This window comes from Ascaphus truei, chromosome 17 (genome assembly GCF_040206685.1).
Source record: "Ascaphus truei isolate aAscTru1 chromosome 17, aAscTru1.hap1, whole genome shotgun sequence".
NCBI lineage: Eukaryota > Metazoa > Chordata > Amphibia > Anura > Ascaphidae > Ascaphus > Ascaphus truei.
Window position 1 is genome coordinate 22,622,641 of NC_134499.1, and position 144,179 is coordinate 22,766,819.

Below are 144,179 nucleotides of genomic sequence, written 5' to 3' on the forward strand. Positions count from 1 at the left end.
GAGGAGGCCGACGCCGACCCCAGCTGCGGTGGCCGTGGGTAGAGGTGCTGCAGCCTGCAGGCCCCCCACGTGTCTTCCCTCCCTCAAAGCCACCTGGGCCCTAGGCATCCTTGATCCTCATCCCCCCCCCCCTCACCACCCGGCCCTGCCGGCATCTTCTGCCTTGCCCCACCCTCCCCCTCCTCCCACACACACACACCTTCCCGGCACTGTCTGTTCTGTCCTCTGCTGGCTGTCTGCACTAGGCTCCTCTGCTGCCGCCCGGTAGTGGTGCTGCAGCAGGCCCACCCATGCGTCTTCAGTAAGTCTGTTTTTTAATATGTATTGGGGGGGTCTTTTTAAAATGTATTGGGGGTGGGTGGGGGTCTTTTTAAAATGTATTGGGTGGTGGGGGTCTTTTAAAAATGTATTGAGGTGGCGGGGGTCTTTTTAAAATGTATTGGGTCAGTGGGGTCTTTTAAAAATGTATTGAGATGGTGGGGGTCTTTTAAAAATGTATTGGGGCGGCGGGGGTCTTTTTAATATGCACTGGGGCGGCAGGGGTCTTTTTAATATGTATTGGTGTGGACTTTTTAAATATGTATTGGCGGGGGCCGGGTATTTTTATTATGTATTGCGGGGTGGGGTTATATGTATTTAGGGGGTGGGGTTTTTTGGAATGTATTTTGTGGGGGGAATTGAGTGAGAGAGGGGTAATTGACGGAAGGTAGGGGCGAGTGAGAGGAGAGAGGGGGGGAGGGAGTGAGGAAAAGGGGGAGTAAGAGTGAGACGCAGGGGAGAGAAATACATGCGAGGCGGGAGGGCGGGAGAGTGAGATGGAAGGAAGAGAAATACATGGGTAGAGGGTGGGAAATAGAGGGGGCTCGTGAGGTGTGAAATTTTGTGATTGACCCCTGTCGAACCTATTATGTGTCAGACAGATAGGGGTTCCCCGAGATTTTTCAAAATAATTCAAGGGTTCCTCCAAACAAAAAAGGTTGGGAATCGCTGTTCTAACCCCAGACCCTGGCTAAACTACAACACACGCATGCTCCGTTCCTGCACCTGCACCTCTGAACGCTTCTGGAGAAGGCTCAGACTTCCTTCACTACAAATTTGTCCTATCCTGTTTCAACTCTGTCCTCTACCAGGCTAAACAAACCTACGTTTCTAATCAACACTCACAAATCTAACCTATACCAACTCTTCTCTGTCTGACTCTCTACTCAGACCACCATATGTTACCCCTTTCTCTTCCTCCATGTCACCTCATGACTTTGCTGACTATATCAAGACAAAAGTTGGATTCATTATGTCATGGCATCCCCATCTGTGTCCTCCTCACATTTTATACCTCGTCTTAACTCTCCTCCTGTCTTCCTTGACTCTTTTTCCTCTGTAACAGATGAGGAGCTGATCTGCTCTTCCCCTTCTACCACTTGACCCCATTCCCTCAAACTTCTTGCTCCTACTCTGATCCCTACACTCACACACATTTTCATCTCCCTCCTCTACTCTTCTACCTTTAGCTCCAGCTTCAAGCATGCAACAGTTATACGCTTACCCGAACACAGCCAGCTTGTGCTACCTGCCTCTCTAATTATCGGCCTGTACCCTACTGCCTTTTGTCAATAAAATCTTTGTACGCCTTGTATTCCCTATCTTGCTCAATTTTCTCACACCTGTTCTCTAAAAGATTCTCTACAATCTGGTTTCCGCACTGCTCATTCCACCGAAACAGCCCTCGCCAAAATAACTAACACCTTCATGTTGCCAAAGACAACAGTGATTACATTGTTCTCAAACTACACTACCTCTCTGGAGCTTTTGATACTGCGTACCACCCTCTTCGTCACCTTCTCCACTCTTGGAGTAACAGAGCTCCATTCTGGATCTTGTCTTACATCTCCCATCGTACTTTCAGTGTCTCGTTTACTAACACCTACTCTTCTGTCGATCTCTCTGTGGGGGTACCCCAGGGGTCTGTCATGAGAACTTCTTTTCTCTTTACACACTCTCTCTAGGTGACCTAATCACATCTCTAGGGTTCAAATATCACCTCTATGCTGATGACACACAACTTTACCTTTCAACCCCTGACCTTGCACCTGCTGTACAGACCAAAGTTTCTGAATGTCTCTCCGCTTTATCATCCTGGATGGCCCTCCGCCGACTCAAACTTAACATGTCAAAGACGGAGCTCCTCATACTTCCTCCCAAGCCTGGCCCTACTGCCCCCTTCTACACTACTGTTGGCAGCACTATCATAAATCCAGCATCACAAGCATGCTGCCTAGGGGTCACATTTTACTCTTCCCTCCCATTCTCCCCTCACATTTACAATGTAGCTAAAATCTGTCATTTTTTCCTCCATAACATTGCAAAGATACGCCTTTTTCTCTGTCACTCTACTGCTAAAACTCTGACCCAGGCCCCCTCTCTCTCCTGTCTCGACTATTGTAACTTTGCACTGTCCATCATTCCTGCCTCTAACCTGCCTCTCCTTCCATTTATCCTAAACGCTGTGGGTAGAATCATTTTCTGAGTCAGAGCTGTGATTCGCTGAGATCTGAGACGAGGTGGAGAGGAATTAGACGTCCGACGCCTTACCTGGTAAATGCGTGTACGGAGCTGAGGCTGAGTGAGAGGCAACTTCATATCCAGGACCCCGCAGCTGATATCTCCTTCGGGTACGCGGTGGCGTTCGGGATGAGAGCCGTTTCCAACTCCTTGCTGATTTTTACATTTTTATATGTAAGTGTTTATGTTGCACTTTTTTGCTACTATAAAATGTTTCTATAACTATCTATTCCGGTTTACGGTCTTCTGGGGAGGCGAAGTGTTCCGATCTGGTCTGTGGAATTCTACATTCTAACACAAGACTAAGAGATTACACACCAATGCTTGTTTTATTTGAGACCATGTGGGTTCTGGCATTATAAGATTTCTCAGTCTCATGAACCACTTGATTTGTTTGCAATATGTTTTTTCTCTTTAACATTCATTGATTCTGCACTCCCCATTGTCAAGAAGATAGAATCACTTTACTCTCTAATAAATCTGTCTCAGTTTCTCTCCTGCTGAAATCCCTCTCCTGGCATCCTATTAAACTCTGTATTACTTACATAATTATCCTCCTCTCTTTTAAGGCTATACACTCTTCTGCCCCTCCTTACATCTCAGCCCTAATTTCTCGCTATACATCTGCTCGATTCTAGCGTTCTGCTCAAGGATGTCTTTGGTCTACCCCTTTTGTATCTATTGTCGTCTCCTGCCTAAAAGCTTTCTCACTCACCGCCCCACATCTCTATAATGCCCTCAATATCCGACTGGCACCCACTCTCTCCACTTTTAGGACCTTACTTAAAACACACCTTCTTTAACGAAGCATATGGGTAGCTCTGCTTCCTGACACTATACAGCTCATATACACAGACATTGGCTCCTTGCAGACGCACTTACCAGAACACACCCTAATGGCTCTGTAAATTCTCCCTTCTTACTACTTAGATTGTAAGCTCTTTAGGGCAGGGACACCTTTTCCTATTGTTTTATGTCTGAAGAGCTTATTCCCATTATGTGTTATAATATTATGTCACGTGTATTGTCAAGCACCATGTACCTAGATGGTGCTGTATAAATAAAGATATACATACATACATTCATACAATGCTTCAATGTGACTATAACATGTAGGAACAATCTTCCTCACGTTGCCACAAACACACAGTCACAAATTGTCCTAATAAAGCAGTCACTTCAACAGGTAGCAGCTGGAGAGACGATACACTACAACAGGGGTGCACAACTGTGGGGTGCGACATTCTCTGGGGGGGGGGAGTGGGGCGTGGTGCTTACAGAGGCACGCAAGGCCTCTGTAAGTTCCCTTACCTGGTCTCCGGTGGCTTCTGGCAATGCGTTGCCATGGCAACATGGCATCAAATGACGCTGCGGGGGTCACATGATGTTGTGACGTCAGAAGACGCCGGTGAACAGGTGAGGGTGGGCACGAGCATGGGGGGGGGGGGGCAGAGCAGGCAGGGAGGCACAGACTGAAAAGTTTGCGCACCCATTCACTATAACATGATGCAGTGAGATCTTTCCACCAGCAAAAAGGAATTCAAGTACTGTTCTTTTTGAACGTATTGTACATGCAGCGCTCTTTTGTAGGCCAGGACGTTTTCTAATTATTATTATTATTTTATTTATTTTTTTGACAAAGTGAGAAGCGCCCAGCAACATAGAGAAAAGTAACACTGCAAGGCATGGAATAAACAATACATAAATATATCAAAATAAATATATTGTTGCAAAAGGCAAATACATACTGGTGGTGGACCCCACAAATCCTATGCGTTTTTGCACAAACGTGTGCCCTATCAAGGATAATTGGAATGCCCCTCCCCTCCCTGAGGGATCATCAATAAAATGCAAACTTTTTTATCACAAAAAAGATATTTAAAAAAATCAGGATGTTACTTGCAAAAACATGCAATATGTCAAAGAAACAAACATTAGGAAAATAATTCTACTTTTCAATTGAAATATCCCTTTAATTTCTTTACGTAAGAGAACATTATCCCTATCCCCTCCGTTTAGCTCTCTTGGGAACCTGCTGTATTACCGGAGCATTCAATCTTGGTGGATTAGAGGAAAAGGTGACACTGTGTGCTCATTTGCTTGTCATTTCCCAGAATCCCTGGCCGCAGTGGAAGCATTGTATGCTAAGAGATAATGGGGGAAAGCAGGGTTGCCGACCTGTCTGACACATGTGAATGTGAACACAAGCGATATTTTTGTTGTGTGCTGGATTAGATGAAACTCTTTAAAGTGTCTGGCTAAATCTTACATGTTCAGAAATATGTGTTTTTAGTCGTCTATCTGTTGTACCCACTTATTGTGTATTGCAAGCACACCTCAGTACTACATATTACAGTTGGTAGTTAATTTATAGCTCTTATTTGTAAAAAGTACTAATGACCTGATTTCTTATCAACATATGCCTACAACATTTACAATGGCTATATGGATAATGAATTACCCCAAATTGGTTGCGTTCTACATGTTATATCCCATTGAAATACATTTGGTGATAGTATATTGCCCAACATAGAAGTCTTCCTATAAGTAAATTTAGGTCCTCCTGTCACTACCGTTTGAAGATCAAAATCCAAGGTAAATATATGGCAATTGTGACAGTAGGGGTAGCCAGCCTCACATAATAAAGGTGAAGCCCAGCTGGCTGTCCCAAAACTGTGTGTAATGGCAGCCTCTGTGAGGCTGATTTGGCCTGTGTATTATGCGTTTTGTGTAACCTCTTCCAGAAGAGAGCTTTATCACTGTGTGACATCTGGAAGGGGGGAACTGTGTGTCTTGGGGAACTGGGATTGTAACAAAGCACTTTTATTCCTTGTGTTTGCCTTCCCTGCAGCAGCCACAAGCTACACGTGATAGAAGCACAAATTCACCAGGTGTCTTGGCTAAAAGAATAAACAGCAATAAACTGCAATAATGAAAATAAAAAGATAATACAGACGGTAACACGATGCAGCTCAACCTTCACTGGATCTTCCTGGTTGATCCTTGGATTACTTGTGGAACGTAGTCAGGGAGCGCAGTTCACTGAAGGGGAATATGCAAAACAGAACACACACTAATAGTGCAACCCTGTCTGAACAGACTAAAATAGTCCTAATACAAAGGTGCTCTCATGGTAATAGAACAGACAGCTGAAACAATAACCTAATAGTGGTGTGATAAAAGCTAATAAAACATATGAATCATAAATATAGGCAGCACATCACTGTGGCAAGCTGACAATGACAATGCAGCAAGGTGTAAAAAATGTGTAAAAAATGTGTAAAAAATGCAACAGTAACAATAAAAAAAATATTCAGCAGTAACAATAAAAAAAAACTCAAGGAAGATGTTGAGTGAAAGAACAGTGTATTATTGCACATGAACCCGCATCAGCGGTAGACAGTGGAAACTCACAGGAATAACCCTGGGTAAGGGCATGCAGAAAACAAACAGCATGCTGGTCAGAGGGAGTGTAATCCAACTGGTGTCGCCGGCAGTTCAGAGGGTTCGCTGCGCCTTGCGTCCCCTCCGTTCTCCTCGATCGCAGCACTTCCGGGTACACCTCCTTCTTACTGGGAGCTACACGTGACGGCTCCCAGTCTAGGTCACAGCAGCAGCGGCAACAGCCAATAACGCAGTGTTCTTCTCTCAAGCTACACGTGGTCAGAGTCTAACTGGGGCCTACGGGGCTATGCTAGGCCTAGTCCAGTGAAGCACTCCTCCCTGGACACTACCTCTCTCTTCTGCCTACGGATCCCGACTGCCGTGGTGCCTTCTGCACACCAAATGTATCTCTCTGGTTCTCTGTGGTTCCAGCAGCCTTATTGGCTATCCTGACCCATGTGACCAGCAGCCCCTGAGGCTGCTGGGATGTGTAGTCCTGCACGGATCCTTATTCTAAGATGGCCCCCACTGTTGCTGCTGCACTGCCATGGCCTAAAGCTTAATCGCGCATGCGCGATTATCCACAAGATGGCAGCGCCCTTGGATTGGTACCGCCGCGGAGCTCTGTGTTGTCTCTAGGCTGCAGCGGACGTAACGTCGCTGCGTATGACATCACCAATTAGGTGACGTCATACGCAGCAACGTTATGTCCGTGACGACGGACTTCCGTGCTGCAGCCTAGAGACACCACGAGGATGCCGTTAGGAGGATTTTGAGTTTCAAGGTCTATGTTATACCATCTTTGTAGTCTTAGACTCTCTTCCTTTTTCACCAACTAGGGAATCACTCCTCTCGTGAGATTTTGGGTGTCAGTACCCGATCCTCAGTGTGTGTCACGGGCATATTGATCTATGTGATCTTATTTAAAATGTAGTGTCTTTTGGCCTTCATTTTGATATTTTATGTTCCATTGTGTCATATAAAGATTTATGTACTAATTTCGGTCTTTCTCGTTATCTTTCCATGCGCTCCTATTTTTGTGTTTGATCTTCAAAAAAAGGTTAGACATTTTTTTTAAAAAGGAAAGGTATACAGGGATATACCAAATAAGTAAACATGGGAAGGATGTTGATCCAGGGAGTAATCTGATATTGAATATCGGAGTCAGGAAGGAATTTATTTTTCCCCTTATGAGATATCATTGGATAATGTGACACTGGTTTTTTTTTTGTTTACCATCCTCTGGATCAATATACTGTAAAAAATTAAAATATAGACTAAAGTATCTGTCGCCTAAATTTACATAGTTACATAGTTACATAGTAGATGAGGTTGAAAAAAGACTTCCATCCATCAAGTTCAACTTATGCTAAATTTAGACAACAGATACTCTATCCTATATCTATACTTATTGATCCAGAGGAAGGCAAACAAAAAACCCCATTAAGGGGAAAAATTAATTCCTTTCCGACTCCAAGAATTGGCAATCGGATTAATCCCTGGATCAACATCCTTCCCATGTATACTTATTTGGTATATCCCTGTATACCTTTCCCATCTAAAAAGATATCCAACCTTTTTTTGAACAAATCTATTGTATCTGCCATCACAGTCTCCATGGGTAATGAATTCGACATTTTAACTGCCCTTACTGTAAAGAACCCTTTCCTTTGTTGCTGGTGAAATTTCCTTTCCTCCAACCTTAAGGGATGGCCCCGAGTCCTTTGTACTGCCCGTGGGATGAATAGTTCTTTTGAAAGCTCCTTGTATTGTCCCTGAATATATTTGTATATAGTTATCATATCCCCTCTTAGACGCCTCTTTTCTAATGTAAATAAATCTAATTTAGCTAGCCTCTCCTCATAAGTTAGAATGTCCATCCCCTTTATTAATTTGGTGGCTCTTCTCTGCACTCTCTCTAGTTCCATAATGTCTTTTCTTAGGATTGGAGCCCAAAATTGTACTCCATATTCAAGGTGTGGTCTTACTAATGCTTTGTAAAGGGGCATAATTATGTTTACTTGCCTTCCATCCATTGCCCGTTTGATGCAAGATAAGATCTTGTTTGCCTTTGCAGCTACTGCATGACATTGGGCACTATTGCTAAGCCTGCTGTCTACAAGCACTCCTAAATCCTTCTCCATCAAGGATTCCCCCAATATATCTCCATTTAATTTGTAAGTCGCCTTTTTATTCTTGTATCCCAAATGCATAAAATTACATTTATCTGTATTAAACGTCATCTGCCATGTACCTGCCCACTTTCCAGTCTCTCCAAGTCCTTCTGAAGAGAAATTACATCCTGCTCTGATTCTATTACCTTACACAATTTAGTATCATCAGCAAAGATGGAGACTTTGCTCTCGATCCCAACCTCAAGGTCATTAATAAACAAGTTAAAAAGCAGGGGTCCGAGTACCGATCCTTGAGGTACTCCACTCACGACTTTAGCCCAACCTGGAAAAGTTCCATTTATGACAACCCTCTGTTGTCTGTCCTTTAACCAGTTTTCAAACCAGGTGCATATATTATTAGAGTCCAACCTTCTTTATTTTGTACACCAACCTCTTGTGTGAAACCGTATCAAAAGCCTTTGCAAAATCTAAGTAGACCACATCAACGACATTACCCTGGTCTAGATTCCTACCTACCTCCTCAAAGAAACAAATAAGGTTAGTTTGCCAAGATCTATCCTTCAGAAATCCATGCTGACTATTACTAATAATTTTATTTTCCATTAGGTATTCCTGAATATTATCCCGTATTAAACCTTCAAGTAGTTTCCCTACTATTGAAGTCAGGCTTACAGGTCTGTAATTTCCCGGTTGTGATCTAGCTCCTTTTTTAAATATAGGCACCACATCTGCTTTACGCCAATCTTGTGGTACTGAGCCTGTGGAAATGGAGTCCTTGAATATTAAATATAATGGTTTTGCTATCACTGAGCTTAACTCCTTGAGAACTCTTGGATGTATGCCATCGGGGCGAGGTGCCTTATTTACTTTAATTTTTTCAAGTCGCTTATGAACTTCTTCCTCAGTTAACCAATTGTTCATTAATATGGAGGTTGTGGCTTCCTCCTGCGGCACTACTATTGAACTTGATTCTTCCCTGGTAAATTTAGCATTGGTTGAACTTGATGGACTTATGTCTTTACTCTACTATGTATCTGTGAAAGCCCCATGGGGCAGGGCCCTCCGTTCCTACTGTAAAAATGTGTTTATGTTTGTTACTTATTGTTTACTTATGTACTTAGCGCTATGAAATATGTTGGTAAATTATAAGTAAATGACAATAATAATAATTATTATTATAATGAGAGGGGGGAGAAAGAAGTGGGGAAGAGGGGGATGACATGGGGGGCAATGGAGTGATGATCACCACCTTGCTGCCACCACCAACACCAACAACACATGGAGTTCTCAGCAGGTTGTACACTCCCTTGCTTGGGAGCCCACCAGGGGTCGCTGTTCATAGGAGCTGGTTAGGGGGCGCTCTGATCTATCCTTTCCCATCTCTCTGCTCGCCCAATATAAAAACAAGCCCTTCCCAAGACGTCACTGGCGAGCCTTTCCCCTGGGAAACTACAACTCCCGGCATCCTTCTGGCGGCGCTGAGGAACGTCACATGGAGACGCCCTGCCCTTGGAACTACAAGTCCCGTCGTGCTTTGCTACCACCCCCCCCTTCCTCCTATAGCAGCCAAGAGGAGTCCGGCTGACAGCAGGGATTGGCCGGCATGGAACATCCGGGCTTCTCAGGAGAGGAAGTAAATGACGTTTCCTTCACGGGCTGGCGCCGGAGGAGGAGGATGGCTGCGCAGGGAGGTCGGTTTAGTGAGGAGAGAGAGTGGGCAGCGGCGGCCGCCGGGAGAGGGGGCAGCCGAGGGCGGGTGCCATAGACATGGAGTCGGTGATTTAGCCTTTATGTGCTGGAGTTGTTCCCAGCTCATGGTATTAATCCTACCCCCCCCCCCCCCCGCCGGGAGTTGCTCCCAGCCCTGGGTATTAATCCTAGCCTCCCCCCTCCCCCCCGGGAATTGTTCCCAACCCTGTATATTAAAACCTACCCCCCCCCCCCCGGAGTTGTTCCCAGTATGTGTATTAATATTTATATGTAGAGATGTTTGTATGTAGAGCCACATACACACATTATAAGGGCTTGATTACCCCGGAATCTCTTCTAGTCATCCTTTGTTTGGCTTTGTATGCGGATTAGTAATTGTGTGTGTTATTAATTGGAGTGGATAGAGTCGTCATGTTTTCCATAACGAACCATTGAGGTTCTTAACTTTTTAAATACCTTTATTGGGTCACACCTTAGTTGGTTACGTGTGCATATGTTACTACAATCCATTGACACTTGGTGAATAATTCGTTTGGTGTCCACTTTTTAAATCCCAAGAAGTAAATTGTCTTTAATCTTCTGTTTATAGCATGTGTGAAGTTCCCAGTGTGTATGCTTCTGAGAAATACATTTTGCGAGCATATAGTATACCAGTACCATATATTTACATTACCATATCTTTACATGTGAGTTTGTGAACAGTTGTACTTTGCTCCTGTTAATTATAATACTAGTTGCTTTGGCAGCTGAGTCCAAGGGCCACATCATGACACTTTGGCCCGGGCCTCCGTTAAAGAGCCATTTTCTAGATGTTTGACGGTGCCTTTATTAAAAAGGTACTTTTTCTTGTATGCAAAAGACATAATGTTCTAAACTGTTCTGCAGCAAACAGGCAACAAATGGTTCAAGAACATCTTGTATGTTTTGTAAATCTTGCGTTTAAAGTTGTACATAAGTGTTCAACAATATATGTACAAAGTGTCTATTTAGCTGGTGCTATAACCTCCCCCTCCCCTATTTAGCTGGAAAGTATTTTCTCCCAGATTAGGACTCCGATAGTGCTGTTTAAGGTAATGGTTAGGTCAAGGACAGGCAACTCCAGTCCTCAACAGCCACCAACAGATCTGGTTTTCAGGAGTGAGCCACCTGTGCTGAAGCAGGGATGTTCTGAGAACCTGACCTGTTGGTGACCCTTGAAGACTGGAGTTGCCCACCCCTGGGTTAGGCACTCCTATTTGGTTAAGGTGTGCGTTGGTCTGAACAAATCATTTTTATTTATTCTGCCTCTGGGTAAATAAGGCTGAAATACGTGCCTTATTTACCCAGCTAACTGGGTAAATGGCCCGTACCATATATGTATGTCCTGTATACATGTGGACTAATATTAAAGTCGGCATATGTTTTATGAAATTTACCTGGCAAATGCAGTATGTCAATTAGTATTTACTTTTTGCAGAAGTAGCCAAGTTTTTACATACACAGAATGGAATTCCCCCTTCAAACCCAGTCAGCAGTGGGATGGATCCACTCCATGCTTGCAGTATTCTCCAACAGCTTAAAACAATGTATGACGAGGGCAAGCTAACAGATATTGTAGTACAAGTGGATCATGGGAAAACCTTTTCTTGTCATAGAAATGTTCTGGCAGCAATCAGCCCTTATTTCAGGTATGTCCTTCACCATCCTGCAAATATAATATGTATTAAAAAGAACATAATTAAGCAAAGAATAATTTGCTTTATCTCTGCCTTATATTTTTATTTTATCAATGATTTGTGATTTCTCAATTGCTAAACAATGTTATGAATACATGGCACATCTAAATAACCTTTGTGTGTGATCTTTGCCTTTTGAATATAAAATACATAGAGTAATGTTTGCATCTTAACATTGTATGTCTTTATTTATATAGCGCCATTCATGTACATAGCGCTTTACAGCAGTAATAGACGTAATAATTATATAAATAACACAAAGTGGAGAAGTGCTTCAGACATAAAAGTAACATTTTGGAAAAGGAGTCCCTGCTCTGAAGAGCTTACAATCTAATTTGTTAATGAACGTACAGAGACAGTAGGAGGGCATTCTGGTAAGTGCGTCTGCAAGGGGCCAAGGTTAATCTATGAGGTGTTCATTATCTGCCATGGAGCTGCTCATATGCTTCCTAATGCAGGTGTGTTTTGAGGTGGGTCTTAAATGTGGATAGAGAGGGTGCTAGTCGGATATTGAGGGGAAGGGCATTCCAGAGGTGTGGGACAGTCGGTGAGAAGGGTTTAAGGTGGGAGAGGGCTTTAGATACAAAGTGGGTAGAGAAGACATTCTTGAGCAGAATGCAAGAGTCGGAATGGTGTATAGGGAGAAATTAGGGCTGAGATGTAAGGAGAAGCAGAAGAGTGTAAAGCTTTAAAAGTGAAGAGAAGAATTGACTGATACAGGATTTGATGGGAAGCCAGGAGAGGGATTTCAGCAGGGGGGACACTGAGACAGATATTGGAAATAGTGATTCTGGCAGCATTTAGGATAAATTGTTGGGGAGGCAGGAGGTGACGGGAGAGAATGAGAGTCTGTCAGTTTTTGCAGTCGAGCAGCAGAGGAAAGGGCATATCTTGGTAATATTGTGGAGGACCTGAGCTTCTCCCCTAAAAATTTTCGCAGGAACAGATGGGGGATCTGAGTGTGACGGGAAGGGAACATATATTCAAAGCTTTATTGATAACTGAAACACGGAGACACACACACCTGACGTCGTTCGCGCGGCGCCGCTTGAGGAGCTTGGTCGCGTCCTCAGCTTGCATGGTGGTGCCGCAGGGGGAAGAAAGGTAGATGTTCGGGAGCCACGCTCATACCGCATTATAAGCGGATCTGCGTTGTAGTGGTTTGCGCTATAACTGGGTTGAGCTGTAGTTAGACAGGGAGGGTCATGGTTTCTGTTTGAGTAATGGTATAACTGTTGCATGTTTGAAGGTAGAGGGAAAGGTAACAGTAGAGGGAGGAGTTAGTGTGTGAGCATAGGGATTATAGTAGGAGCAAGAGGTTTTAGAAGATGGGAGGTAATGGGGTCAAGAGGGCAGGTGGTAGAGGGAGAAGAGATCAGCAGCAACACATCCTCCTCTGTGACTGCAGATAAAAAGTCGAGGAATGCAGGAGGAGAGTTAGGAAGAGGTGTACGATGGGAGGAGGAAACGGGATGGCCTGATGTATGGATTCCACCTTTTCCTTGAAATAGTCGGCAAAGTCCTGAGGTGAGATGGAGGAAGAACAGGCAGCAGAGGGTGGTCTGAGTAGGGAGTCAGACAGAGAAGAGTCGGCGTGGCTTAGACGTGTGATTGATGAAGAAAAGTAGGTTTGTTTAGTTTGAGAGGGAAGAGTTGAAACAGGATAGCATCAATTTGTAGTGAAGGAAGTCTGCGAGTGACTTCCTGCAGAGGCATTCAGCGGAGCGTGTGTGGGAATTTAGCCAGGGTCTGTGGTTCAGAGGGCGAGAACGGCAGAGAAAGCGGGACGTGTAGATCAAGAGATGAGGATAGGGCAGAGTTGTAGTTCCTGACCTGGTTGTCTGTCTGGAGCAGAGCTAGGAGAGGGAGTAGTGTAAAGGACTCAAAATCTGGTAGGTTAATAGAGCACAGGTTTCTGCAGAGACTAAGGGGAGAAGTGAGAGAGGAGATGATGGTAAGAGTAGAAAAGGGGAAATTGAGAAATCGGAGAGAAGTTCTTGGTGAAAACCAGGTCTAGGTAGTGGGCATCCTTTTGGGTGCTGGTTGCAGTTAACTGTTGAAGGCCAAAAGAAGAGGTTAGAGAGGAAAGCGGGAAGCCCAAGGGAGAGGGGGGTCATCAATGACAGTTGAAGTCCCCAAGTATAAGAACATGGGAGAAAGAGCCAGTATTCAAAGTGAGACAGAAGGGGGATGAGTAGAGGTAAGTGGGCAATAGATGACCACCACGTGGACAGGGAGAGGAGAGAAAAGCTCCTTGACATTTATACCATGTAAGACAACTTGTGCTTTATAGTTTGAGTTTTTTTTTTTGTTTTTGTTTTTTTTTTATCCCCTCTGATCAGATGTGATCAAACATTTAATGCATGTATTGGCACCATCATTCACTGACTTGGAAGATAAAGCTATTAAATTAGACTTGTGAGAAGTTGGTGGCAAAATACTCACCTGTACAAGTCATATTTTCTGTTCTGCATGCAATTTTAATAACTGCTCAGTATTTTTTTTGCAGATCTATGTTCACTAGCGGCCTTACTGAGAGCACCCAGAAAGAGGTTCGAATAGTAGGTATTGAAGCAGAGTCAATGCAGCTTGTACTGAACTATGCATACACCTCTAGAGTTCAGCTGACTGAAGCGAACGTCCAAGCTTTGTTCACTGCAGCAAGCATCTTCCAGATCCCCTCCCTACAGGACCAGTGTGCTCAGTATATGATTAGCCGCTTGGACCCACAAAACTGTATAGGAGTATTTATTTTTGCCGATCACTATGGTCATCGGGAACTTACAGACAGATCTCAAGACTACATTCGTAAAAAGTTTTTGTGTGTAACCAAAGAGCAAGAGTTCCTGCACTTGAGGAAAGATCAACTCATAAGTATATTGGACAGTGATGACTTGAATGTTGATAAAGAGGAGCATGTTTACGGCAGCATTATATGTTGGTTTGAACATGAACGAGACACAAGAGAAGTGCACCTTCCGGAAATATTTGCCAAATGTATTCGCATGCTTCTTATGGAAGAGAACTTTATTGAACATGTTCCTCCCATGTTTGCACAGGTAATGGCCAAAAACTGTGTACAAAAGGGAAAGATTAGTGCCAATGACTGTAGACGACGACTTGGGATGACTGCTTCTGAAATGATAATATGCTTTGAGGCAGCCAACAAACACTCAGGAAAGAAGCAAACTGTGCCTTGCCTAGAAACTGTCACAGGAAGAGTATATAAACTATGCAAACCACCCAATGACTTGAGAGAAGTTGGTATCCTTGTGACACCGGATAATGATATTTACATTGCAGGGGGCTACAAGCCAAGCAACAATGATGTCTGTATAGACCACAAGGCAGAGAGTGATTTCTGCTTGTACGACCATTCGAACAATAGATGGCTACCAAAAGCCCCCTTGCTACGAGCTCGAATAGGCTGCAAACTGGTTCATTGCTGTGGTAAACAGTATGCAATAGGTGGTCGTGTTTATGAAGGTGATGGACGAAATCCACTGAAATCTGTTGAGTGCTATGATGGTAGAGACAACTGTTGGGCAGCTGTAAGTTTAATGCCGGTTGCGATGGAGTTCCATAGTGCTGTCGAATATTCGGATAAAATCTACATTCTACAGGGTAAGGCACTTAAAAATATTAACTTTTTTTTTTTCTTAATGGATTACATTTGCTAGGTTCTATTTTATCTTGTGTATATCTAAATGCAGTGGCTGATTAAGACCACCTGAAGCCCCTAGACACCAAGACATTTTTTTTTTTTTAAGGACCTTTCTTTGAGGCGGCTCTCCTCCTGCAACGTCATGACATCGCTATTTGATTGGTTGCCAAGACCATGCAACGCTGCAGGAGGAGTGCCGTTCTAGAGAAGGCAAGACATCTATCACTCTCCCACCCACCGCCTTTCCCCCTCACCGACACGTCTCCACCACACACACCACTGCCCCCACTGGAAGAGGGAGAGTATGGCAGACAGTGACCACCGGGCTGCTGCATGGGGAGCTGCAGCACTTGCCCACAACATTCTACAGGGGCCCTAGGCACGTGCCTAGTGGGTAATCTGGTACTGTCTAAATGTGATCATGATTCTTCATACGTTTAACAAGACAGGGTAAGTATGATGTGTGTTTGTCATGTTATCCCTGCTAGTGACAGAAAAGAGGTGATGCTGATACAGAAAATAAATGCACTATCAAGTAGAACCACAAATAATGACTTGACTATCCCAGCTCTCCCTAACACATTCCTGTCAAAGATTGAAGACTGAGCCCTACATCAGGATGTCAGGGTATACTAATCCTTCATAGGGACTAAAAATCGCTAATCTTGCTATTAAAACGACATGTGCGTATGAATTTTTAATTTTTTTTAATGGTAATACAAATAAAAAAATGTGATAGTGGATAAAAATGGAAATCTAAATTAAGGGTATTGTGAAATTATCTCAAGTATAACTATGCATCTAACACTGATCAATACAACATTTATAGATACAAATCTCAAATATACAAAGCTGGAATATAAAAACCACATTTCTGTCCAAAGATGGATGCTGTTTCATCATCAGCTCCCCCTCACCATCTCTCTCTCTCTCTTCCCCTTAGCACGCTGACTTTCAGGTCAGACTGCTAGAGGTCGCTCTTCCCCTGCCTTGCAGATTCCTCTACCGGCTTCTGTTTGTCGGGGCATACCATTTCCCCCCGCCTGTCTCTACGGGGGGTGGGGGAAGAAGGGAGCGGGCCCCCGGGATATAGCTACGCCCCTGAATCAAGAACAACCTACTAACGATAGGGCTCTAAAATTACACAAATACTGATGTCAAAGTTGCATGTCTATCCACAATATTTAAATATAAACATGTTCACCATTTAACCCTGCATATCTACAAATATAGGTTTCTATGATGTATGGATCAAAAACAAGACCCAAAAACAAAGATCATGGGTACAAAATAGATGTATATTGAATTTTGACTTGGTATATGCCCATTAAATGAACATCTACATAATCATAATTCAGTATCTTAATGTATGATCCCAATTCAATCATATTACCAGATTCAAACTAAGCAATTATCTAACAGTACAAAGAGAGAGGATTATCATGTTAACTGTCGGTGTGTGCGCAAATATACCAATAAGCTACTCCATGAGTTATGGATCTCTTTTGAAAGGAACACTATTAATTTCTATTAAAACTCCTTTGAGACAGTCTGTATAGTAAAGATCACTGGATTTTATTTATTTTTTTTTTTAAAGTCTTTCCCACAAGGGGTTGAAATCATAAGTTTCCAAACCTACCAAACTCATTCCCTTTGGATCCCCCTGACGCTTTAATGAAAGGTCTTCACACCATGTAATATCTAGTCATTCAAGATATTCCTCCGGTGTGCCAAAAAAACGTACCCCAAGATTTCTTTGGGCACTCAATAAACATAAATATATCACATATTGTATTGTGATAAGCTCATGAATGGTGACTCGAAATTTGTGGTGATTTAAAATGTTTTCTCTTATCTTTAATAAAACCACACATTTTACATTGCGTCTTCCCACATTTAAAACAGTCCTTGGGCTTACTTGTTGTCCTTGATGTGGTAGTGTTGCTTTTCTCCTTGTTTAAAGCCCTCTGGATTCTTGGTGCCAATATTAAATAAAAAATTAACAAATTTTATTGAAGTTTTTCCGGGGAGTGGGAAAAAATAAAGGCGGGGGGGGGGGGAACATCCAGTTAGAATTTTACAGAGCAAATCATCTAACATTCAGTCACACAGTCAGTGTGTGTATATATAGCAGTTTTTACAACATAATTAAGTGGGTATTAATTTCTGATTGACCAGCACCCAGAATCCAAGGCTAATCTGCGCAGGTGTCGTTAAGACTGACCAGTTTTTCCATGGTGCCAATATTCTTAAAGGTTTTTGGCCTTGTATATTTATGTAGCTTTATCTCAGAATTGGATCTGCTTTGAGTAATGGCCAATGTTTATTTAAAACTATAACTTTGCTCGTTTACTTTATCTAGTAATAATTTCTTCTCGGTTATTCCATCATTCTGTATTAGAATACTTTTTTTTTTTTTTTTTTTCCTAATTCTGATCAATAATTCCTGTCCACCTTGCATACCCTCATGTTCTCTCAATATCTTTATCCCTTCTCTCAATTTTTCTTTCAAAGCCATTGGTTGATCAAAATCCTCATCTCTTGTACAGTTCCGTTGTAGCCTTTGGAACTGACCCAAAGGGATGTTTGACTCATCTTTTTAAGGTGATTACGATCTGCAGCTAAATACGTATTTACATCAACAGACTTAAAGAATGTCTTTTATGATTTCTCCGCCGTCATTGATCTCTAACTGCAAATCCAAAAATTGTATCTATCTCAAATCAATATTAAGTTAATTTTAAATACCCATATATTGAATGATTGCAAACTATCCTCTCCATGCCAGATAATCAATATATAATCTATGAAGTGCTTATCACATTTTCAAAAAGGATTGTTCCATAAATTAACATTCCCAATATCCCATTACTACATTTGGATAACTGTGTGATCAGGATTGTTCATGTATCAAGACAAGAGTAGGTATGTGGGGTTGTCCTGGCATCCCTGCAAGGAACAGAAGAGGATGCTGAAAATAAATGAACAATAAAATAGAACCACAAATGACTCTTTACCATCCCAACTCTCTAACACCATACCTATGTCACAGATTCAAGACTGAGCCCTACTACAGAACATCACTTTCAGAATGTCAGAGTATACTAATCCTTGATCGGAAGGAACATGTGACAGGAGAATAAGTGTTTTGGAAGACTAGCTATAAGAGCGAGAACACCAAGAGAAGGGCTGTTTTAAAATGTCAGTACAATCCTTTTCGTTCTGGAGCTCAATGGTCCATCAGCAGGTTGCAGTGCTTGGAACACTTGGTGGGTGACAGAGCAGCTAAATCAAAGTTCTCAAATGCAGTTCAGATGTATTTTCTTTTTGTACTGCTGTTATGCTGAATTGAGACATTTAGAGGTCTATAGGACACATTCAACAAGTGCCAGTACAGATTATCACACCCGTTCCAGTGTTGACGCCCACTGACTTGAAACACTGTTTTTTACTTTGACTTGTATTGGCCTTTAGAAAGTTCCTTATATCTAAAATGTTTGTCATAATTTGAGGCTTAGTGCCTTCTGTTTTTTGGTTTTTTTGGGGGGAGGGGGTGCGGTTCCTTTTTTATGGAACCATTATTTTTGACTGTATTTTATACATATGCATTTTGTGTACCCTTTCCCATACTTAAATAGTTTAGTGTTGATGTGTAACTATTTATTTTATAATCTTTACGTGAAAAAAAATAATTTAATTTTTATTTTTTCCATTCTAGGAGATGTTTTTCTGTGTTATGATCCTCAAAGAGACTACTGGGGTTACCTAACGCCTATGACTGTGCCTAGAGTCCAAGGGATGGCAGCTGTGTACAAAGACTCCATCTACTATATAGCTGGAATCCATGGAAATCATCGCGTGCTTACCGTAGAGGCCTATGATACTGAACAAAATAGGTGGACTCGCAAGAAAGATCTTCCATGTGACCAATCCTCCAATCCATACATTAAGCTCTTGGTCGTCAAGCATAAACTCCACTTGTTTGTTCGAGCAACCCAAGTCAGCGTTGAAGAGCTTGTCTTCCGAACCAGTAGGAAGAACTCGCTCTACCAATACGATGAGGTTGTTGACCAATGGAAAAAAGTCTACGAAACTCCAGATAGGCTGTGGGATCTTGGTCGTCATTTTGAATGTGCAGTTGCTAAACTGTATCCCCAGTGTCTTCAGAAAGTTTTTTAAGATGTATCGGCAAATGGCCTTAACAAGCTGATATGTTGTAAAAAGGAAGAGAAATGACTCAAACTTCACATTTGTCAGTATTTAATGTTTGTTATAAATGGACAACTTTTTTTTTTGGGGGGGGGGGGGTGTGGGTGCTTTTAAAGGTTGCGGTGAAAGGGTGCGGCTTTTTTTTTTTTTTTTTTAAATGATTATATAAAGCTTCTCACCATTGGTGTGTTCATTGAAATCTGAGTTTACAAAGTGCAATTATCAGTTTTTTTGTTTTTTTGTTTTGTTTTTTTTTCCTTCATGATATACATGTAATGTCATTCTATGTTTTTGTAGGTAGGAAATGTTTAAAGTTAAATTATTAATTGCTTTTGGGGGAACCAACATAACTATGCACTAGAGTGAAGAAATTGAGCATTTACTAGTTTAAAGGTGCAGTTCCACTTACTGTTCATTTTATTCTTCTCTAGAAGTTTTCTGTTGAAGAGATGGTAATGTGAAGTCATTTCAGAACCTCGTTCAATTGGTCAAATTGTGAATTTTCTAAGTACTATATATATTTCTTGTCCCTGACTGGTTGCAACTGGAATTACACCTGCATTCTTTAATCAGTTAGGTTTGAGCCCCTAACACGAGCAGTATGCATTGTGTATTCCATCCTATTTATTGCTATGACACACATTTAAGTGATATAGATGTTTTATGTCTGAGTGCCTTCATCTTACAGCAGTGGCACTATATTGGGTAGTACTGCATCTTTAAAGTAGGAATTTTTTTTTTCAATTACGGGTAAAATCTGAGGCAATATCACTAGGTTTCGTCCTTTCTGTTTTCATAGAAAGAATGTCTGTAGTACTATAAAACACTAGACAAGTCCGAATAGGTTACCCTTTTCAGTGCAACGTACTGCAATCCCCTGCATAACTGCTATACGTTTGCAGTGTACATTTGTTTCTGAATCTTTTTCTTTAATGCTTTCTCGGCGTTTTATTTTGTATCCAAGACAGAAACAGATAGCTACAGGACAACAGATTTTTCCAGACAACACAATTTTTATCTGAAGTTATTTAAAAGCACATGATGCTTAAACGGGTTTTATCCTTGCACATGCTTTAATATTGTATTTCAATGGTGCTAAATCTTTTTAAAGCTGACCAAGTTTAGGATTAGCGTAAATTGTTTTACATTTGATATGGAAACACTGAACAGGCTTGTGAAAATGGCTAGAAACAAACAGGAGGAATTTAGGGTTTAGTTTAAGCAGGGTAAGCATTGTCACTCCACAGCTTGTGTGTTTGTGCTATATGCTATACTACTGCAGAAATAACTTAAAGCCAATGGAAGTTTGGTGGCAATACAGTGTTTAGACTTTTTTTCTCCTTTGGTAATAGCTGGCTTTAAAAAGGGAGCAGTCTTGCAAGCTTCCTTTTTTTTGATATAACAAGCTTGCAAAAAGTCACTACCCACAGTTCAATTATTTACTAGCTTTACCTCCTTTGTTTGATTTTTGCCAGACCTTTTGCATGGGAAATTTTGTATGATGAGGTTTATGCATCTACAAGCACCCAGATGATGGCTTCAGAATATAGAACTAAATGAATGAACAGAGGGAATCCACATCTACAAAATTTGTGGAAAGTGTGTAATGCATCCCTTTTATTGTGGAATATACAACGATTTGCCTTTTTAATAACCGCCCATGTCATATTGCAGCCTAACTTATTGCAGATATGTTTAGAAATAAGAAGTGGGAAACACTAATTCTCATCAATTGGTGTTCGGCAGTTTCACTTCATTAAACTTTTGTCCATTTGTGTATTTCACATCTAGTATAAAAACTGTGCTTGTGACATGGATTTTCTGATTCCTTTTAAGAAACAAAATGCCCTGGTATTCCACTCATCCTTTTTTTTTTTTTTTTTTTTTTTGTTTACTTGAAGTGAAACTTCTGTCTAACCATTCACTACAGTCCCAGTATTTGTGGTAGAATTGTCTTGTTGGTGAATATCCTGTGGAATTGGGAGAATATAGTGGAAGGAGGGGGGGAAATGGCAACACCATGTACAATAACAAGCAATAAGCTACGAAAAAAACTCACTTGCTTTGGGAGGCCAATGGGTATGCCAGCCATTGGTGGGTACTGCAGTTGCACTTGTGTTTACTTCTGACATGAGTTAACCCCCTCACTGCCAGTGAGGAGACGGCCTTTGGTGATTGGAATAAATTGTAACCTTATAGGTGATAAGTGTTTGTTTATGCCCAGTTCTTGCACAAAATATACTGTGAAACTGAAAAAACTCCGTGAAACATTACATACCTCATCCAGTTGACAAATTCCTTATTTCCTTATTTTTGTTAATCTGGTTTCTACATATCCTGTAATTTTGGATTTATAGCGTCAGTGGTTGGACATGCATTCAGCCACGTTTCTGTACACGTTCAGCATGATATATTTCCATTTCCAGTGGCATAGTTTTTGTGGTTGCAAGCTTTGGGAAGCACCCTTCCTTTTTACTGTGTTGCTTTAGTACATACGATCTAACTTGCAAAAGGTTTATGTAACGTTTTTGTTTTATATACCTGTAGTTTCTTTGAACAGGATTTCTTGCTTTTTGACAATCTTCTATTTATTTGTGAGTATCTCCATGTGTAAACTACCAATGATATAACTTGAATACCTGATAAGTCTGGGTCTGTATTTAGGTGTGATGTGGTGTGGATTTTTTTTTTTATATATGTGGCAGCATGGGAATTTCTAATCGCTTTAGGTATATATGAGCTTTAGGACTTCACCAGTCTTCTAAACTTCTCATGTGAAGTCCATATGCGGTCTTGAAAGCATATGTACACCTACAGCTGTAAAGCGGTCTTATTTTAGTTCTTTTTAAGATCCATCATGCAGGGACATCTGCTATAACTTTGAACTGCTGAACACTCACAAATTTAGAGGGTTAAAGGAGAAATCTGTCCATCCACTTGATTGAAATCTGGGAGTCCCTGAGAGCTTAACCGTGCTATTTTCAGCTCTGGGCACCCTCTGTTTCCTGAGATGATTACTGGCAAAATTATGTTTCCTGGTTTTTAAGTAATCTATATGGTGGTCCAACTGATGTTGCGGCTTCCTATTGCCCAAGACTGTGCAGCCGTTTTTGTTTCCATGGAAGGCGATTTATATCCGGTATGTATCTTTGGGAACCGGGGTCCCCGGAGCTGAAAATAATAGGGTTTGGCTTTGGAGTGCCCCCCCTGATTCCCAACTGTTGAAATAATTGGGAGGTAATAAGTGTAGGGGTGTCTGCTCCTTTTATGTATCAAAATACCCAGCTGCACAACTAGGGCAAAAAAAAAAACCCATACCATGGTCTCATTGGGAATTATTTGATTACATCTGGTGCTGTTCTTGACATGATTTGACACCATATTTTGCAGTCTGGGAAACCTGAATACATGTTATCTATAATAGATGTGGAGAGTGAATTGAGCAATTACATAAAGTCTAGTCTAACAGAGCCTGAGACTTTTTGTATACTTATCAGAAGGCTAATGTTAAGGTTAGGGCACAACTAGTTGTATTCCAGGGGTGGGCCTGAGCCACTGATTGAGCCATCTGTGCTGAAGCATGGAAAGCCTAACCTGTTGGTGGCCTTTTGAGAACTGGATTTGTCCACCCCTGTTATACGCCTTGCCCAATAATGCCATTTTTTAAGTGCTTCCCCCCCTGTTTGTATAGAAGTGTTGTCAAATGTTTGGCTAATTTTATCAATGGTACAACGACATATTGCACAGGAGTAGTGGAATTTCCTATGCTCTAATTGATGCATTGTATTTGGTAGCTGGCTGGACATCTTTTTTGCCATTGACACATTTTATATTGTATGATAATAAATAAATGTTTGACCTAATCCTTCTCTGGACATTTTTGTTTTATGGTTGGTTTCATTCATATAGTAACCCCACACATTATTTTAAGCTGTTTAACACTGTGTGTACGGTTCAGTTTTCAGGTAGGCCGGCAAGTGCAGTGAGGGTAAATTAGTTTTTTGTTTTTCTTCTTTATGCAGTTTGCCACGGTTCCACACTTCTGCATTCTACTTGATACTACTTTTTTTTCATATTATAAAAATGTTTTTGTTGAAGGGCTGCTTTAGGTTTGGTCTGCTTCATAATCCCATAATGAATGAAATGATGGCTAATTCAACAGCTCTCCCTCCCCCTTTAACTGAACAATATAAATTGTGACAAATGTTGCATCCTCGTGTAAATGTAAATAGTCTTAAGACAACATTTGGGGAGGACACAAAGCGCAAAAACTTCCTCTCCAGGGTGGAAAAGTCACATGGAATCTCAAACCGATGTGGGCAGCATATGTAGGGGAAAAAAAGAAAAAATATATAGTGCAACACAGTTTTAATTAATATAAAATACTCGAGCAAGGAGCTCCAATACACTCACATGCTCCAGATCAAATAAAAGCAGTTTAACCACTCGGGGTTCAGACGCAGCTAGGTAGATTCCAATCAGATACAGCACGTCCTCTACTTCCGCATTCGGGCGGTGTCTGCCGTCACGGATCGGTTCCTTCAGTTGTCCAGCAATAGGGGAAGGATCCTCTGGCCCCGTGGTAGTCGGCAGCAGTGAAGAAGTCCGAACCATCGGATGAAACACGTAGGGTTTCCTGTGCGCTCAGACCTGTGAAGGAGTCAGTTTCCCTGCGGACTCTCTGCCGTGACATCAGCTGTGCTGTCATCGCGTCCTCCCGCCCACACGCTTTGTGTTGCTGCCGACTACCACGGGGCCAGAGGATCCTTCCCCCTATTGCTGGACAACTGAAGGAACCGATCTGTGACGGCAGACACCGCCCGAATGCGGAAGTAGAGGACGTGCTGTATCTGATTGGAATCTACCTAGCTGCGTCTGAACCCCGAGTGGTTAAACTGCTTTTATTTGATCTGGAGCATGTGAGTGTATTGGAGCTCCTTGCTCGAGTATTTTATATTAATTAAAACTGTTGCACTATATATTTTTTTCCCTACATATGCTGCCCACATCGGTTTGAGATTCCATGTGACTTTTCCACCCTGGAGAGGAAGGTTTTGCGCTTTGTGTCCTCCCCAAATGTTACTTTGAGAGATTGAGATCTCTCACACACGCTGCATCTCCTCTTGGTGATATTCATTTGTTGTTTTTTCTTTATTAATGTATTATTAAGGTTTGCGCTTACTTTCCTTGCACCATTAAGACAACGTTTAAAATATTCGACTGGAAACAGCAGTAACTTTCAGTGATCATTTTATAGCATGTTTCTACAAAATCATGGGGCCTCTCCCCATAGGAACATCTGAAGATTGCATACGAGGGTGTGGGTAGGGCAGCGAACAAATATTTAGGCCCAGGACAAATGAAAGGAGTAGAGCCAGAGGGGAAGAGCATGTATGGGCTGGCGGAGTGAGAAGAGGGAGGATGGGCTGGGGGTGCTGACTATGGTGATGGGCATGCAGAGGCAATGCATGGGACTCCCTGCAGGCCATGTAAGGTAGAAAAGCCTACAGCAAGGCAAGCAGAAGAGAGGGCCATACAAACTTTAGGGATGTGGGCAGGAGGTGGTATGGGCCTGGTGGGTTGGGATTTGTTTGAGGAAGTTGTGCTTGACTTGTATAGGTCAGCAGGGCTCTCTTTGGGCCTGGCTCTTTACTTCCTTTCTCTTCCCCCCACCCCACCACCTTTTCTTGCTTGAACAACGAGATCAGACACCAAGTTTTAGGTTGACGTGAACAAATTGAAGCTTAACTTTGATGATAAAGCACATGTATATGCATTTTGAAACCATTAACAACACTGCCCATGGAACCTTATTGTTCCATTTTAATCACTGATGCTTATAGGGAATCCTGTTTAACTTGTTTGGCATGTCATGAGACTTGGCTTTTTTTCTTTTTTTTTTTTTTTTCTTGGGTGCTTTTTGGAGGTTATTTTTAGTGAGGGCTGTTTTGGTGGAATGAACAGTGCAGGAAACCAGATTGTAGAGGATCTAGAAGAGAATAGGTGGGGAGAAATTTGGAGCAAGTGAGAATTCAAGGAGTTTGAGACAAAGCAGACGGGGGACAGGGCAATAGAGATAGGTCGGGTCAAGATTGCTGTTTGAGTAAAGGTATAACTTGCATGCTTGAAGGAGGTGGGGAAGGTAGTTGAGTAAAGGGAATTTTAATTATCCAGACATAGACTGGGACAATGAGATTAGCATTACAACAAAAGGAAACAGGTTTTTTTGGGGGTGCTTAAAGACAATTATGACCTAAATTATTGAGGAACCAACCAGGAGAGGGGCAATACTAGATTTGGTAATATCAAACAATGTAGAAGTAATGGCAAATATTCAAGTCCTGGAACATTTGGGTAACAGTGATGAGACCATGTTATCATTTTAAATAAATTATCAAAACAGATTATTTGGTTTCAACAAAGACCTTAAACTTTAGCAAGGCAGATTTTAATAAACTGAGATCTAATCTACAAGTAATACATTGGGATGATGTTTTTGCAGGAAAAATGTACAAGATAAATGAGCAGTCTTTAAAACATTGTTAGAAAAGCACACTTATCAGTTGCTTATTATACCCTTGGGTAATAAGTATTAAAAAAAAAGTCAAAACCATTGTGGCTAAATAAACAGGTAGGGGAGGAAATGGACAAGAGGAAGGAGTTTTAGATTCTTTAAATCAGAAGGGATGGAGACATTGTATTGGAATTATAAGGAATGTAACAAAATTGCAAAAATTGATAACGAATAAAGAATAGAAAGGAAGATCGATCCTAAAAAGTACTTTAAGTACCTTAATAACAAAAATGAGAAAAAAATATAAGACCCCTTCAGTGTGAGATGGGCAGGCAGATTATTGGAGATAAGGAAAGAGCAGAGGTATTAAACACATTCTTTGCCTTTGTGCTAACCAGGGAAGAATCAATTTCAATGGTAGTGCCGCAGGAGGAAGCCACAACCTCCATATTAATTGGTTAACTGAGGAAGAAGTTCATAAGCGACTTGAAAAAATTAAAGTAAATAAGGCACCTGGCCCCGATGGCATACATCCAAGAGTTCTCAAGGAGTTAAGCTCAGTAATAGCCAAACCATTATATTTAATATTCAAGGACTCCATTTCCACAGGCTCAGTACCACAAGATTGGCGTAAAGCAGATGTGGTGCCTATATTTAAAAGGGGAGCTAGGTCACAACCGGGAAATTACAGACCTGTAAGCCTGATTTCAATAGTAGGGAAACTACTTGAAGGTTTAATACGGGATAATATTCAGGAATACCTAATGGAAAATAAAATTATTAGTAATAGTCAGCATGGATTTCTGAAGGATAGATCTTGCCAAACTAACCTTATTTGTTTCTTTGAGGAGGTAAGTAGGAATTTAGACCAGGGTAATGCAGTTGATGTGGTCTACTTAGATTTTGCAAAGGCTTTTGATACGGTTTCACACGTGGTTGGTGTACAAAATAAAGCAAATTGGACTCAGTAAAAATATATTCACCTGGATTGAAAACTGGTTAAAGGACAGACAACAGAGAGTTGTCATAAATGGAACTTTTTCAGGTTGGGCTAAAGTCGTGAGTGGAGTACCTCAGGGATCGGTACTGGGACCCCTGCTTTTTAACTTGTTTATTAATGACTTTGAGGTTGGGATCGAGAGCAAAGTCTCCATCTTTGCTGATGATACTAAATTGTGTAAGGTAATAGAATCAGAGCAGGATGTAATTTCTCTTCAGAAGGACTTGGAGAGACTGGAAACGTGGCAAATGGCAAATGAGGTTTAATACAGATAAATGTAAGGTTATGCATTTGGGATGCAAGAATAAAAAGGCGACTTACAAATTAAATGGAGATATATTGGGGGAATCCTTGATGGAAAAGGATTTAGGAGTGCTTGTAGACTGTAGGCTTAGCAATAGTGCCCAATGTCATGCAGTAGCTGCAAAGGCAAACAAGATCTTATCTTGCATCAAACGGGTAATGGATGGAAGGGAAGTAAACATAATTATGCCCCTTTACAAAGCACTAGTAAGACCACACCTTGAATATGGAATACAATTTTGGGCACTGTCATGATAGAGAGGATTTGGCCCGGGATTAAAGGGGTTACACCCCATTTGGCCACCCTCTACTCACCTAGGAAGCTAGGGGTTAACTGGACTGGGGTCCAGTAATGTGGTTTTGCCTTGCTTCAGCCATCCAACTGTTTATTCCCCTGTAAAAATGTATTGTTTCTGTTCCAGTGACTGCACCACACAAACACTGGGATCCATCCGGGAGGGCAAGGGTTAATAGTTGAATAGTGATTCTAGCCCTTTGTTTAAGTTACCCTCAAAGATGCCTGCCTACTAAGGAATGCGACCAAATGTTTAGGAAGCTGGAGTGGTTTGTGAGTGTTAAAACTCACACTTACAAACCATAGTATCCTGCCAGACACTCCATTTGGTAGACTGGCCAACACCCCTGATTTAGGAGTGGGGCTACAGAATGTGTGACATAATTAAATATAAGAATATTATGAGATGTCCTCGGCTGAACGTGCTAAAAGCTACATATGTGTATTCGTGGGACTGATTCGCACATAAGGATTACAGACACCTGGGGCCTCATGCAGAGAGCATAGAATTTTAAAATTGGCGAATTTCATAAAAAGTAGCTTTTTTGGAGAGTTTTATTCTCCATATGCAGAAAAGTGCGAATTCTGCTATGTTTAACATGGATGCGTGTGGCGAGTTTAAATTGGCGAGATGCGCGCTTCAGAAACGTGTAAAAACAAATTCGCGCCTTTTTTTTCCCCTTTACTATAGGCGGCGAGCGCCATCTTGCCATCTTTTCCTGGCGCGGCAAAAATGCGAGAATCGCGCCATTTTTTGGCGCGAACAGCCGCTACTTGCCGTTCGCACCTCTCTGCATTCGGAGAGTTTTAAAAATGGCGAGATGGAGGTTCTCGCCAGCCGCAAGGCGAATTTTAGCAATTGAAAAAACAAAATGGCGCGTTTTTCGGAACTTGCCATTTTCTGCCGGTTTCTGCGCGAAATTGTACAAAAAATGGCGAATTTCGAAATAACGATGCTCTCTGCATAAGGCCCCTGATGTTTAGCCGGTCCTAAGAGACATATATTAATATCTCTCTTAATTTTAGTATTACACGGTAATATTTAGTCTCATTGGGAGCGTCATGCGTGACGGAATGTATTAATATGTCTCGCGTGCCAGTAAGTACTCCTGAACTGAAGTTATGAAGTTATTTACAGTGTATATGAAATTTTGGATCTGCTCTGAAAAATGCAGACCCCCATCTGCTATGTTAATAGGGCAGGGAGAGCATCCTGCAAGAATTAACATAGCCCGGTGATCAAAAGGTAACTGCCCTAATTGTTTATACTGGGGGCAGGAACCAAGGAACTGAGTGTTTTTAAGTGTGATACTTTACACTTACAATGGAATTCAAAATCTGCTTCAAAGAGATTTTTTCTAGCCAACTCGGCATCTTGAGTGCAAGAGAAGGGTTGAAATGGTATATAAGTCAGTCTCCCATTACTCAAATGTCTTCATGTGTCTTCATGATCTGCATGTATTGCTGTGATGTCTTCATCTGAAACTGAATTATGGAAGAAATGGCCCATCCTGTATCTGATGGCTTTTCTTGTCCTAACCTTTAAGTAAGTGTCCATATTTTGTCTGTTATTTGTACACGAGAGTGTGTTCACCTTTTTCAAGGAATAAATTATATTTGATCATATCTAAGTCTCGTCCGGTTCAACCCAGTTATATCTTTTGTGGTGTATTACTATAGCCTGTCACAAAGATCCCGTCACAGGCTTATAATAAAACTGGTGGCAGCGGCGGGACTGAACTGGACCTGTATTACAGTGTACTGAGCGATACTGTAATATAGTGGGAACTCGATGGTAATTGCGAGTTCCTGGGACTAAAGATATTGAACACACAGTGTACAACATATAACACAAGATATGGCACCTCCTCACTGTTCCCCTACTTGTGAGAAGCATTGTCTCCAGAACCAAAGTGCCGGCCATCCGTGTGACTGGAGCCGGGCACCGAGACGGAGGAGTGCATCAAGTCGGCGCGGGGACCAACAGCCGGCTAGGCTGAGAGAGAGGCAGCGATCGGTGAGCATGAAACCCGGCAGGCTGAGCAAAGATCCACAGCTGCAGCCGCTGTATTTATTTATTTATAAAATATTTTACCAGGAAGTAATACATTGAGAGTTACCTCTCGTTTTCAAGTATGTCCTGGGCACAGAGTAAAACAAATAATACATGGTTACAAATACAGTTACATAAATGAACAAGGTATACATTTATATACAAGACATTGCATGCACAGTTAAAGAAAATATATATTATGAGCTTATGAAACAGTTACAGACCAGATTAAAGTGTGAGACAGCCTTAGATTTGAAAGAACTTAAGCTGGTGGTGGATATGAGAGTCTCTGGTAGGTTGTTCCAGTTTTGGGGTGCACGGAAGGAGAAGGAGGAACGTCCGGATACTTTGTTGAGTCTTGGGACCATGAATAGTCTTTTGGAGTCTGATCTCAGGTGATAGGTACTGCATGTGGTAGGGGTGAGGAGCTTGTTCAGGTAGCTGGGTAGCTTGCCCAGAAAGTATTTGAGGGTGAGACAGGAAAGGTGAACTTTGCGCCTAGACTCTAGTGATGACCAATCTAGTTCTTTGAGCATTTCGCAGTGATGTGTGTTGTAGTTGCATTGGAGAACAAAACGACAAATTGAATTGTAGAGGGTGTCAAGTTTGCTAAGGTGGGTTTGAGGAGCCGAGCCATATACTATGTCTCCATAGTCAATAATTGGCATTAGCATCTGCTGTGCAATACGCTTTCTGACCAGGAGACTTAGGGAGGATTTGTTCCTGTAAAGTACCCCTAGTTTGGCATAGGTCTTGGTTGTCAGGGTATCAATGTGCATCCCGAATGTTAAGTGGGAGTCAAACCATAAGCCCAGGTATTTAAAACTAGTGACAGGTGTTAGGGTGGTTTTAGCGTTGGTTCTAATCAGGAGCTCAGTCACTGGAAGCTTTACAAATTTAGTCTTGGTCCCAAATACCATTGTTACAGTCTTGTCAGTGTTTAAAAACAGTTTGTTTTGGGAAATCCAGTTTTCGAGTCTCAAAAAGTCAGACTGAAGTATGTGTTGAAGGTCAGAGAGGCTATGGCTGTGTGCATACAGGATTGTGTCATCTGCATACATGTGTATTGAGGCTTCCGTACAAGCTGTGGGAAGATCATTAATGAACACTGAGAAGAGTAGGGGCCCCAGAACAGAGCCTTGCGGGACACCACAGGTGATATCCAGGGGGTAGGAGTTAGAGCCTGAGATGGACACATGTTGGGATCTTCCTGATAGGTAGGACTGAAACCAGTTTAAAGCATGTTTCCCTATTCCAGAGCTCTGGAGTTTGTTAAGCAGGATAGCATGATCAACTGTGTCAAAAGCCTTTGCAAAATCTAGGAATACTGCACCAGTGAGTTGTCCCCGTTCCATTCCACACTGGATTTCATTGCAAACTTTTAGCAGGGTAGTTACGGTGGAGTGTTTGGGACGAAACCCAGACTGGAATTGGCTAGGGAAATTTGTCTTGGTGTAGAACTCGCTTAATTGGGAGTGGACACATTTTTCCATAACTTTGGATAGAATTGGGAGAAGTGAGATTGGCCTGTAGTTTGAGACAGTGTTTTTGTCCCCACTTTTGAAGATTGGGACAACTCTGGCAGTTTTCCAGGTCTTAGGGATATGGCCTGCAGACAGGATAGAGTTGACTATGGACGCAATTGGTTTGGCAATGGCTGGGGCACCAAGTCGTAGGAACCTAGATTGTAGTAAGTCGGGTCCACATTGGCTGCTTAGTTAGGTGGGCCCCCCTGTAACCATCGAACCGCCCGGAGAGCAGGGAAGGGACCCAGCTTCGGGACGGCAGAGACTTGTGGAGGGAGCGGTTGATCTCCGGGACCACGAGAGTCTTGCAGCAGGAGGGGTATTGGTCGTTGCGGCGGCCAGTCCGTTTTACCCAGAATTGCTGGCCCTGATGTTTACGCAGGGAGAGATGTCCCCGGCAGAGTGGCTCGAGCACCTGAAGCTGGCAATGATCCGACCCACTTACCTCCTCCCAGAGCCCGGCGCTCAAGCAACTCCGCTCTGGACTCCGTTGCCCCTTGCTGGGGTTAGTCCACCGGCGGCGGAGAAGCTCCGGAATGAGCCCGGCGCTCGAGCAACTCCGCTCTGGACTCCGTTGCCCCTTGCTGGGGTTAGTCCACCGGTGGCGGAGAAGCTCTGGCAGGCGCTGCGGCACTGCCAACAAACGGGCCACAATAATGCCCAGTGCCCGGACCGTGCACGGTCGGGCGAAGAAGCCCTCAGAGCCAGCGCTCACGAGCTGCGGAAAAGATGACCCAGTTAGCAGCATCCTCTGATGGCTCCCGCCCAGCCAGGGCGACAACACTTCGCGGGACATCCTTGAGAACCTGGCCGGGCTGCATCGGCAACAGCAGCGGAGAGCGACGGTCATCCACCTGATCCCGGCGGAGAACCGGCGGTGGCGGAGAAGCCGCCACTCCGGCATCCTGCCGGCGGCAATTTTATTTGGGGGGAGAGTTGGGGTGTGCGGGAGGTGGGTGTTTCACATTGTTTGGTGGAGTCGGCAATTCCCAGCGATGACCGGAGCCCCACAATCCACGCCGGCGACCCTGCACCAAAGCCGGGTATTGCTGCGGCAGCTACCCGGGGCTCGCCCATGGCGGCGATGGCGGCGGAAGAGCCGCAATTCCGGCAAAGTGCCGGAGCCCTTTCTGAGTGGGGGGAGGGACAGGGTTTGCTGGATGGGGTTATTTTACCTGGTTTGGCGGGAGCCGTGTTACTCCACAAAGACCTGGGACCCTTGTCCTGCACCGTTGTACCTGTACCCAACCCGGGCGCTGTCGCGGCAGCAGCCTGTTGCTGCCCGGCCCAGATGATGCCGGCGGCGGCCACTCAAGTCCCCCTGCAATCGGGACCAACGAAGGCGGCGGTCTCTGCGGGGACCAGCGAGGTAAGCCAGACCAAGTCGCAGACTGACCCTGACTTATTTTTCCCTATGACTGTACCACGTTGTTTCACAATAGGGGTGACCGGGGGGTGGCAGGAGGTAGGGGTACCAGTGGAGGGGAAGGAAGGGCAGCTTGTAGGGCAGCCAGGCGTCCCCATTACCCTGGCGGAGCAGCAAGGGGACTCTCAGTTAAGAGCCCCACTGTTGCAGCCTTGCTATGGGCTGGAGGTATCAGGGGTTGTGGCAAAGTTAGACCACCCCCAGATTACCTGCCAGCCAGGAGCTAAGGTGGGTGCATCTGCACCAGCAACCCTGAGCTCATCCCCGGTAATGGGGAGGCAGCGTCAGGGAGATGGCCTCACTCAGGTGTCCCTAGGATCCAGGTTAGGATTAGCTAGGGAGAAACAGAGTGAGGGGAGGCTGCAGGTAGGTAGCCAGCATCAGATCTCAGTGAGAGAAGACGGGCTAGTGGTAGCCGGGGAGGGAAAGCAGCAGGTATGGCAGCTAGAGTTTCCCATTACCCTGGCCGAGCCTCAGGGGGTTTCTCAGATCAGCAACCCCCTGTTGCAGCCTAGCTATGGGCTGGGGGTATCATGTGCAGTGGCCAGCTTGTGCCACGGGATACCTGCCAGCCAAGAGCTAAGCGGTTGCATCTGTAGAGGTGCCCCTGAGCTCATCCCTGGTAAGGGGGAGACAAGGTCAGGGAGGTAGGTGCATTCAGGTAGTTCCAAGGTCTGGGTTAGGATGGCCCAGGGGGGAGAGGAGTGCAGGTGGGCTGCAGGGAGGTAAGCAGCAGGAGTCATCAGCAGGGGCTGAGGTGCCGGGCCTATGGGAGGCTAGGCAGGGAGACACTGTGGAGCAGGGGGAGATAGGAGGTCAGTGGGGTGTCAGGCAGCTGGCAGAAGCTAGGGATGGGCTAGGTAGGCAGGAGGTCCCTTGTTCTGACTGGCCAGGAGTGACCCCCCTGACAGATTCCCCAGGGTTCCCAGAGGAGGGGCTGTGGGTAGATAGGCAGCCAGGGAGGAGAGTCAAGGGTATAGCAGAGCAGCTACAGGTGGGCACAGGGCCAGGGCAGGTAGGGTCCCTACAGGATAGTGACATAGCTCTTTCCCAACTTGGTTGACAGGAAAGCGACGGTCTGTGCTTGATAGCTGGTCTCTCGCTGGTGCAGAGACATGCAGTATGCAGCCTGGTCAGCAGACAGGCCCCTTCACCATGGACTTGGTTCACCAGGCATGGGGTGGGGGGCAGAGGGAGGCAAAGGAGAATGCCCGGCGGCCACGGTGGAGCCCTGCTCAGCAGGATCTGGACTTCATTATCCACTGTGGCCAGGACAATGTACTGGACAATGCCGGAGGACAATTTTGCCAGGCCAACCCCTCAGGACTTATTGAGTGCTTCAAGGGCGCCAGTGGTGTCCCAATGCCAGGGGAGGCAGCTGGGGCACCAGGCACCCATTGAGCAGGGGAGGTGTCATGATAGGATTTGGCCCGGGATTAAAGGGGTTACACCCCATTTGGCCACCCTCTACTCTCACCTGGGAAGCAAGGGGTTAACTGGACTGGGGTCAAGTAATGTGGTTTTGCCATGCTTCAGCCATCCAACTGTTTATTCCCCTGTAAAAATGTATTGTTTCTGTTCCAGTGACAGCACCACACAAACACTGGGATCCATCCGGGAGGGCAAGGGTTAATAGTTGAATAGTGATTTTAGCCCTTTGTTTAAGTTACCCTCAAAGATGCCTGCCTACTAAGGAATGCGACCAAATGTTTAGGAAGCTGGAGTGGTTTGTGAGTGTTAAAACTCACACTTACAAACCATAGTTTCCTGCCAGACACTCCATTTGGTAGACTGGCCAAACGCCCCGATTTAGGAGTGGGGCTACAGAATGAGTGACCTTATTAAATATAAGAATATTATGAGATGTCCTCGGCTGAACGTGCTAAAAGCTACATATGTGTATTCGTGGGACTGATTCGCACATAAGGATTACAGACACCTGATGTTTAGCCGGTCCTAAGAGGCAGATATTAATATCTCTCTTAATTTTAGTATTACACGGTAATATTTAGTCTCATTGGGAGCGTCATGCGTGACGGAATGTATTAATATGTCTCGCGTGCCAGTAAGTACTCCTGCATGAAAACACTCCCCCCGTGGGAGGCAGGAACGGCGCGCAGCCCAAAATGAAACCGCAGCAGGCAATGGTGATGAAGCACACGATTTATTCAAACATCAGGGTAAAAGAGTCTGGCGGATCCTCTTACGCGTTTCAGCCCGTGGGGCTTTTTTGAAAACCTCCCACGGGGGGAGTGTCTTCATGCTGCAGATCTTCACTGGCTGCGCGCCGGACAGCTGCTGTTCCTGTCATTCCAGGACATAGAGGGATACACCTGATGCGAGCAGAGCCAAGTTTGCAACCAGTTTTCAGATTGCCGGTGCTGCTGTTTATTCTTACTACTGGCCTCCCATCACTTTTCACAACCGTGAGTCTACAATTACAATTTCACTGGTGCTCTAAGGAGAGCTATTTGTTTATTGCTAAGACTGTGTCAATCGGTCGTTTTGGGATCTGGTCAGCATTACATTTACCTATTATCAGGATGCAGCTGTCTTCTATAGACTCTTGGAAGCGCATGGATAGTTAACCTCTTGGTTACCTGGTTTCATACAGTAAGTACTCCTGAACTGAAGTTATGAAGTTATTTACAGTGTATATGGAATTTTGGATCTGCTCTGAAAAATGCAGACCCCCATCTGCTATGTTAATAGGGCAGGGAGAGCATCCTGCAAGAATTAACATAGCCCGGTGATCAAAAGGTAACTGCCCTAATTGTTTATACTGGGGGCAGGAACCAAGGAACTGAGTGTTTTTAAGTGTGATACTTCACACTTACAATGGAAGCCAAAATCTGCTTCAAAGATATTTTTTCTAGCCAACTCGGCATCTTGAGTGCAAGAGAAGGGTTCAAATGGTATATAAGTCAGAGTCACTCCTTACTCAAATGTCTTCATGTATGATCTTCATGTATTGCTGTGATGTCAACATCTGAAACTGAATTATGGAAGAAATGGCCCATCCTGTATCCTGATGGCTTTCTTGTCCTAACCTTTAAGTAAGTGTCCATATTTTGTCTGTTATTTGTATATCTCGTGTGTTCACCTTTTTCAAGGAATAAATTATATTTTATCATATCTAAGTCTCGTCCAGTTCAACCAGTTATATTTGGTGTGTATTATTAATAGCCTGTCACAAAGTCACCGTCACAGGCACCCAATCCTAAGAAAAGACATTATGGAACTAGAGAGAGTGCAGAGAAGAGCCACCAAATTAATAAAGGGGTTGGACAATCTAACTTATGAGGAGAGGCTAGCTAAATTAGATTTATTTACATTAGAAAAGAGGCGTCTAAGAGGGGATATGATAACTATATACAAATATATTCAAGGACAATACAAGGAGCTTTCAAAAGAACTATTCATCCCACGGGCAGTACTAAGGATTAGGGGCCATCCCTTAAGATTGGAGGAAAGGAAATTTCACCAGCAGCAAAGGAAAGGGTTCTTTACAGTAAGGGCAGTTACAATGTGGAATTCATTACCCATGGAGACTGTGATGGCAGATACAATAGAGTTGTTCAAAAAAAGGTTGGACATCTTTTTAAATGGGAAAGGTATACAGGGATATAGCAAATAAGTATACATGGGAAGGATGTTGATCCAGGGATTAATCCGATTTGCCAATTCTTGGAGTCAGGAAGGAATTAATTTTTCCCCTCAATGGGGTTTTTTGTTTGCCTTCCTCTGGATCAATAAGTATAGATATAGGATAGAGTATCTGTTGTCTAAATTTAGCATAGGTTGAACTTGATGGACCTATTTCTTTTTTCAACCTCCTCTACTATGTAACTATGTAACTATATATGTGGTGGTTATGCCCCTGGGTGCAGGCTCTACGGAGGCAGGTTAGATCTTGGATCCGCCAGATTATGGGCTCCAACATCCCCCTAGATCTGTGGCTGTTTCTACTAAACAAACCACTTCAAGGCCACACCCGGGCGGAAAACAAGCTAATAACTCATATTATCGCTGCGGCACGGTGCGCCCTAGCAGGTCTTTGGAAACAAGATACAATACCATCAATCCCGCTAATTAGAAACAAGGTGTGGTTTGTATGTATGTATGATGGAAAAACTCACTACAGTAGCTTTCTAAATGATACATACGATAATTACCAGAAGGTATGGCTCCCCTGGATAAAGTTTATAGGCAGCCAAAATGTAGCCATAAGCTCCCTCAGTTTGTAACTTCGCCAAACCATCCCTATGCCACGGCCAGAGGGTATATCTGGCTGCCTCCCCCGGCCCATCACTATAGTCTACCTCACAAAATTTATGCTCCGCCTCACCACCCCAGTTTTCTCAGAGACAGACCCCATAAAAGATAAAGAGGCTGCCCCAGAATCCCTTTGGAAAAGCAAAGTATTTTATGTTGATGAGTTTTATGTTTTTGTAGCCTCGCCAATTTGCTGTTCCACCCAAAAAAATACAAATAAACGGCCATTCATTAAATATATTGGTGTTTTAATGCTAAATTGTAATGTTATTCTATAAAAATTCATACACATTAAAAGGAATAGCAGTACTGCAAGAAAAATCTAGGATATGACAATCTATGACATGAATAAATGCAGAAATAAATGTGCGTAATGTTAGTAAATTGTTGATTACACAACGATTATGCTTTAATTTGCTTTAGTTTGAACTAAATAATAAAACTAAAGTAACATTAATCGATCATTGCTCCAATTACAAGGCAAAACAAACCAACTGTGTCTGTAAAATCCCTATGTGCTGAGCACCGCACACTATACTGTAATTGTGAAACGCTTCGAGTCCCATTGGGAGAAACGCACCCAATACATAATGAACATAATGAAGTCTTATTGCTACAATATTTGTGTTACGCCGATGCTCGCCACAAACCGGGACCGGACCGCGGGGCTGAGGTGGGGTTATATAATCACCGACCTTAGTCCACGCAGACTGATCCGGAGTGCGCAGTTCATAGTCGTACATCGCAGGGTCAGGATTGGAGAAGGCAGCATCGTCGTTAATGAAGCAGGAGTTCGGCAACAGGAAGTCAGGAGTTCCCCGCTTCAGCTTAGGAGCGTGAGCGCGGGGGTGGCTTCTGCGCGAGAAACGGCCTCGGCCCATGACGCCGATCTCAGCAGGAGGAGACAGCAGGCTGGCCGAAGTTCACCGCAGTGCAGCGTCGGGAAGAACCAACGCTTCAGCGCAGAAGTCCAAGGCAGGCCACTGTAAGAGGATAGCAGCAGGCCGCAGGAAAGGAAGGGTAGCCACTGCTAGGAGGGAATGCAGCAGGTACCAGTGCTGTATAGAACACACAAGATGGCGCTCAATACCTAAACACAGTGAATAATATATAAACACTTAATGGAAAAACTATGTATATAAATGTGAAGGTAAACACAAAATACAAAGTAAAAATAAAAATAAGAACACTCAAACCCTTAGACGGACTGTTTCAAGGTCCACACGAAACATAGGAAGAAAAAACCAGGGGAGCGTAGATACCTTTAAAAAGAAAAAAAGACAAACATAGTGCAACCTGTAGCAAAATATGTTATAAGGAGCTCCCAGCTGGGCACCACATACTAAGGCCAATGCCTAATAGGATATATCAGCAAGAACAATTCGGAGGAGATAATCTTTAGAAAAGAGAAGCACACATGCAGTATCCAATAAAATACAGTTTATCCAAAAATGATAAAAGTGGAGGCTTACAGAATCCCAATGGGAAAACAGCATTGACGGTGGTGATCTCAAGACCACATCACAGCGTCTCTGTGTCAGCAAACCGCCACGGTACACTTCAGCCTGGAGCCGTCTCGTCACTTCCGGTCTTGGGGCCGTCACGTCACTTCCGGTTGCGCCGCCGGTAGGAAAACAGCTACGGATACCCAGGCACTCTCTCCTTCTTGATTAATAGGTCACGCTCAACGCGTTTCGCCGTTCTTGCAGACGGCTTCGTCAGGAGTAGCAGTGACCTGTCCTGGGTGTCTTATTTATACCCATACTGCTATCAAACTCCCCTCCTCCATAGGATGATTGATAGAACATCCCCCAAAGTCACGGGCCAATTACATGCATGTGACCGCACACAGGGAAATACATATACTTAAAAACAGTGATAAACATTTAATTATACAATTATAATAAAATAGTTTAATAGTACCAAAGCATATTTTAAAAACATATTAAAAATAATAATCCTAACTCATAATAAAATACACATTAAAGTATATAAAAAAACATCAGCTATCCTACTCTTTCTTAGTCATATTGAGCAGACGATAGATGAATCTTAAAAAGACAAAGAAATTAGGTTAGAGTACAACATCAAATTCCAATAATCTTATGAAATGAGGCAAAGTTATAAGGACATCTTGACTATTTTAGACATAGATCGGACCACAAAGACTGAACACCAGTCAATAAAAAATGCTCTCAAAAATTATATAAAAGGTGCAATCCCATCTAAATCCTATAAAAATATGAAATTTACAGAAAAAATAGAAAAAACACCAAATTTAAAGAAAAACACCAAGTTCAAAGTCCACATTCAGGCCTTGTGGCACTAAGGTTTTGAGAGAAAAGATCCAAAAAGTCTCTCTTTTCTTCAGTGCAACATTTCTGTCCCCACCTCTCCAGTGGGGCAGAACATGTTCAAGCACTGTAAACCTTAGTCCTGAAGTGTCACCTTGGTGTATATTGATGAAGTGATTGGATAAAAAGTGAGTAGTGACACCTCTACGCACATTACCAATGTGTTCCAGAATACGTGTTTTAACTGGCCTAGTGGTCTGGCCTACGTATTGAAGCCCACAAGGGCACTGTATTAGGTAAACCACGTATTCTGATCTACACGTAATGTGTTGTTTTATGAAAAACTTTTCTTTGGTAATATTAGACTGGAATCCAAACTTATCGTCCGATCTATGTCTACATGCCAGGCATGTGGTACACCCAAAAAACCCCTTTATTTGGGGTAACCACCTATTACTCTCTTTACAGACCTTTTGTAAGGCACTAGGTGCAAGTGCATTTTTTAGTGAATTAGCTTTTTTAAAAATGACTGTCGGTCTTTCAGGTACTATTTCACCTAGGATAGAGTCATTTTGGACAATATGCCAGTGTTTGCGTATTATTTTAGTTATTTTTTCGGATTGTCTATTATAGTTTGTGAGAAAAGAGAAGTCAAAGTTCTTTTTAGTTTTAACTTTTTCTGTGTTCTTTATAAGATCTTTCCTTTCTAGACACCCTACTTTTTCTACTGCATCTTGAATAACTTGCTCTTCATATTTCTTTTCCCTAAACCTTTCTTGCATAAATTGAGATTGTGTATTAAACACGTCATCATTCGAACAGTTCCTCTTGACCCTTCGTATTTGACCATATGGTACATTTTGTAGCCATTTCGGGTGATGGCAACTGGAAGGTGTGATAAAGTTATTGATATCGACGTCTTTGAAGAAGGTTTGAGTACTAATCTCTCCCTCTTCTATGAGTACAGTCAGGTCCAGGAAGTTAACCCTTTCCCGACTGTACTCACAGTTGAATTTGAGGTTGAGTAAGTTATCATTAAGATAGTTTATAAATCTTTTGAGACTTTCCTCGTCCCCTCTCCAAATAAAGAATATATCGTCGATATATCTCCGCCACAGGCACAAATCCACACCCAGCTCTGCAATAGACCAAATATGGTCTTCCTCCCATGCACCCATGAGAAGATTTGCATAGCTGGGTGCAAATTTCGTGCCCATGACCAATAACTGTGACTCAGGAAGCGGAGGGGGTGCTATCGCGAACCAGAGGCCATCTGATCCGGAGTGACCTGAGAACAAGGACTAGTCAGCTGAGCCGGGTGACAAGGTCACAGACAGGTCCACTAGTGGAGCCAGGAGCGGAGCTGCAGCCAACCAGTCTAAGCATTGTGGAAGTAGTTAAGAAGGGGATACTCGCCACAAGTAAAGGGTACCAAAGGCTTGGCCTGCTACAGTCCACACACTGATCTAAAGAGCTCCAACGATGGTGCCGGCACCCACAAATAGGGCCCTCATAAGACAGGGTCATTTGGGGACATTGAGAGAGACTCTTACATACAACCATACAGCGATATGCTATGTGTATTGTATACAGTGTTTAAGAGTGACTTGTCCCTCTGTTTGGGGATAATGTATATGCATATAGTTTGTACTGTGTGAACAGGGGTCATATAAATACAAACTTTGTTCTATTAATCAAAACCCTGTGTCGTGTACTGTTGTCTGACCTTTGGTCCTGAGGGCAGTGAGTAGATAGCACTGGGAGGAAAACTCGGGCCCTTGCCGCAGCCAGAAGAATTCAGTCTGAGGGTAAAAAGAGGGGGTTACAATGGAGGCACTGATGAGATATCAATTGGTGTGAATGACACACAATACCTTCCCCTAAACAATAAATACAGTCAGACAAAGGCACCGTTAAGTTGTATACAGTGGGTAGTAATTGCTCTGGATCATTTTCGCACTTACCAGAACATTCACCCCATAGCACCCCCTGTCTGTGTATCAGACACTCCCTCACCAGGAGTGTGGCCATTTTGAATGATTGGTGCACACGGGAAACCCTGGATCGTAATAAAAATGTGTTCTATTAATCAAAGCCCTGTGTTGTGTATTGTTGTCTGACCTTTGGTCCCGGGGGGCAGTGAGTAGATACACTGGCCATACTAAGGGAGGAGAACTCAGGGTCCCCGCATTAGCCATAAGATGTCAGTCATAAAGAGGTGTTACACTTGCAATGTTTAAATATAAAAATATTCCAGTCTTAATGTACCTAAAGTTATAGTACAATTAGCTGGTGGCCCTTTTACTCATTGTTTTTGATCTGGCCCCTTGGAGAATTAGTTGAAGAGCCCTGTTATACAGCAATAGCAATAAACCAGTTGCAAAGCTTCTGTACATTTACCATTTATCATGTCCCATTTACTGCAACACCAACAAAATGTTTGTGTTTCTGGTTATGTTGCCAGAGGCCCAATTTTGGGGGATTCAGTATTACAGGCATTACATTTAAATGCAGCTTCCTACTTAAAAAAACAAATCTGCCACCTATATATTAACAATCTCTCATCTTCTTTGTCCAGTGCCCATAGTAATCACTGGGATTACCAACAAGAAAGACACTTGCTGAAGACACATTTCTATGGGGTTTTTTTTTGCTATTGTCTCCAGACGTCCATAAACATTGGATATTTATAGACCTTTTCAATCGGATAAACAGTCATTAATTTTAATGAGTGGAACCTTTGCAGAATGATTCCCTGACAGAATAATATTGGTATACATTGGTAGCACTGAACCATTCCTTCTCATTTCAACAGGAACAACTTCATCACGATGATAATTCTGGCATTTAGAAAATACTTTCCTTGCAAGGAATAATCAACTGGAGTCAACACTCAAAATAGGCATTTTTGGCAGACGCTCTGTATCCTTTTGTAGCAAACACAATGTACGCGGCCTTCATCCTGAACCTCTGGGTCACATTCTATGTGATATATTGCAGCCACACTCTTCATCAATTTGGGTGTTACATAAATTTTTTAAAGCATTGGAAATAGTAATTATTGAACCATCATTTGCAATAATTTACAGTGACATTGAATGCACGTTTGTGTACATTCCAAGCTTGCCCTTTACACCCAAGGGTTTGGTAATTCCGTCAGTATTCAAATTTGGTTGTCAAGAAAACAATGTTACATTTTGCAAAAATGCCATGCATTCAAGGGGCTAAATAATTAATTCTATGCATCCATTTAGTTTGTCAGTGGTTTTCTTTTCTCAAGGTATTCATATTTTTAAATGAGTAATCGACCCTAACTAACCTCCATTTTATTTTTCAGGATTGGAACGGCAATATTTTCAGCTTCAGTGACTTGCCGGTTCCCAAGATACTTACCGGTGAAGTTACCGATGTTGCCACTGATATTTAAAAATGATTTAAATGTACATCCAGTAGGAAGCCACAACCGATGATGCTGCAGCTTCCTATGGACCCGAGATTTGGCAGCCATTTTGTTTCCCTTGAGGGAGATTCAAACCGTGTAACTTTGTTTCAATTTTTTTTATTAGGCATTAATACAGTATACAGTGTTACAAATATATCTTGGCCTAATACAGGGTTTTCCTTTTTGTTGTTGACATAGTCTCGACACGTACCCGACCCTTCGTCCTGGGTCGAAGGGGCTAGCGAGAGGGGGGAAACAGAAAAAAGAGGGGGAGAAGGGGGGGGGGGGGGGTTGGGGGAGGTCCCGTTCTCCTCAGTTTCCCGTGCGGGATCGCACCCTTGTCTTGTCTGTCGTTAATTGGGGGGTGGAGCAGTATTAATTTGCTGTTTGGGTCAGCCATGGTTCCCAGACCTTGTAGAAGGAAACCGTTGTTCTTTTCAAGAAGGCTGATAGCTTCTCCATCAGCATTACCTCTTGAATTCTTTTCTTGACTGTTTGCTTGGGGGGGGGGAGACACCTTCTTCCATGAGGTGGTCACCTCACATCTAGCCGCCGTGAGTATGAAGTATGATTAATTTCCTTATTGGGCGGTCAATGTTCTCAATTGGCCTGGCCAATAAGTAGGTCAATGGGTATAGTGAGGTCTGTGACCTCTTTAATTCTAGACTGTATGGTTTCCCAATATTTCTGAATTTCTGGACATGTCCACCAAATGTGTGCCATGTCTCCCTTTTGTCCGCAGCCTCTCCAGCATAGATCGGAGGCCAGGGGGTAGATTTGATTTATTCTGACTGGGGTAAGATACCAGCGAAACAGTATCTTGTAAATGTTTTCCTTGATTGTGGTACATATGGAAGTTCCTGAGGCTGATTCCCAAATACTTTCCCAGTCCTCTCGGTCTATAACTATATTCAATTCTGCTGCCCAATTAAGCATATAGTCATGGGTAGGTGCATCTGTTGCCCTTTCCAACTCTGCGTAAATTTGTGTTATAAGACCTTTTTGGTGGGCTGTTTCTCTGCACAGCCGTTCAAAACTAGTGAGAGGGGGAAATTCCAACGTTGGGGATTGTGTTTGGATAAAGTGTCGAATTTGGAGGTACTTGAAGACGTTCAGTCCTGCCATTTCATATTTATTTTGTAACCTTTGGTAACTCAGGAACTGCCCTAAACTCAGGATGTCGGCAACTGCTCTGATGTTTTTAACTGTAAATTGGTCATATTGTCTTGGCTCACAACCAGGTGGGAATTTAGGATTTTTAAGAATTGGGATGAGTTGGGATTTAGAGGTCGTGAACTTGAGTTTAAGTTTGCATTTCGTCCATATCTTCCATGTGTGTCTCATCGGTCCTAATTTGAATTTACTGTTCTGCATATCTTCCCTGCTCAGGGACCAAAGGCATGCTGGCAGAGAAGGCGTGCCGGCGTATTGCGATTCTATGTCCAGCCAGCAATATTGGCGTGGGTCTGTGTTCCAGACTACTACCTGTCGCAGCTGGGTGGCTTGATAGTATCTCGTAATGTCTGGGACTTCAAGGCCCCCTCTCCCCCTTGAGGCAAGCAGAACTGCCCTGGCGATTCTAGGTTTTTTACCCTGCCAAATAAAATGAAAGATTTGTTTTTGGATATTCTTCAATTCTGAGCCAGGGATATGGACCGGGAGAGTCTGGAAGTAATATAACAATCTGGGGAGTATATTCATTTTAACCGAGATCATTCTCCTGATCCATGATATTTGGTATCCTCCACATTTATCTAGGTCCTGTTTAATTTACCGAAATAAGGCCGGGTAGTTATGTTGATACAGGGATTGGTAGTTCCTTGATACCTTCACTCCCAAGTATTTGATATACGAGGAACTCCACCGGTAGTTAAAATTTAGCTTGAGGAGTTTCACCTCTGGCTCTGGCAGGTTTAGATTTAACGCTTCGGATTTGTCGTTATTGATTTTATAGCCTGATATTTTCCGGAAGTCTTGGAGTTCTTTTTGAAGATTGGGAAGGGAGATTTGGGGTTTGGAGAGCGTTAAGATGATGTCATCAGCGAATAGCGATATCTTATATTGCGTGTGTCCAATTTCTATTCCTTGGATGTCTACATTATTTCGAATTGTGGACGCCAGGGGTTCTATGTGAGTGCAAAAAGGAGAAGGGATAAAGGGCATCCCTGTCGTGTGCCATTTTTAATATTAAATCTCTGGAGACTGCCCCCTGGTAGTTTTACCATTGCTGACGGATCTTGGTAGAGTCTACGGACCCCTTCTAGGTATGTGTCTTTAAAGCCAAATTTACGCAAGGTATAGTCTAGGAAGAGCCAATCGATTCTATCGAACGCCCTCTCTGCATCTAGGCTCAAGAGTATTGCTTTGGTTCCTTTGAGGTGGACATGGTCTATAATATTAATTATCTTACGAGTGTTGTCTGAGGCTTGCCTGCCCGCGACAAATCCTACTTGGTCTATATTTATAAGTCTCGGTAAGATCGGGTTTAATCTATTTGCTAATATTTTACTATATAATTTGAGGTCGTTGTTGAGAAGGGAGATTGGACGATAGCTTCCACAATGCATCGGGTCTCTGCCCTCCTTATGTATGATAGCTAGGTTCACAAGAGACATTGAGGTGGGGATTGGGTTCCCCTCCATAAAATGGTTGAACATTTTTAATAGATGCGTGGAAAGTATAGGTAGGAATCTCTTGTAGTAGACATTGGTGAAACCATCAGGACCAGGGGACTTAGAGAGTTTGAGCACCTTGACCGCTTCTTCTAGTTCCTCTTTTGAAATCTCAGCATTGAGGACTGTGTTTTCCTCCTCCGTTAATGTAGGGAGGTTACAACTATCTAAATATTGTTTTATCGATTCTGATGCTATTGGTTCGGGCCGGCCATTTTTGGATCTTAGATTATATAATTCAGTATAATATTTGGTAAACTCTGCCGCAATTTTGTTGTCGCTATATTGTATCTCACCAGACCTATTTTTGATCGCCGTTATTTGGGATCTCTTCTGTATTCCTCTCAATCTGCTAGCCAAAAGTCTGTCGGCCTTGTTGCCCTTATCGTAGTACAGCTGGTTTGTCCACTGAGGGCCTTTTCTACATCCTCAAGTTGGGCTTGTTTAAGTTTTAATCTGGCTGCAGTTAAGGTTTTATAGGCTCTCTTTGAGGGGTTAGTTTTATGAGCGTGCTCCACAAACCGTGTAACTTTAAGGGTAAGCATCTCAAAAACCAGAAAGTCCCAAGAACTGATAATAGTGGCATCTGGCTAATGGAACCCCCTGGTTTCCACCCTGTAAAAAATGGAGGGGGTAGGGTGGGGAGGGGAAAAAAAGAAAAACAAGAGTAGGAAGAACTGTTCCTTTCATTTTTAAAGACTTAAGAATGAGCACTCGGATCTCTCTTGCTGGTTAGTCAATCATACAGAGATGTCATAGTGAAATGCCGATGGGACAAATACTTCCTGTCTCGACAGGCAAAAGCCTCACACCTGCTTCACACTATAAAGGTGTAAACCCTCTACTTTTAGCTTCTCAGACTTAATTACTGAGACTGGGGCCTGAGTACCCTTGTTATTTGCTGGGCCACACGTCAGATGGCAGGAATTATACAAACACAGTATGGGTAATTGACTTAGTTTATAATACACTTATTAAACTCAGGCACCATGTGATCCTCAGCAGAGGATAACTAAACACTGTACCCATATACCACACCATCCCCAAACAGCGCTGCGCGAGTCAGTCAGGGGTGCAGTAGCCAGCCAATCCTGGGTTTGTTGGCTTGTGATGGTGCCGGACCACCTGTTCTTCAGAAAGGTGCTTCAGTACTACTGTGTCATTACAGCCGCTGAGGGTCCCCTCCAGCGATGCGTGATCTCTTTTCCACTCTGGAACTGTAGCTCTCAGCTCCTGTCACCACGAGCACTCTCTCTACAGACTGCAAACGAAACTGCTGTGCTCAGGTCTGTGCAGATCTAAGCCAACATGGCAGCCGCTGATTGAGCCACCTGTGCTGAAGCAGGGACTGATTGAGCCACCTGTGCTGAAGCAGTGACTGATTGAGTCACGTGTGCTGAGGCTGGGATATCCGGAAAACCTGACTTGTTAGGGGGCTTGAGTACTGGAGTTGAGCACCCCTGGATTAGACTATGAAGCGGCCTGTTATATATGAGTCCTATTGGCAAAATAGTATCTTTTAAAATTGTCATTGAGAAACTCAGTATTAGATGATGCCTTTGTTATTGGGACTAAAAATTGATATTAAAGCTTTAATGTTGAAGTTGAAATGTGCCTTTCTTTGCACCAGTGTAGCTTCAAAATTACCCTTTTCATTCAACTGTGATAGTGCCGGTCTGGGCACTATCTCATGGAAAATCCATATTACTTCAATTAGTGTTTCCCTGCGATAGGGCCTCGATCAGCACTATGACAGTTTAATAGAGAGATCCTCATGCATTGTTTTATTAAATATATATATATAATATATATATATATATATACATATATATATATATATATATATATATATATATATATATATTTTTTTTTTAATTTTTTTTACTAAAGTACATTTAGATGAGAAAGTTTTCCCCTCCCCCTTTTGCCTATTTTACGCTGCTTGTCAATTACTGTAATGCTAGTCACATGCCCTCCAGGAGGGGCGCTCAACTCCAGTACTCAAGACCTCCCAACAGGTCAGGTTTTAAGGATATCCCTGCTTCTGCACAAGTGGTGCAGTCTTCGACTGAGCCACCGATTGAGCCACCTGTGCAGAAGCAGGCATATCCTGAAAACCTAACCTGTTGGGGTTGTCTTGAGGACTGGGGTTGAGCACCCCTACTCTATAGTAATTACCAAGGGCCTTTGGCTAGTAAAACTCATGTTAGAACTCTCCTGGTTAACGCAATAGTTACTTCAACTGGTTGATCCTGTTCCTCTTCATCAGAAATTAATTCAGAAAATGTAGATCATGTGAGACACTAAAGAACATTAATTGTCTTGTCCAACTGCTCCAGTGGGACTTTGGCTTTCTGCCTCTGGTCATTCTCCTGCTGAACTATGAATTCCCTCCCCAGTGTCAGAGTCTTGGCTGAACTCAAACAGGTTTTCCTCAAGGATTCGCCTGCACTTTGCACCATCCATTCTCCCCTCTATCCTAACCAGCTTCCCAGTCCCTGCTGAAGAGAAGCGTCCCCATAACACGATGTTGCCACCACCATGTTCAACAGTTGGGGTGGTGTTAACTGGGTGATGTGCAGTGTTGAGCTTGAGACAGACGTAAAGCTTGGAATTTAGATCAAAAGGTTACATTTCTGTCTCGTCTGACCACAAAACCTTTTTCCACATGTCTGCGGTATCATCTACTGCAGGGGAGCGCAATCTTTTCCCCCTGCCGTCTGTCCCCCTCTCCTCGCGCCCCCCCTGCTTATCTTGCTTCAGACGTCCTGGCACCATGACGTCCGTTGCCACGGCAATATAACCTCACATGACCATGACGCCGCATAGCCATGGCGACGTGTGACCAGGAGCGTCTGAAACAAGGTAAGTAGAGGTTTTACAGAGGCCCTGCAGCTCCCCCGGCATTAATTTAAATACATTCAGGAAGCGTGTGGGGGCTCTGTAAACCCCGCGCCCCCCCCCCCCCCAGCGAATCTCGCACGCTCCCCACTTTGCGCACCGCTGATCTACTGGATATGCTTTTTCACAAACAAAATTTTTACTTTTTGGTCTACAAAGTATTGACTTGAGGGGTTGATGCAACCAGTATTTGTCACTTTTTTTTTTCTTTGACAACATTTAACCTCCTGCTCATATAACAGTGTCCAGTTTTAACCACTACAACTCTGTAGCTTTAATGTGCGTACGTTATTTATAAATTCAACAATTTGTGAGATTATTGGTAGGGGGCGAATACTTCTGCAACCCACTGTATAAGGGTCACATATGGGATATGGCAGGTAGCTGATTTTGAGGTCTTCATTCCTGTTTGCAGAGGATTTCTATGATGTATCTGACGTTGTGAGAAACATCAGCAGTGCTAGGTATTAGGCAGTGCTAGGTATTAGGCAGTGCTAGGTATTAGGCAGTGCTAGGTATTAGGCAGTGCTAGGTATTAGGCAGTGCTAGGTATTAAGCAGTGCTAGGTATTAGTTGCCAATAGTCACCTGTTCTTATTGTAGCACAAAGGAAATGCTTGAAGTTACACCGCCGACATCAGTCTGGACACAGTTACTTTGCAACTGTTACAAAAGATACTAAAAGCTTAAGCATGGGGGGCGCAAACTTTGCAGTCTGCGCCCCCCTGCCTGCTTTCTCCCTCCCCCCCGCGTGCAACCTCCCCCCACCCCCCTGTGCGCACTCCTCCCACCCCTACCAGCGTTTATTTGTTTATTGCCGGTTTCATGAAAGATGTGGCCTCTCCTATTACAGTAAGTTAGCTAATCAAGTGAACTTTTTACACAGTAAACAAGAGTTCGGTGTTGTAACAATGAAGTACAGTCTGACCCAGGGGTGGGCAACTCAAGTCCTCAAGGGCCACCAACAGGTCAGGTTTTCCGGATATCCCTGCTTCAGCACAGGTGGTGCATTCTTCGACTGAGCCACCTGTTCTGAAGTAGGGATATCCTGAAACACCTGACCTGTTGGTGGCCCTTGAGGATTGTAGTCACCCACCCCTGGTTTAACCCCTTCAATGCTAAAGAGCTGGGGATCATATATTCAAAATCTGCAAAAGAGATGAATGAGTTTGGATTTTTTGGAATCCAACACCCTGAAGCCCGGAAATTCACGCAACATTTAGCGCAATGATATTAGTTACATTTAGCCAAGGTTGCGGTGGGGGCGCGGGGGCAAGGGGAGATGGGATATCATCCCTAGTTATAACTTATAAGCATGCATTATCTCTTTTTATTTCTTTAAAAAAAAAAAAGGATCTTTCTAGAAAGTAACATTTGGCAGCAGGCTGAATGTTGTCGCACTGTCACACCATTTAGGTTACTTATCGAAGTCTCTGCAGTGCGCAGAGAGTTAAACCTTTAATCACATACTGTATATACTTTGGAGTCCTGTGACTGACATTAGAGCAGACTGTGAGCCCATGCTGGAGGCTCCTCCCTGCATCCTGCCGGCTGGGCCAGTTAAGGGGGGTATGTTGTCTGCAGTCTCTTTCCCCTGTGCTCTGTTAATACATTTCATTACTGGGTAATGCAAGCGCCACAGAACCCAGCACAAGGTGAGTAGGAAGACACTGCAGGTACAGACAGGTGAAGGCTTTTGTTCAGCTGGAATCTGCCTGGTGTGAAAGTTCTGTGCCTTGTTCCTGGTGCACACGTGGAGCGAGCTTTGCAGCGTCTCAGGGAGGGAACAATGGGACATGCTACTGAGGTATCCTACAACTTCAACCTCTGTGCATACTGATCTGTGCATTTACAGCAGCAGTCCCACTTCCAGACCCCACTCTGTTTACAGCATGGAAATGCCCGGTGTCTATGGAGCCAAATTGGTCTATTTTAAGCTCCGGGCACGGCGTGGTTTATGACATTTACCGGTAAAAGTAGCTCCTGACTTAAATTCCCCCCGCAATTTTGGAAGCTGTGACGGATGACGTTGTGGCTTCCTAACAGCCCGTCTGACACCGATGGTATAAACAGCCATTTTGTTTCCCCTACAGGGGAAATTGGAAATTAGGGGGTCTCCGGAGATGGGAATTTTCATTCAGCTCTTGGGACCCCGTTGTTTACATTAAGGTACAAAAAAGGGGTGGGAAGGTGAAAGAGAGCAGGGACAACTGCTGCATTAAGCACAATCTGAACTGTACTATATGTCTATCTTTATGTAAATAGCACCCAAAGTGTACTCAGAGCTTTACAAAGGCAATACAGTACATGAAATTAGAATACAATAAATGCAACAAAGTTAAACAATAGGTAAGGAAATCCCTGCCCCTCAGAGCTTACAATCTAAGTGAATACGGAAATCTTATTGTTCATAACTTTTAGGTTGTGCTATTTACGTTCATCTCTTGTGTGTTAGATCAGGGGTGCACAATCTTTTTCCCCTGCGCCCCCCCGCCGGATCTTCCCCCCCCCCCACCCCTTACCTCCAGCGTTCTGACGTCATGACGTCTCGTTGCCATGGCAACGGGTTGTCATCTGCCGCCGCGTCACCAGAAGCCGTCTGAGCCAAGGTAAGTGAAGTTACAGAGGCCTTCGACGCTCCCCCGGCATTTCATTTAAATACCTTCGGGAAGTGCGCGCCCCCCCGCAGAATCTCGTGCCCCCCCTGTGTTAGAGGACACAATGTCCCCTATCCAGTGTCCGGGAGACAGGTTTTTGTGGGATTTTGGGATACAGTACAACCAAAACTGACAACAAAGCTACAAACCCAAAACAGAACTGCAATAAGAAACCCTTACAAGCAGGATGCAGGATACAGGATGCACACACAGACAGAATTACAATACTACATTACACTACGTTGTGCACGCGCTGCCTTCTGTACTTCTGGACACCAAATGTCATTATTGTGGATTTGATGTTGGTCTTATTTCAAGCACAGCCTTTACAATACTATTATAATATCGTATTTAATCTTTGAAATATAAATAATTTATATGAATCTGATCATAGTAAATATAATACGTGTAATATAACAAACGTACATAATATATGCAGCATATAACAATAATAATATTCCAGCCATCATACAATGATCGCTTGATCTGCGCAGCGCCTCGTTTGACTGTTGGGAACGGAAAATATACAATAAGTTGCCGCTTATCTTAATCCCTTTGAGTCCAGGGAGGCTGGAAACACTTACATTTGCAATGCATGATGGGCTCCTTCGCCAGTGCAAGGGGTTAATTAATTCTGATAAACTTTTTACTTTGCTTTTAATTTGTGAGCTATTGGGGTAGTGGATGCAATCTGCAAATGCACAGACAAGTGATAACTACAAATTGGGACCGGTATATATTACTGTAACTCGCACTCGCACGAGCACATTCCTATACAGAGGTCAGCTACAAATGTTGAGTTATTCGCTTGGAGCCCAATGATGAGACGACTTTCACCGGTGTTTTACGACGACGCCTTTCCAGAAGCCGCCGGGACAAGGTAAGGGACTTAGAGGCCTCTAAGTGCAGCGCAATCCCCCCCCCCCCCCCCCCACCCAGTTTGCGCACCCCTGCTTTAAGGTATAGGGAGTTATTCCTTAAACTATGATATGGGAGTCTCCATGCAATAGTGCCCTGAATGCAGTTTAATGAATAATCCCACTGCGTAGGGTTTGCCCTATTGGGGTATGCGTGAAGTGGTGTCCGAAACGTGTAACAAAAAATGTTTTCATTACGTACTGAGACATAGAAAAAGGTTTATTTATGATTTATTTAGGGTCAGGGTATGTGCTGACGTGTCATTTGGTTTTTCATTATGAAGGTTGATTACATCAAATGTAAAACAGTTTACTTGTTTTGTAACATTAGATAGAGGATTTGCATCACTAATCCCTACTGCCTGGCCCTAATCATATCTACATTTTCCCTTTGTGAATAGTCAGCTACACCTGCTATCATTCTGAGCACTGTATTATTTAATACAGGTAGTCCTCGTTATCCAAGGTTTCACTTTACAACGAATGGCATATCCAACGCTTTACAATGCAACCCTACGGGCCGTTTTCGACGCAGGAATGCGTTATCCAACGCTCACCGCCACTGATTAACATGGGACTCACTATACAATGGTTTCACTATCCAACGCTACTTCCAGAAAGGATTCCGTTGGATAACCGAGGACTGCCTGTAGAGGGAAAAAAAAACGATCTATTGCAGGGACAATGTGATATCCAAGGTGGTTTATCTGATAACCACAGGGTTAAAATTAAAAACATCCTATTGCACAATTACACATGTAACTGAATTGTGGTGACACCTGCTACATTACAGGCATATGCAATCTGTTACTTATTTTGCAGTGATAAACTACTATTTAATGGTGTTTATACGATGTCTATAATAAATGTCCTGTCCTTGTGCTCTCTTGTCTTGCAGGTCTATGACAACAATTCGTTGAGCTGACTATGGCGCCTTCAGCTAGTATGGACATGGGATACACGCCTCCAGATGGAGGTTGGGGATGGGTAGTTGTGCTCGGTGCTTTTATATCCATAGGATTCTCGTATGCCTTTTCAAAAGCTATAACCATTTTCTACAGCGAAATCCAGGAGTATTTTGGGGCCTCATACAGTGAGATTGCATGGATATCCTCAATATTGCTGGCTGCTATGTACGCTGGAGGTGAGTAAACCCAATATTTTATTTACACAATTTACGGATTTTAATAGAGTATCTAATTATTCTGGTTAATATACAGTATTATTAACTGATTATAGAGATTTACTTGTGTACATTCTACTACTTACTAATTATACATAAATGACTCGTCACACACATTTGTATAGTCCTTCATTTAATCCTGACACATTTGGCTCTTAGGATTCTATTCGGATGCAAAGTTTGCGCATATTAAGGAGTTACCTTTGGCCAATCTGATTGTATAGTTTGGTGGGAAATAGGCTAAGGAAATCTGAGGGATGCAGAATATAAATTTACAGCATAATGTTTTCTCTGTAACTGTAATCTGGTCAGTAGTAGTTTAACCTCCCCTTTGGGATTACTTGGGATTTAGTTCTGCCTTGTGACCGTGACATCATAGTGTGTGTGTGTGTGTGTGTGTGTATTATTCCCCGGAGGAGTCCCTGTGGAGGGGCCTCATTGTGTATAGTGTATGTTGGTGTCCAAGTGATTCCATAATAGGCAGGTATAACCTTTTCTAGTTTGTGTCTGTAGAAATGGCTCATCCCTGCTCACATATAGGAAGCCAATGCCCAGACAGGTTCCTCGAACTGTAACCCCAGGGCATAGCAGGATCCGCACAACCAAGGGTCCTTAGCTAACTCTAAACCAGAAGGCCATGAAGTGGCATTCAGTACCTGAGAAAGGGGTACTGAGACCAGTACAAGAGGAGAGTAAGGCCCAGAAGGGATCCCCAGGGATTGGAGCACTACAGACACTATACTGAAAGGGCACAGTTAGGTAACCCAGGATGAGTAAAAATTCTGATATCCCTAGCGGGCCGAGATCAGGGGCAGCTGGGAAAGAGAAAAGAAACAGTACAAACACTGGCAACATCAAGGGCTGTACAGATTGTGAAGTGTATGTTGTGACTGAGCCTTTATCCACGGCGGTTAATAAAGCTCCTGTTTGTGTGAATGAAGTTCCTGGCGCATATCATTGTGTTTCCAACACCTATCCTGCACAAATCCAGCACCCTGACAAGGTAACAGACAGAGCACTGTACTATCGCATGTAAACTCCTTTTATTAGTGGCGGGCAAGGAGGGTTAAAGTAGTTTATTTATTTTTTAAACCATCATAGTGTAGCTACCTACTTACATGCTTCAAAAAGCAGAGACCGCAATCAGACTCCAGTTGATGAGCCTAAGAGGAACTGTGGTCATAGGAATGATTTCCCCTTTAAGACTAAAGTGAGTTATTTCCAGTAACTTTTTAAGGGGTCTCATCTGAGTGGTTGATCCCCTTACCCCCCACCCACCCTGAATCTGACGTCTATATGTGTGATTTCCTCTGGCTGCTCCCTTTTGTGTGATGTCACTGTGAGATCAGCAAGTGCTTGTACAGCCAGTGTCCCCTCCCCCTCCCCGGCCCGGCCCCCTCCCCCTCACCGGCCCCAAAACCTTTATTGGTTCTCTAATAAGGAGGGGGTGGGATAAGGGGAAAGAACACGATTAACAAACACTTCCAGTTGAGAGGCCCAAAAGGAAATCAAATGGCTGACTATGTGAGATTGCATCTTTAAGTGGATTTGCTGGTTTCATACTTCCTTATCTCTTGGCTCTATCTTAAAGCTTCTGGGAAATAAGTTAAAAATTGATTGAGGCTAAAATTGACACACTCCAATTTGAAAATTTCCCAGTCTTGAAAAGAGTCTTAATATTTGCAATTTAAACTCTGTGTCACGTTTTAGAGACTGGAACATGTTTGGGGTACCTCTGAGACTCTCAAATGTTTTTTTTTTTTTACAAATCTTTTATAGTACAGGCATACCCCGTTTTACGTACATTCGCAAGTACGTACATTTTAAAAAAATTGCCCCGTGTACGTACACGGTGCTTCGCGAGTACGGACACCAGGGGGCGGGGCGCGTGCACGGCGGCGGCTTGCGCACCTCTAGATTAACTCGCCCTCCTTCAATCTTGTCCGACGGAGCGGGAGTGCAGGGGGGAGGACCAGGGGGCGGCGCGCACGGCGGCGGCGTGCGCACCTCTGCATTGACTCCCCCTCCTTCAGTCTTGTCCCACGGAGCGGGAGTGCAAGGGGGACGAGGAGGGAGTGCAGGGATCGACGCACGGCGGCGGCGGCGTGCGCACCTCTAGATTGACTCTCCCTCCTTCAGTCTTCTCCCATGGAGCAGTAGTGCAGGGGGGAGGACCAGGGGGCGGCACGCGCATGGCGTACTGTAACTCAACTCTGGAGTGCAGGGGGGAGGAGGAACGGGGACAGATGGGAGGGGGAGGGCTATACTGTCCTGCGTGCGCTCCTCTCACCTCCTTGCTTGCTCCCCTCTCACCTCCTTGCTTGCTCCCCTCTCACCTCCTTGCTTGCTCCCCTCCCACCTCCTTGCTTGCTCCCCTCCCACCTCCTTGCTTGCTCCCCTCTCACCTCCTTGCTTGCTCCCCTCTCACCTCCTTGCTTGCTCCCCTCTCACCTCCTTGCTTGCTCCCCTCTCACCTCCTTGCTTGCTCCCCTCTCACCTCCTTGCTTGCTCCCCTCTTACCTCCTTGCTTGCTCCCCTTTCACCTCCTTGCTTGCTCCCATTCGTTGCGCTGAGGCTGCCCCTACAGGCCACCATAGTTGTGACTCACCAATTCACCTCAGCCAATAGGGGATTAGCAGTTCCTGTACTGGAGCTCTGTACAGTGCAGCACATAGAGGCTGTGAATTTCATCACTGTGCCAGCTGCCAAGCAGATCAAGGACCTGAGTACAGCATTGTACAGTAAAACACCAAAGTCACAAATCAAAGTCAGTCAAATAAATGCACCCCACCTTCATGCCCTTTCTTCTATTTTGGTAAGCACAATCAGGATTTACAACACCTCATAATTCCACCTGGGCTGCAAGCTTGCCAAGTGGTAATCAGTTTTTTTTTCTTCCTGTGCAGTATATTTTATTCCACGTAATGGCAGATAAAAAAACTCTTAAATCGATTACTTTAGATATGAAGCTTAAAATTATTAAAATGTATGATGAAGGTGTTTCTCAAGCTGAGATCGGCCGAAGGCTAGGCTTCCATCGTACTTAATACGTTAATACTGTCATGAAGAGTAAAGACAAAATCATTGCAGAAATTAAGAGTGCTACGCCAATTAACACAACAACAATTAGAAAAAGGGATAGCGTTGTTGCAGACATGGAGAGACTCTTAATGATTTGGATAGAAAATCAGACTGCACGCAATGTTCCTATAAACCAGGCAATTATTCAAAGTAAAGCCTTAAGCCTCTTCAATGACTTTAAGGAAATGGTAACAAACACTAGGGCGCTCCTCTCTATCTGGAGGTAATAAATCACATATAATACGGTGATGATACTACCATGACACCACGGACTTCTATACTTCACACCCAAATACCGGTGCACTACTGCGATGTGCGAAGTCTGCTGCTCCAACCCCAGGGGGGGTCTTTCCAGGATCCCCAACAAAAGAAGAATACAGAAAAGGAGGGGTGAGCGCAATGATGAATCCACAGGGGGAACCCCCCTGTGGATTCATTATTGCGCTCACCCCTCCTTTTCTGTATTCTTCCAATGACCTGAAGGCTAAGAAAGGTGAGGCAGCAAAGGATGCAGAATTTGTTGCAAGCCGTGGATGGTGCGATAGGTTCAAGAAGAGGGCTACCATACATAACATCAAAGTGCAAGGAGAGGCAGCGGCTGCAGATTCTGAGGCTGCAGAAAGCTATCCACATGACCGTGCCAAAATAACTGATGACGAAGGCTACCTAAAGGATCACATTTTTTATGTGGATGAGACTGGTCTGTTCTGGAAAAAGATGCCTGCAAGAACCTTCATTGCAAGAGAGGAGAAAACAATGCCTGGCTACAAGGCAGCTAAAGATAGAATAACCCTTCAGTTAGGTGGCAATGCTTCTGGTACCTTGAAGCTCAAGCCTACAAGTATGCTAATTTATCGCTGGCAAAACCCTAGAGCTTTAAAGAACTACGTTATAAGTAGACTTCCAGTGCACTGGAGGTCTAATAAAAAAGCATGGGTGACTGCAGCCCTTTTTCGAAGACTGGTTTGACACCTGCTTTGTACCTGAGGTGAAAGCCTATTGCAGGGACAACAATATCCCTTTCAGAATTTTGCTCCTTGTAGACAATGCTCCTGGCCATCCATGATCGTTAAATGAGTTGAACCCTAACATTCGAGTGGAATTCCTACCACCTCATAGCCACCTTCAAGTTGAACTACTTAAAAAGAACATTCAGTAAGTGTATTGCTGCAATATAGTGACGAGGGAACAGGGCAAGAAGTCCTAAATGACTCAGAGTGCGTGCTTCCTGCCGTAGGAGACAAAAGAAAAGTCAGCGGGACTAGCCCAATTGTATCATCAGTTTTTTGTGCTTGGCCTATTCAGTTTGCAGTGCACTACCTTTCTCCCTGTTTCCTGTTGGCCTTTTTTTTTTTCTTACTGTGTATTATGTCGCCACGTGTGATATGACATGTTTACTCTCGAAGCATCTGACAGTTTCCAAATATCTTTTTATTGGTAACCTGCATGGGCATTAGGCAAGTAAGCTACACACATCCTGATTCCCAGATTGAAGTGCCTATTGGCAATGGTTTGCTTTGTATAATAAATATATCACTTGTGAGCACATTTACAGGTCTGCAACCCTGCTTCCCCCCCCTCCCCCCATTATTTCCTAGCATACAGTGCTTCCACTGCAGCCAGGGATTCTGGGAAATAACATCTAAATGAGAATACATTGTCACCTTTTTGCTTCTTATCCATTTTAACATGGGCACCTATTAACATCTGCCTGCCGCAATACACCGTTTCTCAGCTTTGTATAATGTCAAATGATCGTGTTTACCAATGCAGTGTGTGCACTGATGTGTGAATGATCAGGTCTGTATTCCACATGGTAGAATTTAGTGTCAGGCATTGTTCATACATTAGAGAGGACTATTGAAGATGTAAATGTTGATACAACTAGTATACCCATGAAGAAGCCTAAATTGAGATATGGGTTTATATAACAGGTGGTGTGTAACTTGATTAATATTGTTGCTTTAGGCTGCATCAAATGTGAGAATCTTACTAATCACAGTTGTTTTTTCACATATGGTAAAAAATACATAAAACAGATTTAAACACATCCCATTATAATGCTCTAAAATGAATTTATTAGAATATAAATTTGAGACATCAGATAGAGACAGAAGGGAATATAAAATATTAAGATGCTATGAGGATGAGGATGATGTTAATCATGCGTCGGGAGAGCACCTATTTTTTTTTTCTTCCATTGCCAAATGTGAAAAAAGTCAAGTCTCTTGATCAGGCCGCCATAATCTGTCACACAATATTTAGATGTTGACGCCTTGCAATGCTTTCCCCTTCCCAATAAACACGTGAGGTCATTATTACAGCCCGCATGCAACATATGATATGAATGACTAGAATGCAATATATTTTGCATCTTGCGTACATACGTGCAGCAGTTGGGTGGGGTGATGTATGTTAACTAACTGGCAGGTAGCGGTGCAATTCCCCACAGCTGGGACGGAAAACAACCTTTTGCAAAGAATAACTTCACAGGCATTTGAATCTACCCACGATGAGAAGAGAAGCCAGAGGGTTTGAGGGAGAGACCCCCCCTTTCTACCTTTATTCTGCTGAAGTTAGTGGTTGAGAAATAGAAACCTTCCTTTTACTAGTGATATGATTCTAGAAGGAAGGAAATGGAGAGCTCTGTTTAGAACTAACTGTGATTTACCCACCATCAATCAGCCCTGTATTTTGACATTGCCTCTCAACATAATAATAATAATAATAGCATGTTTTTGGATAGCGCTGCTAGTTATACGCAGCGCTTTACATAGACATTTTGCAGGCACAGGTCCCTGCCCCATGGAGCTTACAATCTATGTTTTTGGTGCCTGAGGCACAGGGAGATAAAGTGACTTGCCCAAGGTCACAAGGAGCCGACACCGGGAATTGAACCAGGCTCTCCTGCTTCAAACTCTCAGTGCCACTCAGTGTCTTTTACTCACTGAGCCACTCCTCCTCCCATTACATGCTTACAAATATAATATCCCAATATAACAGTATTTATTAACATTATATATTTTATTAGAAAAAGAATTTGAAGTAGCGCCGTTAAATAACCCAATTTATAATGTAAATATTAACAAGAGAAACAGTAGCTACAATAGATACAACTCCCTGAAGAAGGCGTCATTTGATGACGAAACGCGTAGGGCGTGGCTAGACTCCGGCCGCCATTTGCCCACGAACACTGCTACTGTGTGACTGTAGAATTTTGGCTCCCGTGTGCGGCTCTCCCGGACTATTATCTATCACACTATTGACATTGGAGGCGTTTGTTTCCTGGAGGGACCTTTCCTAGTGAACACCAAAGGTGAAGGACCCCTTTTCCGGTTCCGGTTCCACGGAGGAGACTCACGTGACGACGCCATTGATTGCGGACGCATGCTGGTGATCGAGCTGCTTGGCACATGAGAGCCTATCTCATACACGCTTATATTTGCTGTATCTTTTTGAGTGGGCATTTGTAAGATTTTATGTTCATTTAATACAATTTTATTGTGGTAATGCACTAGGTGTGCGCCTGTTTTTTCTCTTTCCTTTTTTCATTATATATTTTATGTGCAGTATGACAAAAGCCCACAGAAATTTGTAGTCATTTTTTTCCTCAATTTCAATTGCTTCCTGGAAAATATCTATTATCTTTGACTGACAGTGTAACTGTGATAAGCACAATAGCAGATACAATGGAACACCTACCATCGCTAGTATTATTAATGTGTATAGACCAGACTATGACAGAGGATGCTGCTATCAGAGTACCTATAAGGTACTGTACCAAAATAACAAAGGGATAGGCACACCATAAATATGCAAAAAAATTGGGCCACTAAAAGACATGTTTGCATATTTATGTTGTGTTATCTTTTTATTATATAGCTATCTCTAAGGATGTCTGCACATCCCTGTGTGATAAGCGGAATGATCTGTCACTCACCCAGATACAGCCAGTAAGGATGCACATTCCTCCCTCTTTGTGATAGGGTGATCGGCCTGTCACTCACCCAGGGACAGCCAATCAGACTGCACATCCTGTGTAATGAGATTGCACATTGGCTGTGTAACATCTTAGGTGTCACATATAAAGTGTCTGTGGAGTTCAAATTGGAGTTGAAGAATACAAGAACTGGACTCTGCACTTCTTCATCAACTCTTAAATGTTCTGACAATTTTTTCACAACTAAAGATTAACCTTGTAAGCCCCCCATCGGTGAGCCACTGATTGATTCACCTATGCTGAAGCAGGGACTGATTGAGCCACCTTTGCTGAAGCAAGGATATCCTGAAAACCTGACCTGTTGGTTGCCCTTGCGGACTGAAGTTTGTCACTCCTGTACTTCTGAGAGGACGATAATGAATGGCATTAAAACCTGAGGTTTTCTGTGTGCTAATAACAATGCACATTTGCCGAAGACATAGTTGCTTTTTTTTAATGAGCACAGTAAAACACAGTATGTGTCTAATCTGTCAAAGACTTAATCTGATTAATAAAACTATTCAGTGGGCTTTCTGCCTTTTAAGCACTAAAAGGATTCATTTGTACCTTTTTGTACAAATAAACTTGTTGAAATTTGCTTTACTTTATAACTTAATAAAGCAAACATTACTAGGATATAAACTGTTTTTTTTTTTTAAGTTTCAAGAGACAGAAACAGCAAACACAAATCTCACTTGTGAGCACATTCACATGTCTCAGACAAACAGGTCTGCAAGCCTGCTTTTTACCATTATCTGCAATGCTTCCACTGCAGCTAGGGATTCTGGGAAATGACATGCAAATTTGCTCTCCCCCTGCTGTGGGCCTCCCTCACAGACTATGTATTTAAGGGGTGGGGTTGGTATGTATTTATGGAGTAGGGTGTGGGGTCTGGTATGTATTCGGGGGGTGGGTGGGTTTGGTATGTATTTATGGGGTAGGGTGTGGGGTCTGGTATGTATTCGGGGGGTGGGTGGGTTTGGTATGTATTTATGGGGTAGGGTGTGGGGTCTGGTATGTATTCGGGGGGTGGGTGGGTTTGGTATGTATTTGGCAGGTTTGTATGTAGTTGGGAGGTAGTTTTTTTTATGTATTTAGGGGGTGTGGAGTTTGACTATATTTGGGGGCGGGAAGGTTTTTGTATTGGGGGTGTTTTTTTTTTTATATATGTACTTTGTGAGGGGGATTTTGTGTGTGGGGTGGGGAGAAATGAGCTTGAGAAGGGGGGGATTGAGGGAAAGTGGGCTAATGATGGAGTGGGGGTGGTGAGGATGAGGGGAGGGGGGTGAGAAAATAAGGGTGTGGTGCAACAATCTTGGAATTTGAGGGAGTGGAGCATTAAGATCAGTATTGCTCGCCATGTATTGGCCTCTCTATTGGCTGCAGGTATCTTATTTATAAATGATCTGCCCGTTACATCATTGTGTCTAAATTTCACTCCAAGTGTGCACCAATTTGCAGCATTTAATTTTTTATTTCGTTAAAAATTCGGAGAAGACGCTCCCTCCCACAGAATTATTTCCCGAAATAGAATATGAAATGGTGTAAATTAGTGCACACCTGGAGTGACATTTTTAAATAATGATGTAAAGGTCAGATCATTTATAAATAAGATACCTCCCCACCGACTTTTCTCGAGCGCGTCGCACCTTTCTCCATTGTGTCCAGCATGTTTGGAGAAGACACCTGGCACCCCTACCCGCACCCAACAGAAAATATGCCACGTCATCTGGGAGATGACATCACTGCTTTCTGCTTGTCGCTTGTTTGTGTGAAAACCTCCTGGTTTTCCAATATATATATATAAAAAAAAAATATATATATATATATATATATATATTATTTTATTTTTTTTTGACAATTTAGGTAAGCAAAAAAAAATTACGTTTCCAGGCAGGATTGCTACCCTAAGATTTTATCTATCTTACTATTTTCTACCATTACAAATTCACCTACTTAGGAGGATATATTCTGAAAGTGAGTTATCAGGGTCACCGATTGGGGGGAGAGCTGGGACAACTGTCCTGGGCTGGGGCGGCAGAGGGGGACCAGCAGACCGATCTGGATGTTGGACCCAACTTCTGGGATTGGCTACCTGCCAGGAACCTCTGACAGGCTCACAAGTATACAAGGCCCACTAACCTGTCCTCCCCCACTCCCATTCCCGCTCAACTACCTGTCAGCAAGATTTTAGCCCTGGGCTCCAGACTCATCCACAATACAATTCAATATCCAACATGTGCAATCATATGATATGTGTGCTAAAAGAGAAAAAGAGAGCATATAATTACACATGTAAGAGGCGTTCTCCCTAACATCGCACATCCACTGAAGGCAGTTCGGGTATCGCAGGGAATTATTGTTGGGTTATTTAGGTCTTACCTAAAGGTGGCGTTACCTCAATCCAGACCCTGAAAGATGGGGCACCTTTAGGTAAGACATGCTTAACGCCAAGTTATTTGAATTTAACGCAACATAGTGCTAACGTAACACAATGTACTCCTAATTTACCGCAATGTAGTGTTAATTTAATGGGATGTTATGCCTACGCTAACGAGATATACAGCAGCTGTTGGTTATGCATATAATTTACCCTTGTGGATATGTGTTAAACTCAGGGGAAATAATGTCTGTTACTAATTTATGTAACCTAACATTCTTTGCCATGAATTGACGGAGCTTAGAGCATATGGGCCCTTGGAAGGATTGCCCCTTTTAATATTGAATCGTGTGTGTTACTCCGCATCAGACCTTAAAGGAGCAATCCATGCAGAATTCGATATGTGGGTTTTTAAAAATAAATCTGTTCTGTAGTATTAGATTATACTTAATTCATTATTATACATTTTTTTTTAAATTCAACTCTTAATACCATTTTCAATGAGTTTTAATATACCGAGTATCCTTTGATTTCTATAGCAGGCTTTAGTACACTTCCCTAGCAGTGCAAGAAATTTGCAATACTTTCCTGCTTGTGATAATTTGTTGCCAATATTCCCAGCAGTTTGAGCTGCAAACTGTAACAATAGATAATGTTACCTTAGTGATATAAGAATACATTGTAGCTGCAGAGTTACACAACAGTAGGATTGATTAAAACTGAAAGGCGGCCATTTAGTGAACCCGGGGAAGCAGGATCTTTGTTGATCGATCACGGGAAAACAAATCGATCAGCAGCTTAGGCAATTCATTTTCAATAAAGGTAATAAAAGGCGCATATATTAATATATATATATATATATATATATATATATATATATATATATATATATACAGTGTTCGACAAACCTATACATTTGCTCGCCCCGGGCGAGTGGATTTAACCCCCGGGCGAGTAAATATTGGCCCAAGCAGCACACGTTTGGTACTAGGTGGCGAGTAGATTTTTTTGTGTATATATATATACAAAACAAGCAGTCAGCACTCTAATGTAAGGCAAAAGGCAGTTGCTAGTCCCATAGGTATCCACATAGCATATGAACCAGCCCAAAGACCAGTAAAGAGACAGCAACCAGCAAGGAGTAATCCAAAGTAATCTGTATTGAAGTAAAACATATACATATACACATAAACATATACACATAAACATATACACGAAAGCCAACGTTTCGGCCCTGAGGAAGGTCTCCCTGTGAGACCGAAACGTTGGCTTTCGTGTTTATGTTTACTTCAATACAGATTACTTTGGATTACTCCTTGCTGGTTGCTGTCTCTTTACTGGTCTTTGGGCTGGTTCATATGATATATATATATATATATATATATATATATATTTTTTTAATAGTGCCGCGCAGACTGCCTCTTTAATGAGGAGGATGATTAGGCAGTTTGGTAAGTGAGTGTGTGACCAGGCCGCTGATCAAAGTGGTTTGTTTAACTCCACTTGGTAACTGCACTTTGGTCTCATTCAGAAAATGCAGATCGCTAAAGGCCTGTTTCTCTTTAGAGAAATGAATATTGATTAATGCTGTTTCCATGGTAACCACATGTGGTTCTTCGAATGATTTATTTAATCTCTTTTGGTGATGAGATGTGTGTCAATCCTCAAATGTAAAGTGCAACATGCTGTAAGTACCTCTGACCGTGAGAGGGATAAGAAACGGCGGAAATGGTGGTGCCGAGTACTTTCATTGAACTGCAACTCCAATATATGCTGCTAAGCAGGAGGTGCAGGTCATTTTATATTGCGTGTTCCAGAATATGTAATGTATAGTTTTTTTGCTAGCCATGATAGGTTCATTTTCAGATTTACTGTAATGCCCTATGGGACGATTTACAATTTTTTTTAATAATGTTTCTATCATTCATGTATCCAATTTTTATTATTATTTGTCCTAGAGCACTTATTTTTTTGTCCCATTACTACTTTCTCTGTCACCTCGGTGAATTTTTTTAAAACATAGGTTTTGTTAAAAGTGTGTTCTATTTATGTTGGAAACTGAACGCTCAGGGTAACCTGACAGAACTTGTACAAAGTAGAAGACAATGACAAAAAAAGCAATTTGTGGGTAATGAAGCACTGGCTTTATCACCAGAACAGTACTTTATTGCCTCATCAATGAGGATGAGCTGTCATACTTTTGACTATATTTGATTTGCTCAGCATCCCCCCCCCCCCCCACATAATCACCTCGACTTGTCTATCTGGATGATGTACACTTTCTTTTGTTCTTGCAACAGGGAAATAAAGTGTAAAGGCAAAATCCTCTCCTTACTAGCTTTGAGAAGGAAAAGCCTTGGATCAACATGTACAAAGTAATGCTCAGCGTTCTAGTTAAGCAAATGTTTCACACACCAGGCTCGCGTCACTAAAAGCTTGTCCGACTCCTACACAGTAGAGATGGAAATTGTCTACACAGCAAGTAGCAGCCAATTTCTGCTCCTCGGTGCTATAACAGCTGAATAATGTAACATGCACACATCATTCTGATTATTCATTAATTATTCACTAAGCTTTTAAATAAAATAACAGAGTTGTTGGTTTTTTTAAATCCAAATAAGTCTCTTTTTTTCTGATTGAGTACCAAGTCAGACGTAGGTAGTATCAAAATGTGTGATGATATGTTTATGTTTCCACTAAATACCTTCCTCTGCCGACACCTGACTTCTTGCCCCAGTACATATATAACTCATAAGCCTGCAGTATCATTTCTAAACACATCAGAAGCGTGAGGAGAATGATCTAAAAATACCCAGGCAGATGTGCATTAGGTTGAGTATCAAACACTCTCTTCTTCATACATATGATGCTTTTATTCTAATATTGGAATACAGTGATTCAGTTTATGAAACTTTTGTCAATCCCACAACTTCAACCGCACTTTTAATCATACCCACATTGATCGTTGTGTTTGTATGTGTTGTATCCTAGGTCCTGTCAGCAGTATTTTGGTAAACCGGTATGGCAGTCGACCTGTGGTTATCTTTGGAGGTCTTCTGAGTGCGACGGGGATGATTTTAGCCACCTTCAGCACCAGCATTATGCAGCTCTACATCTGTGTTGGTGTCATTGCAGGTAATAAAACATTATTTGTTAAATTACATAGTTATATAGTTACATAGTAGATGAGGTTGAAAAAGATATACGTCCATCAAGTTCAAACTATGCTAAATTTAGATGACAGATACTTATCCTATATTTGTATTTACTGTATATTGATCCTGGAAGGCAATCAAAAAAACCCAGTGACACATCATCAAATGATATCTCATAAGGGGAAACAAATATTCCTTCCTGACTCCAAATATTGGCAATCAGATCACTCCTTGGATCAACATCCTTCCCATGTTTATTTATTTGGTATATCCCTATATACCTTTCTTTTTTAAAAAGATGTCCAACCTTTTTTTTGAAGATATCTATTGTATCTGCCATCAGTCGCCATGGGTAATGAATTCCACATTGTAACTGCTCTTACTGTAAAGAACCCTTTCCTTTGTTGCTGGAGAAATCTCCTTTCCTCCAACCTTAAGCGATGTCCCCGAGTCCTTTGTACCGCCCTTGGGATGAATAATTCTTTTGAAAGCTCCTTGTATTGTCCCCGAATATATTTGTATATAGTTATCATATCCCGTCTTAGATGCCTCGTTTTTCTAATGTAAATAAATCTAATTTAGCTAGCCTCTCTTCATAAATCAGAATATCCGTCCCCTTTATTAATTTGGTGGCACTTCTCTGCACTTTCTCTAGTTACATAATGTCTTTTCTATGGAGTGGTGCCCAAAATTGTACTCCATATTCAGATGACGTACTATAATATTTTGAATATGGAGGATTTACCCTATTGTTGCTGTAAGAGATATTAATGCTTTTCTTTGTTGCCATTACATACTTTTGGTTCTATATGTTATTGTTGGGGGGCGAGTAACCTTTTATATCATAAGAAAGTAGTCTTGCTGTCGAGTATAGTTTCGTTCATCAAAAGGTTAATCCTATAATGTTGTCCATTTCACATTATGAATCTACCTTGTAATCTATTGTGGGAATTGTGACCTGTTGTCGGAAACAAAGTAAATCCTTTATGCCAAATAAACTTACAAAAAGTGTAGAGAAATGTGTATTCTTTTCTCCTTTGGAATAAGATGTTTAATACTGCAGACCAAATGTAACAATGCATTCCTTTGAGTGCGCGACAATGATTGTTACTATGAATTCATTTTAATTCTATCACATCACTGGTGGCAATTACCAAAGCAATGACTTTGTTGGGTGTTTGCATTTAAATATTTAAAATGAAATGCTGTTAAGGCTGCACCTAGATTACATATAATGTTGTGTTGTGCTGGATCAATATTCTTAGTACTCAATATCGCAATAGTATTTGGCAAAGAAAGATAAACATACAGAAACGTGGGCTTGGCAATACTCGTCCTACAGCAAATACCGTTTATCTATTATGAGGATATTCAGAATTGATTAACTTTATTTACATTAAATCTGCTGTTGCCAGGTCCTGCTGGAAAAATGTAAGAATCCCCCCCCCAGCCATTTCAACCAATGATTATAATGAGGCTTCTTGTTGTCTCATTATTTTTTTTGTGCTACACATGCTTTAAAATATAAGTTGTATTTGTATTTCAGGAATATCTTCTATTACACAGCCATAACTACTGTGTGCAAAATCAATGCATAATGGATCAGAATCTAAAATATATTGCAGTAGCTATTTGTCATAATGGTTTATTCTCACCCCAAAATGTTAGCTCCTCAACTTGCAGAATTATTTCATATATTGCCTACCGTATGCATGAAAATAATACAAATGTCCGTGCATTTGTATATAAATGTGTTACTCTCGTGATGCTGAAGCCATGCTCATTTTTATCATATTGTCTTTATCCCAAGAGACCTATTTCTGTAACCATTGACCAGAATAGAAGAATTCTAGAGTTCATTTTGCAGCATAAATTTAGTAGGTGACTTGAAATCTTTTTAATGGCAAGTCAGCAAGAGGAGTGCTGAGTAGGAAGTTATCACATACTAATTAATGGTAGTAAAATTAGATTATAATAAATTAGATTTGTGTCACTGGAAAATTAATGATGAGATAATAGGGAGCTTTAATTGATTATTACCTAAATGGATAGTTGGCATTCGACCTAATCTTCTTTCTAATTAAAGTCTCTGTTTTCCGTGAAAGTATAGGGTGGTGCTTTCCATAAACTCTACTGGTTCCATTTCACATAAAAAAAGGAGAAATAAAAATACCTCAAAAAATGACTTTTTGAAGAAAATTGTACTTTCTTTAATAATACCATGATCTAATTATAGCTATAAGTTTGTATTTAAATATAATTGGGGCAAGGCTATTTGAGCACAGGGAAGTATTTGAATTATCTGATGGAAAGCAAAGGCAGATAATCCGTGGTCCCCCTTAATTTGTCAAAAATGATGTATAAATACAATAAATTGTCATTTCTTCCCCCACCCCATAAGTATTAAATACTTTAATTGTGAAATCTTACTGTAGATTTTGGATAAATATTGATGTAAAGTAATGTTTTTAACATTAATATTATGTGTGCGCCAAATGGAGAAAATACGTGGAGAGGAGTCATTTGATGTACAAAAATGTTCTGCTTGGGAGAACTTGAAAGGGGAGAAAGCTCTTAAGAGAGCCCAATGGATGAGAGTCGTGGCCTCTAAATTGTTTGGAGGGAAGAGTGAAGCCTTAAATCCCCCACAATCTAGTGACTGACTCTCACTAGCCTTTGTTAAGAGCATTATTCATGGAGCTGCCATGACTTTTGGTGGTCTCGCTCAGTTTCACGTGTTCATGGCTTAGAGACAATGAGACCTTCAATCTTGTTTTCATACACTGATGTGATAAAAGAAGACCATGGGGGTGGGGAAGGTCTTTCAAATACACTTGCAGACTTACCAATGCTTGTTTCGATTTAGGGTTTAAATAACATGACCTTCAAAGGAGCACAGTCCGAGCGATGTGTGTTTATGTGTGCTGTGTTTTTGGTTTTAACAGGGGGTCTCCGGACCTCAACTGCATCAATTTTAGCTCTGGGGACCCTCTTCTTTCCTCTGAAGGGGGTGCCTGTAGCAGTTCTGGCTGGGAAGTGCGGGGATATCGTAATGGCTTTAAAAGTCCCACGTCACATGGGCCAATAGGAAGCCGTGATGTCATCCCTTGCGGCTTCCTATTGGCCCGCATGACTGGAGGCTTTTAACCTGCTGGAGATACCCCTATGGAGGTAAGTATCTAGGGAAGCAGACGGTCCCCAGATGGGGTCGAGCCCTGGAGACGCCCTGCGTCGTCATATTTAAAAAAAGAGGAAAAAAAACACATTGCTTGGACTGAAGATTTGAAAGGGCCCGATTAATTCTGCTCGTGTTGTTGTTACTAAAACACAAACTAAACAAATGTAGCACATCCATCGTTTAAATGTGTTATATTGTCCCTAAATCCCTGGCTGGCTAGTTCACTCTGTAATTAGCTGTGGACAATGCATCATCATTTAAGATAAAAGAAACACAATCTTGAGGTAGGAGCTTATTCTGAATCCGTAGGACACTATTTCCCATGTAAACCGCTCACACTGTGGTCAGGTAAACGTTTTTTTTTTTCTTCTCCCATGTGTTATGTGCAAGGTCACACAGAATGTGGGTCACTGGTGCGTTATATGGATTTCAGCTGCCTGGATGCTAATCTGACTCCTGAGTGTCTCGTGATGCACTTGGGCAGGCTTTACAACCCAGTGGGTCATTTTCAAAGGAATTAATTTCCTTGCTGCTATTTGCCTAACTACTGAGTCTACACAAAGTTATCAAGACACAACTGGCGAGATCCTGGGGCAAAAACGCTGCACCCAATGTAAATATTGCTTTTAACCCTTTCAGTGGCTTATTGCTGTACCTGCTATGTGACAGGCCCTATTCATGCACCAGGAACAAAAAAAATATATTTTAAATGGTTCACACAAAAGTGCTCTAATTAATGTGGATTGTTGCTGCTGCACCACTTTATAAAGCTTCTCCCTACTAATCAGAGGTTCACAAAGTAATGTTTATTTGATGGAAAACAAATGTTACTTTATTAATCTTTTGATCAATATGTTCAGTAATTAGAATATTTGTCCACTTGTACCAGTATTGTGCACTTATAACAAATTGGTTATAGTTAGCCATTCTGACTTTATAAGAGCACCACTCTGGAATTAAATATTTCAGTTTATACACTGCGTGTATTGCAATTAATATCTTGGTCATTTCTTTGAATGCCTGCATAACATTGTAGTTCAAATTATGTGTTTATAGTTAATTACCGTTTGAATGCTTGTGCCCTGAAGTTGGTATTAGCCATGAAATACCATTTCGGGAATAAGCTTGTAGAGATCCATGTTAAAGTGGATAATAAACAAAAAGTGCTCAGTTGCATGTTATTACCCAGAATCCTTTGCTGCAGTGGAAGTAAGGTATGGTGTGAGAAATTGGGGTAACTATGAAAAGAAGGATCGAGCACTCCACGGGTTTTGCAAAAGTTCCAAATTTATTGCGCCATACACAACGACCGTTTCGACCTTAGTCGAAAGTGAAAAGGAATTTTTTTGCAAAACCCGTTGAGCGCTGGATCCTTCTTTTCATAGTTGAAGCTTGGATGATTGTGACAGGTATCCCTTTTGAACCAGCCGTAATACTGTTATGTATATATGGCTTATGGTGTGCAGCATATCACTGTTTATTAGAATTTGGGGTAAGGCAGGCTTGGAGGCCTGTCTCAGGCTGTGAACGTGCTCATAAGTGTTCTTCATAATTTCAGGGATATCAATATATATTGACTGTTTTTATGTTATTTGAAAGGCTCAAACAGTAATAGTGCCTTTCTAAGGATGACCGTCCTTATGATCCTGTCTTAGAAGAAGTTGTTTATGAAATCTAACATCTCATTTTCTCCTATAGGATTCGGCTTTTCTCTGAACCTTCAGCCCTCTGTGATCGTGATAGGGAAGTATTTTCTGAAACGACGGCCGATCGCAAATGGCCTTGCCATGGCAGGAAGTCCGGTTGTACTCTCTACGCTTGCACCTTTGAATCAGTATTTGTTTGATACCTTTGGATGGAGAGGCAGTTTTTTCATACTGGGAGCATTATTGTTGAACTGCTGTGTGGCGGGGGCTCTATTTAGACCCATTGGTCCCATGACTATCAAAACAAAAAAGCCGAAGAGTAAGAAGCAAGCCCAAGAACCTGAGAAAGTAACCATAACAGAAAACTTGGTGGAAGCCGGAAAATTACAATCCCCCAGTTTAAGTGAAAAGGAAGAAGGTTGCCTGGAAAAATTTAATAAAGTTCTTGATTTATCTCTTTTTAAGCACAGAGGCTTCTTGATTTACCTCGTTGGAAACGTGATCATGTTTTTTGCATTTTATGCTCCTATTGTGTTTTTGACTCCTTACGCAAAGCATCTCGGTGTTGATGAATACTCGGCGGCCTTTCTGTTATCAATTCTGGCCATAGTCGATATGATTGCCAGGCCTAGCACTGGGATCATTTCCAATAGTAAGTGGGTAAGGCCCAGGATTCAGTATTTCTTCAGCTTTGCCATTACATTCAATGGATTCTGTCATCTCATGTGTCCATTTGCCACAGACTATACAGGTTTGGTAATATACGCTGTATTTTTTGGTTTGGCTTTTGGAATGGTATGTGCAATGCTCTTTGAAACTCTCATGGATCTTGTGGGAGCCAAACGGTTCTCAAGTGCGGTTGGACTCGTTACTATCGTGGAGTGTTTTCCTCTTCTCTTGGGTCCACCAATCGGAGGTAAGCTTGTGCCCCGCCCCTATTCCCCCCGCCCCCTCGCCTGCCTCCTTCCCCCTCCGTCCCCCCCCCCCACACACACACATCAGGGACTCCTGATAACCTCGCTTATTTCAATGCCATTGCTCAAGCATCTAACTGGAATTTTTAGCATGCACATGTAGCAGACGTTATGGCCTCCGGTAACGTGAACTAGCACATTAAATAGAGCTACTAATTGCAACACGTTAGCGGGACTGGTAACGTCTGCTACATCTGCAACTACAATACAGGATGCAAGTGTTAAAATTGTTTCTAAAATGTCTACACTTATTCTTTTAATGCACTATAATGATATTAAGTCTTGTTAAATATATAAAATAACATCATTTTGTTCTGGACCTCCTTGTCATTTTATAATCCTCCAGAACTTCTGAAAAACGACAGTATTAGTTCATACCATTACTTAACACAGGTGGGCGAGAGATATTCCTGCAGGGGAGGCACGGGCGGTAGCAGGGGCCCTGCGCTCTTCCCCAAGGCATTCAAATTAAATGCCGGGGGATCGCGTGAGGCCTCTGTAACTCACTTACCGGGATTCAGATGTGTGGTGTGACACGTCGCCATGGCAACGCCGCGGGACCATGTGACGTGACGTCATGACCCTTCGCCATGGCAATGTAGCATCAAATGACGGTGCGGGGTCACGACGTGACATCACATGACCCGTGGTGTCTTGACGCTTGAACACGATGTAAGGGGGGAGCAAGCAGGGGGGGCACAGCTCCAATAGTTTGTGCACCCCTGACTTAACAAATGACAAACATGGCTTTTTTTTGTTGTTGCAGGAATTGCACAAGTTGCAGTATGTTGAAAAGTCTTTGGGATAGATTCAGTCCTATCTAACAAAGTGTCAGCCTAAATTAATACAGTACCTGTTAATCATAATGCAGTATTCACTAAAGCAAATAATAACATGCTGTTACCCATGAATCACTCCCGTAAAATGCTTGCCGTTATTTGTAACTGCCATTATTCTAACGGATCTGCTCATTACAGCCTAAATGATATTCAGGTAGTTTCACTGAAGAAGTTCTGACTCACTCAATATGGATCATGCTATTGTATAGACCTATATATTTTCATCGGTGTAACAGATGTTCATATTGAGTGTGTCGGAAATTCTTCAATTATAGTACATTGATTCCCGTGAAAACTAGGAATGCCTACCATTTCTGAATAGCCCCAGAGCTAAAGCGAGCGTCTTCTCCCCCAACTGTTTTCTAAATGATATTCACCCCATACTTACTAAGCTGCCTTTAATGTTGATGCCTGGAAATAATGCTACATTCTTTGTTTTACCTAACTATGCCGTCACTCCCATCCAGACTCTAGAATAGGGCGACATGTAGGAGACAACATGCTCATTTTTAAATATGTGCAATATATTCTACAGCCAATATGGAAGAAGTGTAAAAAAATGCAACAAATGTTTATTTCCTTGTATAATCACAACTGCTATGTAAGCAATTGAATAGTAAAGAATATTTATTGATAATAAAATGTCTACCATAGACAACACACAAACACAAGACAAGCGGTGCAACTCTCGCTATGAAGCACCAGTGTGCACATGCACTAAACAAACACAGATGACAGTATATACACAAACATTTAAAAAGACCATTAGGTCACAATAGAACCACCCTGAATACGAAATAGTACCAAGTAGTGTGGATACTAATGCCGGGCAAAACGCTGAAGGGGGTAGGCGGGCACTCACCAGAGAAACGCGAGCTGGAACCGTGCACTGACACCAAGTGTCCGGACCACACCAGTAGCAGAGATCACACCACAGCGCGAGCTTCCTGGTCTCTGCTTCTGCCCCAGCCCCAGCCAATCAGCAAACGCGTAGAGTGACCTCTCGTGACCTCTACGCGTTTCGCAACAACGGGCTTCGTCAGGTTCTATTGTGACCTACTGGTCTTTTTACATGTTTGTGTATGTATTGTCATCTGTGTTTGTTTAGTGCATGTGCACACTGGTGCTTCATAGCAGGCGTTGCACCTCTTGTCTTGTGTTTGTGTGTGATCTACAGTATGGTAGACCTTTTTATTATTAATAAATATTCTTTACTATTCAATTGCTTACATAGCAGGTGTTATTTCCCGGGGATACACATTTTTTTAAATTTTTTACACTTCTTCCATATTGGCTGTTCAGTAACCTCCGGTGCGCTTTGTGTATATTTGTTTTTATTTCTGGGGTCTCGTTCTGGAGCCCCCTTTAGGAGCGTTTTTGAGGAGGCGCTTCCACACAGCTAGCAGCAAAGGGAGACTGACCATATAAGATGGTTTTGGACAGCTTGAGCGCGGAAAGCCTTTTTCCTGTTTAGCAAGGGGTATACTTGAATAAAGCAGAAGTAACACAAAGAATGATTAAAGGAGCAGAAGACATTACAAACAAATAAATCATAAAGGCAGTTGGAAGGGTAGAGAAAAAGAATAAAACCTCATTACGAGGAGTGAAGAGACAGAACAGTCATGATGGGATAAAACGTCAAATACATAATTGTAATGTGAAACCTAAGTCCTGTATGAAGTTGCACATTCATCTTGCCATTCCTGTGATGTTACCAGGCATTTAGTTCTACATTCCCATATGTGGTTCCTAAAATATATCTACGAGTACTGTATGGGTAGTCTTATATGTGATGGACTGCCAATAATTCTATTATTCCCATAATTAAATATATAAAGGCAACAGATATTTAAATCATTTTAGTATCCAGTGCAACTTATGGTAGACATGCAGTAATGGATAATTGTTTTAGGGATCAAACCTATTTTGAAATGCAACATTTTAATTCGGATATTCTAGTTCCAGTAGCAGTTGGATTTATGAATCCATCCATTATGAGAGGTTTCAATAATGCTTTTATTATGGATAAGGTGATTGAATGTAAGAGCCACAGCATAGAATTGTAACATGCCCATTCTTGGTGATTCGCAGGTGCTATCGTGGATGCATTTGGAGACTACAAGTTCATGTTTTACGAGTGTGGAGCGGTCATGATGTTTGCTGGCCTTTTTCTGTTCATCATGAACTTTTACAACTACCGTATGCTGGAGAAGGAGGAAAAGGAATGCCAACGGAAAGAGATGGAAATGAGAGAAGGAGTTGGCGTTACGAAGGAAGAGGGCACACACGTTGCAGACAAAGAAAAATTGCAGAATGGTAGCGGGATGACCGCTATGGAAACAGTATCGGAAAAGGCGCATATAGAAGAAAATGGTTCCGATTCTGAAGTGAGCACAGCACCTGAGAATAAGTAGACATGATTTCTAATGTTTTATTGGATGTAGTCAATGTCCTAACTTTGGCAAAGAAGAAGAAATAACGCTTCATGTTTCACACTGGGCACAGATGTACAAATGCATTACTTCTTGGCTCAAGTTAAATGTTTTTATATTTAACATGTGTTTTTTAAATGATGTAATGATGTCAAATGAAATCACAATGGAAGATAATTGGAGAATATTTCAATTTTAGTACAGTGGTAAAAACACCACCGTACCCATCTGTTAAATGAAGCCGTAAATTTAAATGCAAGAAATGCTGAGGCAAGGATCCATTTAATGTGGATCAAAAACTGGATCAGAAGATTGCTAAATCCATCTGTCATGATCCGAATTAAGGCTGCAGTGCCACTTGCTTATCAACTTAGAAATAGACTGCCAAAGTAAAACAGTGCTGCTATTAATCATTTGTATTTGACCATTACATTGGGCAGAATGCTAAATGTTTTTTTAAATGTTGCTTAAGCAGAGTTTTATTCCATTGTAACTTCACTGTTTTTTTGTTGTTTTTTTAAAATATTTTTACACCCATATCACTGTTTTAATCTGTGTTAATTTCCATTGCATTTGAAAGCTGTTTGCACACTAAGCAAAGTGTCAAACAGGAATAATTTCTCATTTGTTTTCTATTTGCAGCTGGTCTGCTCAGATTCACAATGTATTGCACTAAACTATTGGGCAGTATGGGTTATTAACAGGTGCTAGTACATGGGCTGGCCAACTCCAGTCCTCAAGAGCTACCAACAGGCCAGGTGTTCAGGATTTCCCTGCTTCAGCAAAGGTGGCTCAATCAGTACCTGCTTCAGCACAGGGGGCTCAATCAGTCCCTGTTTCATAGGTGACACAATCAGTGGCTCCGTTTTTCAATTGATCCACCTGTGCTGAAGCAGGGATATCCTGAAAACCTGACCTGTTGGTGGCCTTTGAGGACTGGAGTTGTTCATCCCTGGTTTACATTCTCTGCACCAATTTCTTATATCAGATGCAGATTATTAACTAGACCTGGTGGGGATATTTGGTGCAGAAAAAAAGAGAGGGGGAATGATTAAAACAGGGGTGCCAACGTCCATCCCCAAACCCCCCCTCCCCCCCAACAGGTCATGTTTCAGGATATCCCTGCTTCAGCACAGATGGCTTAATCAGAGGCTCAGTTTTCGACTGAGCCTCTGATTGAGCAACCTATGCTGGAGCTGGGATATCCTGAAAACCTGACCTGTTGGGGGTCTTGAGGACTGGAGTTGAGCCCCCCTGGATTAGAATATGATGCACCCTGTTATATGCGAGTCCTATTGGCAAAATAGCATGTTTTAAAATTGAAGTCAGTCTTCGAGCTACCAAGAAGTCAGGGGTTCAGGATATCCCTACTTCAGCACAGGTGGCTCAATCAGTGGCTAAGTCTCCAACTGAGCCACCGGTGCTGAAGCAGGGAGATCCTGAAACACCTGACCTATTGGTAGCTCTTGAGGACTAGAGTTGGCTACTCCTGTATTAGTACCAGTATTGGTCCCAGAAAGAGTCAAACATTTCATTGGGTGCAATACCTTTTTAATGGACCACAATATCAATAGTAAAAGGTTTTCTTGTGCATAAGCTTTCAATGCTGCAGAGGTCTCCTTTGTAAAATGTGATCTCTAAACTGAAGATGGGAGAGTTAGATACAGAGCACATGAGGTCCATCTGTGAATGAGCTGTTAAAAATGTAGGATACTGCAGCTGGTGTATTCATCCATGGATGAGGTCTTGAGAGGATATGTATATTGAGGCTGGAGTATTATCTTCAGGTATCTGTGTGACGTGTGAACAGACCGGTCTGAGTAGGGCTGTGTCTGAAAGAACGGCTCAAAATTCTTCCTTAAGTTTTGCATGGGTGAGGTGGCACGTTTGCAACACTGACTGCTGTAATGATTGAGCACTCATGGGTATTATCCAGCGTTGTATTCTCGGAGGAAGCCTGGAGGTTTACATGAGTAGAGTGTTATTGGCATACCCTGCAGCGTGGAGACACAACATTAACAATCAACACTGAGATTATTCATTGTATAATGCTGGATGTTTGCATTCTTTGTCAAAGTTATTCTGCTGAAATGTAAAAAGTTGGTCAAAATAAACGTGTGGTGTATGTTTCTAAAACAGAGTAAAGCGCTGGCCACTCGTGTGATCATAGAAACACATTTATTTGGTACAGGCGTAAAAATCCATGTTAAAAATGCCAGGAACAAGTATACTGTAAATGTCACCTTTCCAGATTTTAGGCCCCATGAACAGCAAAATACACATCGACAATAAAGAGCCCCTGTGGGATCAGTGGTTGTGGTCTCGCATAACGCCGACAGCCGGTTCGTGCCCAACCGGCTTTGTCAAGGCATCAGGAAGTATATATGTAATATCCTGCTGAAAGGAAAGATGCTGTTTGCAACAGCATTGCCCCTTTGTGCAGCTGGGAGACGGATCTATAACCACCTTAATGTTTACAGTTCGTGCAGCAAAACACCTTGCAATACAGCTTTTTTGTTGTTGATGTTTTAGGATTAAAGCAGGGGGTTTCCGGAGCTTAACTGTTAATTTTAGCTCCGGGTGCCCCCTGCTTCCAGAGATGCTTACCTCCGTAGGGAGTGCTGGTGTGCCTGTGGAGTTTAAATGTGCAGGTCATGCGGGCCAATAGGAAATATCATGGCTTCATACTGACCCACGGAGCATTTAAACCGCCTTTTCATTAGGCACACAAGTTCCCTGGCTGAATAGATACCGACACCTGTATGGAGGTATCTGGAAAAGCATGGGGTCCTCGGAGCTGAAATTAACACAGTCCAGCTCCGGGGATCCCCTGCTTCAATCCTAGAACTATGTAGTGCAAGGTGTTTATGCTACTTTAATGCTCAGTAATTAATTCCTGACTTTGGTGACTAGACACCAGTGAGAGCTACTATTTCCTGGGGTTTCCCGAGGAAAAAGTCCAGTTCTCTGCCACATTCAAAACAAAATGTATTTCTTGTTTGTTTGACTACATATTATAAAAGGTGCAAAGTGAGGTGCTGTATCATTTGTAACATTGGAGGTACTGTATCTTATTTCTAATAGATGCCACTGAGCCTGTTAAAATGCTACAATAATGGTCCAGTGAAAGGTATTGTCTGCAACATGTCTAAATCTGCCAGATTATTTTGTAATATACTGTTTATGTAATGTATGATAATTAATACTTTACTAATAAATACGTATGTTTTATGATGTACTGTAATAAATGACTTTTTTTTTTCAATTTAAGCGGTAGTACCCCCAAAATGGATATATTTTTGTTTGTACTTACCGTGGGGGCCCTGCAGTTCCTCCATGGTTAGAAGGGTGGGGGATTTTATGTCGTTTTTGACACAAAACTACAAAAATGGCCGTAGGGTCGCCAATAAAAAGTCACAATGTCATCTGCACCACTGACCCCACTGCCTTTTCCTGTCCGATGTTGCACATTTTTTGGCCAGTCCCATAGCAGGGGAACCGGGTGGGACTTCGCGGGACCACAGAGGAGTTCCGGGGACCCCCTAGTTTAGGTGAAAAAAGTTATTAAAACAACCGAGCCGTGAGGAACTCTGCATCAAAGTACTGGGTGTTCCTCTGTTACCCTCTCCAGAGCTGAAGGTTAGTTGCACACATATGGTACGGACTTGTTAAAGAGAACATGGTGCAAAGAAAGACATGAAATTAACTAATATACATTATACCCTTACCAGATGTTTGAGGTGTGATAGATAGATATCTATCTGTATCTGTGGTCGGCAACCATAAGCTAATCAAAGGGCATAGCCAAAGCACTATATTTAAATGTAACCTCTTCTGTATCCCACTTTTTGTTTTGAGACTGGCATAATGCAATGTCTTGGGTTTTGCTGGAACTTGCCCTTCCATTGCAGCCATCTTTGATCCTGTCAAATCTCTTCCTCGACTTGTAATTGGCTGCAGCTGTTGCAGAGCTTTAAATAGCAGTCTATTACTCCCAGCCCCTGCCCGAGCATGGTATGCTATCCCATGTGTTCCTGGCCCCCTTGAGTTTAGTGCCTGTGCCTTAGTTCCTGTTGCCGACCCCAGTCTGTAAATCCAACAACCGCTCCTGTGCCGCCTGCCTTGACCTCTGCCTGGATCCCCACTACAACTACTTTAACAGGACTCCTGTCCCCTGACTCTGGTCGGAGATCATATACCCCTACCTCAGCTCAGCGGATCCCCTTCCTATCGGAGACGAGCATCATTATACATAGCCCTTGTAGGCTCAGACCAGCAGATCAAGTTTAAAGCTCTCACAGAACTGCAGATGTCACTGGAAGCCCAGAGGACCTCTTCTTGCGTTCCTTAGGCTTGATCCCCGCTGGCTGCTGCAGCGCTCGCTATGGCGGGCGCTGCGGGGACAAGAGCCGCCCTTCAATGGGGCCGGGCCCACTGCGAGGGGTGGCCGCCGCGCTGAGCCGACAGCTGTTCAGGGATACATGAAAATTCAGTTCAGACCTAGTGACGGAGCGCTAGGCCACCCCCCGGCGGTTCAGCCAAAGAGGACGAGCCTGCCAGGTGACGTCATGGCCGCGCCCCTGTCACTTCCCCCCCTGTTTCCCCCCCCCCCCGCAGCTCACTGCAGACCGGAGAATTCGGCTGCACGTGCCGCCAGCCTCGCAGGCGCGCGTGCAGCGCAGGCAGCGGGGCCGTAGCCTTAGGGTGGTCACAGATAAGCACATGGCCCTGCTGCCAACCTCCATTCCAGCATTAAAAACAAAAAAAAAAGTTACAATATATTATATGTTCAATACAACTTTACAAATAAAAATGCATTTTAAAATCATCTGGCTCTTTAGTTAGAAGACCATAACTTGAATAAGCTACTCCCAAACCCCATATATTTGAATGAAATCTGCTTTATATACAGTACTGTAAGTGGTATTCCCAGCTAACAAGTTCAGTTACAGATAGCACGGCAACAATGAACAATAAACTACTGTCCTCTGCATGTAGCAGCTGTCCCACTCCTGGCAGAATGATAGCACTGGAAATAAACTTGGTCAGTTGGCTGCGCTGAAGACAACGGCGCTCCCGATCCTAGAGCAGACAAAATATTTGGTTTTGTCGCGTGACAGCCGGGTCACGTGCGCGGTTCAGCAACGAGGGCGAACCACTCCTCGTCGCGTCTCCCCTAGGCCACAAATCGCCAATGCAGCAGGCGCCTGCGACACCACGCGCTCTGTTACACACGTGCGCCTAGTACAGTATAGCCTCGACCTAGAGCAGTGGGGCTCAACTCAATCCTCAAGACCCCCCCCCCCCCCACACCCCCATCAGGTCAAGTTTGAAGGATATCCCAGCTTCAGCACAGGTGCTGTATCGGTCCCTGCTTCAGCACAGGTGGCTCAATCAGTGGCTCGGTCTTCGACTGAAGCAGCAATAGCCTTAACCAGACCTAGAAGACATTAATACTTTCACTGCCAGTGGGACCAGTAGCACATTGCTCTGGAGCTCTCAAGCCAACGATTAGAAATGAATTCAAATAGTAGCCGTTCCGGTTCTTGTGCCCTGGTTCCCTACTCAAACACATCCATTAAAATTACCCATTCCAAGAAATGCTGCCTAGCAGGAATGTAACACAAACGTAATAAGCATAATACCTAGAGAACCCAGGATGCCACTGATTGTAAACAAAGCTATTAGAGGTAGAAATGGATGGATTAAATGTGCTATAAAGTAAATACATCCTAGCATTAGTGTCCCAATGATGTAGAACAGTATTTTGTGGGTTTAACATAAACGCTGCTTCATAATCTCGTTAGATCATCCCTCTTATTATTGGACAGTCCCAATACACAATACAGGCCTATTAATGGTTTCTACGGATGTAGGTAAAGTATAAGAAACATGAAACTTAATGTGCTTGGGTTTTTGTGCTATCGTCAATATATTTTTCCTGCCTGTTATGCTATGGGTAGTTTCTATATTAAAGAAATTAATATGTTTGAAGCAGCAATGTAATTCCCTCTACCTTTGTTTTTATTACCACCCTTTATTTTTATTTTTTAACAGGATGGGAACGGGGAGTCCTCCAGAGTTGAGCCGTGCTATTTTCAGCTTCGTGATACCGGTTAACTTATTGGTTTTACATTTCTCTCAAAGGGAAACAAAATGGCTGTCAAATTCAGTGGTCCCCGCTGGAAATTAGGAAGCTGCAAAGTGATTGGTTGCAGTTTAAATTGCCTTTATGTAACAGGAAATAAAGTTGGAAACTGGACTGGTCATATGTATGCCAGCCCTGTTATAGGGCGGAGTTACAAGCCTTTCCCCCCGGGTATAAAAGCTGACACTCCCCAATTGAGGGGGTTGATTATAGGATTTTCCCTACAAGAGGGTCAAGGAGATTGGGGCCCAAGACCCTGGGGTCTGCTACAGGCTGGAGGACAATCATGCTGTTGTACAATAAACGTGCCGTTGGACCAACTATGGTGTGTGATTATTGGAGAGAATATTGCCTGTGGGACCATCCTGCATCCAGCAGGATCCTCATGGGATGGAGGCGCTGCACAGTAAGAGATGGGGAAAGCCTGCCTGTTGCTGCTCCCAAGCTACAACTGCAGAGCTACTCAGACTTCCTGAACCAGCATGTGAGCTACAGCACCGGGGACAGTAACCACGTAGTGTCCGGATCTTCCATGGCAGTGGGGAACAGGTGCATTCATTTGGAGGCTCTGCTGAGATGAGCAACTGGGGTGGCAAAATATGGCTGGGAAACCCGCTGAAAGAGAAGTGAATGGGGGCACTCGCCGTATCCAGCCAGAGAGTTCCCAGTTGTTTGCTAGCAGGGTACCCCCGGGATGGTTCCCGCTCAAGATGCAACCGCACCTGCTATCGCATGAGAAGTGCTGATAAGCACTGTATCAAGGCCATCGATTGACCTTGTTCGGGACATAATGCAGAGTAGTGGCCTGATCTTCCTGGCAGGGGGAACTAGTGCTACACTTGATTAGCTCGTTCTATTAGTGGCCCACTATACACATTTTACGTGGTCGCGCCCATATTGTCATGTATATATATTTTTTTGAAATCTTGGAGTGTGAGTGTCTGGAGACCATTTGATTGGTCCGCCCTCCACGGCTCTCATTGGCTGGTGTGTCTGCCCACCCTGTGTCCCACCCCCCCACGGCTCTCATTGGCCCCCCAGAGCACGCTCTCTCCTGCTCTCTCCTCCCACAGGCCGCTCCTTCCCCGGCTCTCACCTCCACAGGCCGCTCCCTTCCCCCGGCCTCTCACCTCCCCGGCTCTCACCTCCACCTGGCTCTCACCCTTCCCCGGCTCTCACCCTTCCCCGGCTCTCACCTCCCCCCGGCTCTCACCCTTCCCCGGCTCTCACCTCACCCCCCCGGCTCTCACCTCCCCCGGCTTTCACCCTTCCCCGGCGCTCTCCCTCACACACAACCGCTTCCACTCAAATCCCCCCCCCCCCACAGGCTCTCACTTCACATAGGCCGCTCCCCAGCACCCCATCCCCAAGAGCGCTCCTCGGCTCTCTCCGCCTCTCCCGTGAAGGGCATGTTCAACAGCGGGGCACAGCACCTCCTCACCGGAGCGTCTCAGCCTCGCCAGGGGTCACGGACACCGCTGAGGAGCCCGAGGTGGAGGAGGAGCGGCCGGTACCCAGAGGAAGAGGAAGAGCACGGCCGGGTGCAAGGTGAGGAAACGCAAGGGAATGTGTGCCCTTTGCCCCACCCCCTCCTGCCCTTTGCCCCACCCCCTCCCTGCCCTTTGCCCCACCCCCTCCCTGCCCTTGCCCCCCCCCCTCCTGCCCTTTGCCCCCCCTCCCTGCACTTGCCCCCCCCCTCCCTGCCCTTCCCCCCCTCCCTGCTCTTGCCCCCCCCCCCTCCCTTCCCTTTCTGCCCCCCCCCCTCCCTGCCCTTTGCCCCCCCTGCCCTTGCCCCTCCTTTGCCCCTCCCTGCCTGCCCTTTGCACCCTCCCTGCCTGGCCCTTTGCCCCTCCCTGCCTGCCCTTTGCCCTCCCTGCCTGCCTTTGCCCCCTCCCTTCCTTCCCGCCCTTTGCCGCTCCTGCCGCCCTTTGCCCTCCCTCCCTGCCCTTTGAGAGAGAGAGAGAGAGAGAGAGAGAGAGAGTGAGAGAGAGAGAGAGAGGAGAGAGAGGGAGAGAGAGGGAGAGAGAGGGAGAGAGAGGGAGAGATAGGGGAGGAGGGGAGAGAGGGGAGAGAGGGAGAGAGAGGAGGGGAGAGAGAGGGGAGAGAGGGGAGAGAGGGGAGAGATGGGAGAGAGGTGAGAGAGGGGAGAGAGGGGAGAGAGGGGAGAGAGGGGAGAGAGGGGAGAGAGGGGAGAGAGGGGAGAGAGGGGAGAGAGGGGAGAGAGGGGAGAGAGGGGAGAGAGGGGAGAGAGGGGAGAGAGGGGAGAAGAAACGGTGGGAGATACGGTGGGAGATACACAGAGTGGGTGGGGGGTGACTGACTATCACACACATACACATACTCCCATACACACTCATTCACACACACACACACACACACACACACACTCTCCCACACACACACACACAGGGGAAGAAAGGCCGCGACCAGCACCACGCTCCTCCCCCACCCACCGTGCCCATCTCCCGCTCGTGGGGGGGGGGGAGGCAGGCCGACATCCCCCCCCAATCAGCAGGGTGGGTGGGAGGCACGTGGCGAGGTATTCCCCAGCGGGCGCTCCAGGGGACAGTCAGCCCCGCCGGGGCCGCCACTGCCCGACATACCCTCGCCGTCATGAAGCTAGCTGGCGCATGGGAGGCACGTGGTGAGGGGTGAGGGCCGAGACGCCCGCTCCCGAACGCCAACCAGGCTGCAGCAGCAGGGACCTCCCGCCCCAGGCAGCGATCGGTGGGAAGGGGACAGGAGCAGGGGACAGGGGAAGGAGACAGGAGCAGGGGACAGGAGCAGGGGACAGGAGCGCTGCCGCGGTGGAGAGTAGGGAGTCATGTGGGGACCAGGGGATCGCAGGGAAGGAGCAGAGGGGCCGCAGCATGGCGAGTACTTACCCTCCAATAGATGTCCGGCCAGTTGGGGGCGGGCTCATATAGAGCCTGGCCGCGCGCCCACAAAGCCTGGGAGCGCGCGCCAATCAGCTGTCAGGTAGGGGGAGTTTTTTTTATTATTTTTTTTTCTTCAGCGCGAGCAGGGAAATTAAAAAAAAAACACGTGTTCTGCTTGGGCCAATATTTACTCGCCCGGGGGTTAAATCTACACGCCACGGGCGTGTAAATGTATAGGATTGTCGAACACTGTATATATATATATATATATATATATACACGTTTTTTTAAAAAATGCGTTTAACTGTGTGTTTTGTTTTCTTTTTTGGTGTACTTTCCTGTAATTCGAACGCCCATGTCTATTTATAATGTATTCTAATAAAAGGATTTATATATGGTTATATTTCCAGTGTGGCCCCCTTTTTGTGAGAGGCCATTCTTGTCCCTTCTGTGGGTCTCTCTCTTTTTTGAGAGTAGGACTATATGAGGCTGAAACAAGTCTCAGGCAATACCTGCCGCAGGCATTGACATCCAGGGTCGCACTTCCATATGTTCCTTGTAGTTTTACGTGAATGAGTACTCTTGGCAAATACGTTTTCGAACAAATCAAAGTGTCTCTTTTTTGCTAAATAATATGTGAAAGTCTCAAAGGAATCATGGTGTAGCCTTTGGAATTCTATCTACAGTATGTTGCAGCTTTAAATTGCAATAAGTTATTTATTACTAGTTACAGTACATGCAAAACACAGGATATATTGTGCATGGTGATCCTTCCATTGGGATTCTGCGGTCCTGAATATTAATAATATGTGTGTGTTTGTGCAGTTTCTGGTTGGGTCGACCTAATTATTTACCCTTGAAATAAACTGGAGTAAAACAGTCAGATATTTCCTAATACTTTTCCATAACAGTACTTTATACCTCCATTTGGGAAACAGTGATCATAACATGGTGTCAATTGAAATAAATGATCAAAAACCACATTACATGGGTTGAACAAAGACTTTACATTTTAGAAAGGTAGATTTAAATAAACTGAGGAATAATCTGCAAAGAATAAATTGGGATGATATTTTAGCAGGGATAAATGGGGAGTCTTAAAACATTGTTAGAAAAGCAAACTTATCAGTGTTTACCCTTACCTAATAAATATGTGGCCAGGTCTCCCTCTGGGGTTTCCCTTACCTCAGGTAGCTGCAGAGGGCTGTGGGGACGCTCAGCAAGTGCCTGGAGTGTTACGAACGGTGCGCGGCTGCAGGAGAGGCGAGCGCATCTTGAATGCGATTGCGCATGTGCGAGATGCCACGCATGCACAGGGCAAGTGCGTGCGCATGTAAGGAATCCACACCTCAGTTTACTGTTTACCTTGCCTTACAGACCTGTGCTGTCATGGAACACTTCTCCTGATATTTACTGCAGCCTGGATTCACTCATTGAGGCAATGCTGTCACACGCCCCTTCTGCTATTGGTTCACTGACCTTTAAGTACTGCCTTCCCCACAATGCTCCCTGCCGAGCATAGTCCTTCCTGGATGTCACCGAGTGTTCAGCCACGAGCCCTGGCTTGTTATCTCGTTACTACTCTGTTTGTCCTAGTTCTTGTTCCTGTGCTGAAGCATTGATCCCCAGTGTACTTCAGCTTCCTGGTTTCCTGATGCCTGCTGCTATTTTCACGCAGAGGTCTGTTCCTGTGCTGAAGCATTGATGCCCAGCGTACTTCAGCTTCCTGGTTTCCTGAGGCATGCTGCTATTTTCACGCAGAGGTCTTTTCCTGTGCTGTAGCGGAGGATTCTCCAGCCCGCTCAGGACTCTGGCGCTGTAGCACTGGTTTACCAGTGTAGCCAGGCGGTGTGCCCACTCTGGTCTGCCTACCCTTTCCTGAGACCAGTACCATGGGCCATGGTCGCCGCACGCGCAGAGTCCACTCCCGCACTCCTAAGCTGAAGCGGGGAACTCCTGACTACCTGTTGCCGAACTCCTGCTTGAACAACGTTTACCCTGATGTCTCCAGTCCTGACCCTGGCTTGTCCAGCGACGATGCTGCCTTCTCCAGTCCCGACCCTGCTATGTATGACTACGAACTGCGCAATCCGGATCAGCCTGCGCGGTCTAAGTTCGGTGCTTTTACAACCCCACCTCAGCCTCGCGGTCCGACCCAGGTTTGTGGCGAGCACAAGCGTGACAGTATGCTCGGCCCCACAAACTCAGACCCCGCTGAGGTGGGGCTAGGCCGGTTCCCCTCTGAAAACCGGTCCCAGTCTGTAACAGTCCCTGTTTGGAAGACCATACCTGTTTGAGAGACTGCCTCCGCCTGAGAGTGCGTTCTTGTATGTAGGTTTAACCCCTCAGGAAAGACTGATTCGCAAAGACCTCCTTACTAGATCTCAGCAAGTTAGAGAGGAAAGAAAGTCTCAACAGGCCCTGCTCTCCCAACGGTCCCGGGTTTTTTCCTCCTCAGAACAAAAGACTCTAGATCAGATTCTAGATGCTGCCTGTGTGTGTTACCAAGATTTTGACTTAATCATAAGTGAGCGGGATCCTCTTCTCGCTGCCTACGCACTTTCTAATCACAATTTCTATGCTGCCAGTCCTGTCGCTAAACCTGGGGACGTATCTCCCTCTCCAGGAAATAACCAAACTGACCCACAATCACAGCCCCCTAACGTAGAAGCTGCCACGATCCCTAGTCCTGATTTAACCTAACTGTCTGAAAGCCGGTCCCAGTCTGAAAACCTGTCCCAGTCTGAAAACCTGTCCCAGTCTGAAAAACTTCCCCTTTCTGAGAACTGGTCCCTGTCTAAAAACCTGTCCCGGCCTGAAAACCTGACCCTGTGGGAAAAAACGTCCCAGTCTGGAAGATGGTTTACACTCTCACGCCAGATGGGACAGATGGATCACCCTTGGGCCAGCTACGCTGCCCTGTCACAGGATTGTACGCCCGGGTACTCTGACACCAATGATATGTCTATGTTAACCCCTGCTGATCAGTCCTGTGAGGTTCCCCTGGAGTATACGTATATTTCTCTAGCCAACAATAAGGCTCTAGTATCCGAGAACGAATCCCTTTTTCCCTCTATTTCTAACTCTGAATCTCCCATTCCAGCCCTTGAGGTTTTTCCTGCTTTAACCCCTGCTAGGCAGTCCTGTGCGCCCTTCCCGTCAGAGAAGGAATCCCTTCTACCTCCACATACTAACTTTGAATTCCTAAGTGCTGTTCCCATTGTCATTCCTGTATTAACCCCTGCAGGTCACCCCTATGAGCCTCCTTTGTTAACTCCCTGTTCTTCGCCAGCCAAGGTCATGTCCCTAGCTCCAGAAGAGAAATCCCTTGTATCTCCCATTACAGAGGAAAAGCTCCCTATTTTTTACTCTCAGGTACTATCTGCATTAACCCCTGTAAATTCGTGCTGCCTCCAAGTTAATGCCTCCTTTCTAACCTCAGAGAATGATTCCCCAGGTCCGACAGCAGAGGTTGCATTGAATGAATACCCTAATGTTGCAGAGTCCTTAGTTAGTCTTTGCTTTAAAGCATCTGCTTCAGCTCAAGTTTCAGCTGCTGTGCCCCCTGAAACTTCGGCTAAAGTTCTGATTCCAGTTAAATGTATTCAGTTACTAAGTTTTTCCCTAAGCTTGGTCGCAGAGTTCCCATTCCCAGGTATGTGGCTGAACCAGTCTGTCACCCAGAGAGTGATGACCCCTGCTTCAGCGCATACTCCCCACGTCGTGGAATCTGCAGTCATTTCTGGTTTCCCAGACACTCCTTATCAAATACCCACTTCAGAGACCAGTACAGTTATGATTACCTCCCGTGTACTGTCTGTGTTCTCCCCTTCTCAAAGCTTAGGGTTAAAAGCGTACAGTGGTCAGTATGCCCCTCCTGGGGTTCATGTTGTGTTCCCAGGAATATTTGCTGACACACTGCTTTCACTCAAAAGTGACGCTTTTTCATATGTGCTAGCTAGAAGCCTGCACACAGTTTTCCCTCTCTTTGAAATTTGCCTTGCCGGTCCTGACACTCCGAGAAGTAAAAACCTCCCTTCAGAATCTCTTTCTATAGAGGAAGTCCTTGCTGTTAGTTCCCCTGATTTCTCTGCCCATGCTAACCCTCCAGAGATCAGCATATCTGTTACTCCCTTAGTACAGTCTGAGACCACCGTGCCTATATTACTAGTCCTGGTATTTAAATCTGAGCTATTTAGTTTTCCTGCCCTTGCAGTTTTGGATAAGACTCCTTGTGCTCCTAAGGTGTCTGCCATTAAGAGTTTCCATAGTTCCTACTTGTTGCTTGTTGTCTCTCAGGTCCCTGTCACTGAAGTACAGACGTCAGCTTCTGATGTTAGCTTCCCTCCCGCCGCTACCCTTGCTCTGCCTTTTTCTCAAGCTCCTGATATTAAAACCCCAAAGCCTATTCCTAATCCCCAGACTATACTATCTCCCACTGTGGGTTCCCCAGTATTTGGGAGCTCTACTGCTGATTGCTTCTCTGCCTCTGCGAAACCATGGTTTTCCCCCTCGGAACCTTCTGTTGCCCCTGTCATTTCCTCTGTGTTGGAAATACTCTGCACGTATCCCAAGATTTCGGTCTCTATGCCTGGTTAACTGCTTGCCTTGTTACCTTCCATACCAATACCTGGAAATGCTCCCACCCACCCTATACCTTCGCTGACCACTACCTAGGAGACCTCTGGAGGAGAAAACCCCCTAAAATTCCTACATGCAGAGGTCAGCCAAGACTTTGTCTGTCCCAAAGGTCGCCCTGGTATATTCGATCAACTATCGAAGCCGCTTATCCTAAATTCTGGTCCCATTACTAAAGACTGGGTTCCCAGTGGGGGTTCTTCTGCCATTTCTGCTCCAGAACCCCCTGGTTCTTCACAGCCTTGGATTCCCAAGCCATTTCGCGTGGCGAGCCACGTACCAATGATGTCTCTACCACCACGCTCATATCCTAGAACAGTACTCACCAAGGAACTGCTCGTTTACGGATCCCCTTTCCGCCTAAAAAACGTTCGAAACAACTCAATGTCCCCGAGACCCATGGATGGGCCTGTCTGGCCGCAGTTCTCACGGGGGGGTGGGGGTTCACAAAGGTGTGACCACGAGTCTCTGGACCACGACTCTACCCCCAATCCTAGACAGTTCAGGAACAATTCCAGGTCCCCCAACTCTGAGTGGTCTTGTTCGCCCGGAGGTCTCGCGTGAAGGGGGGGGGGGTACTGTAAGGAATCCACACATCAGTTTACTGTTTACCTTGCCTTACAGACCTGTGCAGTCCTGGAACACTTCTCCTGATATTTACTGCAGCCTGGATTCACTCATTGAGGCAATGCTGTCACACACCCCTTCTGCTATTGGTTCACTGACCTTTAAGTACTGCCTTCCCACAATGCTCCCTGCCGAGCATAGTCCTTCCTGGATGTCACCGAGTGTTCAGCCACGAGCCCCTGGCTTGTTATCTCGTTACTACTCTGTTTGTCCTAGTTCTTGTTCCTGTGCTGAAGCATTGGTCCCCAGCGTACTTCAGCTTCCTGGTTTCCTGAGGCCTGCTGCTATTTTCACGCAGAGGTCTTTTCCTGTGCTGTAGCGGAGGATTCTCCAGCCCGCTCAGGACTCTGGCGCTGTAGCACTGGTTTACCAGTGCAGCCAGGCGGTGTGCCCACTCTGGTCTGCCTACCCTTTCCTGAGACCAGTACCATGGGCCATGGTCGCCGCACGCGCAGAGTCCACTCCCGCACTCCTAAGCTGAAGCGGGGAACTCCTGACTACCTGTTGCCGAACTCCTGCTTGAACAACGTTTACCCTGATGTCTCCAGTCCTGACCCTGGCTTGTCCAGCGACGATGCTGCCTTCTCCAGTCCCGACCCTGCTATGTATGACTACGAACTGCGCAATCCTGATCAGCCTGCGCGGTCTAAGGTCGGTGCTTTTACAACCCCACCTCAGCCTCGCGGTCCAACCCAGGTTTGTGGCGAGCACAAGCGTGACAGCGCGGTAGCCAATAGGGGAAGGCTCTATGCATGAGCCACTGGGCAGGGACACATGGTGCCCAACAGCCAATAGGGCTTGCAGCTTCCCTCCAACTTGCTATTGATACATTTGGCGCGCTACAAGCTACGCTAGTCAGAGCTGGCACAAGAAAGGGGTAGGTTAATTAAGTGTGCAGGTGTCTGTGGCACCTCCACTAGGCCAGATACCCCCTATTAGGCACCAGCTAGGCCCTGACTCCCCTTTCAGTCTCTTCTGCAGCAGTGACACCACTTCCGTCACCACCAACTCCATTCACTGCCACTGAATTTTGCTCATGTGGCAGGTGCCGCTAAAGAAGTTTCACTTCAATAAGAGCAGGATGTAGTTTCTCTCCAAAAGGACTAGGATAGACTGGAAACTTGGGCAGGTAAATGACAGATGAGGTTTAATGCAGATAAATGTAATTTTATGCATTTAGGAATCAAGAATAAACAGAAAACTTACAAATTAAATGGGGATAGATTAGGTGAATCCTTGATGGAGAAGGATTTAGGAGTGTTTGTCGACGGAAGCCTTAGCAATAATAACAAAGTCATGCAGTAGCTGCAAAGGCAAACAAGATCTTATCTTGCATTAAAGGAGGAATGGATGGAAGGGAAGTAAACATAATTATGTCCCTCTATAAAGCATTACTGATACCACACATTGAATATGGAGTACAGTTTTGAGTAACAATCCATAAATAAAGACATTATGAAACGCCAAAAAGTGCAGAGAAAAAACACCAAATTAATTAAGGGGATATAAAATCTGATTTATGAGGAGAGGCTAGCTAAATTAGATTTGTTTATACAGCAGGGCCCCACTTCTCGGCGCCCCGCTTTTCGGCGATCTGCCGATACGGAGGCACCGAGAAGGGGGCCGCCACCTTGGATCCTCAGTCGCGCATGTGCAGAACGGGCAGGTGTGCCCGGCGCGCATGCGCAGACCGTAGTTTGCGCGCGCATACTGTAGTTTGCGCGCGCAGACCATAGGTCGCGCATGCGTAGAATGGCAAAAATGCCGTTTGCGCATGCAAAATCAGTGAAAATCGCCGGATCCGCTTTCCGGCGATTTTCACTATACGGCGGGCCCCTGGAACGGAACCCGGGGCCCTCCTGTATTACAAAAGAGGCATCTAAGAGCGGATATGATAACTATATACAAATATATTCGGTGACAATACAAAGAGCTTTCAAAATAACTATTCATCCTTAGGGCAGTACAAATGACATGGGGGTTGGGTTCATTATCCATGGAGATTGATGGAAGATACAATAGATAACTTTAAAAAAAAAAAAAAGGTTAGAAACCTATTTAAAAGGAAAGGTATACAGGGATACACCAAATATGTAAACATGGGAAGGATGTTGATTCAAGGAGTAATCTGATTGCCAATTCTTGGAGTCAGGAAGGAATGTATTTTCCCCCTTATGAGATATCCTTAGGTTGAGGACCCACTGTGGTCGGCGGCACGTGCGGCCGTGTGAGCGCGGGCCACCAGCCCCTTACCTCCAGTCTGGTGGTCCCCGCTGCCTCCTTCCGACGTGGCTCACTACGTGCTGTGATGCGTCAGCCGGCCAGAGCTACAAGCCTCTGGTGTTTTGGAGCGGTGACGCGTCACGTAGTGTGACAGTGAGCTGGGCAGGAGGGGAGCTGTCTGGAGCAATGGGAAGGAGGCGGCTTGGGAGGGAAGTCTGTGAGTGTGTATGGCAGCCGTGCTGGGGCGCTGTACAGATCATTGAATAGAATGCTAATGTCCTAAGTGGGTAAACAAGTTCACCTAAGTTTATAATGCTGTGTAAATAGATGATATATATTTGTTGTATGTAGGATCCCTTGAGCATAGCTATTCACCCCCCCCCCCCTCTGGTGCCCATTTCGCAGGCTGCCCCTGCCTACTGCTGGGGACTTGCATGCAGGCAGCTGCTGTGCCCGGAATCAATAGGGCTCTGTCCCCGGGTTAAGGTTGCAGCCAGCTCCGGCTGCTGAGCTTGTCGGCCCCGGGAGGAGAGGCAGCAGCAGATGCACAGGGAGAGGGGGGAGGCAGGGGGGGCTGGGAACCTCTGGCACAGAAAGTGTGATGGCCTCGCCCCCCCACGTCATTGTTGTGCCCACCCGACCCATTTTGGCCACGCCCCCCGCGTCAAAAAAAGTTTATTGCAGATCGCGGTGCAGTGACTTGCACGCGCCGCCGGCAAGCAAGGTGGCCATGCGGGCGCGTGCAGCGGGGCCTTAACCTTAGATGATATGTCACTGGGGTTTTTTGTTTGCCTTCCTCTGGATCAATATACTGTAAATACAAATAAAGGATAAAGTATCTGTCGTCTAAATTTAGCATAGGTTGGACTTGATGGACATATGTCTTTTTTCAGCCTCATCTACTATGTAACTGTGTTTCCATGGTGGTTGATCAGATACACATACTGTATATAACTACTGGGAAGGGTGTATCAGAATCATAGTGTACCCGTCCTGTAACATTATTTCTGCACACACATGGATAAGCTATTGGTCTGAACAGATTTATTGGTTCATGATGGATTCCTACAGATAGCAATTCTCTGCTCTATTACTCCAGTCTACCTTTTAGCACTGTACTTAACCTTCCCCAATAGAATGCATATTATCTCCTTTTCGGCTGAAACGACCTGCAATTTACAGTAATTTTAAGACTTTGTCAACATAATTTTATATTGTCAGACGGGGATTGCCATAGAGACTTGATTCTTATTTAGCAGGATTTATACAGGTCCTCTGTGAAGGTGGTACATAAATAATGATAGTTTTGCTGCCCACAGTGACGTAACTATTGTGCCGCTAAATCCCGCAATGCATGGGGGAGGGGGGTGGGGGAAGAGAGCAGAGGGGCCCTGCCTGGCTGGCACTGTAATGGTTGCTGCCTCTGCTTGCTCTGGGGGCGGGGTCTTGACTGCAAACAGGGAATTCCTCCTCCCGCTGTCTGATTCCCCGCCTCCGCATGGCTCAGTACTCAGCAGCTACCTCGATGCAGCCTTATGCCTCCCCAGGTAAGTGTGTGTGTGTATGTATGTATATCTATATGGGGAGGAATTGTGTGTGTGTGTGTGTGTGTATATAGGGGTGAGGATGTGTGTGTGTGTATATATATAGGGGGGAGGAATTGTGTGTGTGTATCTATATGTAGCCCAGGTCCCCCCCCCCCCTCTGGGCTCTCTTCACGTCCCCTCCCTTTAGCTCACCTCCGCTGCGGTCGGGAGAGTTGCGGGCGGTTGCAGGGGCGACCGTGTCGCCGGAGCTTCTTGGCAGGACGTCGGGAAGAGCGCCGCCATCTTAGTTAGGCATGCGCAGTTCAGTCTCGCATGCGCAATGAGGTGTTGGAGAGTGGCGGTCAATGGGAAAGAGCTCCCAGCAGGGACTACATGTCCCATGAGCCTCTGCATAGGCCGTGTGGCCCAGTTCAGGCAATAGGGCTGCAGCTTTCCTCCTGCAGAGAGATAGATAAATTTTCGCTCGCTGCAGCCACGCCAGTCGGAGCTGGGACAAGGAAGGGGTAGGTTGTATGTGCAGGTGTCTGTGGCACCTGCACTAGGCCAGATATCCCCTGGTAGGCCCCAGCTTGGCCCCGACTCACCTGTGTAGTTTGTGGTTGCTGCAGGGACAGGCCCATAAATAGGGGCACTGCCCCTGTAGAACCAAACCATAGGGAAAAAGCCAGGATGTGGCTGCACCCTGTCTCTGGTGATCTGGGACCAGATCACCCATCTGCTACCACAGAGACTCTTAAAGGTGGTACCATCCACGCGGGACCCACCCAACGTAGAGGCGGAGGCTTCGTGGTGGACATGCTAGGATTCATGGATTCCATCATTGCAACATCAGCACACCCGGGTGTGGGATTACCCAGCAGGTACACAACTTTGCACGTGCACCAACCAACACTTTAGTGGACAGCGCTATACCACACATTGCGCTGGGTATTACTTTGAGGACGCCAGGGTGGTTGGGTGCCCAAGGGCCACTCAGTACTTTGGGGACTGCGACTCCAGGGAGGGGAACAAAGTATTGGAGGGTACGCCCATGCTTGGCCCGGTTGGTGGGACTGTATTTATGTGTGTTATCTTATCTTTTGGTTGCCTGCAGTAAAACCATTATCATATACGAGTGTGTATTCCTTATGTGTCCTATAACGGGGTTATTCTACATAATAGAATCTCGCACAGGTGGATGCGCTACCGAGCATCACTCAGGTGCACCCCAGGTTCCCAGCAGCGGAGGGTCAGGATTCCTGTGAGCCACAGGTATCGCACGACACCACACACACCGTAGCCACACATCTCCCAGGGGGTGGGGTGAAAGTGTGATATATATAATTGTATGTGTGTATATGGAGGGGAATTGTGTTCGTGTGTGTGTGTGTGGAGAGAGAATAAATATAGGGGGCAGGAATTGTATGTGTGTATGTATAGGGGGTGGGCATTTTGTGTGTGTGGAATTGAGTGAGGAGTGGGTTGTATGAGTGGGGAGGGAGAAACAGTAAGAAACAGAGTGCGACATGGGAGAAGAGAGGAGGACAATAAGGGGGGTAGTGTGAGGATGAGTGGGGGGACTGTGAGGGGGGGGGGGGCAACACACATGGGGACCCCGGTGGAAACAACACTTATTTAATGTTTGTTTTTTTAGAAGGCCCTTTCAAAAAAATTGCGCACCAAAAGAACTAAAGAGATACACTAGAAATGACATTTTATGCCAATATTTACAGAGATGTCAAACGCGACCAAAATTGCCACTTTTATAGAAGAGGGTTGACTTCTATCAGCCCATGAGAACAATTTTGTTCAAAATCAGTGAGACTCCCTTCAAATTTTTGAGGTCCGTGTTTGTAACTAAAATCATGGAAATATTTTTTGGAGGACTCTTATCTTTTTCAAATTGTACAAACCATTTGATTATCATTATCTGATTTTGTTTGTACAGCACGTTTCTGTAAAGCAGTGGATTTACCCTCTGATCTTTTTTTGAGATGGGACAATGTTTCTATAATTCAGCTCCTGTACTGTACGCTTGTGACCACTTCCCGTCCTGGTTTTGCCTAGTATGGTACTCAGTGGTTGGGAGACAAAAGGTGGATCTCTTACCTGACGGTCTTCCAACCACTGAGCCTCATACTAGGAAATATTACTTGGCTTGTAAACTCGCCTTGAATTGTAAGGGCTGGGACCCGCTGCGCCCGGCGGCACGGGCGGCCGCGTGAGCGCTCCCCACCAGCAGGGGAATCCTCCCGAGCCGGTCCCAGTCCCCCCTCGCTGCTGGCTCACTACGCACTGTGACGCGTCAGCCGCCAGTGGATGCAAGAAAGTTGTGATCCCGAGCGGTGACGCGTCACGAGGTGCGCTGATGAGCCAATCAGGGGCGGGAGCGGGAGCTGTCAGACAGCTTCCTACACAAGGTAGTGTGTGTGTGTGTGTGTGTCAGCGTGTGAGGAGGGCATTTGTGGGGGAAGGGGGAGGGAGCTGCTTACCTTCCGGCAGCCCGCAGCAGCTCCCTCCTGCAGCCCGAGCCTGTGGAGGGAGGGGGGGAGTAGCGTGTCTCTCCGCTCAAACCACGCCCCGCCTCCCACTCCCGCTCCCTACGGACCGCATATCACGGTCTGTGTCTGTCATTGCCCCGCCTGTCTGCAGTGCAGGCGCGCTGACTGAGGGAGTGAGGCCGTTTTACTGTTTTATTTATGTGCAAGATGTGAAATATGCTTTCCCTTTCTTCGGGAACATTTGATTCCTTTTTCTAAGCTGCTTATGTTTATTTGTTTGACTAATGATCGCTTCATAATCACTTTGCAAATAAAGAAAAACAGAGCTTAAAGGACCAGCAGACAATCTTATCACCAAAAGACTTTATATAAGGATTGTCAAAACTCTTTAGGAATATTGAAATGTTAACATTTCCATCTAACCTTGGGAGGGCGAGCCTTTTTGAGAGTAGACCAAGGATCTGGAACTCCTTGCCACCAGATGCCCGGAATGCACCAAGTTTGTCTCACTTTGGAACCCAGTGCAAGACTCCCTTTTTCCATCCAGCTTTCCCCTAATTATGCTATTTGATTTTGTTTATTATGTATTTTTCTTTTTTTAAATATTTCTTTAACCTGGTTTAAGTTTCCGATGAATCTGCCCCTTGTGGTGGGAGCCAGTTCTGGACCTAGTTCCTGTTTCGCAGAGGTACAGCAGAGACTGCGACTATTCTAACACAAACCAGTGGCAATCGCCAAAAAGACCCAGGTACATGCTGGGTACATGCCTTAAACTTGCCTTAAACTAGACCCAGCATTTCTGCATTGATTAATGGCCCATCAGATTAACAGCGGGGTCCCTGGCAGTTCTATTCAAACTGAATGGGACTGCCAGGGACTCCTGCTGTGTTAATCCTATGGGTCATTAGTCAATGCAGAAATGCCTTAAACTTGCCTTAAACTAGCCAGGTTACACCCAGCACATACCCAGAATATAACCGGGCTAGTTTAAGGCAAGCTTTAGAATAGTCGTGGTCTCGTCTGTACACTAACTGATGATGACGATGGTGGTGGAAAGGGTAAAATAAAAATATATATTTGAAATACTTATAATCGTTTTTTTTTAGAGATTTTAAATTAACTGCATTTAACTTATTGAACATGCCCGCTGTTCTTAGTTTTCTTTTGTCCTCCTGTGCCGCTCGCTCAAGTTTAGTGAAACTTCTTATCTCTTGTTTTATTAACAATGCTGGATATTTTTTTTATGTAAAGTTATGCTCTAGTTTTTAGCATATTCATTTGAGAGTATTTTAATTAAACACTGTGGACCACAAGACTTCATATCAGACCTTTCTAGGAAAAAAACATGAAGGTCCCAGGTTATCGTCCTTGAAGCCAGTAACTCTGACAGTGGAGTAATATTGGCCAGTGACATGAGGATACAGAAAGGTTCTCTTTCATCATTCATTCTGCTCACATGATAATATGCCAGAAGTGAATGTGGTAATGAAGGTAATTAAACATCCATCTATAATTAATTTCACACACTTCCCTGCTTCTGACAGTCAGTTTGGATATGAAAGTTCAGAATTGATCGGAAGGCATAGAAATGCAGTTTAAGATTCTGCTCGCCTTAATCGTTATGAAAAAGTATCATTAGCACCAACTATTTCAAACGAAAAATCTTTCATCATTAATGGTGATCCAGTTCTTGTATCTCTATACCTATTTTATACCCATAGTTACTATGCTTGAGATGTAGCTATGTGCTTTAGTACCCCTATCCTGATCCTTATCAGGCATTATAGTGGCTGTTCTGATAATGACTCATTATCACCAGCGGCTTTTATAGGTTACCCTATGCTATATCCCATGGGAGTGCAATATTGTTTATACACTTAATAGATAGTGTTACCTTGTGGTGCAACATGCAAAGTATTCTTGAATTTAAATGGGCAATTCCTTCTAGGACCAAAGTGAACTAATTTCTAGTGACATGTTTAAGTGGGTTTCATCTGGGTAATTGATGTCAGATTTGGGTAAATAAAAAGGCACCTGTAAGTATTTTTAATGTATTATTTAAAGTGAGATTTGGAAGGGGTATGATGTCTCTGGCTGCTCCCGTGTGTGATGTCATGGTGTGATCAACAAGTGCTTGTACAGACACCTCCCCTTATTTTTATTGGTTCTCTGATAAGGACAGGGTGGCATAAGGGGGCAGTAAACACTTCCCCATTTACAGGCCCTTTAAGACATTCAACTGTTAACTCATTTCCCCAAAAAATGAAATCCGCCACATTTTTGCTATTAGTATTGTTAGATTTGTTTAGGGAAGCCAATTAGACTGTTAAAAGTATGTTATCTGGGCCACCTTCTGCGACTGCACCTTCAAATAAACAATATTAAAAAAATGTATTTGAATTGGTGGAAATAAATCATACAGTTTTAAATAACTTTACAGTATTTGTGTTTTCAGCGCCCTGTCCTAATTACATTAGCAAGATTTGCTTTGACATATGCTATAGATGCCCCCATAACGATATACGGACTCCATATTTAATGCAAATTCCGATCTCTGTTCACTTGTCTGCGACAATTTACAGCATGAAAAATATTCTCTGTCATATACACACAGAGCACATAGGCAGTAAGTAATTAAACTGCAACAGTGCTTATTGGGGCACCATCGCATGATAGTGCCTCGATCGGCACTATTGTAGCTTAAAGAATAACCCCCTTAGGCCAACGCCATGCTAGGCGCGTGCGGGCGACGGAGTGCGTGACGTCACGCGCGCCTGCCACAGAGGCGATTTGTGGCCTAGGGGAGACGCGACGGGGAGGCGTGCCCTTGAAGTCACGTGAGCGGTTTGCCCTCATTGGCTAAACCGCGGACGTGACCTGGCGATCGCGCGACAAAATCAAATCATTTTGTCTGCTCGGCAATCACACTTCGTAACGCCTGCGGTCACACGCTCTATGGCCTGCGTCATAGAGGCACAGACTTTTGTTTGCGCTAAGCATGGGCGCGGCCTTAGACATTCACATCCTTCAGTCGTCATTCTTTATTTTATTCTTCATTAACTTGTACAAAATACTTTTGCTTAGAAGTTTTTATTTTTTCAGTTCAATCTATGTTCATGTTATCTAGATACCAAAGTTACTCTAATCAAGCAACATACCAGATAATGGCTGGCGTTTTCAAGGTTATTCTTAAACGGTACCGGGTTTATGACATAGGACAATGTCCGGAAATCACTGTAACGCGTTATGTAGCATAAAGGCAAAGAAGAAAATACTTTTTGCGTCTAAGCAAATCCATTTTAAAGTGTCAGTCCGACCTACCTACTCCCAATCTTTTTTTTCTACCTAGATTGTAACCAAGGGGTCCCCGGAGCTGAACTACGCTATTTTCAGGGACCTCCCATTTTCCGCTGACATCTCTGTTCCCAAGACCCGAGATACATACTGGGTAAAGGTACTGGTATGACTTCCTGATTTCTTAAATCCCTGTGTAGAGTTGCCAGGTTGCTTCTCCAAAAATACTGAACACAATGGTGAAAGGTGCGACGTGCTCGAGACACACACAAACACACACACCCCTCTCACCTCTCCATGCTGTTGCCTCACCACCTGGCTCCTGACACCTCTTCCTGATTGACTGCTGTTAGGTAATGCATCCAATCAGGATGGATGAAGCTGCCCAGCCCCCTAGCAACAGCCCTGCTCTCCCTGCTCGGGAAAATCCCGCGGCCCCCCAAGCTGGTCAGGTCACTTGTGTCCGGAGAGGTAATACCAGAGACATACGTGTCCAGTATTGCCTCTAGTTTTTTACTGGACAGAGTGTCCAAATACAGTACAGTCCGGTTCAATACTGGAGACCTGGCAACCCTACCCCTGCGTCACGCGGGCCAATAGCAACTGATAACATTGCAGCGTCCTAGATGCCTGTGTGATTCGGGAGATTAAAACCACCATTTTATTAGCCCTGGAAGGGAATGGAATTCACTACTTTTTCCAGAGGTCACTGGGGCTTAAAATTGCATATGTCGACCCCAGGGACCCCCTGGCCCCCATCCTGGTAAAAAGGGTGGGGGGGGGGGTGAAGTTAAAAACTAAATAAAAAAATAAAAAATGCAGAGTATTTCTGCTTTAGTACTCACTGCCAGTTTTGCTAAACATGCATTATGCATGTAGTGCTGGTCATACATGTAGTTTGGAACAAGTTAACATACAGTGCTGTCACGATATATATTCTACATAACTGATTTGGTGTGAGCTGGAATGCTAGAATTGACAGACAAGGTGTTACATGTGCATCTGTTCCTTTTTGTATAGCCGTGGGATGTGCGCAGTCATAGTGCAAGGACATTAAAACAAGCTTTCTCTCTCATTGCTTGTGTAATGGTTAAATCGTAATCTTTGATGGTATTTCAGTACCTTATGACCTTTGCTTTTACAACAGTCACATATTTCCCAGGCCATGATGATGAAGCCAATTAAGAGCTGTGAAAAACAATTATATTAAGATGAGTCGTTTTAGTTTCAGAAATAAGTGAGAATACAGAATTGTAATCAATAGAATTTCAACCACTGAAAAATTCAGTATTAGTGCTAAGGTATCTAAATTCATCAAGCACATACTGTGTTATTAAATATTACCCCTGATATACTGTAACATGAGACTGGCAAGCATCCAGACCGTTCACAATCTGAATGTCCAACTCATCCGAAATATCTGTGTTTTAAAGGTCTAGATGACAGCAAATTAAAATCCATTATCATGGTGATATGCCCTACCATCACAACACAAGCTGGTTCATTCTCTGAAGCAGAGGCATTCCAAATCTGTGCTGCAGCATCAACTAATTAGCATTCACTGGCCACCAATTACCAAGCCATTGTGTGCTGTGCTTGGTACAGTCTAATCTTGCTAAACACCACTTCTAGGCATATTTGTTGGAACCACATTCAAATCCTTTTGTTTGTGATAACCTATACATAAATTAGGCACATTTTTGGCTGCACAGTAAAATTAGGATATTGTTGTAAAAACAGAGTAAAACAATGAAACTGCCACCATTGGGGAATCTATGTAAAATGGCAGTAAATGCACTATATAAAGAGCCACTTTACCTAGCACATAGACATGTTCTAGTTTATTCTATACCAGTCCTTCAGTGAAAACTGCCCGATTGGCCACTTCGGTTCTGATCCCAAATAAAAAGAAGAAAAAAACGCTAGTGATCGCTAAAAATAAATGACTAAAAATACAGACGTTGTTATAACTAGAGATGGGTGAAACAGTCAAAATTAGTTTTGCGGAATTTCCCAAGCTTTCCATTTCAAATCCGTCGGCAGATTATTCGTTTCAATCTGTGCGGATCAATCAAAAAACGCCATACGATACAATCCGCTGGGTGATTTTTAAGAATCCAAACCATGCGCGGATTGTTGAATCCACGGATCGGATTGTTAAAGTCCATCAGCGGATTGCGGGATCTGTGGATTGGATTGTTGAATCCACGGATCGGATTGTTAAAGTCCATCAGCGGATTGCGGGAACTGTGGATTGGATTGTTGGTGGTAAAAATAAAATCCAAAAAAAAACCCCACAAAAAACAAATCGCCCCTTTTTGAGATTGATTTGCGGAAATCCACGGAATAAAGGAATCGGCCGATTCGGCAAAAAAAATCCCCCATCTCTGGTTATAACCAGGCGTTTCAGATGTCAGTACCTAAAGCACCAAAGCATAAGGCTGAGGACCCGCGGCATGCACCCGCACGGATGCCTTGCTTGCCGCCGGCGCGTGCAAGTCACTGCACCGCGATCTGCGGTCTGCAGTGAACTTTTTTTGGCACGTGGGGCGTGGCCATTGAACCTGGGGAGAGGGGTGGAGGAGGTTGTGGGTCCGCAGGAGAGGGAGGAGGGGGGAGGGTGTGAGTTCGGGAGGAGAGGGGTGGGGGGTGATACAAGGGGGCATATTGATCGGGCTGTAAAGTCGTCCTGTCCCCCCTGGGCTGTGCGAAACACACACAAAACACACACACATATATATATATATATGTATATATGTACATACATACATACATACATACATACATACATACACACACTTCTCCCCCTACCTTTTAGAGGTTGGGGAAGCTCTGACAGCTCCAGTCCCCGGTGCTGATAGGCTCACCAGCACACCACGTGACGCGTCACCGCTCGGGATCCCAATCCTCTTGCATCCCCTGTTGGCTGACGCGTCACAGCGCGTAGTGATCCTTGCAGTGAGGAGGGACAGGGGCCGGCTCAGGAGGTAGTCACGAGCTGGTGAGTGACGTGCACGCGGCCACGCGTTCCGCCGACCGCAGCGGGTCCTCAGCCTAAAGTATGGTGTCAAATGAGAGGTCCTTAGAGGTTCTTTTGTGAACAGTCAATGTCCAATGATCACTTAGGGTAAAAATCACAGCAGGAGTTGGTGCAGCTTCTCACACACAGACCAGTTCGTGCAAAAAAAAAGAAAGCAGCTACACCGTGTAGTAAACTAATGTAATGGATTAAAGTAAAAGTTACTCTCACAAACACGGGTGGGATCCTGCACATACATTCAGTGCTGCAGCCTGGTAGACGGCGCACGGATCTGCCCACTGTCCCCCCCACTCGACGTTTGCTGGACACCACTAAAGAAATCGCCCGATGTATTTCCTAGCACACTAGCTGCTTCATCAGGAGTTGGCTCACTGCGTGCACGGTGGCCATTTCTTCAGTTTAGGTTTACCATAGTAACCAAATAGAAATACATCACTGTAATATATCTAATTAAAAAAACATGGCAAATAGATCTAATTGGCTGTACTAAACAGCCAAATAAGAACAGAATAAATCAAATAGAAACAGCTGTCTGTGAGTAGATTTTACTGAGGAGGCTTTTCTGTAACCCAGGCTGTGCTGAACAGCTGTATAATACGGCAGGCAGATGCTTAGAGGGGTCCATGTTAAAACGGACATGAAGCAAAAGGTTAAAAAAAAAAATAATAGAATGAACTAGCACTCGCCCTGTGTAATATATTCCAGCTAGAGGTGCTATGATCGTGCATCTATACGGCAAGATGCATACAACTATACAAAAAACAAACCGGATCAGCACTCAAAAAGTAAAACAAAGAAAAATGAAGGACTTGCTTTTTGCTTTTGGTCTCACCAAGTTTCTTCTTTAATGTATCAACAACAAAAAAAAGCACCAATATAGAAAATAATCAGGCACTGAAATGTTGCTCTGTTGTGCACATACTGTATAACTATCTTTGTGCGTCTGCTAACTTTTCCTCTCTTTGTGTGTGCTGTTTTTTTCTGTATTGCTGCTCTTTTTATTACATTAAAGCCACGGTGCGCAAACTGGTGGGCGCTCCCCCCTGGGCGGGAGAGATTAACTGCGAGGGAGGGGCGGACGCGGGGTTTACAGAGGCCCCGCGCGCTTCCCAAAGGCACTTAAATTAAGTGCCGGGGAAGCGGCGAATGCCTCTGTAAACCTTATTTACCGTGGTTCCACCGGCATCTGGAGTCGTGTCGCCATGGCAACATGACGCCCAGACGCCTGGAACCACGGTGAGAAGGAGGGAGGGATGGGGGCGCGCAGAGAGGAGGACAGCCAGCAGGGAGGCGCAGGGGAAAACGATTGCGCTCCCCTGCATTAAAGAATAAACTTGGTGAGACAAAAAGCAAAACGTAAGTCCTTTATTTTTCATTGATTTACTTTGAGTGCTGATCCAGTTTGGTTCATGAAGTAAAAGGTGACACTGTGTGCTCATTTGCATGTGATTTCCTAGAATCCCTGGCTGCAGTGAAAGCACTGTATGCTGAGATAATGGTGACAAGCAGGGTTGCAGACCTGTCTGAGACATGTGAATGTGCTCACAAGTCATATTATAATATAAATAAAATTTAACAAATATATATATCAAAATAAAACATCAGATCGGCTTACACAAAGAGGAAACTCATTAGAACTTCCTAAAACAACCATGAAAGGAATCAATATTATCGACATCTAGATACTGTATAGAAAGGTCAAACAAATGGGTATATAAACCTGATGGATACATATACAAATGTATTTGAGATCAAAATAAAACAAATAGATGTGACTTAAAATATCAGAAGTAAAATAAATGAATATATATATATACACTGTACAGGTGTATATATATATATACACACACACAGATGTCACGTCGCAGGTGTTATTGGTATTAGAGCGGGAGCAGACGCCATTGCAATGGAATTAGCCAGGGCATAAACGCTCCTGCACCCGCTGCCACATTGTTAATGTTACATTGTTTCAGGATAACGCTGAGTTATCGTCACATAACAAGACGTTATATACATCTTGGCATTACTCCCATCCAGCTTAGCGAATATGGGATGAATACCGTTTAGGCTCATCTGCATATCATTTATATAGTGCCAGTTAAAAATCATGCTATTCTTTTTATATTATTATAATTAATAAACCTTGTTAACGTCACATTGCTTGCTATTGTTCATGCTGCATTATGATAAATGAGTGTTGATGTAGGGTAACGTCACATTAAATAGGCTACTGGAGTTTAGCAAATCTGGGCCCTAGTAATCCTCATGGATGGGGAAAAACATCTTTGCAGGAAGTACTTACTGCAAATATAATGTACTATGTCATTTGATATGGGTGACTATGCATTTTATACACTGCAGCATTGTTTGTATGTATGTATATCTTTATATATATAGCGCCCACTGTGTACTCAACAAACAAATAAATAGTACAGGGAATTATACTTCAATAAGTGCAACAAAATAAGACCATAGGAAAGGAAAGCCTTACAATTATGATTATAATTATTCCAATTAAATTGATCATTGTGTTATGTATAAGAATTAGAAAGATATAACTTGTGAGTATTTTCACATGTCTCAGACAGGTCTACAACCCTGCTTGTCACCATTATCTCTTAGCATACGGTGCTTCCACTGCAGACAGGGATTCTGGGTAATTCCATGCAAATGAGCACGCAGTGTCACCTTTTACTTCATATGTTAATTCCTACAGAAAGTGTCTATGCAAACACGAAATAAAAGAGCAGGATAAACAAATAAAGTAACTCGACAATATTCAAGTACTATTCATCTTGTGCATTCATTGACTGTGCAAAAGATATTACATGGATGAGCAATCCAGTTCTTCACAGTGCACTTATTTTCTTACGCGCTGAATGTGTCCATGTTCTGCAACATGGATTGAAACTGGTGCACAAAGTAGAACAAGTTATAAAGTTACAAAAAAAGTCTTGTTGCTTCCAGTGATATTTCTTCCTATAATTAATCTGGTGCTGTGTTTGCACCTGTTTTGCCGCAGCGTGACACTCAGGAGACATGTTGTTAACATACTACAGTATATACAAGTGAAGCTTGAGTGTGTTGCAGCTGACGACACGCTGTTTAAAAGTCAAATCCGTGCCCAGAATTTTTCTTGATGTAGTGCGTCTCTGCGAACATCGAGTTCTGCTGCATCTCTATATAACACAAAGAAATATATACATTAACAGCAGGTAGGGGAGAGAATCATGATCCAGTCTTCTTCAAAGGTGAGTGATAAGATCTTGTCCCTGTCCTTTATTTCTATTCCTCCTTGCCTACCACTCCTCAGCCAATGATATGACCCTTTCCTGTAGCCTAGCAACAAACCTATATATAGTTAAGTTATGGTGGGTAAAAAAGTGACAAAAACCCTACACAGCAAAGCATATAGCAAATGGAAATATTCCTGTATGCTCATTTGCATGTCTTAGACAGGTCTGCAACCCCGCCTTTCACCATTATCACCCAGCACACAGCACAAAGCACTTCCACTGCAGCAAGGGATTCTGGGAAATGACATGTGCACACAGTGTCATCTTTTGCTTCAAAACCATTTTTAACATGGCTATATTGCATAGCCAGTTAACCAACCCCACACTGATGAGACCAATTAAAGTCGAAACGGCTGTCTGTGGGTAGGTGTTCTGGTTATGCATCTTAACCCTGGCTGTGTTTAAAGCTGTGACCATGCAGCAAACTTAAGCCTATAGGGAACCATGTTAAAAATGGTTTTGAAGCAAAAGGTGACACTGTGTGCACATTTGCATGTCATTTCCCAGAATCCCTTGCTGCAGTGGAAGTGCTGTGTACTAATGGTGAAAGGCGGGGTTGCAGACCTGTCTAAGACATGCAAATGAGCATACAGGAATATTTCCATTTGCTATATATATATATATATATATATATATATATATATATATATATATATATCTATATCTATATATATAATCAAAAAATAAATAGATGACACCGTTCTGTGGCTAACGAAATGCTTTTATTTGTGCGAGCTTTCGAGATACACTGATCTCTTCTTCCGGCGATGTTACAATCACCGGAAGTAGAGATCAGTGTATCTCGAAAGCTCGCACAAATAAAAGCATTTCGTTAGCCACAGAACGGTATCATCTATTTATTTTTTGATTATTGAAGCTCGGCTAACACGGTACTGATACCTCTACATGTATATATGTATATATATATATATATATATATTTATTTTTTAAGAGAAAAGAAGTGGTTCATTTGTTACAGCACAAGGTTGGAAAGGAGTTAATTCTTGGAATGATCTCAGGAACGGTTACATTGTTGGTGGGGTATTTTTGAGCATAGTCTCAGGAACGGTTACATTGTTGGTGGGGTATTTCTGAGCATGGTATTAGGAACGGTTACAGTGTTGGTGGGGTATTTCTGAGCACGGTCTCAGGAACGGTTACATTGTTGGTGGGGTATTTCTAAGCCGGGTCTCAGGAACGGTTACATTGTTGGTGGGGTATTTCCGAGCACGGTCTCAGGAACGGTTACATTGTTGGTGGGGTATTTTTGAGCCGGGTCTCGGGAACGGTTACATTGTTGGTGGGGTATTTCTGAGCATAGTCTCAGTAATGGTTACATTGTTGGTGGGGTATTTCTGAGCACAGTCTCGGGAACGGTTACATTGTTGGTGGGGTATTTCTGAGCCGGGTCTCAGGAACGGTTACATTATTGGTGGGGTATTTCTGAGCCGGGTCTCGGGAACGGTTACATTGTTGGTGGGGTATTTCTGAGCGCGGTCTCAGGAACGGTTACATTGTTGGTGGGGTATTTCTGAGCGCGGTCTCGGGAACGGTTACATTGTTGGTGGGGTATTTCTGAGCCGGTTCTCAGGAACGGTTACATTGTTGGTGGGGTATTTCTGAGCACGGTCTCGGGAACGGTTACATTGTTGGTGGGGTATTTCTGAGCACGGTCTCGGGAACGGTTACATTGTTGGTGGGGTATTTCTGAGCACGGTCTCAGGAACGGTTCCATTGTTGGTGGGGTATTTCTGAGCCAGGTCTCAGGAACGGTTACATTGTTGGTGGGGTATTTCTGAGCACGGTCTCAGGGACGGTTACATTATTGGTGGGGTATTTCTGAGCACGGTCTCGGGAACGGTTACATTGTTGGTGGGTTATTTCTGAGCACGGTCTCGGGAACGGTTACATTGTTGGTGGGGTATTTCTGAGCCCGGTCTCGGGAACGGTTACATTGTTGGTGGGGTATTTCTGAGCATGGTCTCGGGAACGGTTACATTGTTGGTGGGGTATTTCTGAGCACGGTCTCAGGGACGGTTACATTATTGGTGGGGTATTTCTGAGCACGGTCTCGGGAACGGTTACATTGTTGGTGGGGTATTTCTGAGCGTGGTCTCGGGAACGGTTACATTGTTGGTGGGGTATTTCTGAGCCGGGTCTCAGGAACGGTTATATTGTTGGTGGGGTATTTCTGAGCACGGTCTCGGGAACGGTTACATTGTTGGTGGGGTATTTCTGAGCCCGGTCTCGGGAACGGTTACATTGTTGGTGGGGTATTTCTGAGCGTGGTCTCGGGAACGGTTACATTGTTGGTGGGTTATTTCTGAGCCGGGTCTCAGGAACGGTTATTTTATTGGTGGGGTATTTCTGAGCACGGTCTCGGGAACGGTTACATTGTTGGTGGGGTATTTCTGAGCCGGGTCTCAGGAACGGTTACATTGTTGGTGGGGTATTTCTGAGCCGGGTCTCGGGAACGGTTACATTGTTGGTGGGGTATTTCTGAGCCGGGTCTCGGGAACGGTTACATTGTTGGTGGGGTATTTCTGAGCCGGGTCTCAGGAACGGTTACATTGTTGGTGGGGTATTTCTGAGCACGGTCTCGGGAACGGTTACATTGTTGGTGGGGTATTTCTGAGCCGGGTCTCAGGAACGGTTACATTGTTGGTGGGGTATTTCTGAGCCGGGTCTCGGGAACGGTTACATTGTTGGTGGGGTATTTCTGAGCCGGGTCTCGGGAACGGTTACATTGTTGGTGGGGTATTTCTGAGCCGGGTCTCGGGAACGGTTACATTGTTGGTGGGGTATTTCTGAGCATGGTCTCGGGAACGGTTACATTGTTGGTGGGGTATTTCTGAGCACGGTCTCAGGAACGGTTACATTGTTGGTGGGGTATTTCTGAGCCGGGTCTCAGGAACGGTTACATTGTTGGTGGGGTATTTCTGAGCCGGGTCTCAGGAACGGTTACATTGTTGGTGGGGTATTTCTGAGCACGGTCTCAGGAACGGTTATATTGTTGGTGGGGTATTTCTGAGCCGGGTCTCGGGAACGGTTACATTGTTGGTGGGGTATTTCTGAGCCGGGTCTCGGGAACGGTTACATTGTTGGTGGGGTACTTCTGAGCCGGGTCTCGGGAACGGTTACATTGTTGGTGGGGTATTTCTGAGCCGGGTCTCAGGAACGGTTATATTGTTGGTGGGGTATTTCTGAGCACGGTCTCGGGAACGGTTACATTGTTGGTGGGGTATTTCTGAGCCCGGTCTCGGGAACGGTTACATTGTTGGTGGGGTATTTCTGAGCGTGGTCTCGGGAACGGTTACATTGTTGGTGGGTTATTTCTGAGCCGGGTCTCAGGAACGGTTATTTTATTGGTGGGGTATTTCTGAGCACGGTCTCGGGAACGGTTACATTGTTGGTGGGGTATTTCTGAGCCGGGTCTCAGGAACGGTTACATTGTTGGTGGGGTATTTCTGAGCCGGGTCTCGGGAACGGTTACATTGTTGGTGGGGTATTTCTGAGCCGGGTCTCGGGAACGGTTACATTGTTGGTGGGGTATTTCTGAGCCGGGTCTCAGGAACGGTTACATTGTTGGTGGGGTATTTCTGAGCACGGTCTCGGGAACGGTTACATTGTTGGTGGGGTATTTCTGAGCCGGGTCTCAGGAACGGTTACATTGTTGGTGGGGTATTTCTGAGCCGGGTCTCGGGAACGGTTACATTGTTGGTGGGGTATTTCTGAGCCGGGTCTCGGGAACGGTTACATTGTTGGTGGGGTATTTCTGAGCCGGGTCTCGGGAACGGTTACATTGTTGGTGGGGTATTTCTGAGCATGGTCTCGGGAACGGTTACATTGTTGGTGGGGTATTTCTGAGCACGGTCTCAGGAACGGTTACATTGTTGGTGGGGTATTTCTGAGCCGGGTCTCAGGAACGGTTACATTGTTGGTGGGGTATTTCTGAGCCGGGTCTCAGGAACGGTTACATTGTTGGTGGGGTATTTCTGAGCACGGTCTCAGGAACGGTTATATTGTTGGTGGGGTATTTCTGAGCCGGGTCTCGGGAACGGTTACATTGTTGGTGGGGTATTTCTGAGCCGGGTCTCGGGAACGGTTACATTGTTGGTGGGGTACTTCTGAGCCGGGTCTCGGGAACGGTTACATTGTTGGTGGGGTATTTCTGAGCCGGGTCTCGGGAACGGTTACATTGTTGGTGGGGTATTTCTGAGCACGGTCTCAGGAATGGTTACATTGTTGGTGGGGTATTTCTGAGCCGGGTCTCAGGAACGGTTACATTGTTGGTGGGGTATTTCTGAGCCGGGTCTCAGGAACGGTTACATTGTTGGTGGGGTATTTCTGAGCCCGGTCTCGGGAACGGTTACATTGTTGGTGGATAATTTCTGAGCCCGGTCTCGGGAACGGTTACATTGTTGGTGGGGTATTTCTGAGCCGGGTCTCGGGAACGGTTACATTGTTGGTGGGGTATTTCTGAGCACGGTCTCAGGAACGGTTACATTGTTGGTGGGGTATTTCTGAGCCGGGTCTCAGGAACGGTTACATTGGTGGTGGGGTATTTCTGAGCCCGGTCTCGGGAACGGTTACATTGTTGGTGGATAATTTCTGAGCCGGGTCTCGGGAACGGTTACATTGTTGGTGGGGTATTTCTGAGCCGGGTCTCGGGAACGGTTACATTGTTGGTGGGGTATTTCTGAGCACGGTCTCAGGAACGGTTACATTGTTGGTGGGGTATTTCTGAGCCGGGTCTCGGGAACGGTTACATTGGTGGTGGGGTATTTCTGAGCCCGGTCTCGGGGACGGTTACATTGTTGGTGGGGTATTTCTGAGCCGGGTCTCAGGAACGGTTACATTGTTGGTGGGGTATTTCTGAGCACGGTCTCAGGAACGGTTACATTGTTGGCGGGGTATTTCTGAGCACGGTCTCAGGAACGGTTACATTGTTGGTGGGGTATTTCTGAGCACGGTCTCAGGAACGGTTACATTGTTGGCGGGGTATTTCTGAGCACGGTCTCGGGAACGGTTACATTGTTGGTGGGGTATTTCTGAGCACGGTCTCAGGAACGGTTACATTGTGGTGGGGTATTTCTGAGCACGGTCTCAGGAACGGTTACATTGTTGGTGGGGTATTTCTGAGCACGGTCTCAGGAACGGTTACATTGTTGGTGGGGTATTTCTGAGCACGGTCTCAGGGACAGTTACATTGTTGGTGGGGTATTTCTGAGCATGGTCTCAGGGACGGTTACATTATTGGTGGGGTATTTCTGAGCCCGGTCTCGGGAACGGTTACATTGTTGGTGGGGTATTTCTGAGCCGGGTCTCGGGAACGGTTACATTGTTGGTGGGATATTTCTGAGCACGGTCTCAGGAACGGTTACATTGTTGGTGGGGTATTTCTGAGCACGGTCTCAGGAACGGTTACATTGTTGGTGGGGTATTTCTGAGCACGGTCTCGGGAATGGTTACATTGTTGGTGGGGTATTTCTGAGCCGGTTCTCGGGAACGGTTACATTGTTGGTGGGGTATTTCTGAGCCGGGTCTCGGGAACGGTTACATTGTTGGTGGGATATTTCTGAGCACGGTCTCAGGAACGGTTACATTGTTGGTGGGGTATTTCTGAGCACGGTCTCAGGAACGGTTACATTGTTGGTGGGGTATTTCTGAGCACGTTCTCGGGAATGGTTACATTGTTGGTGGGGTATTTCTGAGCCGGTTCTCGGGAACGGTTACATTGTTGGTGGGGTATTTCTGAGCCGGGTCTCGGGAACGGTTACATTGTTGGTGGGGTATTTCTGAGCCGGGTCTCAGGAACGGTTACATTATTGGTGGAGTATTTCTGAGCACGGTCCAGGAACGGTTACATTGTTGGTGGGGTATTTCTGAGCCGGGTCTCGGGAACGGTTACATTGTTGGTGGGGTATTTCTGAGCACGGTCTCAGGAACGGTTACATTGTTGGTGGGGTATTTCTGAGCCGGGTCTCGGGAATGGTTACATTGTTGGTGGGGTATTTCTGAGCCGGGTCTCAGGAACGGTTACATTGTTGGTGGGGTATTTCTGAGCCGGGTCTCGGGAACGGTTACATTGTTGGTGGGGTATTTCTGAGCCGGGTCTCGGGAACAGTTACATTGTTGGTGGGGTATTTCTGAGCCGGGTCTCAGGAACGGTTACATTGTTGGTGGGGTATTTCTGAGCATGGTCTCAGGAACGGTTACATTGTTGGTGGGGTATTTCTGAGCATGGTCTCGGGAACGGTTACATTGTTGGTGGGGTATTTCTGAGCCGGGTCTCAGGAACGGTTACATTGTTGGTGGGGTATTTATGAGCATGGTCTCAGGAACGGTTACATTGTTGGTGGGGTATTTCTGAGCACGGTCTCAGGAACGGTTACATTGTTGGTGGGGTATTTCTGAGCCGGGTCTCGGGAACGGTTACATTGTTGGTGGGGTATTTCTGAGCATGGTCTCAGGAACGGTTACATTGTTGGTGGGGTATTTCTGAGCACGGTTTCAGGAACGGTTACATTGTTGGTGGGGTATTTCTGAGCCGGGTCTCGGGAACGGTTACATTGTTGGTGGGGTATTTCTGAGCCGGGTCTCAGGAACGGTTACATTGTTGGTGGGTTATTTCTGAGCCGGGTCTCGGGAACGGTTACATTGTTGGTGGGGTATTTCTGAGCCGGGTCTCAGGAACGGTTACATTGTTGGTGGGGTATTTTTGAGCCAGGTCTCAGGAACGGTTACATTGTTGGTGGGGTATTTCTGAGCCGAGTCTCAGGAACGGTTACATTGTTGGTGGGGTATTTCTGAGCCGGGTCTCAGGAACGGTTACATTGTTGGTGGGGTATTTCTGAGCACGGTCTCAGGAACGGTTACATTGTTGGTGGGGTATTTCTGAGCACGGTCTCAGGAACGGTTACATTGTTGGTGGGGTATTTCTGAGCACAGTCTCGGGAACGGTTACATTGTTGGTGGGGTATTTCTGAGCATGTTCTCAGGAACGGTTACATTGTTGGTGGGGTATTTCTGAGCACGGTCTCAGGAACGGTTACATTGTTGGTGGGGTATTTCTGAGCACGGTGTCGGGAACGGTTACATTGTTGGTGGGGTATTTCTGAGCCGGTTCTCGGGAACGGTTACATTGTTGGTGGGGTATTTCTGAGCCGGGTCTCGGGAACGGTTACATTGTTGGTGGGATATTTCTGAGCACGGTCTCAGGAACGGTTACATTGTTGGTGGGGTATTTCTGAGCACGGTCTCAGGAACGGTTACATTGTTGGTGGGGTATTTCTGAGCACGGTCTCGGGAATGGTTACATTGTTGGTGGGGTATTTCTGAGCCGGTTCTCGGGAACGGTTACATTGTTGGTGGGGTATTTCTGAGCCGGGTCTCGGGAACGGTTACATTGTTGGTGGGGTATTTCTGAGCCGGGTCTCAGGAACGGTTACATTATTGGTGGGGTATTTCTGAGCACGGTCCAGGAACGGTTACATTGTTGGTGGGGTATTTCTGAGCCGGGTCTCGGGAACGGTTACATTGTTGGTGGGGTATTTCTGAGCACGGTCTCAGGAACGGTTACATTGTTGGTGGGGTATTTCTGAGCCGGGTCTCGGGAATGGTTACATTGTTGGTGGGGTATTTCTGAGCCGGGTCTCAGGAACGGTTACATTGTTGGTGGGGTATTTCTGAGCATGGTCTCAGGAACGGTTACATTGTTGGTGGGGTATTTCTGAGCATGGTCTCGGGAACGGTTACATTGTTGGTGGGGTATTTCTGAGCCGGGTCTCAGGAACGGTTACATTGTTGGTGGGGTATTTCTGAGCACGGTCTCAGGAACGGTTACATTGTTGGTGGGGTATTTATGAGCATGGTCTCAGGAACGGTTACATTGTTGGTGGGGTATTTCTGAGCACGGTCTCAGGAACGGTTACATTGTTGGTGGGGTATTTCTGAGCCGGGTCTCGGGAACGGTTACATTGTTGGTGGGGTATTTCTGAGCATGGTCTCAGGAACGGTTACATTGTTGGTGGGGTATTTCTGAGCACGGTTTCAGGAACGGTTACATTGTTGGTGGGGTATTTCTGAGCCGGGTCTCGGGAACGGTTACATTGTTGGTGGGGTATTTCTGAGCCGGGTCTCAGGAACGGTTACATTGTTGGTGGGGTATTTTTGAGCCAGGTCTCAGGAACGGTTACATTGTTGGTGGGGTATTTCTGAGCCGAGTCTCAGGAACGGTTACATTGTTGGTGGGGTATTTCTGAGCCGGGTCTCAGGAACGGTTACATTGTTGGTGGGGTATTTCTGAGCACGGTCTCAGGAACGGTTACATTGTTGGTGGGGTATTTCTGAGCACGGTCTCAGGAACGGTTACATTGTTGGTGGGGTATTTCTGAGCACAGTCTCGGGAACGGTTACATTGTTGGTGGGGTATTTCTGAGCACGTTCTCAGGAACGGTTACATTGTTGGTGGGGTATTTCTGAGCACGGTCTCAGGAACGGTTACATTGTTGGTGGGGTATTTCTGAGCACAGTCTCGGGAACGGTTACATTGTTGGTGGGGTATTTCTGAGCATGTTCTCAGGAACGGTTACATTGTTGGTGGGGTATTTCTGAGCACGGTCTCAGGAACGGTTACATTGTTGGTGGGGTATTTCTGAGCACGGTGTCGGGAACGGTTACATTGTTGGTGGGGTATTTCTGAGCCGGGTCTCAGGAACGGTTACATTGTTGGTGGGGTATTTCTGAGCCGGGTCTCGGGAACGGTTACATTGTTGGTGGGGTATTTCTGAGCCGGGTCTCAGGAACGGTTACATTGTTGGTGGGGTATTTCTGAGCCGGGTCTCGGGAACGGTTACATTGTTGGTGGGGTATTTCTGAGCACGGTCTCGGGAACGATTACATTGTTGGTGGGGTATTTCTGAGCCGGGTCTCGGGAACGGTTACATTGTTGGTGGGGTATTTCTGAGCCGGGTCTCGGGAACGGTTACATTGTTGGTGGGGTATTTCTGAGCCGGGTCTCGGGAACGGTTACATTGTTGGTGGGGTATTTCTGAGCACGGTCTCGGGAACGGTTACATTGTTGGTGGGGTATTTCTGAGCCGGGTCTCAGGAACGGTTACATTGTTGGTGGGGTATTTCTGAGCCGGGTCTCAGGAACGGTTACATTGTTGTTGGGGTATTTCTGAGCCGGGTCTCAGGAACAGTTACATTGTTGGTGGGGTATTTCTGAGCGCGGTCTCGGGAACGGTTATATTGTTGGTGGGGTATTTCTGAGCGCGGTCTCGGGAACGGTTATATTGTTGGTGGGGTATTTCTGAGCCGGGTCTCGGGAACGGTTACATTGTTGGGGGGGTATTTCTGAGCCGGGTCTCGGGAACGGTTTCATTGTTGGTGGATTATTTCTGAGCCGGGTCTCAGGAACGGTTACATTGTTGGTGGGGTATTTCTGAGCACGGTCTCGGGAACGGTTACATTGTTGGTGGGGTATTTCTGAGCACGGTCTCGGGAACGGTTACATTGTTGTTGGGGTATTTCTGAGCATGGTCTCGGGAACGGTTACATTGTTGGTGGGGTATTTCTGAGCATGGTATTAGGAACGGTTACATTGTTGGTGGGGTATTTCTGAGTACGGTCTCAGGAACGGTTACATTGTTGGTGGGGTATTTCTGAGCCGGGTCTCGGGAACGGTTACATTGTTGGTGGGGTATTTCTGAGCACGGTCTCAGGAATGGTTACATTGTTGGTGGGGTATTTCTGAGCGCGGTCTCAGGAATGGTTACATTGTTGGTGGGGTATTTCTGAGCGCGGTCTCAGTAATGGTTACATTGTTGGTGGGGTATGTCTGAGCATGGTATTAGGAATGGTTGCATTGTTGGTTTGGTTGTGATGGTAATTTAGGTTCCTGGCTATGGGGCAGAGCCATTGTTACTTATGAAATATGTTTCTCTGGCTGGGAGGCGAAAGATTAACTTCATTATTTAATGATTTTAGTTATGTTTTGTTATGATGGTTTAACAAATTGTGCAGCGGCCTTTCCACCACCTTATGTTTGTGTCTGGTGTAATTTATTTCAATTAAGCTAAGTTTAGTTTAAAGGGTAATGCATCTTACAGTTCCCATGAACTGGGTAAGTTCTTAAGATATGAACATAATATATGCATAAGAATTCCCGTTAAATAAGTAACCTAAATAATGTTGCATTGTATCTTAAAATGACTTAACATGACTTTAAATGATCACATGAACCCTTGATGTGGAAGTTTTATATTACTGTACTACAATAAAAGGAATTCAGAGTACAGAATTCAAGAAACATGTCCCATAACTTGAGTGTCTTCAGTATTTTGTTTGTCTACAAAGCTACACAATCTGCACATTTACTTTAAATTGCCATGTAGACGTATATCTCTACCCACTAAAAGTGCGGTGAAGTGTTATTTCTGTTATATATTGTTGGATAATAATGTATTTCAAATGTCTCAATTGTCAAGATCTGTGAAGGAATCTTGATTGAGTTGAACATAAATAAAAATGTTCCATATTTTATTCTTACAAGAGTCACTACAGGTAATGTGAATACAATATACAGTAATGTTTATCTCTTAACAGGAGACAGTGTCTTAGGATTGTATTGGTTAGTATAATGTCCAACAGACTTTGGTATTTTACTATGGTTGCCCATTTGCATACTAGTTTTACATGTAATGGTGAAATACCAGCTGCAGAAACAACATATATATATTTTTTAAGCATGTTTTTGTATAGCGCTGCTATTTTTACGTAGCGCCTTACAGAGACATTTTGCAGGCACAGGTCCCTGCCCCGTGGAGCTTACAATCTATTTTTTGGTGCCTGAGGCACAGGGAGATAAGTGACTTGCCCAAGGTCACAAGGAGCCGACACCAGGAATTGAACCAGGCTCCCTGCTTCAAACTCAGTGCCAGGCAGTGTCTTTACTCACTGAGCCACTCCTTCTCCTTTATAGTTTATTGAATTTGCAATAAAGCATACAGAGATACTACACACTTCTTTACCCATTAAACAGTTTCTTAACTTAAGATATGTATTGCAGATCAGTCCCTAAACACCTATGTTTCAAAAACACAATAACCAAAACAATCTGCTATAAAATGTTTGATATGTGACGTTTCATAGACATAAATACAGTATATATATATATATATATATATATATTATATATATATATATATATATATATATATATATATATATATATTATATTATATTATATTGCACATTTTATCTCCATCTTAGGTGGGATGAAGCCTGCTGTTTAACTATTCACATTTATGTGAACAATATTTGAAATATATATTTAAAAAAAAAGAAAAATGGCACCATCTAAAACACATAACAGAACGTGGCAGGTGACAATACGCTGTATTTCGCAAAAGTGCACCCATAGATTGGAAGGTGTCCATTTAACTTTGTACCTTTTTTATATATTCCTATATAAAAGACCAGTCTGAAAATGTCACTTTTAGGCTCTGCTTGGGTAATAGATCTCAGCACAGTAGACATACAATTACACATAAAAGGCTAAACTAACTAATCTTTTCATCTAAATTGCCCTTTTAACGTTGCACATTTGAACTTGTGTGTTAATAATAATAATAATAGCATGTTCTTGTATAGCGCTGCTAGTTTTACGTAGGCTTTACAGAGACATTTTGCAGGCACAGATCCCTGCTTACAATCTATGTTTTGGTGCCTGAGGCACAGGGAGATAAAGTGACTTGCCCAAGGTCACAAGAGCCGACACCGGGAATTGAACCAGTTTCCCCTGCTTCAAACTCAGTGCCAGAGTATTTACTCCTTGAGCTTCTATCTGTTATGATATCTATAAATTCCTGGCGATAACGGACATCTTCTGAAGAATCCGATTACATTCTGGAGGGACCCCTCTGATATTCCAAATGTGTTAAATATTTATTAGTGTATACTATCGCTTTATTTGGGCTGCTGCAGCTTCATTGTTACCGCTCATGAGATTATTGAAACAGTTTCTCCTTGATGTTTTCTTCTGTGCAATCAGCTTTTCCATTAATTAATTTCTCCTAATGTTTGTGAAATCACGCAAACAGAATGTAGCAAAACGTGTGTTCATTACAGCGAAATAATGAGGTAATGATTTTCTGCCAGAAAAACTCTACTCAGTAACTCACGTTACCAATGTAATATTATATTTCTACCACTAGAGATCAGTGTTGTTCTGTAGGAAAAGGCAGCAAGAAAATACTTGCGTATATTCACGTACCACATCAGATCACGTTTTCCTCTCAACATCTCACTATTTCAAACAGCTGGTAATCTTCCAAGTATTTTTCTTTAGCCGAACTCGCTGATAATCCCATTGCTAATGATTGAATATGCACATTGCTGGCCCCTTCGGCACTGAATGGATTTAACATTTTTATCTTGCAATGTCATATAATATTGTTATAGTTTATGCCAACCAATCCCAGGAGAAGGGATGTTACTAGTACTGCTTAGAAAAAAATGTGTGTGCCAAGCGCATGCATTATTAGGGAAACTTCTGTGTGGTTTGACACTCTCTCAAAAGTGTTTCATGCCATTAATATCATAAACATGAAAGTACAATTTGATTGATAAAATACAGTGAAGTGTGTGTTTACTTGTGAGCACATTCACATGTCTTAGACAGGTCTGCAACCCGGCTTTTCGCCATCATCACCTAGCATACAGAGCTTCCCCTGCAGCAAGGGATTCTGGGAAATGACATGCAAATTAGCACACCAACCTCACACTGATGAGGCCCACAAGGTCGAAACAGTCTGTCTGTGAGTGGGTTTATTGGCTTTGCATCTAATCCCAGGCTATGTTTACAAGCTGTGTTTAAAGCAGCATGCATTTGCTGAAGGTTTTTCCATGTAATGTGGTCTTGAGACAAAAGGTGACACGGTGTGCTCATTTGCATGTCATTTCCCAGAATCCCTTGCTGCAGCGGAAGCTCTGTATGCTAGGTGATAATGGCGAAAAGCAGGGATAGATACATAACACCTGTGGGATAAAAACATTGAATGTCCTTATAAGAATTCCTGGACGAAGTATGACCTATAAATGAGAAAGATGCCAATATGGTGAAGTACGTTTTATAATTCAATAAAGCGCAAGCAAAATGGCTATATATATATATATATATATACAGTGCTTGACAATCACCCAAAAATCTACTCGCCGAACCAAAAAATCTACTCGCCACCTAGTCCCGCCCCTAGTCCCGCCCCCAACCCCGCCCCCGCTTTTAAAAAAAATACATAAATAAAATAAATTGAATAAATTCCCGAATAAGAACATTCGTTTTTGACATAAGTTTATTTATTGTATTACATTATACTACAATTAGTCCTTGTTACGTGTGTGTGTATGTGTGTGTGTGTGTATGTGTGTGTGTGTGTATGTGTGTGTGAGATTGAGTGTATGTGTGTATAAATGTCGGATCTAGAAAAAAAAAAGCCAGAAATGAATGACTAGTTTCCTGCACCCCTTAACCAGTGTCTGGATGCCCCCGCTTCACAATATTTAAAGCAGCAATCCCGCCTGGGATCTTACCTGATCCGCAGTCCCTCAATGTCCAGGTACCCTAATTCCCGCAATGTTTTTACATTGGAGGGGATGTGTTTCCTACCTGTCTTCTGGGTTAGGGGGGGTTCCAATGTCTCCCGTGTGAAGCTTGAGTCAGAGCTGGAAGAAAGCAGAATATAGGTTATTTCGGTGTAGTATAGGGCAGTTAAGATACACAGGGTAAATAAGATATCCAGATCCAGAGTGTGAGGCAGAGCGTCAGAGAGACAGAGAGGGGAGAGAGACAGAGAGGGGAGAGAGACAGAGAGGGGAGAGAGACAGAGAGGGGAGAGAGACAGAGAGGGGAGAGAGACAGAGAGGGGAGAGAGACAGAGAGGGGAGAGAGACAGAGAGGGGAGAGAGACAGAGGGGAGAGAGACAGAGAGGGGACAGAGACAGAGAGGGGACAGAGAGGGGACAGAGACAGAGAGGGGACAGAGACAGAGAGGGGACAGAGACAGAGAGGGGACAGAGGCAGAGAGGGGACAGAGGCAGAGAGGGGACAGAGGCAGAGAGGGGACAGAGGCAGAGAGGGGACAGAGGCAGAGAGGGGACAGAGGCAGAGAGGGGACAGAGGCAGAGAGGGACAGAGGCAGAGAGGGGACAGAGACAGAGAGGGGAAAGACAGAGAGGGGGGAGAGAGAGAGACAGAGAGGGGGGAGAGAGAGAGACCGAGAGGGGGGAGAGAGAGAGACCGAGAGGGGGGAGAGAGAGAGACAGAGAGGGGGGGAGAGAGAGAGACCGAGAGGGGGGAGAGAGAGAGACCGAGAGGGGAGAGAGAGAGGGGAGAGAGAGAGACAGAGAGGGGGAGAGAGAGACAGAGAGGGGAGAGAGAGAGACAGAGAGGAGAGAGAGAGAGATAGAGAGGGGAGAGAGAGAGACAGAGAGGGGAGAGAGAGAGACAGAGAGGGGAGAGACAGAGAGGGGGGTGGAGAGACAGAGGGGTGGAGAGGAGAGGGGGGAGAGAGAGAGGGGGGAGAGAGAGGGGGGAGAGAGACAGGGGGGAGAGAGAGAGGGGGGAGAGAGAGAGGACGGGGGTAACTGACTGACGGGGGGGGAGGGCAACTGACTGACTGGGGGGGTAACTGACTGGGTGGGGGGGGGGGGGCGGGGGATGACTGACTTTTGACTGACGGGGGGGCGGGGGTGGGATGACTGACGGGGTGGGTTGACTGACGGGGTGGGGGGGTGGGATGGCTGACCGTATGGCTGACGGGGTGGGGGGGGTGGGATGACTGACTGGGTGACTTTGACTGTCTGGGTGACTGACTGGGTGGGGGGTGGACTGACTGGGTGGGGGTGGACTGACTGGGTGGGGGGTGGACTGACTGGGGTGGGGGGGGAAGACTGACTGGGTGGGGGGAAGACTGACTGGGGTGGGGGGGGAGACTGACTGGTGGGGGGGAAGACTGACTGGGTGGGGGGGTGGGATGACTGACTGGGTGGGGGGGTGGGATGACTGACTGGGTGGGGGGGGTGGGATGACTGACTGGGTGGGGGGGTGGGATGACTGACTGGGTGGGGGGGTGGGATGACTGACTGGGTGGGGGGGTGGGATGACTGACTGGGTGGGGGGTGGGATGACTGACTTGGTGACTGGGTGGGGGGGTGGGATGACTGACTTGGTGACTGGGTGGGGGGGTGGGATGACTGACTTGGTGACTGGGTGGGGGGGTGGGATGACTGACTTGGTGACTGGGTGGGGGGGTGGGATGACTGACTTGGTGACTGGTGGGGGGGTGACTATTGACTGACTTGGTGACTGGGTGGGGGGGGGTGACTATGACTGACTTGGTGACTGGTGGGGGGGGTGGGATGACTGACTTGGTGGGGGGGTGGGATGACTGACTTGGTGGGGGGGTGGGATGACTGACTTGGTGACTGGGTGGGGGGGTGGATGACTGACTTGGTGACTGGGTGGGGGGGTGGGATGACTGACTTGGTGACTGGGTGGGGGGGTGGTGATGACTGACTTGGTGACTGGGTGGGGGGTGGGATGACTGACTTGGTGACTGGGTGGGGGGGTGGGATGACTGACAGGGTGACTTTTGACTGACTGGGTGACTGACTGGGGGGAGTGGGGGTGACTGACTGGGTGGGGGGGGGTGAGTGACTTACTGGGTGACTGGGTGGGGGGGTGACTGACTGAGTGGGGGGTGACTGACTGAGTGGGGGGTGGGTGACTGACTGAGTGGGGGGGTGACTGACTGAGTGGGGGGGTGACTGACTGAGTGGGGGGGTGGGGGGTGACTGACTGGGGGGTTACCTCTGGTGTCCTGCACACACACATTCTCTCTCATACCCATACACACACACAAACACAAATACTCCATCTCTCTCGCCGACACACACACACACCACACACACACACACACACCCACACACACACACACACACACACACACACACACACACACACACACACACACACACACACACACACCACAACACAATCTCTCTCTCCCATACACACATATTCACACACACACACACACACACACACACAATCTCTCTCTCCCATACACACATATTCACACACACACACACACACACACACACACACACACACACACACACACACACACACACACACACTCCACTCACTCACTCACTCACTCAATCTCTCTCTCATACCCATACACACACACGGGAAGGGACGTGCACCGGAGGGGAGAAACACCCCGCTACTTCCTCCCGCCCCGCGCGAGCAACGGGAGCACCGAGGGGAGAGAATCACCGGCAACTGCAACATCTGCAGACCCGCGCGGGCAGGCGGGAACACAGGAGAGGGGGCGAGAAACACCCCGGCCACTACGTGACCCGCGCTGGCAGCGCAACACCGGAGGGGGAGGGGGGCGAGAAACACCCCGGCCACTACGTGACCCGCGCTGGCAGCGGCAACACCGGAGGGGGGGCGAGAAACACCCCGGCCACTACGTGACCCGCGCGGGCAGCGGCAACACCGGAGGGGGGGGCGAGAAACACCCCGGCCACTACGTGACCCGCGCTGGCAGCGGGAACACCGGAGGGGGGGGGGAGGCGAGAAACACCCCGGCCACTACGTGACCCGCGCGGGCAGGGGGAACACCAGGATGGGGGGGGGGAGGCGAGAAACACCCCGGCCACTACGTGACCCGCGCGGGCAGGGGGAACACCGGAGGGGGGGGGGGAGGCGAGAAACACCCCGGCCACTACGTGACCCGCGCGGGCAGGGGAACACCGGAGGGGGGGGGAGGCGAGAAACACCCCGGCCACTACGTGACCCGCGCGGGCAGGGGGGAACACCGGAGGGGGGGGGGGAGGCGAGAAACACCCCGGCCACTACGTGACCCGCGCGGGCAGGGGGAACACCGGAGGGGGGGGGAGGCGAGAAACACCCCGGCCACTACGTGACCCGCGCGGGCAGGGGGAACACCGGAGGGGGGGGGGCGAGAAACACCCCGGACAGTACAGTATGTGACCCGCGCGGGACCGGAGGGGGGGGGGGGGGGGTGGAGGGAAAACCCCCGGCTTTTACAGTATGTTCCGACCGTGCGGGCAGTGGGAGCACCGGAGAGAGGGGGAAGGATGTACAGTATCAGTGTCTATAGTATATAAATATTTAAAGTGCATTAAATTCCCCCCACCTGAAGAATCTGTCCAAACTCCTCCCAAACTCCTCCATGACCGGATCAGTAAATTGTAAATTATAGGAGCTGACACAATTATACAGGAGGATATGAGGAGGAGGAGGAGCAGCAGACACGCAGACACACACGCACTCAACCCCTCCCCCCCATTACTTACCCGTGCAGAAAGGGCGGTTTGAAGTCCTGGCAACTCATCCACGTCACAGCAATCAACTACGAATTTTTTTTTTTTACAAACAGGGGATTTTTTTTGAAGAGCAGGGGACAAGGTTACTGGCCACGAGTCAATATCCGATCGCAGCTGGCGAGTTGGCGACCGGGTTTGTCGAGCACTGTATATATATATATATATATATATATATATATATATATATATATATATAAATATATATATATATATATAATGTGTGTGTGTGTATATGTATTTTTGTGCGGTCATACAGACAGGGCCATAGACTGCTTTTCTGGGGCCCAGGACAACAGTTTCCATTGCCCCCCCCCCCCCCCCAGTGTTGGCGGCCTTTGCGAGACTCCCTCTCTATCTCTCACACCCCATCTCTCCCCCTCACCCACACACATAATACTCCCCTCCACATCACATCTCTCACATCACCTGCAATTCACATCACCCTCTCCCGCCCTGCACTTCACATCACCCTCTCTACCCCCTGCACCTCACATCACCCTCTCCCCCTGCACCTCACATCACCCTCTCTGCCCCCTGCACCTCACATCACCCTCTCCCCCCTGCACCTCACATCATCCTCTCCCCCCAGCACCTCACATCACCCTCTCCCCCCCTGCACCTCACATCACCCTCTTCCCCCCCACACCTCACATCACCCTCTCTGCCCCTGCACCTCACATCACCTCTCCCCCCCCACACCTCACATCACCCTCTCTGCCCCCTGCACCTCACATCACCCTCTCCTCCCCCGAACATCAGATCATCCTCTCTCCCCCCCCCAGCACCTCTTATAAAAGATACTTCACCAAAATCAAATGACCATGCATCTCCCTGATGAAGGGGCCCTGATGGCTCCGAAACGTTGGATACCTATGAATTAAATACCTTTTTTCACATCTTCCTGTATTGTTGTGTCTCCTTCCCTGTCATTTTGATTTTGTGAAGTATCTTTTTTATACTATTTATGACGCGTGCACTTGCCAACTGTGAGCTAACTTGATTTGTATATACTGATGCAGCGGCGTTATTCGAACGCCGCCTCGTATCAGTTTTCGTGTTGACCGCTGTATTCCATTCGGTATTTCTCATTTTATCACTATTCATGCCGCGTTCGCGCAATCCGGCACCGGGCAACCGGACGCGGCAGATCTGTCTAATTTAATGGTTTATTGTTCTTTGTTTCTTCTCGTATCCGTCATGTGGTTAATGAATTATAATTTGGGTGCTATTCTTTGCGTATCCGCCAGGAGGCAGAAATGTATGCAATGAATTGGATTGAATTGAATGTGTATTTGCAACATTGCTTTGCTACTTTGTAAGGGTGCAGGTGTTTAAAATGATACTAGTGTACATACTTACAGTGGCCCATTGTGAATTGACCTTGTTTATCGAAGGACATTATCAAATTAGGCATTCTTAATAAAAAGCATTAAATACTCAATGTGTGCCTTGCTGAGTGGACATTATGGCTACACCACAGACGTATAAAAAAAACCTGACAGTAGTTATGCGTTTTTAATATATTCAGCGATTAATGCTGCAGCAGAAAAGATGGCGACTGTATCGGAAATATATGAATATTTAATATCAAACTACGATTTTACAAGTTTTCACCTGACGTTCATGGGTGGAAGCGTGCGATAAGAAAAACTTTAAGTAACGATCAGTGTTTTTTTCGTATTGCCCCTCCTGCCGGAGAGATTGCGGGTATTGCGGTGTCATGCCAGAATTTCACAGTATATTTGATCATGGCAATCTCAAAAGAAGAAAAGTGGGTTAAACCATACAAGCTTCGTCAATCCCAATCCAGCAATGTGCCGGCAACAGCACCACCAGCACCGGTGTCCGGTCCGACCGTCAGTGATAACCTTGTGAACGGCAATCCTTTGTACCTGTCCCCCACCAGAATACCTGGAAAATTTCCAGCCTGAGCATGATTTCGCGTTCAGGTACCAGCAAGCTTGCATGTACCAGAACCAGTACCAAAAATGTTTTCCAGCATCATCAGCTGTCAACTACAAGTTTAGCAGGCCAGCTGTCACCTATCAACTATAATGCAGACTTGGAGTCAGAGTGAGTCATCACCACCCGTTTGGCAAAGCTTCTAAAGAAGGTACAATATACATTAATGTATTATACTGTATTACACTGCACTACAGTATAATGTACATGATAGTCTTACGTTTTTAGCTGCAGTTCAAGCTGCCGTGTGTCAAAAACAAAATAATTTTTAAAACAATACAGTAGTACGTATGTATTTTACAGTACATTACTGTACTAGTACTACTGTACGTATGTGCATCAATACAATACAGTACTTTACTGTATGCGAGTTGAGGGGATGTTTCTCTGATGAGTGCTCTTTGAAGAATGATTTGATTGGCCGCTGAAGTACGTGGCGCTGCTGCAGCTTACAAATGTAGGGAGAGGGTGGGGCTCAAGAGTCAGAGCCAATCAGAAGTTTGTTCTCATCGTCCACAATGGTTGAACGGCTGCTTTAATTCCCAATGAAGCGACTTGACGCATGCGCAATACCAATAATAATAGCATATTTTTTTGTTTTTCCCAGAAACGAAACTTTGTCATCCAGCGCAAAAAGACAAAAGAAGGGATTTGATGGACCTCTAATATTGCTTATTTTAAAAGTTGCTTGCGTACTGTTTGCCCAAGCGGCAAACATTTAGTGACAGTGCCATTTTTATCTATCTATAGAACAATTGTGAGCTTTATAGAAAACCTTATACTGTACAGTACTGTATGCTGCTGTTTTAATATTACATTCTTTTTTTACATTGTACAGTACTGTCATCACCACTACTGTTTACAGTACTGTATGGTGTGCTTTCTCCTCCCCTTTTTTGTAACTATATATATATACTTTAATATTAATGTTATTTGGGGGTTCCAAATGTAATAATGGAATACATAAAAAAACACCAGATTTCTCCCATCAGGAAACTTTTAATAAATAGGCAGATTCATCAAGCTCTGATCTGGGTGTATCCCGATTCCCTATCCTACAATAACTGCCATTGACTTGCATGGCAATTAATGTTGACTAAGGCAGGGGAGCGTAAACATTTGCTGCTGTGCCCCCCTGCCTCTCCTCCGCTGGTGCTCGCGTAAGTTTACAGTTGCAGAGGCCTCACGCGATCCCCGGCATTTAATTTAAATGCCTCAGGAAGAGCGCATGGCCTCTGCAACTGTCCGTGACCCCTCCCCCCCAAACAAAATCCAGCGCCCCCCACTTTGCACACCACTGGACTAAGGCTTCGATACCACTCATCTTTGCTTAGTACAGGGGTGCTCAACTCCAGTCCTCAAGACCCCTGAACTTCTGATTGAGCCACCTGTGCTGAAGCTGAGATATCCTGAAAACCTGACCTGTTGGGGGGGGGGGGGGGTGAGTTGAGAGTGCGTGGGGACTGGAGCACCCTTGCCTTAGTTAAATCAGCCTTTGCCCCTTATATCTATGCTTGTTAATAAGTTGTCCTGAGAGCAATACTTCCATCTTCCTTCATTTGAGACGATGTTATAAATCACATCTACTCCTGGGACGCAGTTTATATGCTTCAAAATCTAAAAACAATCACTTCAATTATATTTTCAGGTCATTTCTCTTCAGTAATGACATTACACTCCTAGAAATGAGGATACAAGATGTGAATTTCTTTAAGAAGGAACCAGGCTTATATCTTACTGGCTTCTTCACCTTTTGCCCATTTCATTTCTGCAGAACTGTACTTTGCAGTAATTCATTGTATTATCTAGAGATGGACGAATGCGTCGAAATTCAATTTGCAGTTTTAAAAAAGTAACTAAAAACAAAATGATAAACTTCTCGAATATTTATCAATTCTTTTTTATTTTCTCTAATTCTTGATTTTTTTTCTGTAGATTTTTGCAATGTCTCCAATTTTTTTTCTACAAGTTTTTTTTAATATTCTCCAACTTTGAAATGTTTGCCTTTTTTCCGCACTAATTTTAAAACAATCCTCAATTTTCTAATATTCAATAAAATGTGAAATTGAAGAGAAAAAATGTGAGAAATATTGCCAAGGAAATTTTACGACATTCTCAGACCTCTAACCCCATTCATCTATTGACTTGTGGCAATCTACCCCACGTACATACTGTATCGTGTCACCATGCTCTAAACTGTCATATCGATTCATGGACAGCTGTTTGTCCCTTCTTTGGATAGGGATCAGAAGCTAAGAAAAATCAATGTATGTCAATATCTGCAGTTAATGCACTTTATTATAGATTGAAATAGGCTTGAAGAACCTGTATTATACGTGAATACATTTATTTATTTTATTTATAAAATGTTTTACCAGGAAGTAATAAATGTAAAATAAATGTAGATGTTATTACTGAATACACTTGTTGCCACCCACTGTCACTGTGTTTTTAGATATAAAATTTTCACAATGTACTTATAACACAAACGCAGATGTGGAAAAAAATAAATCATCATTTTCACGGTCAATTTGAATATCGACGAAACATTTCTAGTAATAACTTAATTCTGTAACTACTCCCACAGTGGACACAATGAGACTATATACGATGTTTCAATGCTGTGGTTTTTCAGAAGAAAAAAAGTGCTACACCTGATCATTTATTTCTGGATGAGAAAACCCACAAGTCATTTTTCTTTGTCAAAACACACAAATAATCAAAGATCAAACATTTCTTGGTCACCCCAGCAGTAATAATAAATAACGGATTGCCACCACGCTATGATGCAGGGGGAAAATGATCCCAGGTGGCACTCAAGGGGATTTGCCGCTAAATTTATAATGAGATGTCTCTACCGTAGTAAAGCAAAGTGACCAATTTACCTAATCAACAGTGTACAGTACAGCTAGATGTTGAGATTGTATCCACTATAAAATTGGTAAAAAAAAATGAATTCATAGTCTTAGACGGGATATATAGGATTAACAACGGGAACAGTTGTCACAGGAAATAAATGAAGTAATCTTATGTAAACACAAATATATGGGGCTTGTATATGAACATATTTTTTTTTATCATAGCCTATTTTAAAAGTCGTCCTTTACCTGCCAAATGATTTTTCATGTAAAGTTAAACTGAAATGGGTGATAAATAATACTAATTGTTTGTATCTGTATTTCAATTCTCTAATTAAAAAAAAAAAAGGCTGCTGGTTTGCATTGCAAATTCCACACTAGTGAAAAGGTTTGATTGTTGTGGTCTAGTGCAAGGGAGCTCAACTCCAGTCCTCAAATCCCCAAAACAGGTCAGGTTTTCAGGAGATCCCAACTTCAGCACAGGTGGCTCAATCAAAGGCTCAGTCAAATACTGAGCCTCTGATTGAGCCACCTGTGCTGAAGCAGGGACTGATTGAGCCACCTGTTTGCAAATCTCCAATATTACTTTGTGAATCTTTTATGTTTCAAAACACAGACAGTGGGTGGTAAAAAAGTGTATACAGTAAAAACATCCGCAGTACGTGTGTTCATGTCTAATGCAGGTTCTGCAAGCCTGTTTCAATCTCTAATAAAATGCATTAACTATAGATATTGACGTACATTGATTCCCCCCCCCCCCTGATTCTGATCCCTGTGCAAAGCAGGGACTAACAACTTTCCATGAATGGGTGTGATAGTTTAGAGCAGGGGTGGCCAACTCCAGTCCTCAAGGGCCATCAACAGGTCAGGTATTAGGGATATCCCTGCTTCAGCGCAGGCGGCTCAATCATTTTGACAAAGCCACTGATTGAGCCACCTGTGCTGAAGCAGGGATATTCTTAAAACCTGACCCTTGGGGACTGGAGATGGCCACCCCTGGTTTAGAGCACGGTGACATGATACAGTATGTATATGGGGTAGGTTGTCACCAGGGAATAAATTATTGGGATTAGAGAGTCTCTTAATATTTGCTTGGCAAAATTTCCAATGTTTTTTTCTCTTAAACTTCCCATTTTTAGAACAGATTGCTTAGAATTTTGCCACTTATGCAGCAAAAAAGTTGCTAATTTTGCGTACAATTCTCACTTTTCAATATAATATAGCAAACATTGCATTTTCATTTGGATGCAAAGATTAAAAATGGATTTTCTTCTAACAATATAACTGCAGATTGTGAACCAAGGAAGTTCCTGCGTTTCCACCCCCATGTGCAGACAACACGGCCAGTCAATGAAAACTCTCTGGGATATTTTTTGTATCCCCAAATCCTAACATTTCTGGTGGTTCATATGCCCCATTCACACCCAACAGGTGTACCTGTAATACTGTATGTACATCTTTGTTCCCCTTTCTGTCTTAATGTGAACGGCACTTATGAATTAAAGTATGTTATTATCCTATATGTTTACAGCAATGATAAAGAATAATTATGAGCACGCTCAGATATCTGAGACGGGGCCACAAAACCTGTCTATAATCGCACGTCAGCATACCACTTCCACTGCAGCAAAGGATTCTGGGTAACGACATACAAATGAGCACTGAGTCTGTCACTTTTTTGCTTCTTATCCACTTTAACGTGGATCCTGTCCTGGAACCTCTGTTCATTTTCCCTGTTCTGGCGCAGCTATCACTCCTCTGTGCAATGTTGCAACAATGTAACTTCCCCTTGTTGCTTCCTAGCCTGTTGCCTTGGCAACCCCCCTCTGCTCATATGTGAGTTGGGCTGCCCATCCACCCCCTGCTAGTTGGTACACCCAATGACTTGTTCCTGCTTGCACAGGAAAGCAGACTTTCTTTTCCAACCAGCAGCCATAGTGAGTAGACATATCTTTCACTGTTTCCTCAGAACAAGTATTCTTTTTTCCCTGCTCCCCACAAATGTTGTCTGCAAGGTATTTTATACCTTTTTGTATACCCCTTCCAATAAAGTTACAGAAAATAGAAGGCCTCTGTGTGCATTAAAAGGAGACGGGTTTAACTACCTGATTCTACTGATTAGTTACACTGAGCCTGGGCCAGAATAGATCCCTATAAACCTATGCCTGCTGTTTTCTTAGAAACTTGAAAGTCAGTGTTGCTATACAGTACGTGAATGTCTCCAGCACTAGAAGGGTTAAGGACTGCAGCTCCGCTTTGTAAAAGACAGAGGCAGAGAGAAGAGAGAGAACTTGTAACAGATGTGTGTACTTTATTTTTATTTTTAGAAAATACAGCAGTCAATCCAGTGACAAGCTAGAGGTCCACAAAGAAGGAATTTGCCATATTGATAATTAGATTAAAATTGAATTTTCAGTCACAAGATAGTGTTACTCATCTAAAGTATGAAAGTCATTTCAGAAAGATGGCTACTATTTATTTCAGTTTACTATAATGTCATTAGCATAGATATACTTGGATCTACATCTGTATTACAGATTGTGTTGACTCATAACGTGAAGGGCATTAAATTGCTTTTTCTGAATGTGTTGGCATAAATACCTTCATTTTGGCTGCTACATGTATGTCATTTTCAGCAAACAAAATGCCAAGAGTGTAAGCTGGGCGGATATAACTTGGCAAAGCCCAGGCAAATTTATATCATTTAAAAAAAGAAAAGGTAAAACACATACATTTTGATTTAGCCTATTCTTCAATGCTAATGAGATCTATTCTACAATGTAGAGATGTATATCTTCAAGGGCTGAAATCCGTGAGGTTTGGGGCTGAAAATGGCATTTTCATTTAAAAGAGCTTTTGTTGTGAACTTTATTTCATTGTTATGCTCGCTCTATGTGACCTTGTCAGTGTATCTTCCTTACAGCTGGTATTTGCAAGCATTTTACGGCATGGACTGTGCTAGTATTTTTCTACTGTACTACCACTATTGTACTTTAAAATGATAAAAATGGGGGGAAAAAAAGCATAATTTCCTATTAAAGCAGCAGTCTAAGCTGCCAGTTTTTTTTTTTATTTAAATTTTCCCCTTTAAAATGTGCATTGATACAATCCACGCAATGATAAGTCATTAGCTAAATTGCAGATCGATCCGTTCTCCTGTGATTGATTGGCGAAGATTCTGTTCTGGGGTTCACTAATTTGCTGTCAGTGCAGCAGAAGATGACCAAAGATGCAAAGTTCTGTCTTGAAGATCATGTGACCAGCAGTCACTAGATACAATTGGTGCACTGCTAGAGAGAGGGCAGGGCTCAAAAAGAGGTGTGCCAGAACTAGTTTCACAAGAGGAAAAGGATGTGACTTTGTAAATAATTGGCTATAGAAACAAAAATGCTTGTTACATTATAATACAGTACATTGAAAATTTCATTCAGAGTTGTTTTTTAAATAAAAAAAATGCTACAAGTATTTTCTCAAACTAGAGAACTGATTAATTAAAAACAACACAGGTAGGAAATTGCTTGATCTGCAGCTTAAAATTCCACCTGCCGCAGGTAGAAGACAAAGGCATCACGGGGAAGTAGTGAAACTAAATTCAAATGTGTTCATTTCTTTTTTATTGTTAACACTGATAAGATAAACACTGTTTTTTTTCAATGAAAATTGAAATAAAAAAAAAATAAACACTGATTTTACACCAAAACCTCCCTCCTCGGCCTTCTGCTGAAAACCAGAATCCGTAGCTATATTATCCAGTGAGAGTGCTACCCAAGTATAAAGTATTATTCTAATTATAAAGACATCGATTACACATCAGTATATAATCTGGTATACATCCTTCTGATGCTTAACCTAAACGTTGAAAGCACTGGAATTGGTAAAGACAGAATGAATGCAAAACATACTTTCACTAAAACAATGCATTACAATGTTCTATCAAACAGAGGCAGATCTTAGAGATGCATTTCACTCAACAGCAAAAAGACGATCAAATTCAAAGAGTCCCTAGTTTAGCTTAGCTCTGCCGCTCTCAGCTATTGGACTTGAATAGTGTGGCAATCATATTGAAAAGCCAATCAATCATTATTCAGGTTTAAGACCTGATAAATGTGCTTTTTTTTAGTAGCTCTAGATCAGTGGTTCCCAACCATAGTCCTCAAAAACTCCCAACATATCGGGTATTAAGAATATTGGTGCTTCAGCAGAGGTGGCTCAACCAGTGTCTCAGTCATCTCCATTATTTTTTTTTACAGTTAAAAGATATTTCGCAAAGAAATTAAAAAAAAAGCGGAAATATCTGTGTGTGGTTTTAGGACATGTTACTATATTCCAGCAGTGCGCAAACTGGGAGGTGCTAGATTTTCTGGGGGGGGGGGGCGGCAGGTACAGTGGTCCCGCACTCTCCCCCCAGGCATTTCAATTTTTAAATTAAATTCCAGCGCAAGGCCTCTATAATACACTTACCTTCCATTCCAGCGACGCGTGGTCCTTGTAACCCAGCGTCAGATGACCATGGCGACGTGACATCGCATGACCCCGCTTGTCATTTGACGCCGGGGTCGAGTGGGGAGGGGGAGGGGGGAAGCACTGAGAGCAGGCAGGGGTGTGCACGGGGAAAATTTGCGCACCCCTGCTACATTCTATTGCATATGTTACGATACTGGCAATAAGGCACGTGAGTTTAAGTCATGATCTGCTATTATCAATCCTCTTCTTCATGCCTCAGTCTCCAAATGGTAAGCTTACTGGTAACTGAACTTCTGCCGTGCCTTATTCTCTGTTCTAGGAATATATTCTAGTGTCACAAGGCCTTGTGTTTATAATAAAAATACAACCCAATTCAACAAGAAACAGAGCGATACATTATTCCTCATTCCAAAAACCTATTCTTCTACAGTATTGCCTAAACTCAAGCAGTCTTCTACCAAAAAGATTCCAGGTTCTCCACTATCCCCTTCCAGTAAGTCATTGGGGGCAATCTGTAAAGAATTGTTTTTGAAAACTAATTAAAAGAGCGCATTGCGTCCAAAAAACCCCAATTTGTCACCTAAAATCATTAGTGCATACTTGTCTTCATGTTCTTGAACTTCTCCCATTTGGCGCATATTTTCTTATTCTGTGTAAGGTGCGAGCCATGTTTATACATGAGAACGCATTGGGAATTGTTTGGTCTATTTGAGCTAGTCTTTTATCCCAACAAATAGTTGACTGACAATTTTGAAGCATTTATGGCACTCAAACATGGCTCATGCTTGCAATTTATTATTATATATTATTGTATATAATTTGCATGTGTGAACCACCGACCACATCCAAACTCTGCCTCCGCCCGCTTGCATCTCACTGTAAAACACATTTGTGTGATGTTGAGCCATCCACAGTGACCGCAGCAGACTCTTGGTGATCGAAGGTTGTAATGTAATTTTTATTATAATTATATTGTCATTCACAGTGTTATTACTTTAAGGTTATTATTGTTCTTTCATCACGAAGTGCACTTTATTATTTCACAATAGTAATTAATATAATCACATACACAGTTAGTGCGCAGTTTAGTTGTGTTATTTATACTACACATGGAAGTCAGTTTTATACATTGGCGCACAGAGATGCATTCATTTGATGTCAAAATTACTATTCGCGACGCTTTGTACAAAGACCGCTAGTAGCAGGTGCGCAGGAACTATTTTTAGGGCAGAGGTGCTGCATATCCAAAATCCCTAACATACAGTTTCATAATATTAAAATGTATAAACCCAGGTGATCCCATCACTCCTCTAGTTCCAGCCCCCGTAGCTATTAGTTAAGCAAGTGAACAGATTACACAAACTAATTGCAACTTCCTCATATAACTATATGTATTTCTGTGATGTGACTAATGACGACCTCTTTACAAGGAAAATGCCTCCTTTTTACACAAGTATCCCAGGTACCAGCAGATGCCTGATTATGTGCGACTGATTTAAACTTGGCCACAAACACTGAAATCCTAAACCACCTGTCATTGAAATAATTGTACAAACATCTCCTTCTCCAGTGAGCGAATGTTATTAGCCCTTTAATATGAGAATGACATCACCCAAGTTCATTTAATTATAACAGATTGGCTGGTGTTTGTGTCCCTCATGGGTGAGTTAATCTTCGGGGCCTGCTCTATTATATTATAATGCCCAAAATACTTAGTTCCACATGAATTACCATGGCGTAAGCCTACACTACCGAAAATGACTGCTCACATGCTCACGAGAGGAAGATACATCTCAGAGAGACAATGGCGTCTGCATTTGGACGGACATCTGCCACACCTGGTATCTGTTTGGATCACTCAATGTTCGAAGGCTGAATGAGTCAAAAAACTTTTCTCTTCGGTTGTTGCCTTTATACAAGTAAAAAGCTAAGCAGATAGTTCCAAATAAATAAATCAATAACAGATGGTCGAGTCGAGTCAATGGTCCACTGAAGTTAATATGTGCATATTTCTACTTCTAATACAGGGAGCTTTTAGCAGAAATAGCCATTGTCCCCAAAATATGGCCATTCGTAAATCTAGCAAACATTGATGAGTTTAAAAAGGTACAGATAATAATGTATGTATAGTATAATGTCAATGGGAGGCATGACAAGCAATAGGATAATTAGCCACGTTCAGTTAAATCAGATCGATTGCGACACATCAGTTCTGCTTTTTATACCATTTACTCAATTTAAAAGGAAAAATACAAAAATCAGCAAGTTTTGCAAAAAGTGTTTGCAATTTGGCCCTATTCTCCAATAGAAAACCAGACTGTGTGGTGCTCTTAAAACGTAGACTCAGCAACTTCAATTATATTGTATTACATAGTGTTAGTCCTCGGAGTATCCCACATATAAATGGTGACCACCTATAGCATAAACACCTATTTCCACCAGGTATCAATAAACCGGAAGAGTATAACCCCAATTGGTAAATACTCACACTAGCTAGTGTCCAGCCAAATCATTGAATGGGCAAAAACGGTGTATAAAGAGTAAATAAACTCACTTAAAGCAGGTGGTCCTCCCGGGATTAACATTCCTAGGTGCGTGCATCCGGTACTCCACAGCAAGGGCAGATATCCAGAAAGGAGAATTGGAGCACAGCTACATAAAAAATATATGCTAGAGAGTGTATCCCAAAATGAGAGGTTTATTATGGTCAGAGCATGGTTAACAGAAAAAATAGAGCCCTCAGGCCCCCACCGACATGTTTCGAGCGTGCGCTCTTTATCAAGGTGTACAATGATCTAATATTCCCCCTTACCTAATATAGTCTCCTTTTCCCGCCAAACGTCCCGTTAACCCGTCGCTTAGCTGTATCACCTGCAATGCGCCCTGTTGCCAGAGTGCATCACGAGTACCACGCTTCATGGCGGGTGTCGCGGTGACGTCAGCGCGTCAAGAATCACAACAAACTTTATTGACAATATAAACTTAGCAACCTAACACAACTTCAAGCAACTTTATTAATCTATTGAAACATAATATATATTAACTAAAGATACAAACATATAATACGGATAAAATCAATTTAAAAAACACAAGCAAGTTTAAAGAAAAAATACAAGCAAGGTTTAATGAAAAAACGTTGATCGTTTACAAGTTTAAAAGAAATATTTATTTATATATTGGGTTGTGAAACATATGAATCCACATATCCCCACCATATCCAAGGTTTTATAACCAGCATGTACCTACAAATTAGTCAATATATTCACTTATTTAATCAAACCTAATGAATAATTAGCATACATGCCTGTACCAACAGAACTTTCTACAATTGTATGTAAGTTATATTCCTACGGTATGGGTATTGGATTCATATGTTTCAGATCATAATCTTAACCATATACAGCTTTGAGGATGAATATCTTATAGTGTAAGTGATATAACATAGTTTTCCCAGTCTATCCCTAGCACTTATAAGTATGTAATTTATTTTATCATTATACAATCAAATATATACATAGAAATTGATGGTAATGCAAATAGATTATAATATGCAAATAGAATATATATACATAAAGATATAAATTTGTATATAATAAATGGATTCATAATACATATAAATTTGTATATAGTGATAATTAATGAATTCATAATACAATTAATTAGGTATCAATCTTCATTTTAAATATGGGTTTAGATCCCAATCTGTATTCAATCCATAGGGGATCCTAGTATTTAGAGTAAAAATCCAGAAGAGTTCCTTTTTATCCAGTAGTTCCAATCTATTACCACCCCTATATGGCATTTCAATATGTTCGATTCCTCTAAATCTTAATTTGGTAATATCTCCATATTTACAGGTTGTAAAGTGTTGGGATACCGGATGTGTGAGATCTTTGAGTTTAATTAACCTAATATGTTCTCGCATTCTGGCCTTCAATGCTTGTGTTGTGCGTCCCACATATTGCTTACCACATCCACAGTCCAATAAATAGACTATGAATGTGGTATTGGTACTCGTGATGCACTCTGGCAACAGGGCGCATTGCAGGTGATACAGCTAAGCGACGGGTTAACGGGACGTTTGGCGGGAAAAGGAGACTATATTAGGTAAGGGGGAATATTAGATCATTGTACACCTTGATAAAGAGCGCACGCTCGAAACATGTCGGTGGGGGCCTGAGGGCTCTATTTTTTCTGTTAACCATGCTCTGACCATAATAAACCTCTCATTTTGGGATACACTCTCTAGCATATATTTTTTATGTAGCTGTGCTCCAATTCTCCTTTCTGGATATCTGCCTATTCTCCAATAAACACCACTCCTAAATTCTATTATATGGTTACATACCTAACATACTGTATGCCCCTAGTTTGGGTATTGTATATACGTACATTCTCTTTGCTTACTTAAAAGTATTTGACATCATATAATTGCACAATGTGCAAAAGAAGCTGTACTGTAGTTAAATGCGCTGCCATTTTTGACTAGATATCAGCAGAATAAGATTAATTAGGAAGACTGGGGACTTGGGGATTTAAACTGTGATTAATGAGGCTTTAAACCAGCAGTTCATTTGTAAGTCACAATCTAGTCCATCAAACTGAGCTTTTTCTTTTTTTACTTTACTAAAAGGGGAAATTATGTTAAAGAGAAAAAAAAATGTATTATTATTTTTTTTCTACAAGTTTATTTTTAATATATATAATATATATTACTGTTCACTGACAAATAAAATGTGTCAGTTAACAGTAATATATATTCACTATAGAGATATATGTGCCAGAGATTACCTGCATTGCTCAGGGTCACCCAATTGTTGTTTTTGTGACTATTCTAATGGATTAACCTGTTTGTTGCCAGAGGATTTCTCTGTCTTCGTGTTGCCAGTGGAGGCCTGTAACACATTGTCGAGCAGTGCCATGTGTTGCTGGGCTCTTTGGGGAGCGAAAGGTTAAAGTGACAGATATACTTAACGGGGGTCCCAGAAATGTCTCATGTCTCATATAGGAAGGTGATTCCATACTGCTGTATGTAATAATAATAATAGCATGTTCTTGTATAGCGCTGCTAATTGTACGCAGCGCTTTACAGAGACATTTTGCAGGCACAGGTCCCTGCCCCATAGAGCTTACAATCTATGTTTTTGGTGCCTGAGGCACAGGGAGATAAAGTGACTTGCCCAAGGTCACAAGGAGCCGACACTGGGAATTGAACCAGGCTCCCCTGCTTCAAACTCAGTGTCAGTCAGTGTCTTTACTCACTGAGCCACTCCTAACTACCTTAGTTTATATAGCGCTTTTCTACCAATGGGACTCAAGCACAATTATTATAGTGCACGGTACACAGCACATAGGAATGTTACAGATACTCTCCCAGCCCAGATGAGCTTACAATCTATGTTTTTGGTGCCTGAGGCACAGGGCGATAGTGACTTACCCAAGGTCACAAGAAGCTGACACCAGGAATTGAACCATGTTCCCCTGCTTCAAACTCGGTGACATTGTTTACAGAGTCAATGTCTTTACTCACTGAGGCACTCCTAAGTGCGCTTTCTCCTCCATAACATCATAGTGCATTTTCACAATGATTTCTTCTGGAAGACTCCTCTTTGGCTTGGTGTTGCTGTCTCTTTCTGTCTGTACAGTTTGAAGTAGTTATCCTGCAGCTACCATGACAACATAGGTTGTAAGATTATCACAGGAGACCAGGATTAACACACCAGGGATCAATTCGACAGACAGATATTGGAAAAAGAAATATCCACAACTATTTACAGTAAACACACACACACACACACACACCTGGGAAACATGGGTACCCTATAAACATAGGTACAGGGATCTCCCTAAAGAGATTTACCCTGTTCTTTCTTTCCGCAGCCTCTCCCAGTTACACACAACTTTCTTCCAGCTCCCCAGCTGAAGAATTCACAGCTAACAAAGAGCTGGTCTTATCTCATCTAGCTAGCTGTCTCCCTCCTCCCCGAAGGTGTTTGCAATATGAACCCAGCCCCTGATTGGTGGGGGGAAGTGCAACAATAACATGCAACATGTTACTTGGGAAGCTGCAGACCACTTTTCAACATTCCCAACTGTAAACAAAATTAACCCCTGGTCCCTGAAGTGCTGCAACCAGGCTACAGAATACAACACACACATCCATAATACATATGACAGGTAGGGGTAATAGCAGGCTTGACCTATATCAAAAACAAATATAGAAAGGGTAAATATAACTGCTCACCTATGTATAGAAATGTCCTATTAAAATGGGTGGCAGGTGCATGAGAGGTAAATACATAGAATACACAGAGGAACCCCAAGAGAAAGGGGCTGAAAGAACCCCACTATTTGCACTCAATACCATAGGTCACAAACAAAAGGTTGAATTACCTCACCTACAATCCAACAGCCAGATCCAAACAAAAGTAAGTAAAAGCAACTGAAAACAAAAAAGTTTTATTGCACAAATTATTAGATTGATTATTACATACATACAGCAGGACGCATATTTGCTTACTGATAGTAAACAGGCGGTGCTTGTGTGGGAATATACTATACATAACTGAGATACTGAGATCAGTCACAACTGGCACTATGAGACAACATTGCTCTTTGATACATCTTATGTTTTTGGTAATATTTGCGTTACACTGACAGTCCAGAGATTGAGATCCTAGTATACTGACCTCAGGACAGCAGGTGCTGCAAGTGCCAATATTATAAGTTTTTCCCTTCTATATGTATACCATCTATTCTATCCTAATGTCATAGAATTTACCTGGCATAATTGTTTATTATACCCTGGGTTACATACTCATAGAGGATATCATAGAGCTATTTCAGCTCTGGTTTGGATACATTAAAAACCTAGCCCGTTTTTGCATACATATTTAGCTGGTATCAGTTTGAGTGATTTATCTGCATCCAGCGTGCATTAGCACTCCCACTGCTAAGACATAGTGGGTATATTGTGACCAAGGGACTGCAGGAGGAAAGAGAGCCTTGGGCTGCTATCTCCATTATAGCCATCCGATAGCCCTTACTCTTCTTTTCTCCATACCTCCTCCGTGGGGAATTTGAAACCTTTTTAAACTTTAGTGTGTAATAATTTGTATAATAAAACTTTTTTGTTTTCGTTCGCTTTTACTTACTCTTGTTTGGATCTGGCTGTTGGATTGTAGGTGAGCTAATTCAACCTTTTGTTTGTGACCTATGGTGTTGAGTGCAAATAGTGGGGTTCTTTCAGCCCCTTTCTATTGGGGTTCCTCTGTGTATTCTATATCAAAAACAATCACATTTATTGTAGCAAATGGTACTATAAACAGTTTCATAGCAAACTTATTTATGCAGTTAAATATCTAAAGATAATCCAGCAATCATAAATACGGTAGACCAGCGATGAAGCTCAGAAGTGTGATTATATTGCTCGAGGAGGCACTGCAGTTGGGTTATTTCAAGTCCAGGAATGGATGAGAAGGGCAGTGCACTGCCAAGGAAGCAGGAGGAGGCTCACGGTAGCATAAAAAACACTTTAATGTGTAAAAGGATCAAACATAGCCCCCCACAGCAGCAACAGCAGGTAAACAGACCTACGCGTTTCAGGCTATAAGCCCTTTATCAAGGTGTATAAGGCTCCACAAACAAGCCGGTATTTAAATACAAGCCCCGTCCGCGCTAACGAGTGGCGTCACAACCTCTCGTCCAATCTGCTAGCACCTCCTACGTGCACACTTTCTAATGGGCTGGAGGAAATATGTCAATTTCACCAAACTTTATTGTGTGCCCGTAGGAGGTGCTAGCGGATTGGACTAGAGGTTGTGACGTCACTCGTTAGCACGGATGCGCTTGTATTTAAATACCGGCTTGTTTGTGGAGCATTATACACCTTGATAAAGGGCTTATAGCCTGAAACGCGTAAGTGTGTTACCTGCTGCTGCTGCTGTGGGGGGCTATGTTTGATCCTTATACACATTAAAGTGTTTTTTATGCTACCGTGAGCCTCCTCCTGCTTCCTTGGCAGTGCACTGCCCTTCTCATCCATTCCTGCTCAGTTCTGCCTGGTGGATTGCACGCTGCTGATTGCTGCGTTGGGACTGCTCCTATGGATCTTGGAAGTTCACAGTGAGTTGCATTTATGGGGTGATACCCTCATTTTTTCACTGTATGGGACAATTTATGTACTGCTTATTGGTGTTTTATGGCCCTAGGTACTAGTCCCCTACCCCTATTAGGGTTATCATAATTTATAGAAGCATATTTGGAGTGGTCCCAGCGCTATTCTTAAACATTTAAAGGCTGGCTTATTCGGAAGCACTGGTTTTCTACATCATTATTTCAAGTCCACACTGCCAAGTGAGAGCACACTCACTGGAAGAGCTCTTGTGGATTTCGTGGTATGGTTACCACTAATAAATATGACTTGGATATAAAACCTTCTCCAATTATCTCATAGATACTGGTCATACCACACATTAGCCAACGTCATAACGACTGATAGCAACCATAAGACATTTTCTGGAGCCAGGAGAGACCGTTTGGACAGTATCGCCATGTAATAAATCTTCCCCTAAGCACCTCTTACTTTACCTTTATAAAGCAAAATGTTGACAAATGCTAAATCTAAGGGTGTGCCTGAAAGACAGGTTTCCTGATGCTCCTTAATAGACATGTCCTCCAAACAATTCTTCTTGATATTGCATGTGAATAATTTGTAATATTTATTCAACGCTCATATACCAAAGAAACTTATGACTAAAGTAATAAAGATATGTATGTGGAACTGAGTTTGGTGCAGCATAAGTTGTTAGAGTATGTAGTCTGATGTGACATAACAGGACAGGAGTTCAAAATCTGAGGCCTGGTCTGGGAAGAGGGTAGTCATATGGGGTCATTGGCTACAGTTTCTAGGGACATCCAGACCATAGTGTCATTGTGGTAAAAACGTAGTTTCGTTGACCCTGTTGATGACCTTGTTCACAAATAATGACATCTTTTCCTATGATGTAACTGTTTGTAATGTATTTGGCATCTTGCTGCAAACTAAATTACATACTACACTATTAGTGCATATTCTCTAGATAGATGACCAAGTTATATTGTTTTTACCTCTGCAATTATTAGTAGATTTAATTTTCTTGACTTGCATACAGTATTGGTTCTTGCAAATGCTTAAGTCCTATTAATTAGACTAATAATGCCAAATTTGCATGTGCTACCTTGGATCTGCAATTAATTAACGATAATAGGCAGATTTTTGTGCAAGTGTCATTTCAAGTTTTTAACATTTCTAACCATCCCAGGAGAGGTTTTAAGTTGATAAACAGTATTAATTTACTTGTAACTACACATAAACATCCTTTCATTTATAGTATCCAGGAAAAAGAACATATTTTGCATGCCTGTAAAGTTTATTAGTTTAAGTTTTAAAAGTCTGTTTCTATGAAATTAAAAAGTAAAACAGGTATAGTGAAATGTAATGTATAACCCTGTTCATTTAATGTAACCATATACAGCTCAACCCCGTTAGAACGCAAATCCGCTTATAACGCGATGCAAGCGTGGCTCCCAATTTACGTATTTATGACTATTTTACAACATGATTATTGGTATCTTAAATACTTTATTGTACAATGCATACAATGGTACATTATTTCCAACGTGATCCGCTTATAGCGCAATGTGATTCTTTGGACCCCAAGCACAGCGTGATAAGGGGATTGAGCTGTATCTGTAATCATAACTCTGTGCCCAGGACATATTTGAAAAAGAGAAGTAACTCTCAATGTATTACTTCTTGGTCAAACATTTTATAAATAAATAAATACGCATTACATCAGAGGTGGCCAACTCCGGTCCTCAAGGGCCGCCGACAGATCACGTTTTCAGGATATCCCTGCTTCAGCGCAGGTGGCTCAATCAGTGGCTCAGTCATTGTGATTGAGTCACCTGTGCTGAAGCAGGGAAATCCTGAAAACCTAATCTGTTGGTGGCCCTTGAGGACTGGAGTTGGACCGCTCCTGCCTTATATTTTCTGACACCATCAGAGTATTTCGGTCCTCTGCACTCTTACATGTACTATGTCTGTAAATGTCATTATTGATTCTGTTTATTGCAATGTATTCGTACAGCAACAAAGACATGGGGTCTTATTATATATAATGGGCCATTTCAGTTGGAAATTCCACTTTGATCTCAATGGTGAATTTTGGCTGAGAACAGCGCAGTCAGTTGGTTTGGCGCATATATGCTAAGCTCATTAGCTGTTGAAATCAACTCAAACATACTATCCTAGCGCATTGTAGCATATTGCATTGTCTTTTCATACTTTGTGTGTGCTCTAAAGCAGGCGTCTCAAACTCAGTCCTCAAGGACCACACACAGGCCAGTCTTTTACTGAGCCCCCGATTGAGCCAGCTGTGCACATATATCCATAAAACCTGGCCTGTTGGTGGCCCTTGGTCACTGAATTTGAGAACCCGGCTCCAAACACTATATTTTGCTTTATGCGTGTTGCAGTCTAGATTTTAATGCTTTTAGTCCTAACTATACTTAAACCTGTCTTTTTTACATTCTTTATCCGTTCCCGCAGTATTTCTTTGTCATCGATCATAGTTAAAGTACTTTGAAACATTACTAAATGGGTGATTTAATTGCAAGGAAAATAGCTTCTTGTAAAAACTCTTTTCTTTACACCTAATTAAAAAAAGCGGAGTCCAAAAATGTTACTGTGGAATTCAAGCATATATCTTAAAGCTATTACAGGGAGATTAATATATATTTTTTACATTCTGAGTATACAAATAAACCGATATAAAATCCAGTAAAATTCATTAAACATGTTTGATCTGAAGCAGGAGCGCTCAACCCCCAGTCCTCAAGGACCAGCAACAAGTCAGGTTTTAAGGAAATCCCTGCTTCAGGACAAGTGGCTCAGTCGCAGAGCCACGTGTGCTGAAGCAGTGACTGTTTGAGACACCTATGCTGAAGCAGGGATATCCCTAATACCTGATACTGTATATTGGTGGCCCTTGAGGACTGGAGTTGGCCGGTCTGAACAAGGTTGCAAAATGCAATCTGGTGACAGTTTCACTGATTTTCTTTGGGGGGGGGGAGGTGGAGAGAGGGGGAATAACATGGTTAGTTTACAGGCCAGTCACTATTCTATAAAATCTCCATTTTCGGATGGCCCGTTAAGTAAAGATGGGCAGGTTAGAAATGTTAAGTTTGTGAATGTTCAAATCCGGGCAAAATACAGTACGCACCAAAACTAGAGAGAGGCTCAACCTCAGATTCTTCTCCTTTTTCAATAAAGTGGGCAAACTTTGCAAAACTCCCGTCTTGTGCACAAACGTTCGAATTTTGGAAAAAATGCACCCAGAAGGTTGAAAAAAATGTCTTGCTTACTTTAAGTTTTGTATTGTTCTGCCGAAACGTTGGTCTATTTGGCACATTAAATATCATTTGCTTAAGTCCGTGTGCCTGCATCTTTCTGTTAATCTGCTTATTTCAAGGTTTTAAGTCATTAAAAAAAAAAAAATGCAGAACAGAAATGCCCAACAGAAATGCCCAATGCTACATCTAATGTGACAAAATACATAGTACAATACTTCAATGTTAGTATTCTCATGAGTAAGGTCGCGCATATAGTGCTGGCGACAGTTGTAATTTGATTTTTAGCGAAGTCACTGGCGACAAGGCCAGTGACGTCACTAAAAGGGGCAGGCAGCACAATTTGATTGGTTTAGAGACAGTCACATGTGACGACTGTCTCTAAAAAAATCAAATTTTCCCTGCTTCAAAATTTTTGGTCGCTCCGTCAATGGAGTCAATGTATTTGTTTCGGAGCGACGTTGAGTCGCCGTCGCAAGGCACTGAGGGTTATTTAATTAAACCCTTTGGCCAAAGCGTTATAAGCCTGCAGCCACATCACAGCATAACCAGTTTCAGGTCCTAACACTACATGGTAAAATTCTCATTTAGTTCTGCTGGAGGGAGAATGACCACAGTAGGTCTGTCCTATACAGGAACGTGGGGCGGGGCGAGCTTAAACCCTGGGAGGAGCTGCAACTAACCTCCAAACAACTGATACCAGATGAAAATTCATTTTAATTTGACTCATTACTCATGAGAATACTGGCATTGAAGTATTGTACTATGCATTGTGTTACATTGGATGTAGCATCGGGCATATCTGTCTGTAGTTGTATACGTTTGGCCATGCTCAGTGGCACTCCTGACACACACACACACACACACACACACACACACACACACACACACACACACACACACACACACACACACACACACACACACACACACACACACATATAATGTAGTAGGTTTTGGGGTTCTTGAGCTTGCTGAGATTGTGTGTCTATACTTCTGTAAGTATTAAAAAGAATTAAAAGGCATTATTAAATGCGTGGGCTGACAATGGAAATATATTATGGGACGTAACATCTAAAATAGCCACATGTACTTAATCTAATAGAGCTCAACTTCATTCCTCAAGTCCCCAGAACAGGTCAGGTTTTCAGGATATGCCAGGTTCAGCACCGGTGGCTCAGTCGAAGACTAAGCCTCTGATTAAGCCACCTGTGATGAGCTTGCAGACTGGAGTTGAGCGCCCCTGTAATAGAGCGCCGAGTACACGTTCAGTAGAAATGTGACATTTTCACGGAAGCTCCCGAATCATGGAAAATGTGCCCCTTTTTGTTTAATGTTAAAGCTTGCAAAAAAATAAATAAATAAATAGAATCCGCCAAACATTCAATCAATTTATATACTTCCATTTTAA

The 144,179-nt window shown here is 43.9% G+C and overlaps 2 protein-coding genes and 2 long non-coding RNA genes across 6 annotated transcripts; 2 read left to right on the plus strand and 2 right to left on the minus strand.

The window, feature by feature from the left end:
* The first annotated feature begins 9,628 nt into the window (after positions 1–9,628).
* Positions 9,629–23,239, plus strand: KBTBD8 (kelch repeat and BTB domain containing 8). Of its 2 annotated transcripts, none has more exons than XM_075574273.1 (4): positions 9,629–9,769; positions 11,245–11,455; positions 14,013–15,127; positions 18,886–23,239. In XM_075574273.1, the coding sequence occupies exons 1-4, from the start codon at positions 9,682–9,684 to the stop codon at positions 19,344–19,346; spliced, it is 1,875 nt and encodes a 624-aa protein (XP_075430388.1). In that variant the 5' UTR covers positions 9,629–9,681; the 3' UTR covers positions 19,347–23,239. The 2 variants fall into 2 exon arrangements, with proteins under 2 accessions (XP_075430388.1, XP_075430390.1); XM_075574275.1 differs by having other exon boundaries at positions 9,764–9,895.
* LOC142468126 (uncharacterized) lies at positions 10,172–50,906 on the minus strand. Its single transcript, XR_012788585.1, has 3 exons — positions 50,599–50,906; positions 40,789–40,864; positions 10,172–11,472 (listed from the first exon to the last, which is right to left on the minus strand). It is a non-coding gene; the product is annotated as an uncharacterized LOC142468126 (long non-coding RNA).
* On the plus strand, positions 49,598–77,730 carry LOC142468125 (monocarboxylate transporter 2-like). Of its 2 annotated transcripts, none has more exons than XM_075574276.1 (5): positions 49,598–49,731; positions 52,549–52,794; positions 65,265–65,408; positions 70,305–71,168; positions 74,157–77,730. In XM_075574276.1, exons 2-5 carry the CDS (start codon positions 52,578–52,580, stop codon positions 74,477–74,479), a joined length of 1,548 nt encoding a protein of 515 aa, XP_075430391.1. In that variant the 5' UTR covers positions 49,598–49,731; positions 52,549–52,577; the 3' UTR covers positions 74,480–77,730. The 2 variants fall into 2 exon arrangements, with proteins under 2 accessions (XP_075430391.1, XP_075430392.1); XM_075574277.1 differs by lacking the exon at positions 49,598–49,731 and adding an exon at positions 49,741–49,883.
* On the minus strand, positions 76,043–91,093 carry LOC142468127 (uncharacterized). The gene is made up of 3 exons (XR_012788586.1): positions 91,043–91,093; positions 77,811–78,039; positions 76,043–76,454 (listed from the first exon to the last, which is right to left on the minus strand). It is a non-coding gene; the product is annotated as an uncharacterized LOC142468127 (long non-coding RNA).
* Between the last annotated feature and the right edge of the window lie 53,086 nt (positions 91,094–144,179).

Bases quoted from the DNA above. Each gene is read 5' to 3' on its own strand.
- KBTBD8 (XM_075574273.1), top strand. From the start codon at position 9,682: ATGGAACATCCGGGCTTCTCAGGAGAGGAAGTAAATGACGTTTCCTTC. The intron at 11,456-14,012 runs GTATGTCCTTCA...TTTTTTTTGCAG, and splicing joins GCAATCAGCCCTTATTTCAG to ATCTATGTTCACTAGCGGCC. The intron at 15,128-18,885 runs GTAAGGCACTTA...TTTCCATTCTAG, and splicing joins TAAAATCTACATTCTACAGG to GAGATGTTTTTCTGTGTTAT.
- LOC142468125 (XM_075574276.1), top strand. From the start codon at position 52,578: ATGGCGCCTTCAGCTAGTATGGACATGGGATACACGCCTCCAGATGGA. The intron at 52,795-65,264 runs GTGAGTAAACCC...GTTGTATCCTAG, and splicing joins GGCTGCTATGTACGCTGGAG to GTCCTGTCAGCAGTATTTTG. The intron at 65,409-70,304 runs GTAATAAAACAT...TTTCTCCTATAG, and splicing joins CTGTGTTGGTGTCATTGCAG to GATTCGGCTTTTCTCTGAAC.